Source organism: Biomphalaria glabrata, chromosome 11 (genome assembly GCF_947242115.1).
Source record: "Biomphalaria glabrata chromosome 11, xgBioGlab47.1, whole genome shotgun sequence".
Taxonomy (NCBI): Eukaryota; Metazoa; Mollusca; class Gastropoda; family Planorbidae; genus Biomphalaria; species Biomphalaria glabrata.
In genome coordinates this window covers 1182827-1327005 of record NC_074721.1, presented here as the reverse complement: position 1 = coordinate 1327005, position 144179 = coordinate 1182827, and the positions used below count along the sequence as shown (strand labels likewise).

The 144179-nt window shown below is 37.6% G+C and overlaps 1 protein-coding gene across 1 annotated transcript; it reads left to right on the top strand.

The window, feature by feature from the left end:
* Positions 1–70164: 70164 nt before the first annotated feature.
* On the top strand, positions 70165–134260 carry LOC106079843 (homeobox protein LOX2-like). Its single transcript, XM_056045698.1, has 2 exons — positions 70165–71456; positions 126875–134260. Exons 1-2 carry the CDS (start codon positions 70325–70327, stop codon positions 127153–127155), a joined length of 1413 nt encoding a protein of 470 aa, XP_055901673.1. The 5' UTR covers positions 70165–70324; the 3' UTR covers positions 127156–134260.
* Positions 134261–144179: the final 9919 nt, after the last annotated feature.

Below are 144179 nucleotides of genomic sequence, written 5' to 3'. Positions count from 1 at the left end.
TATTTTTTTAAACTAAAATCTAACTCACTACAATAACAACTTTTCAGTTTCCTGTCTGGAGTCCGTCTGTCCTAAATAAGACCAAATAACACAATGCCAGCTATGTTGTATCATTCACAACAAATCGATAACATCATCCCAGGGTGACCACAGAAACACACATACACACACACACAACACACACACACACAAGACACACACACACACACACACACATACCATAACAAAGATAGAGACTTAGATGTAAACATGACTTTGTTCAGTGACTTAAAACATGACTTTGTTCAGTTACTTAAAACAAGACTTTGTTCAGTTACCTAAAACATGACTTTATTCAGTTACTTAAGACATGACTTTGTTCAGTCACTTAAAACATAACTTGGTTCAGTCACTTAAAACATGACTTTGTTCAGTCAATTAAAGCATGACTTTGTTCAGTCACTTAAAACATGACTTTGTTTAGTTAACTAAAACATGACTTTGTTCAGTCACTTAAAACATGACTATGTTTAGTGACTTAAAACATGACTTTGTTCAGTCACTTTAAACATGACTTTGTTCAGTGACTTAAAACATGACTTTGTTCAGTGACTTAAAACATGACTTTGTTTAGCGACTTAAAACATGACTTTGTTCACCGACTTAAAACATGACTTTGTTCACCGACTTAAAACATGACTTTATTCAGTTACTTAAAACTTGACTTTGTTCAGCGACTTAAAACATGACTTTGTTCACCGACTTAAAACATGACTTTATTCAGTTACTTAAAACATGATTTTGTTCAGCAACTTAAAACATGACTTTGTTCAGCGACATAAAACATGATTTTGTTCAGCGACTTAAAACATGACTTTATTCAGTCACTTAAAACATGACTTTGTTCAGTTACCTAAATCATGACTTTATTCTGTTACTTAAAACATGACTTTGTTCAGCGACATAAAACATGATTTTGTTTAGTGACTTAAAACATGACTTTGTTCAGTTACGTAAAACAAGACTGTGTTTAGCGACATAAAACATGACTTTGTTTAGCGACTTAAAACATGACTTTATTCAGTTACTTAAAACTTGACTTTGTTCAGCGACTTAAAACATGACTTTGTTCAGTTACTTAAAACATGACTTTGTTCAGTCACTTAAAACTTGACTTAGTTCAGTCACTTAAAACATGACTTAGTTAGTCACTTAAAGCATGACTTAGTTCAGTCACTTAAAACATGACTTTGTTCAGTGACTTAAAACATGACTTTGTTCAGTTACTTAAAACATGACTTTGTTCAGTTACTTAAAACATGACTTTGTTTAGTCACTTAAAACATGACTATGTTCAGTCACTTAAAACATGACTTTGTTCAGTCACTTTAAATTAAAACATGACTTTGCTCAGTTACTTAAAACATGACTTTGCTCAGTTACTTAAAACATGACTTTGTTCAGCGACATAAAACATGACTTTGAGACATCCTAAGGGACTTAAGTCTCGTGAACCTACACATAATTATATCATTCTGAAACTTCTTCCATTAAGGCTCTCCACTGTGCTCATCGAGTATGTCAAACTAGAATCCTTCTGTTGTGTCAAGTGTCACAAGTAACAACGTTGGTTACACAATGTTTAAACATTCGATTCCCCTTCACCACCCCTCTCCACATTTCAAAACACATTGCCGCTTTATAGAATTGTCTATAGCACACAGGTCCATACATTGCCATCTCTGACTACAGGTCAAAGGACAATAGAGACAGAGTTCATAAGCCTTTGACCTTTAGCTCTTGACCTCATTAAATGTTTGTAAAATGTTTGTAAAATGTTTTACATGTTTCGGATGTTCCTTCAGATTTGAAGATAGTTTACTTCCTAGTCCAAACCTCCCGCAGGACGACGGAGGATGGGATTGGGCAGGGTTTGAACCCTAAACCATCAATAAATCCATACGACAGTCTATCACGAAAACCGCAAGAACAGACAACCATCCAATAGACTGATCAACCAAAGCTAAATGTTACAGTGTCGTGATAACCACAAGTCCGATTCTGTTATAAAATTGGTTAATAGTGAAGGCACTTGTATTTCATTAGAAGAAAGCTGGTCACTGAGCCATGCTACAGGGAAAAGGATGTGCAGTATTAGCAAATTGTCCGCCTGACTCTCAAGTAGACATGCGGACATATCATACTATAATTTTGCCTCTACGCGGACAGATCATACTATGTTTTCTGCCTCTACGCGGGCATGAGGTAATGTAACAGCTGCTATACTTTCTGCCACCAAGCGGACATGCGGACAAGAATCAGCAAATGTTGCAGTTATCTTATAAGATTTAATTCATTTAAAGACAAGAGAAATCTAACCAATACACAATGCCGAAATTTATCACGTGATAGCCCATCTCTCATCAAGCTTTAAAATAAATGCACTTCAATTATAAATAAATGTTAACACAAGTATATGAAGAACGAAATGAAGTCATTGTAATTTTAATTTCACGTATTTTCTTGTATAAAATTTTGTATATTTTGTTAACTCTTTCTCTCCGTAATTTTTTGTCCGCGTTTCTGCGGAATTCTTCATCTGCTAATTACTGTTTCACTCCCCTATTATGATTAAGCTTCAATAGCTTTGTCGTTTGTTATCAGTAAATGTTTTATTTGGGTACAGATTTAAAGGAGAATGCAAAGCTCTTTTAATATAACACAAAATAAACGTTTATAAAATTAAACATTAATTTAATTTAACAAAATGGTCAAATCAACGATGGTATCGTCACTTCGGAGTGAAAGAGTTAAAAAGTAAATATTTTGTAAATCTGGAAACCTCCTTTACTTTTGACGCCACGAGGGGGTTCACAATCGTGCTCTATCGTTGATCTGGTTATGCCAGTACAAATTAACCCAATGCAATCTTAACCAGTATAATAAGGCTTGTCTTTGAGTCCGGAGATTGATGAGGAATGCAGTATAATGTAGCCCTAATAGACCTACAACTTTATCAGAAAACCGAGACCCTAATATAATTTAACCCATAACAATTTTGCGCCACACACTATTGACCAATGTCTTTGGTAAATGTTTTCCAATTATTATCTTTACTTTTCTTGAGCTGTATCTAATCCGAAGGCTGGTTTTTAAAACTCCTACAATTGTTTGCTAAGAGGGGACTGCCTCACCCTTCCTACTCTGCTATATCTGTAGTGTTCGAAAAAGCTGTAAATCCTATGGGCGGGGTACTAGTGGGTCATAAATGTCTGGTTACTACGGGCCCTAAATCAGCCCCCCCCCCTACACTTTCACTCATGAGGCCCTCTTATATTCAATCATAAAAGGCAGTAATGCTATTTTCAATCGCCATGGGCGTAAATGTTATTTTCAATCGTCATAGAACTACTTTGGTATTAAAAAAACGTAAGTTTCAAATATATAAGTAATGTTGGTAGTTGTTTTAAAATAGGTTTTTATATGTCAGAATATCCCAAGCATATGTAATTTCTTTTATTACTGGATTGAACTGTACACACAAATAATGTTTCATGCTGAACTCAGACCTTGGACCTGAACTAAACAAACTAACTTTAAGTATAAGTGTGGGGTCTAATAATCGATCCTTTATATCAGTAAATCAGCTTTTGTTTCTTTTACTAATGGTAAGCTACTACGAATAACGCTTTGTTCTCCTGTATATTACCCCCATAGGAATTTGTTTTATTGTATGCGTTTACAATATTCCGCATTCGGTGATCCGAACAGACCCCGTCTTCTATTGGTTAATCGACATTCTTTATTGCTAAATCCGACAATTTTTATTATATTTTGTTTATTTGTTGTTGATTTTTTTTTAAATCCTTTCATCAAGAAATCTAAAATATCAACTTTAAGCTAACGAACACATTTTAAGAATTAAAACCCTATCAAGTATCCGCCTCTGAGCTAACACCATATGCTTTTTTTTTTCCTCTCTGGTATTTTTTTTTTTTTAATTTCGAAGGAAAGATAGTGAGCTAAGTATATAACTATTCTACTCTGTGTGTGTGTGTGTGTGTGTGTAAATATGTGTGTGTGTGTGTTGGTGCAGTAAAACTTTTCGTTTCGGGTCGGTAACAAGGTTATAGTTTTGAAAGTTGAGTTTAACAAATCCAGTGTATATCTAGGTACTGACTAAGGATTTGTTTAGCACATGTCTAGAGTATGACTAGTCTAGATGGGATGACTAGAACACATCCATTAAAAGTCTGATTTTTTATAGGATATAAATGAAATATGTTTAGCATGTATCTGATAATTGTTCTCCAGATTATGTCTAGGACAAGTTTACGGAGTATATCTCTGGTTAGGAGAGAATAGGACTGAGGCCTGGTCTAGGAGTTGGTATCTGGTCTAGGAGTTGGTATCTGGTCTAGGAGTTGGTATCTGGTCTAGGAGTTGGTATCTGGTCTAGGAGTTGGTTAAATCTAGGATATGTGTAGGAACAGGAAATAGTACAATAAGTCTAGAATGGTAAAAGTGTTTTTATTTTAAACTGAAATTGACTGTGTGACGATGCAAGACAATGCAGTGCTAAGATAATTTTTGATATATGGAAAACTAACTCAATGAAAAGGTGGAGACAATGTGATAGAAGGAACTTAAGGACAAGAGATAGTGTTTCCAGATCCGTGGATGTGTTAACATTTGATTTTGTTGAGCAAACAGATCTTCGGTGACTATGGCGGTACGTTGTATTAAAGTGTCTCTGTCTTGTTGTAGTTGTATTGAGAGTGTCTCTCTCTTGGTGAAGTTGTATTGAGAGTGTCTCTGTCTTGTTGAAGTTGTATTGAGAGTGTCTCTCTCTTGGTGAAGTTGTATTGAGTGTGTCTCTGTCTTGGTGAAGTTCTATTGAGAGTGTCTCTCTCTTGGTGAAGTTGTATTGAGAGTGTCTCTCTCTTGGTAAAGTTGTATTGAGTGTGTCTCTGTCTTGTTGTAGTTGTATTGAGTGTGTCTCTGTCTTGGTGAGGTTGTATTGAGAGTGTCTCTGTCTTGGTAAAGTTGTATTGAGAGTGTCTCTCTCTTGGTGAAGTTGTATTGAGTGTGTCTCTGTCTTGTTGTAGTTGTATTGAGAGTGTCTCTCTCTTGGTGAAGTTGTATTGAGAGTGTCTCTGTCTTGGTGAAGTTGTATTGAGAGTGTCTCTGTCTTGGTGAAGTTGTACTGAGTGTGTCTCTGTCTTGGTGAAGTTGTATTGAGAGTGTCTCTGTCTTGGTGTAGTTGTATTGAGTGTGTCTCTGTCTTGGTGAAGTTGTATTGAGAGTGTCTCTGTCTTGGTGAAGTTGTATTGAGTGTGTCTCTGTCTTGTTGTAGTTGTATTGAGAGTGTCTCTCTCTTGGTGAAGTTGTATTGAGAGTGTCTCTGTCTTGGTGAAGTTGTATTGAGTGTGTCTCTATCTCGGTGACGTTGTATTGAGTGTGTCTCTCTCTTGGTGAAGTTGTATTGAGTGTGTCACTGTCTTTGTGAAGTTGTATTGAGTGTGTCTCTCTCTTGGTGAAGTTGTACTGAGTGTGTCTATCTCTTTGTGAAGTTGTATTGAGTGTGTCTCTCTCTTGGTGAAGTTGTATTGAGTGTGTCTCTGTCTTTGTGAAGTTGTATTGAGTGTGTCTCTCTCTTGGTGAAGTTGTACTGAGTGTGTCTCTCTCTTGGTGAAGTTGTATTGAGTGTGTCTCTCTCTTGGTGAAGTTGTATTGAGAGTGTCTCTGTCTTGGTGAAGTTGTATTGAGTGTGTCTCTCTCTTGGTGAAGTTGTATTGAGAGTGTCTCTGTCTTGGTGAAGTTGTATTGAGTGTGTCTCTCTCTTGGTGAATTTGTATTGAGAGTGTCTCTGTCTTGGTGAAGTTGTATTGAGTGTGTCTCTGTCTTGGTGTAGTTGTATTGAGAGTGTCTCTGTCTTGGTGTAGTTGTATTGAGTGTGTCTCTGTCTTGGTGTAGTTGTATTGAGTGTGTCTCTGTCTTGGTGTAGTTGTATTGAGTGTGTCTCTGTCTTGGTGTAGTTGTATTGAGTGTGTCTCTGTCTTGGTGTAGTTGTATTGAGTGTGTCCCTGTCTTGGTGTAGTTGTATTGAGTGTGTCTCTGTCTTGGTGAAGTTGAAAGAAACGAAGAAAAATGTATGTGGACAAAAACATTGTCACGTGGTATTTGATAACAAGCCAGAGTATCAAGGGAACTGTTTGAACTTATGTCACTCCAGAGGTGAGTAGAGATTAAATACTATATTCTTAGAGCGCTCTCTGTCTGTCTGTTTGTCTGTCTGTCTGTCTCTCTCTCTCTCTCTGTTACACACTAATTCGTCCATTCTGTCTTTATGTGTTATAAAAATCGATTGGAGAAAAGTTCTTATTTTTAATTTAAAATTAGTGTAAACCTTACTTTGTAATTAGTTTCTCTCTCTCTCTTTCTCTCTCTCTCTCTCTCTCTCTCTCTTTCTTTATGTTTCTTCCTAAGTATCCGTCTGTCTGTCCTTCTGCCTGTCTCTCTATCTCATATTCAACATTTAAACCAAGAATATAATTTCAAAGTTGTTGTTTTTTTAAACACAATTATTCCTTTAAGATTACGTCCAACAGCCCTGCTCTTAATAAATAGTGAACGATACCCCCTCCCCCAGGAAAAATCCTGGTCAAACGTATGTATAAATCTACATACAGTATATGTAGGGAAGAAGAGGAAACCGTGCCCCATATTCTGTTCGACTGCCCTAGACTTGCTGATCTCTGTCTCGACAGGTCTGGGAAACCCAAAATTCTCGACCTGTATGGCGACATTTATGCACTACGCAAGACAGCAGGGTTTCTGTCCAGGGTTTTTGCAAGAGAGGATTTGAGCGGATTTGGAGTTTGATGATGATGATGATGCTGATATACAGTATAAAAATATTGTACTTTGCTGATACAGAACCAGACATTGAAACATTAAAAGACATTAGTCTAGACTAGAATTAGGGATCTAGATATATGGTATAGATTCATAAAAGTCTGGGGATAGGCTTATAGTCCAGGCTTTGAAGACAGTGCGCAAAATGTTCCTGGACATTTTGTATTGAGCACCTTAATAAAGTAAAATCTTCCCCTTTCAGACCTTGCAATCTATAGGCCAGGTCAACTAAATGAAGGTCATCTGTTCCTGTGGCCCACGGTTAACGAGGGTGTCATTTAGCCAGCACAATAACCAACCGCCTTTACTTTCCCCCCCTGGGTGGAATCAGAGGCGCTCTAAAGATCCGAGTTTTCATCAGGATTTGAACATTACCCTGGCGTACGAGTGTTGAAGATAAAGATAGTCTATACCTCGAGGCCAAATTAAATTTCAAAGATAATTATATTTTGAAAATTCGTAACTGTCAAACCAGAGTTTCCCCTTGTGACCAATTTGCTAATATTTTCTTCCAAAGATATACATAAACTGCCACTTTCTAGAAATTTTTTTTTAATCGATTTCGAGATCCGTGTCTGCCCAAATTTTAGCTCATTTTATTTTTTTTTTTTTTTTGTCTCCTGATGAATTTCAATAACTAATTGGAGGAATAGTAAAAGAAATAGTGTGGAGTAATTAAATTTGTAATTTTTGCAAAGGTATATGATTCAGTAATTAAAACACGAATAACTGTTTATACAAGATTATTTCCCCTTTCACATACCCAGGAAAAAAAAGCAACCTATAGATTTAAATAATTGATATAGACACAAATTTTTCCTTTAAAAACAGATCAAGTAAAAAGTTCTTCATTTGTCTTACTTATTGGAACTTTTATGTTCTCATATTAATTTTTCTTTAATGACTTTGTATAGCGCACTTTTGATCTAATAGCTCATTGCTATCAGGCCCAAACATTTTGGTGGACCTATTGGGGGGGGGGGGGGAAAGGTTTGCATGCTACCTTAAGGCGTTCAGGAAACACAGCTTCAATCAGTAGGGTGTCCGGACTTGAATGTGTTGTCTGTTTGATACTATTGACTTGACTTGATCTCACAAGATTACTGACTTAATATACTAACTACGAGTTTGACATATTCTAGTGACACACACATAAGTTAACAACTATACACTTAATGAGACTTGTAAAGACTTCAACTTTGCTTATTTACATTATGGAATGGTCGTTCTATGTTTCTTAATCAGTCGATATTTCCTAGCAGTCTATTTACCTTGCTTCTTGCCTCAAACTTCAAGCCAGGGTCGGACTGGGTGTCAAAATCGGCCCGGGCCTCTCTATTTCGTCCGGCCCATAAATTGTATATTATATGATGGAAATCCAAAAAAAATCACATTCCTCGTCCCATATGCTAGGACAAATTTGTACAAATGCTCCTTCTTCCCTAGTGCTATTAGAGCATGGAATGGGTTGCCTGAGCTAGCCAGGAAAACCAGTGACTTGGCAGAATTTAAGTCATTGGTTAATATGCATGACTAAATGCATGACGCGTAGGACGTAATCATCTTCTTTTTTGAAGTAACGTCTGTATTATATAAGATAAGATAATTCTAGGTCGAAATGTCCTCAAAATCATTCTGTCGAGTTTGATAATGTATCGATAGCTGTACACTTCACCCAGAGGGCCTCTTTTGTAAGCGAATACTAGAAAATCTTCCACAATTTAATACGTGCCGAAGTGACATCCATGCGGCCCTTATCTTATAAAACATACGTGATTTTTTTTTTAAAAAGATGATTACTGTGGTTCTACTGGCCCATTTAGGTGCCGGCCCACCGAGCATTTGACCGAATGCCAATATAGCCAGTCCGCCCCTGCTTCAAGCTCAAACCTATTCCCTTCTTGTGTACTCCTATTCTGCAACGTCATTACTCTGTGTGTCTACGTCACTACATTTTAGCGTCACTAAACACAATGCACACTATTTATATATAAAAACGAATATACTCTGCAAGCTAAACTAGACCACCATTGTGAATTTGCTTTTTTTCTCACTCCGCTCAACTTAATACAGTATCTTGCATTTCATGAAAACGGTCTAAAACTATGACAATAAAATGTGAACAATTCCCATGAGCATTCTTTATTTTGATGACTGTTTTCCTAATAGATCTCTAGCCAGGGCCGGTCTTGGGCCACTGAAAAACCTATGCCGCCGCAGTGGGCCCCGCAACCTGTAGGACCGGCCCTGTCTATAGCAGTTTCTTCAGGCCGCGGGATGCTTCTTGGGAACTAACAGGAAAGCTACTGCCGGAGAGTGGTGTAAAGGGCGAGAAAAGAGAACCTAGGTAAACTACAGGCAGACAACGGATTTGTCTGCGTTGAAAGAGGCAAATTAAGTAGATCACGGCTAGATAAGCGTAGCCCTGTAAACTACTGCGCTTCTCGTTAAATGTGGACCTGATGAGAAGTCTTTACCTTTACCTTTACCTATCCCTTAGTCTGTTGGACCGTTGGGGCACCAGGCAAGATTTGTCGACCGTCTTTCTCCATTCCTCCCCCTTTTTTTTTTTTGCCTTGTTTAGAACCTCTCTCAATGGCAGGCCCGTCCTTTCTTTAATGTTGTCCTCCCATCGCTTTTTCTGTCTGCCTCTTCTTCTTTTAACCTGGCACTGTTCCCTGAAGGAAGGTCTTTGCGAGCCCCGTAGATCTTGTAATGTGGCCATAGGTTTTAAGCTTTCGTCTTTTCACAATAGTTAGCAGGTCGTCATGGGCTCCGATCGCTACAGTAACCCTGTCTCTGATTTCTTGGTTTGTGATGCGGACTTTGAATGTGATGAGAAGTCTAATTATATTAAAACTGTCTAGAGTCTAGACAATCAAAATACCATAATTTCTGATACGGTTGAGCTCTAAGGAGTACAGGAAGTATCTTTATAAACATCCCAGACATAGAAACTTGCCACTGATCTACAAAAATAAAAAGATTTTATGGCCATTTGCTGAAGATGTCAGCCTCTCTTTGAGTTTGGAAAGGTCAATGTGAAGGTCAGTTGATAATGTCTAAAAAAAAAGTGTTATTGAGATGTAATACGCGTCAAAAAATAATGTCATTTGAATGTCCCTTGAAGAGTGACCTTCGTCTAAATAGACACCATTTATTTTGATATCTTGATTAGCTATGTCCTTCAAATGACTTTCAATTTTTCTTTTTAAAAAAGATTACTAAATCCTAAGCATCTCCGATTCCCTAGTTTGTAAAATGGTAATCTAAGATTTAAATTCAGTGTTCCACATCTTTTCATTTCATTGGTTGGATATTTGTAAGTTGAACTAACTAAACAATGGCAAGGTCACTATTGGCAACTAAATCAAAAAGAATTGAGTTGCACTTATAAGACTATCTCAACGCCTGGCAGTTCATCTTGGACCTCATTCACCAATCGTAAACAAACCACATTGAGTCACGTGCTTCTCTATCTCTTCTATACAAATTACGATCTAAATTTAATCAACAAAGGTTATCACGTGACAGGTTTTTTTCCCCGTTATTTTATCGATATTATCACTTAACCGTTCGTTATTCTACATTATGTCTTGTTAGGGGTCTTTTGTGTTTAACTAAGTTGAAAGTCATCGAGTGAAAGTCTAAGGCTTCCTCTTTGAACTATTTTCTGTTATAAACTGCAGCACTTGAATTTGAACTTTGACTCAGTAAACTTGAACTTGAACTTTGACTCAATTTGAGCTTTGACTCAATTTGAGCTTTGACTCAATTTGAGCTTTGACTCAATTTGAACTTTGACTCAATTTGAACTTTGACTCAATTTGAACTTTGACTCAATTTGAACTTTGACTCAATTTGAACTTTGACTCAATTTGAGCTTTGACTCAATTTGAACTTTGACTCAATTTGAACTTTGACGACTCAATTTGAACTTTGACTCAAGTTGAACTTTGACTCAATTTGAGCTTTGACTCAATTTGAACTTTGACTCAATTTGAACTTTGACGACTCAATTTGAACTTTGACTCAAGTTGAACTTTGACTCAATTTGAACTTTGACTCAATTTGAACTTTGACTCAATTTGAACTTTGACTCAAGTTGAACTTTGACTCAATTTGAACTTTGGCTCAATTTGAACTTTGACTCAATTTGAACTTTGACTCAATTTGGACTTTGACTCAAGTTGAACTTTGACTCAGCAGTGTGAAAAATTGCAAACAAAATATCACGTACATTAAAAGTAAAACAGAGATCTAGCCTGTCAACAGTTCCTGAATTTGCACCCCGGACATACCAAAAAGTTAGCTATTTATAGTTTGTCCGCCATTTGTGAAAATACCCAGCATTCTCGTAGTTTTCTACATTGGCATGGAATATTGTGTTTATATCTGTTGGATAAAGACAAGTTTCTTATCATTTATCTAGGACGTGAACGGGATTTATTCCAGACGACTGCTGGTCGTTTGGTATAAGCACTGGCAGCAATGGTCCCGCTAACCACTGAAGTCCTGCGGGAGGTATTGGGCAAGAATTTAATAATCACCAATTCTAAAGAAACATCCAGATGGGGTAGTCAGGGCCGGCCTAAAAAATTGCGAGGCCCTTAAGTTCTAATTTCTATTATATATTTTTTTACAATAGCAACTATTACCATTAAGTAGATCGTTATATCGACATTTATAATACAACATACATAAAAGCAACTCAAGCGCAATAGGTGCCAGTGGGTTAATTAAAGTTACGTCAGTCGTACGATACACTGAATATGTTAACCCTTTTAGTCCTGCATTATTGAAAGTCTGTGACAACAGCCATGACTGATAGTGCTATGCTTAAATGTAAATTGCGGGCCCTTTGCCAGGCGAGGGACCCTAAAGCCGGCCCTGCAGATTCAATCCCAGGCACCACTCTATCAAAGCCCCTCCTGATCCACTGCTACTTAGAACGAAAGAGTTCTTACATGGCTTTGTCCTAGCTTTGAGAACAAGTTCCTAGAAATCTACTTTTTAGTATTAATTCTATTAGGACAATATCACAATAAAAACAGTTTATGGTAATCTGTACCCTCAACGCATTCTAAATTTAAAACTACGAAGCCAAAAGTATAGCCAAAAGCTCCTAGTCTGTAAAGGTAACACTAAATCACACACTAAAGCTGACACTCCCAAGTGCCGATTGTAAATCATAGTCTAATGGCGTCTGTCACACAGGAAGTAACAACACCGCACAAGTTGCCTGACCTAGTTGCTGATGTGTGCCCGCCATTTTGACTAAATCGTAACCAGGACAACGAGCTATGAATGTAAAATAGCGATCAATTTATGTAGGTAAGTGTTAGCAAAGTCCTATCCAGTTTTCACCTGAAATATTGTGTGCTAAATTTGTTTCATACAGTTAATACAGATGACCCACTTTTCTTGCATTCAAATACTAGAGGGATTTCTAGCTATACAAAAGTCAAAGAACAATGCTTAGTATGTTAAAAATGCTTTTTTTAGGGAAAATCTCTGATTAGATCTCTAATAAATTGGCCTTAATGATATTTACCTTCCTCTTGCGAAAGATAAAGTTAATAGGTTTATTCACATCAGTGTTTTTTTCTTCTGTCTGCAAATTATGGGATAGGGAAGAAACATGAACTAGTTTTAAAATATCACTTCAATGTTATGACTGTGTTTCGGGGTGTTCAAAGGGAGATAACAAGGAGAATAAAATAAAAATTAAGACTTGTGATCCGCCTAGGATTAAGTCCCTTCAACTTTTTTTTACTTTAAGATTAAAAGGGCATTTCAACTTCCTTACTGTGTTTATTTGTTTATTTTTCAATATTTTTTTTTTTTGCTTTAATCTTTTGATTATTAATTAAGTAAATATGCTAATGTATCGTAACTAAGTAGAAAGCGGCTTTTTAGTTACAACTCTCTGGCCTCAAACAAAACGCGTTGCAAATAATCGATATGGTAAAACATAGTTAGGTATGTATATCTCAGCTAGAAATAAGAAACCATCTGAAATTCTGCACTCCTCCTTTATCCTCGGAAATGAACAAAATGTCATACAGATATATATTTATAGTATTGCCTTTTTTTTACAATTTAGTTCTGTTTAAGCTACTAAACCACTAAACTTTTGTACATTGTTAATTTTCTTTCAATTTTTTTTTTTTAATTCTGCTTCTTACATAATACACGATAGCCAATGACAATGAGATATTTTTTATGCCAACAATTTACTACAAGTCCTACAGGTCTTTCACTTTGTTTGTGTTAAAGTCCTACACATCACTTACTTGTGTTAAAGTCCTACACATCACTTACTTGTGTTAAAGTCCTACACATCACTTACATGTGTTAAAGTCCTACACATCACTTACATGTGTTAAAGTCCTACACATCACTTACTTGTGTTAAAGTAAAGTCCTAAACATCACTTACATGTTTGTACATTACTTACTTGTTTGTGTTTGTCCTGTTTCGGATGTTCGAAACTCCCGCAGGACTTTCTTTTAAACTAAAAAAAAAAAAAAAAAAGATCAAACAACGATATTTTGTCTGGTCGTGTCGTCACGAATATCCCGAGTATGAACTCTGCCCCTGCCATGCCTATAGTACTGCAGGGAGGTTGAGCTAGTGTCATTAGAGAATGGAATAGGTTGCCTTAATCAGCCAAGATAACCAACGGCTTAGCAGACTTTAAGTCACTGATTAATATGCCTGACCAGATTGACACATGAAATGCTTAGGACGGAATTAGATTCACTTCTGAAGAAACCTCTGTAATCTATAAGCTTACTGGTTAAGGCGCCAGTTACTCGCCTTTGCCCCTTCTCCTGTTAGTGAGAACAGTTCCGCCGGACTCAATATCTGAGCCACACGTGAAGGCCAGGAGTTGGACTGGTTGTCAGAGGCTATTTAGTAGTTGTTATTCTAAACTTACGTAATTTAAACTTAATTATGATAAAATCTCTTAAAGTACTGAATGAGATTACAGTTATTTTAGTTACCAACACTTAATTGTGACAAATGTATTTTAAAGGAATGGGTTGTGTAGAACTTAATAGAACCTAAGTCTTCAACTAATCATAGAGTGTGCCCCAAGTACACACAGAGATCTTAACATTATCTGTACATAAACGTCAATAACCCAATTAAAATTAATTTTCACATAAACAAATATATCAATGACCCAATTAAGAAATTTTCCATGATGGAGATCTAGTCATTTCCCAGTTTCTTCTCTCATACAATTGTCATTATTCTATATCTCCTTATTTATATTCTAATGTACCATAAAAACTTATTACATTTTATTTTCTTGGTTATTTCCCTTAGAATAGTCTTGCGTGGCGGTGCAAAATAAATTATACCATCAAATAATTCCCCCTGAACTGAACTTAATTAAACGTTTATTACAAATTGTTTTTGTTTTGTTTTTGTTTTGTTTTTCACGTGTGTAATGTGAAAAAAATGATTGTTTTCAATTAAAACATATTTTAAATTTTAGAAAAATTATCTTTAGGTAGGACTAGTAGAAGTCAATGCCACATTTCATTACTTAGTGATGACCAACCTATTTCAACTTGCGGGCCATTTCTATTCCCGACACTTTTGTCACGGGCCACATGACCATAATACTTTTCAAAAAAAGCGACTTGAAATGGGCCTGAAAATATTTTTTTAGAAACCCGTAGATTTAGTACTGCATGCACTACGATGATAAATTGGGATATTTGAAGTTTACTGTAGGCGAAGTTTAACAATCTTCTATTAGCGGTTCAAACCAAGAATGAGTTCATATTTGTTGGCTTACAGAAACTGCAACACTTTCTCTATAAAACAAAAGTGTTGGCTTACAGAAACTGCAACACTTTCTCTATAAAACAAATGTGTTGGCTTACTGAGACTGCAACATTTTCTCTATAAAACAAATGTGTTGACTCACTGAGACTGCAACACTTTCTCTATAAAACAAATGTGTTGGCTTTTTATCATGCTCCACTTAAAAGATCTGTTCAATGGCTCTGGTAGGTTCTTCATTCCCTTTACCAAAAAACTTTAGATAAAAAGTGAGGGCCCTAACGTAGATAAAGATACACTTTTCCAACTTTTATTTTTTTAAAGGGGGTGTGGAGACTTCATACACTTTGTACCGACGTTTTGGCGGGCCGGATGGTAGCGCGTTACGGGTCAGATCTGGCCCGCGGGCCGTAATTTGGGCATCACTGACTTAGAACATTCTGTTAGCAAAGTCTTCGTCTGCTCACTGTGTAATCTGTTAATCATTTGTTAAGCGTCTAGTTTTTTTTTTAGTCCAGTGACTTGACTTACTAGAGGTGGAGAAGCTTTTAAGATAATTTATAAACTTTTCTGTTGATTTTTAAAGAGCTGTTAAATGTTACTGAGTTTTGAATCTCACGATTGTCGTTAAAGATTTTATTATCAGTTACATTATTTTTACATTGTATTAAGAAGTTGCTAGCAGACGAAACATCCTTGTGAAGTATATATACAAATGTATTATTATACACATCATACAAAAAAGATCCTACACATCATTAGACATGTCATCCAACAAAACATCCAACAAATCATCAAACAAAATATCCAACACATCGTTCATCAAAGCATCCAACACATCATTCATCAAAACATCCAACACATCATTCATCAAAACATCCAATACATCATTCAACAATCAACAAAAACATCCAACACATCATTCATCAAAACATCCAACACATCATTCATCAAAACATCCAACACATCATTCATCAAAACATCCAACACATCATTCATCAAAACATCCAACACATCATTCATCAAAACATCCAACACATCATTCATCAAAACATCCAACACATCATTCAACAATCAACAAAAACATCGAACACAACATCAAACAGAGCATCCATCACGTGATCCAACATATCATTCAATAAAACATTCGACACATCGTCAAACAAATCATTCAACAAAACATCCAACACATCATTCAACTAAACATCCAACATATCATCAAACAAAACATCAAAAAATTATCAAACAAAATACATCATCCAGCTCAATATACTACACATCAACAACGATACAACCAAATATATCAAACCAATCATCCAATACATAGACATAGTCAAAAACATTATACAATTCATCATTAAACGATACAATCAAATATATCAAACCAATCATCCAATACATAGACATAGTCAAAGACATTATACAATTCATCATTAAACACAAAATCAAACATATTACCCAGCACATCTATAAACACATAATCAAAGACACAATCTATTACAAATTAATTGCATGATTCAAAATAGTTGATTTTGATTTTATTTCTAATAATAAAAGGCTTGAATATTGTGAAAGTATTTTTTAAATATTTTACTTAATTAGCAATCAGCTGACACTTTATTGTGTCTTAAATTCATCAACAATCACTGACAATTGGACGACACGTCCGGAGATATGGTCAAGAATGACGACTGCTGAAAGTAACTCATAACTCTCACCTTGAAAAATAACACTACAATTATTAGTGAGTTAAACAGACAAATAACATAATGGAAAGTAATTCCCATTCGCAAAGCAATAGTAGTAATGATATATTATGCAGAAGAACATTACCACATTTTACATGAATAAAACTAGTTCATAAAACGTTTAAAATTATTTTTGTTATTCCTTCGACGTCTCTTGATTAATTAACTCACACTATATTCCAATATTAAAATGGATGTCGTTGGATATGTCATTGATAGCGATTTAAATGATATACATGAGCCAAATATGACATGTGGCATTCAAACAAGTGTATTAGATGGATCTTTCATCAAATTGGAAGAACAAGAAGAGTTAATATTCCCTGTTTCTATTGTGGTTTCTAAAACCTATTATTTGTTATCAGAAAAAAGTTATATGTAATGACACCAGGGGAAGAATAGTAATCAATAGAGTAGAACCAGGAAATCAGGGATCTGACATTAATTCTGTATAGCTAAAAAAAATTCTTCTGCATTGTATTTCCCGGGATTTCTTTGGCTTGCATGAAACATGGAGACGACTGCCTTCGGAGGAATCCCTGGTTAATCGTTTGTCATGTGAAAACATGTATCCACAACAGCCGTGCAGAGCAAGATATTGAGAATATACTAAAGAAATTTACACTTTTCGGAGAAGCTAGTGGTTCAAAAATAAATAGAAATAAATCCTCTGTAATGGGACTAGGGAAATGGAAATTCAAAGAGAATTGCGCTTTCAGAATTGTTGATAAAATCAAGATTTGTGGTATTGTCTATACCTGTAATCCTTTGTTCTATTGTAAAGACCTGTGGGAGAATATTTTTGTCAAAGCCTCAAACTTCATTAAACTTTATCAGCACACAGGTTCTACAATATTTGTTAGAGCTGTATTGATAAATAGTTTGGTCATTCCAAAGATTGTCTATTTAGCTAACATTACAGAGCCACCTCCTAAATTCATAAACAAGCTGAACAAGTTAATTAGAAGCTTTATATTTAAAAACACTATTAGGAGCATTAAGCACACTACACTCATTCAAAACAAAGAGGATGGGGGGATAAACTTGCAAGATGTTAAAACAAAAATACATTCGCTAAGGCTAAAATGTGTAGGTCAAGTAGTTAGGAATCCAACAAACTTTCCCTTGACAATTTACTATTATGGTTTAAGATTAAGTAGTCTTCTTCCAATACACAATGATACTCCTCACTATTTTGGTACAGTCACTCATCCATTTTACAGATCTATTTCAAGAATTTTACCTGGGAATGAACATTTAATACACAACAAAACCAAAGAATCATACACAACACTTAAAAAGCTGTTACATGAAAGCCTAGTGAATATGATTAAGTGGGGGAGAGTTCTTGGGGTGACAGAATTCAAGGACATCTTCATAAACCTACACAGCAAACATATCCCACCAAAAGCTAGAGAGATTAGTTATAGACTTATCTTTGGTTTGACCCCTATGGTTAGAAGACGGGCAAATGACCGTGAATGTATATTATGCCATCTTGAAAATGCTGATAATGAGATACATTTGTATTTGGAATGTCCATTATTCCTTCAAGTTAGAAGTACTGTAAGGGACTTATTGGAAGCAAACTGTGGCAATTATGTAAATTTTAACTTGTCTATTGTTTTAAACAAGCTGCCAAAACTAAAAAATAAAATGATACATAACTTTAACTTGATTATTGTTTCCGAATACAGGAATCTTGTTTGGGCTAGCTGGCTCAAATGTCTACATAATAATAAGGTGTTTGATCCTAATCACTTAGAATCGACATTTAGAAAAATAATGGACTTTAGGGTAGAGAATTATCTAGTTTGATTTTCATATACCTGTACAATGCTCAGGTAGTTTTCCAGGGTGTTGGGGGTCAGGGATATCTGATATTGTGTTGATTGTTCTGTCTTTAGGGGGTTCATTGGTTAGGTAGATATGTCTTTGCTATTAAATAATATTTCTATTACTATTATTATATTTTTAGGTTAATCACTTTTCAGTTGTTTGTGATTTAATACTTGTGAATTATGAGAACTTACAAATAAAAAAAAAAAAATAAAAAAAAAAAAAGCCCACAAAAGAGGCTAGATGGCCCATAAAAGAGGCACATAAAGCCCAAAAAAAAAGAAGCCTAAGGCCCAAGGATTCCTAGGATGATAAAGCTAAAACTGAATAGCGCAAATTCTGAGGTTTTCTTAAAAATAAAAAAAAAAAAAAAATTCTTACATTTGTTGTTGTGATACCACAAAATTAGTTGGTTTTTTTTTATGCAATGTATCTTTTGGGAAGTGAATATAAAAAAGTTGCATAATTAGTCTTAGATTATACCTAGTCCACCAAACTCCTCATGAACTCACTGCAATGCTGTTTGGCCTCAATCTTGGGTTGACGAAACGTTAACATCTGGAAAGCAGTAAGGCTCTGTCAACTTGTGGAGGCTTCCCTGCTAGTGATTTTGGGAGAAGCGGTCATAGCAGTAAAGTTGCCTTGGACCTTTCAGCCTGCATACAATGGCGTGGGACTTAACGGCAGTGTTTGTTTCTTTTACATGTTTCGGATGTTCCTTCAGAGTTGAAGATAATTACTTCCTAGTCCAAACCTCCCGCAGGACGACGGGGGATGGGAGCGGGCAGGGTTTGAACCCGGGACCATCGATAAATCTGAACGACAGTCCAGCGCGCAAACCGCACGACCAGGCAGCCATCCAGTGTGAGGTATAGTGGCATTTTTTGCGTTGATCAGCCCACTTTGAGGTACATTATAACAGTTAAAATAGGAATTCAAGCTTGTAGGTAAACGCACCAACAAAATCATTTATATTTCTTGGAACCTTTGGGCTTCTATAGGAAATAAGGACAGGTCCTTCCGAAAGAATCCCAATAGCAACGACTTCGTTCGTCTACAACAGAAGACAATGGACAACCTAGTGACAGTGAAGTTTGGACAGTTTCTGAACAAGGTTAACCTTATTTCTATGGAATAAAAAAAAAATTGCCGTCTTCTAAATAAACATTGTGAAAAAAAAGATATTCGAATAAAACTTAAAACACCTTTTAGAAATACTGTGTTAAAGTTATGATTCCTTCTGTCACGGGACAACGGATGCGCCCATGTAAATCACTTGTTTTTGGTTCGCCTTCAAACGGGACAGAATCCTGAGTGACCTATTCTCGAGCGGACACAGTTCGTGCATGTATCTTGTTATAAACCTGGTGGGGGCACAGATGGGGGTAGTGGTGTGAGTGTAGTCAGCATCTGTTTTAGGGCTAGCTTTCTCTTTTTTTCTCTTGACCAGGGCAGCTTTATTTCTTTTGCTCTAGGCGAGGTTCCTACCAGCACGCAAAGTCTGAATGAATAAAAACGAAATGGGGTCATGACTTTGTTTCATCAGCGCTCTTTAGTCAGATGACTTCGATTAAGGGCAACTTCTGATTCGTGTGCCATTCTCTGTAAGTGTCTGCAACTGGAACTTAGACAATCTAATAATTATTATATTATTATTATAGCTTTTATATAGCGCTACTTTCATGCTTAAAGCATGCTCAGAGCGCTTTTGGTCCAATCTCATTTGTGGACCAGTGGGGGAAGGGGGTATCTAGGAGTTGGTTTTCCGTGCTGCCTTTAGGCGCTCAGTAAACACAACTCTGCCCGAGTCGGGTGTCGAACCTCGAGCCCCCTTCCAGGTAGCCAAGCCAAGCCAAGTTCAAGCGCATTTGGCCTCTCGACCACGCTTCCCACTAAACACTAATTAACCAGTAATACTGAAAATTTTTAATAAATAACACTCTCTGAGAACCAAAACATTTTTAGTGTTTGTCTTGTGTGTTATTGACGTTGTAATACTTTGTTATCTTATATAATACAGACGTTACTTCTTATCTTATCTTATATAATACAGACGTTACTTTAAAAAAGAAGATGTTTACGTCCTAAGCGTCATGCATTTAGTCATGCATATTAACCAATGACTTAAATTCTTCCAAGTCACTGGTTTTCCTGGCTAGCTCAGGCAACCCATTCCATGCTCTAATAGCACTAGGGAAGAAGGAGCATTAGTACAAATTTGTCCTAGCATATGGAACGAGGAATGTGCCTTTATCTTTGTGTCTTTCTGAGTATTTTATTAGATTTTGTTTTTGTATTTGAAGATTATGGTTCAGGATGGCTGCTTGGTCGTGCGGTTTGTGCTCTGGACTGTCGTTCGGATTTATCGAATGTCGAGGGTTCAAACCCTGCCCGCTCCCATCCCCCGTCGTCCTGCGGGAGGTTTGGACTAGGAAGTAAACTATCTTCAACTCTGAAGGAACATCCGAAACATGTAAAACATTTTACAAAACAAACATTTTTTAACTGCTACTTTACTCATGAGTCTTCTATCCTGAAGGCTTTCTAAATTTAAGGATTTTACGAAAACGCAAATAAAACGTATGATTGTGATTTTTTTCTGTTTCTGTTTGTCTTGATATCATTTCACTAGTAGCGTAGAACTGAAGCATTAAACAGAAAGTGAAAGAAAAGAACGGGTATCAGACTCATATTATGAAAGCAATAAGGAAAACACGCGCCTAATCCCAACCACCCTTAAAGCGTCCTTTTGATTTGTCATGAATAGATTTAGGCTTCTAAGTAATTAGCATACCGCCACGTGCTGCGAAAGATACAAAGCGTTTTTTAAACATATTTATAAAGATCTAATCAGACCTCCGCCATAAAACAACAGATCTACCTCGCCTGGAGCTGTTTGGGCTGTCTTCGCTTGTCTTCTAGTCAAGGCGTCTCACACTGGTGTCTTAGACACTGTTTGTTTGTTTTTCATATTATACAGTGAACGTGTAAGAATATTGTCCACTTAATATGCTGTGTAGAATAGTGTATTGGGTTAGGGTTAGTGTTACTAATCTTTATCTACTGTGGATGTTTAATGCTAAAAGTCACTCTACCCTCCATTTTAGACTGCATAATATGTTTCCAGGTGCTAGTATTAAATACTTTAAAAAAAAAAAGCTTCTATTAAGTGTAATTGTATCAATTTTTTGGTATCAGTCATGTGAATAAATTAATAGATCTAGACCAGGGGTTCTCAACCTCTGGGTCGCGACCCCTTTGGGGGTCGATTGACGATTTGCCAGGGGTCGCCTAAGACCATCGAAAATATGGATTGCTTTGTCTATTCTTCTTTTGCTGTGTGTGGGAGGAGGTGTTGGGGGGGGGGTCGCGGCCGAGTGGGGGATTTTAAAAAGGGGTCGCCGATCTTAAAAGGTTGAGAACCGCTGATCTAGACTAACGATACATATGTGCCATTACATTTCCAATTGTGCTTTGTTTTTTAGCTATTCGTGTTTTTGTGTGGTGCGGAAGATTGGGAATTTTCGGAATCTTTTGTTGTCCACCCAGTTCTTATGGGTTCCGACCCTTGTTGGGGAAAAGTGACGGCGGTAGGTCGTTGTGCTGGTCACATGACACCCTCGTTAAAGTGGGCCACAGAAACAGATGGCCTTTAACAAACAATAAAGGGAATAGTATATCTGTGTAAATGTTGCCGTGGTCGCTTCTTGAATGCATAAAAAGACAACGTGTTCACCAAGGGCTCAAACCATCTTGAGAGGACTGTATAGTTCTACCATCGTGGTTCGATGATGACCACTTTGTCATCCAGGGGGCTGAGGGCTTTGCACTGGGGTTTTATGCCTCCTTATCAGGCTGGTGAGACCTATGTGAGCCCGGAATGTTCGGCTGCACACTGAGAGGACTAATTAGACTTATACCACCACGCCTGTCAAGTACGATTTATTTCACTTGTTCGATATCAAGCAAAATTGATAATATCCAATATTTAATTAATTTTTGTTGTTTATATATATATATGTTGATACTATTTTTTGTCATGCACAGGTTGTGGGAGAAATAACGTGTACAAACATTTTACCAGACTGACAGACTGACAGACTGACAGAGTGAGTTGGTATAAACTGGGACAAACACAAAATAAAGCAATAAGATTCATAACAAACGAATATTAACAATTGACTTAAGTAACGTCTTTAGTAAAATCACTAAATTTAGAAAGCCTTCAGGAACTATAACCTTCAAATACAAAGACAGAGTCTAATAAAATACTCAGAAAGACACGAACATAAAGGCACATTCCTCGTTCCATATGCTAGGACAAATTTGTACAAATGCTCCTTCTTCCTCAGTGCTACTAGTGCATGGAATGGGTTGCCTGAGCCAGCCAGGAAAACTAATGCCTTGGCATCATTAAAGTCGTTGGATACAATGCATGACTAGATTGGCCTAGAAACATGCGTAGGACGTTATCATCTTCTTTTGTGAATTAACGTCTGTATTTTATAAGATCAGATAAGATAAGCTTTGTAAAACTTATAAATATTGATCTAGTTCGTATTAAAAGTACGGAAAGAGAACTCTTCACTTACTCAGACTTAAGTGTGTACCACAATTTCTGAAACACGGTACTGAAATACTAAAACTACCAATGTTAATACAATGTTGCGTTTTTTTTTTCAAGCTTTATTTAATCTGAGTAGAGTTGCCAAGGTACAGAGAAGAAGCTAATACCACCCCCTTATCTTAAAAAAGGAGAAAAATCAGCATCACATGTAAATTTACTAATACGCATATCTGTATCATTTCACACTTAGATAAGGGTAATGTCATTACTCCATACTACTAACGTACCTGTGCTTAACATTATATATATGGTTCGTCCATCGTGGTTCGATGATGACCACTTTGTCATCCAGGGAGCTGAAGGCTTTGCACTGGGGTTTTATGCCTCCTCATGTGGCTGGTGAGACCTATGTGAGCCCGGAATGTTCGGCCGCACACTGGGCAGGTTATTCCAGCTGGAGCTAGTGTCGTGGGCCTTGCTTTTCTTCTCTGGCGTTTTTCTTCTGCCAGCATTGTTCTTTTTTCCTCAGCAACCTGTGCGCCAGTTTTCACAGCGCGACGCCATGATGCTCTGTCATGTGCCTCTGTCTCCCAGGTGCGTGGGTCTATGCTGAACACCTTCAGAGAAGCTTTGAGGGTGTCCCTGAAGCGCTTTCTTTGACCACCTTGCGAGCGCTTTCCTTCGCTTAGTTGGCCATGTGCTTAACATAGATCTTGTGAAACTCAACTAACAGGTCTAAGTGATGACATATCCAAGGGAATACATAACAGTGAGCCAACAGCTGCCATGTTATTAGACGCCACTAAAGCATTTAAAAATGTTTAACAACATAACTTGTTAAAAAATATATTTTGGCGTAACTGGTTCATTACACCAATGGATTCGGGAATTCCTTTGATAGCTAGAAAAAAAACACAACAACTGTAATAATAAATTGCTCCAAATCAACACCAATAACAGTACTACTCAGGAACAGTCTCCTAGGCCCATTACATTATTTTATTTTCTATGAGTAACTTACCTAATCACATTAGTTCAGGAACATAATTTAGACAATTGGCAGATAATAATTTCTGTAGCCGGAACTTGGAACTGTCTTTGACGATAAATTAAATTTCACAGCAAAAGTGATTACAATGTTTTCAAGATTACTTATGAATGCAGTTTTGTTTGTAAAATGTTTTACATGTTTGGGATACTTTACATGTTTGCGATACTTTACATGTTTGGGATACTTTACATGTTTCGGATGTTTTACATGTTTCGGATGTTTTACATGTTCCGGATGTTTTACATGCTCCTGATTTTTCTTCATCATGAAGATAACTTACTTCCTAATCCAAACCTCCCTTAAGACGACGGGTGATGGCAGCGTGCAGGGTATGAACCCTTGACCATCGCACGTCCATTACGTATACTTCACAACCAGGCAGCAGTGTTTCACGTGACCACGCAGACTCAGTTGCGACCTGTATATTATTTGGACAACAAAGCTTAAGACTATTATAAAAAATCTTCACCTTAACAAAAAGCCCTGACAATGTTTGACCATGCTCACATCTGCAGTATTTAAGTGTCAACACCTCTCGGCCTGATTTAGCAATCTGATGTGATATATAATTCAAAGACCAGAAGTGACTGAGTAGAGTGTCTTAAAGCGGGCTGTTCCAATTTAAACATTACATACATTAGAATACAAGGGACGAAACATGTAGATTATTGAAATGCGAGCAGTTTTATTACAGGTACAAAACTAAAATGGGGAGGGGGGGGGGGAAGGGAGTTACAGCGAAAAAAAATATCATAGAGTTTATCAACTATTTAATAATAGTCTTTATTATCCATAAGGAAATTTGTCTTACAATGTGTGCATTACACCAAACAAAACATTGTAACTATGGAAAACCAAAATATACATTCACAGAAGAATCACTCATAATTTACTTGTGAAGAGTATACATATGATTGTTTAATTATAATTTAATGATGTGATTACTAGGGGAATATTACAGAGTTTTTGAGTCTGTTTGTCTTTGCTATCGGTGTCTTGGAAAGCGACTGAAAAAACATAAGAGGCAAAGAAAAGAGGCCCAAGGATTCCTAAAAAAAAAATGGACTATTTGTTAAGGCGGAGAGTTGCGCTCGGGTGGCGGGAGAGAAAAGTGATAATCGAATGTAAGGCGCGGGTCCCACTCAACGTATTGGATACTAGAGTCTCCTGGCCATTCCTCGTCCCATAAGCTAGGACAAATTTGTACAAATGCTCCTTCTTCCCTAGTGCTATTAGAGCATGGAATGGGTTGCCTGAGCTAGCCAGGAAAAACCAGTGACTTGGCAGAGTTTAAGTCATTGGTTAATATGCATGACTAAATGCATGACGCGTAGGACGTTATCATCTTCTTTTTTGAAGTAACGTCTGTATTATATAAGATAAGAAGGTGGGTTGTATTATGGAACATTTACTTGTTGACATGTGTATTATTATTGTTTGAAGTAAGTAAACAACAAAGGAGGGGTTAATAACAAAATAAACAATATGTAGCCTTGAAATCAATCAGTGGGCGTATCCGGTGGGCAATGCGAGTAAAATCATAAAATTAAGGAGTGAGGAGGCCGAGTGATAAAACATTTAGATTCCGAACCAGTGGACTTGAGTTTGAATCCTAGAAATAAAAATTGACCCTTTAGATTTGAAATTGATAGGACATCGCCGATCATATTGGTCCATGACGTTAGTAAAGAAGGAACGGCGGTTCTTTCATTGTGTTGGCCACGTGAAACCCTCGTTGACCGATGGTCAGGGAAACAGATTAGCTTTTCGTCGTCTGCCACGACGATCACAAAGTCTGAAAGGAAAACATTTGTTTCCTGAAATGCGAAGTTTTCTACTATTAGTTTTGATTAATAAGTATTGACTCTGTTTACCTTAACCAGTGTTTCTCAAACTGTGTTCCGCGGAACACTAGTGTTCCTCAAGGCCTAAATAGTAATCCCACGAAGTACTGGAATAATTAACTAGTAGGCTACCACTTGAATTAACCTCTCTTACAAAATAACAAGGAGGCGCGGTGGCTGAGCGGTAAGGCGCTTGGCTTCAAAACCGGGAGTCCCGGGTTCGAAACCTGGTGAAGACTGGGATTTTTAATTTCGGGATCTTTGGGCGCCTCTAATGGGTACCTGACATTAGTTGGGTAAAAGTAAAGGCGGCTGGTCGTTGTGCTGGCCACATAACACCCTCGTAAACCGTAGGCCACAGAAACAGAAGATCTTTACATCGTCTGCCCTATACACCACAAGGTCTGAAAAAGGAACTTTTACAAAATAACAAAGTGTTCCGCTTAATACTCAGAATGAGCGAAGTGTTCATTTAAGAAAAAAGTTTGGGAACCACTGACCTAAATAATGAATCTTACTCTAAACTAGCCATCAACATAGAGATCATTAAACATTGAAATAAATCTCTACCTTTGATCTCAACATAGAAACAAAGAGGGCGCGTGGTGATTTAAATAATGCACCACACCAATATCTAGGATGAGATCAATATCTAGAAGGTTCAAATCCCGTAGTTAGTTTATTAGCCTGCCTATTTACCTGAATTATTCATATTTAAATCTCATTGACTTTGATTAGAATATTTGCATATTAACAGGGCCAGAGTGAGATATATAGAGGCCTGGAGTCTGTACACCCAACACATTCAGCTGATGACCATCAGTAGAAGTAATGAGAACGTGGACACTTAGAGCTTTGAAAGTAAGTCTTCCATAGTTCTTTGTTCTAATAGAAGATGTAGCTTTATTTCATAAGTAAAAAAAATGTTTACTTTAGTTTTACTATTCACCGCATTGAAGGGAAACTGTCGTTTTATTTGAGAAGCGATTCTTGCAACAAAATGTTTGTTTTCAGACTGTCAGATAGCGTGTTTTTAAATTGTTAGTGTGCTGAAGTTGGTGATACTTGGTTATTTATGTGTATTGTCGTGAGAATGTGTTCACGACACGGGTGTAGTGTGTTACTGTCTGAGTAGGCTTGTCCTGCGATACCTCATTAAAGCCTTACATTTTAAGTTTCGCTGACTTTTTAATTGCAATTCTTATGTTACATCTAACCAAAAAGATTCCATCTTAACCAATACATTAACAGCAGAAAGAAAAAAATTAAATGATGAAACAAGCTTCTTCTTCTTCTTCATCGTTCTCATTGTTATGTTGGAGTGTTCATATGACTAGACCAATACATGAGATGAACTGGGCAATGGTTTCCAAATCAGGGAGCTCTCCATATAGTTTTCTTTCTATTGGGGTGATTTGGGGCCAATGTCTTATACGGGCCACTTGGTAGAGAGAGCAGTTTTGGAGGACGTGGTCGGCATTTTCTGGTGATACTCCACATGGGCAGATTTCACTGGTTCCAATTTTGAGCTTCCGGAACATGTGTTGTCGCATTCTTAAACTTATTTTTTTTTATGTCAGTTAGTAATCTCTATGACGTTTCTATATGGCATTTCTCTTTCACGTTCTTTTAATCTAATCCTACGATGTATACTAACAGTGCTATACACATTTATTCTATATGTACACTTTTAGATACTTTCAATTTATGTATTAATCTTTTAGCCTAGCCCTAGACTATGAAATAGTTTCACTTACAAGTTCTTCGTCTATGTTAAGACTGAAAAACTTTATTAGTGGTAATTTTCTGACCATATTGAGACAATTGTCTCATATATGTATATATATATATATATATATATATATATAAATATATATATATATATATATAATATTTTTTATGCATAAATGTAATGAAACTTTTAAATACTTTTAAAGAAAAATTTCTATGTACATCATCTTTCTTGTAGCCATACATATTTGTCTGCCCTTTGATGTGCGAAATCTGTTCCTATTAACTGTCTGCCCGTTCATATTTCTTGTTTAAATTGAATACTGCTTAATACGAAATCTAGCTCCGACATACACATTTATCCAGGCCGTGTCAGAATACAATTAAGTTATAATATTATCTTATTATCCTTGAGGAAATCAGACATACGATTCAAGTAACGCATTATGGGATACATAACTGAAGTATGATTCTCAGTACGTCTCTTTTTTTTTTTCAGACTTTTCTGTTTGTATTTTTTGAATGTATCTTTAGTTTTGACTTTTGCAAAGATAGTAAAAAAAATGTACATTCATACCAAAGCTTAAATCAGAATAGTAAAAGACATTTGATAAGAATTTCAAAGAACTGGTTCTACAAATAGCAAACAGTGGTTTAAATTCTGTAGGTTTTGATTATTAATTATAAAAAGACTCTTGAGTGACCAAATTTCACAACGCCATTCGTAGCCCAGGGACATGTTTTAGCGTTACAGTGATATAAAAATAATGGATCCGTCGAATTTTGGCTACCGTCGATAATGTTCACGTCTGCTGGCACGGAAGTGCGAAGCTTTTTAATGTGTGACTTGGTCGTCTGCTCCTTGCAGCCTCGTGGGATGCTGGGATTCTTGTCTCCGACTTTGATTTAATGAAGACACTAATGAACGCTGCCGCCTCTTGGAAAAATTCTCGGATCTGTTTGAGTGGGGGAGAGAATGGGGTGTAAGAGAAGCTGCCAGGGCGCTACCTTTTTTTTTTCTCCCGATGCTGTTGCATCACACCTCGCGCAGATGTGACCCCCAGAATGTTCACGCATGCGTGGCGACGCCTATTCTATGCCCAGAAGGGGTATCCATGACAACTTCGAGAAACTATCTTCAGAGAGGCAGGAAGTCATAAACCAGTGTGTCCTGTCAAGGGAAACTTGTTGGCCAGTCACGCTCAGATGGTCTTAGATACACAACGGTCTTTTGATTTGACCCCCTGGTCAGATGGACTAAAGGACAAAGACATTACTTTAAAGAGCTGACCACTTGAAGTTTTGTATGGTCACTATTTGGCTGTATGCCAACAAATATGTCAACCACGGGTTGGATATCTTCCTCACAGCCAACCACCCACTGACCGGTTATGAGTAGCCTTGCTAAATGCTCCACATGCGTTTTTTTTTTTAAATACTTGCCTTTTGACATGTTCACTGATCATTCAATTCTTCTACTAAACTTTTGATACTGAAAATAATTTTACTCATGGAATGGGTTGCCTGAATCAGCCAGAGCTTACGTCTCTGGTGAACAAGTACGATGGGACTGACATTTGGATACTCGAAGGACATACTTATCATCTGATAAGTAACGTTTGTAATTAAGATAACTTTTCCAACGTATACTAGAATGAAGAGAGTAAGCAGTAAAGCGCTTGGCTTCCACACCGGGGGATCCCGGGTTCGAATCCTGGTGAAGACGACTGAAAAATTTCGGGATTTTTAGGGCGCCCCTGAACCCATACAACTCTAGTGGGTGACTTACATTAGGAAAAAGTAAGGCGGTTGGTCGTTGTGCTGGCCACATGACTCCCTCGTTAAGCGTGGGCCACAAAAAAACAGATGACCTTTACATCATCTGCCCTATAGACCACAAGGTCTGAAAGGGGAACTTTACTTTATACTAAAATGACATGTTCAATATGCCAGATACAAAGTTTTCCACGTCTAATATCAAGCTGTCCATGGGTCATTTTGTATGTAAGGTCATCTCGTTCAGTGTTTAACAGTTAACAAGCGTATCGTGTGGTCAGCACAAGGACCTGTCACATCTATCGTTGCTGGGTTGACTCAACGAAGTCCTTAAACCGCAGCTTTTAATGAGATACAAACTCCGGGAGACGTCTCGGTATTCGACAATTTTAAAAGTATTTACTTCAAATGTTTATGGGACACAGAACTCTAGTATGATTTTCAATAGTATCTTCAGTATATATCTTTTGTTTGTATTTATAGTGTGTATCTTTTCTATGTCTCTTTAGTTTTAAATTTCTTTTATTTAGCGTATCCATCCATCCATCCATCCATCTTAGTGACGCTACAGCCCATGGAAGGCTCTGGCCTGCTTCATCACACCCCTCCATTCAGATCTCTCCTGGGCCTTTCGTCTCCACGCCTTAACCCCAAGCTGTTGTAGATCTGCCTCCACATCATCAATCCATCGCATTCGGGGTCTGCCGTTGGGTCGCCTGCTTTTTGGTTTTTGCTTGTATACAATTTTCGCTCCTCTATCTGACATTCTTTCAAGGTGACCTGCCCAACGTAGTCTGTTCTTTTTTATTTCTGTCACTATCGGTGGGTCTTCATACAATTGATATATCTCATGGTTAGTGCGTGTTCTCCATAATGTTTCATCTTGTATAGCACCATAGATTTTCCTAACAATTTTTCCTATTTAGCGTATCTTTCAAGCTTTATCATGCTCAGCGCTAGTATCTTCAGTCTGTCTCTTCGTTCACTTTTGTGTGTATCTTTAGTGAGTATCTTCAGTACATTTCCTAAGTCTGTAGGCGTGTATTTGAGTTACGTTTAGGTTTTCTTGAAATGTAATATTAAATACATGTAATTCAAACTTCTAATTTGATCGAACACGAATCAGATCTGAACCCCTGCCCCTCCATTTCTAGCCCGTTTTCATTCACCTCTCTCCAAAATAAGACTATGTTTGAGGTTATTGCTTAATTGACCACAGGTCAGACAAGCTTTTTTTTTTTCACATTACTAGCAGGCATGTATTTTAGGTCAACCAAGCGGAGATAATACACCATGAACAGAAGACATTTAGTTGTACAATGATCAGCAGACTTCACCACCGGTCAGTGTCATGAAGGTCATCGTCAGATGTTTATGGCCCCTTTAGCCCAGATCATTTCATCGTTTCCCTCCCCTTTTATTATAGAGCTTTAATGAAGAAAAAGACTATGTTTGTAATAGCGCAAATTCTGAGGTTTCCTTTAAAAAAAAAAAAGTAGCATAGTAATATTAAAAATTGAAAGTTTGAAGATTAATGAGGAATGCAGTATTTCCCGTGGCCACTTAGTCCCAGCTGCGACCTACAAAATTTGCCACGTCCATTCTCCGCCTGTGGTTGATTTAGATTTTCTTTTCGCTGTCTACGTCTGTCCTCGGCATAGTATTTAGAGTAATCTAGAAATATATGATGTGACATGCTTAATATGCGATGTCTCCCTTTCTCTTCCTCTGTTTCCTCTTCCCGCTCTAATGCTCTCTCATTCTCTAGTTTCCTTTTTCTGTCCTCTCTATATCTGTACTCTCTCTCACTCTCCTTTCCTTTCATCTATTTTATTTTTACATCTTCCTCTCTCTCTCTCTCTCTTTCTCTCTCTCTCTCTTTTCTCTCTCGCACATCTCTATCTCTCCATCCCACTCAGTTTTCCCACTCTCTCACTTCCTCTCTCTTTTTCTTCTCCTCTTCCTCTCTCTCTCATTCCCTCTTCATTTATCCATCCGTTTCTCTCTCTTTCTCTCCCTCCCTCTCTCATTCCCTCTTCATTTATCCATCCCTCTCTCTCTCTCTCTCTCTCTCTCTTACCTTGCCCACTAAATCAATAAGCGCTCGATCCTATTGACTTTCACTCACAAGTCTAGGCGCTATCTCTAGATGAAAGAACCCTTCCCCTGTTTGTTCGCCCATGCCACTGAAAAGGCTGAACTGTTTACGACTAACAATGTAACGATAACACTTGTGTATCATGATAAGCTCGCATGATAATCTAGAAATTGTTTTCGTGTCAACACGACAAATCACCAGGCTATCTTTAAGTGTCTCATTGCCAACTTCAAAAGTAAGAGGAACCAAAAAAAAAATAAGTCAATCAATTCTTTAGCTATGGACCTTTTGTTAAGTGGTTTAAAATAGAACTGATCCAAGCTACGGCCCCTGATTTTAGACCCAACAATCTATAACGGTCATGACTCACGGGAAGCAGGTTAGTCTCTTTTAGTCTATGCTGGTGCTTATATCAAAATCATGGTCGTATTAGATAATTAAATTCGTATTCATTTTGAAATAACCATATCTCTAACAGAAAAGATTGTTACATAAACATGAATTAAGCCAAACTTATTGTACGGAGATCAAAAAAAAAAAAAATTAAGACTTTGGGCGGCCGAAAGTGTGGTATACGCTTTAGTCTGTCGTTCTGGTGGTCCCGGGTTCAAACCTATCAATCGCCATCCCCCCGCCGTCCCGTGGGAGGTTTAGGTTAGAATGTAAGCCTAATTATCTTCAATTCTGAAAGAACATCCCGAAACATGAAAAACAAACTTTGAATTCGACGCTAAAAGCTATGACACAGCAGGAGTCGGTTGTTGATTCTTTTATTATAGACACCAGCATCTCAGCTGTAGTCACGTGGATGAACCAGGGGTTCTCAGCCTGTGGGTCGCGACCCCTTTGGGGGTCGATGGAATATTTTCCAAGGGTCGCCTAGGACCATCGAAAATATGGATTGTATTGTCTACCCTACAATTATGTATTTGTGTATGGGGGGGGGGGGGATTTACGGCAAAGTGGGGGATTGTAAAAAGGGGTCGCCGAGCTTAAAAGGTTGAGAACCGCTGTCCTAGACAGCCTCTGTTGCTGAGCTGTACGCTCTAAAGTCGTGCCAAGTTTTAAAAAAAAAAACAGCGTGCTGTTCTTCACCGCTGTTCCACACTGTCAGAGTGTTGGCAATGCTGGATTATTGTGGTAATAGGATCTGTCTATTTATCCGTCGATTTAATTAGCAGTATACATCTTTCTACAAGCCCTAGCCATATTCTTCTATCATGTAAGCCTACCCGTATTCTGCAAACTGGCTCTTTAGAAGGGGAGATAACTGTTTACCATATTTACATTTGTGTTGCTACGTTATGTAAGTTCTGTCCTACAAACTACTACACTTACCAAAGATAATGTTTACTTTTTTTTTTTTTAAGAGAAAAAAAAAATCTATTAAGTATGCATATAAGTTGGACATAATTTAAAGCAACAATTAATACGTAGGTTTTCATATTATCGTGTAAAATGCAATGCCCACAGATACACATAAAGCACATAACTAAAGGAATTTTTTTTTTTTTAAGGAAATGATTTCTATATCTATTTTAGAGGATTTGAATAAGAGATTGACTTTTACAAAACAATTAGATCAATTAGATTCATTATAAGATATCAGTTAGGCCAGGTTCGCATTAAACTAACATTCACTTTCACCTATCCTTTTGGTCTGCTGGACCTCCGGGGCACCACACAAGATCTGTCAACCTTCTTTCTCCACTCTTCTCTGTCATTTGTCTTTGATAGAATTTAATTCTGATGTTCTTTCTAAAAATATTGAAACCTGCCTTTTTACCTGCCTGGATAACCAACTTCGGGGGCTGATTTTGAGCTTGTGTTTCCACATAAATTGTCTTAGTAACCTTGTTTTTTTTTTGTTTTTTTTTTTGTAATAACTTTTTTTTTTTGTAGCGCAACTTTCTTGTTTATAGCATGTTCAGAGCGCTATGGTCCATTCTCGTTTCTGGACCATTTGGGAGAGGGGGGGGGGATATCTGGTTTTCCGTGCTGCTATTAGGCGCTCAGTTAACACAGCTCTGCCCCAATCGGGCGTCGTGCCTCGAGCCCCTTGATAGGTAGCGAAGCCAAGCCCAAGCGTTTACAGGAAGCCAATGAGGGTACGCTGAAAAGCAGTAGAAAGTTGCGTCTTCTTTTGCATAGAATTATCCTAGCGACATTTTTTTCTGATTCGCTGCAGCTTAGCGATTTTGTCGTCACGTTAAACCGGCAGAATTGCAGTAGTCAAGGCTTCGAGAGTATGAATGCCACAGCTAGCCTTTTTGTTGTCTCTGTTGTCAATATTGTCGGATTGGGGGCTAATCTGATCCAATGTAGCTAGAGCTTCTTGCAGAGCTATGTGGTTTAAAAGACTGACTTGAGTAAAAAAAAATACTCCAAGATTACAAACTGTATGGACAATAGGAAACCGGGCAGTTGGTGATTAACTCTTTCTCTCCTAACTGACGCTGCCAGCGTTGATTCCAGCAAAATGTGGTAAATAATTACGGAGAGAAAGAGTTAATAGTGAACCGCTCTGAGTCTTTTGTTTAACATGAGTCCAATATTCCCTGGCATATGTAAGAATACTTATCATCATCAATTTTGTACGGTACATATTCTACATATAGGTACATAACATTGGAATTACTAAGTTATGTGTGTATATTCGTGTATATTCGTGTTAATTTACTAGTGCTAAGTTCGTGACTATGTTTTCATTCGCCTTCGCTCGTAAGTGTACACACTGTGTTCCCTTGTCTAAGTGTGTATATATGACTGTTCCCCAAATCTTCCTCTACCGTGTTTTAAAATGTCATCTTAATTCATGAATCGACCATGTCACGTGTCCGTTGCTTACGTCTCACGCGAGAAGGGGTGGTGGCTAACCCCTTTTGGCCTCTGGTTCGCGTTGACATCTTTATTGACACCCTGCTACGAGCAGACCCTCCAGCGGTGAACAGTTCACTTCTCCTTAGGATACACGGCTAGATGATGGCACAGCTTGTCACACGGCCATGTCATTTTGACATGTCACTAGTCAGTATGCGCGGCGGTGTCGTTCCGGGCGAGATGTCAAAAGATGGCGTCGCTGGGTCTGATGGGGGGGTGGGGGGTGGTCGGTGTTAGGAAGGCGTTGGTCAGAGGAGCCTACTGCTGTGTCGCATGCCACTAATCCCGACCGCGCACCAGTGTGTGTAACTTGAACCTGCTAGATAGATCTTACGTGTCCCGTATGTGTCACCGCCCCCTGAATAAATAGTGGGCGTGGTCACATAAGACAATCCAAACAAATTTACTGGAAGACAAAATTTGAACCAAATTTAATAACAGAAAGGTCTTAACTCTTTCTCTCCTAACTGACGATACCATCGTTGATTCCACCAGAATGTGGTAAATAATTACGGAGAGAAAGAGTTAAACGTTGGAGCTGTCTTTCCCTTACATCACGAAGTGGTGAGATGTAAGTCTATTGCCACTTTGATATTCTAACACCAATTGTAAAGAAATAATTTACTTCCAATTTACTATTCAGGAGCAAATTCAGAATGAAAGCCTTTGCGGCTATACCCGGTCATTGGAAAAGTTTATGGAGTCAAGAGTAAGAGAAAAAAAAAAGGGCGCCGGTGACATTAAGGCAGCTTACACAGCATACAGTGCTGCGTCCTGGCAGAGCCTGCCACGCCCGTTTATTGCGATGCCAATTGTTGTGGCAGGCCTGAACACTGACCTGCGACGTCACAACCTGTGAGCAGTATAGACCTGTGACGTGGCAACGAGCTACTAATTTATTGATCTCGGTTATTGCCGCTCGGTTGAGCAAGTCCTCTCTGTCCTTTCCTAAGTGTTGTCATTCCATTGCTTCTGCTTCTCTTTCTTTTCACTGGTACTGTTCCCTGAAGATCTGGTCAAACAGTCTTGCATTTTTTGACAGTGGTCAGAAGGTAAACATTGGGGTCAAATTGACATTGTGATCATGTTTGGATTTCCATATTTGTTATGATGCCTTTGTATGCCTATATTCCTTGTTTAACATCTCAGTTCCATGGCTAGAATCCTTGTTTAACATCTCAGCTCCAAGGCTAGAATCCTTGTTTAACATCTCAGCTCCATGGCTAGAATCCTTGTTTAACATCTCAGTTCCATGGCTAGAATCCTTGTTTAACATCTCAGATCCATGGCTAGAATCCTTGTTTAACATCTCAGCTCCATGGCTAGAATCCTTGTTTAACATCTCAGCGCCATGGCTAGAATCCTTGTTTAACATCTCAGTTCCATGGCTAGAATCCTTGTTTAACATCTCAGTTCCATGGCTAGAATCCTTGTTTAACATCTCAGCTCCATGGCTAGAATCCTTGTTTAACATCTCAGCGCCATGGCTAGAATCCTTGTTTAACATCTCAGTTCCATGGCTAGAATCCTTGTTTAACATCTCAGCTCCATGGCTAGAATCCTTGTTTAACATCTCAGTTCCATGGCTAGAATCCTTGTTTAACATTTCAGTTCCATGGCTAGAATTCTTGTTTAACATCTCAGCTCCATGGCTAGAATCCTTGTTTAACATCTCAGTTCCATGGCTAGAATCCTTGTTTAACATCTCAGTTCCATGGCTAGAATCCTTGTTTAACATCTCAGTTCCATGGCTAGAATCCTTGTTTAACATCTCAGTTCCATGGCTAGAATCCTTGTTTAACATCTCAGCTCCATGGCTAGAATCCTTGTTTAACATCTCAGCTCCATGGCTAGAATCCTTGTTTAACATCTCAGCTGCATGGCTAGAATCCTTGTTTAACATCTCAGTTCCATGGCTAGAATCCTTGTTTAACATCTCAGCTCCATGGCTAGAATCTCCCTTTCTATTTCTACAGTTACAGTCCAAGATTCTCAAACCTATAGGAATGTCCCACGAGCAAGGCACGCACCAATTCGATTTTTATTCTGGAGCACGCACCAATTCGATTTTTATTCTGGAGCTTGGCCTTGTCTTTCCAATTTTTTCAGAACCTCGCAAGTGCTGTTGTAGACAGCGCAATTCAGACCAGTAATTCTAAGACAAACCTATATTGACATAAATAGATCTTTCATAGGTTTAGATTATGACTATAGAACACTATTAACATAACTCCTGCTGCTGTCCAGATCTCAGTCAGTATCCTGGTCATTATCGGATTCACTTGCCATTATCGTATACCCTATAAAATAGCTTGAATTATGAGTCACAGAACTACATCAAAGATGTCAAACATGTCCAGACCGATTTCAATCTCAGATTATATCCAAATGATATAAATGCAGCTGTTTTCGTATTCTGTGTCACGATCTACGGAGGTCTGAAAATCTTCAATATAAATCTAGATTTAACTCTATAATTCTTTTTAAAATAACAAACAATGATATATATATATATATATATATATATATATATATATATATATATATATATATATATATATATATAGATAGATAGATAGATAGATAGATCTAGATAGATAGATAGATAGATAGATCTAGATAAATATAGATATAGATAATAAAGTAAAAAAAAATCTTTAGATGAATGCTGGTATTTATAGTTGTATGTATTTGGAATTGATAATTACACGACCGACCTTAGGCAGTAGCAAATTAGGCAGCCGCCTAGGCCTAGGCCTGAAATTGGGTGGGAGTCTCGCACAGGACTAAAACATAACGAAACTTGTATCAAAACTCAAAACAGAGCACTAGGTCTCTACGTCAGCTAGACTAACTCTGAGTCTCTACTGTGAATCACGGTTTATTGAACAATTTTAAATCTATTTGTTAAACTACTTATATTGAACACAAGACATTTGAGAAGACCATAACTAATGAATAAATTGTGATAATATATTTTTTCGATGTTTATTTTTATTTTACTAATTCATTTGGGGCCACCAAATTGACTTGACCTAGGGCCTCCAATAACCTAAGTCCGGCCGGGATAAGTAGACCTACTAAATATCAATGAATTGAAAAGTATGTGTACAGGAAGTTAGATTAATTTAGGTGAATTGTCATTTTAGCTGTTATGTTTGTGTTTATGTTATCACAGCGCCTTGAGCCTACATTTTGTTTGTTAACAGCGTTTTATAAATAAAATTATTATTATTATTATTGACCTAGGGCCTCAAATTACCTAAGGCCGGCTCTTCTTATCTTATCTTATATAATACAGACGTTACTTCAAAAAAGAAGATGATTACGTCCTACGCGTCATGCATTTAGTCATGCATATTAACCAATGACTTAAATTCTGCCAAGTCACTGGTTTTCCTGGCTAGCTCAGGCAACCCATTCCATGCTCTAATAGCACTAGGGAAGCAGGAGCGTTTGTACAAATTTGTCCTAGCATATGGGACGAGGAATGTGCCTTTATCTTTGTGTCTTTCAGAGTACTCTGATAAGTAGACCTACTAAATGTCAATGAATTGAAAATTATGTGTACGGGAAGTTATTGAAATCTATATTATAAAGTAGAATGTGAGGGGTATGTATGTATGTATGTATGTTACTTATAGACATCAAAACCGCTTGACCAATCTTGATAAAACTAGGCAGGAATGTTCCTTGGGTACCAACTTAGACCGTAGTGTATGTATTGTAGCCCTAAAACAAACTTAAGACCCTCAAAAAAAATAAAGTTGTCCGACTCTATTACAGCTATAGTATTTTATGGATCTAGGCCATGTCTACAATGTTGACATGAGAAAAGATAGAAAGGATTTAGACCTAGATCTAATTTTAAGAAATACACTTTGCGCAGATAGTTTTTTACTTTGACACATGAAAAGACAAAAGAAGATCCATTGATTTCATTATATAATAAAATTAACCTTCAATTTTGTGTTTCAAAAGCATTTTTTACATTAATTAGTTCCTTATATCTGTGATTACAGATTTCCTGACGAACATTCTTTCATTAGACAATTCCGTAATGAATCGCGTACTAAATATTAATTCGTTTAATTGTTTACTTTATAATCCCATCCCTAGATCTAAAACTCTAATTCAACTCTAAGATGATAAAACTTCTCTTCGCACAGATAGTTTTATACTTTAACACATAAACATATTAATTAAAGTCCATTCATTTCATATTTTGATCAAATAAACATTCAAATTTGGTTTTCTAAAGCTACATTCGTTTACGAAAGCTGCGAAGCCGAGTTAAAGGCCTAGATCTATATTCATTCATGAATCGCGTACTAAAAATTATTTCGTTTTATTGTTACTTTATAATCCCATCCCTAGATCTAAAACTCTAATTCAACACTAAGATGATAAAACTTCTCTTCGCACAGATAGTCTTATACTTTAACACATAAACATATTAATTAAAGTCCATGTAACAAAGCTATCGCTCTTTTCGTTTTTAATAGATAAGAATGTATCGACTTCGGGTAAACCATTTTCGCAAAACTAATTTTATTTTCGTAGCGAAAGAGAAATAACGTGAAAGGATCATTAGCTACGTTTAACATACATCTAAATCCAATCCACTAGATTATTCAAAAGCAAATGTTTTAATTTAAAAAAAAAATGGATTTAAGCCTATTAGCTATTTTTACATTGACACATTCGCTTTACTTATTACATTATTATTTCGTTTAATTGTTTACAAAACACTCTCAGTGACTATATCGACAGTAATGCGCAAATAAAGACCCGCGGGTCGCGGGTAACATATGTCTAGTAAGTTAATAAAGGAAGAACTGATTTGGGACACAATAATAAGTAGATTTTGTTCAAGTTTTTATCTTGTTCACCTCACTTCAATCTTCGCCTTAATTTCTTCTTTAAGTGGTGAAATAAGTCTACTATTTTGTATGGTGTCTTTCAGTTTCTTTTATTTGTCATAAACACTGTCATGTTATGTAGACTGTTGCCGAGGTAGCTACTTTTTTCAAGCGGGAAGGCATAGTTATACAAGTTTTAGAATCTCTAATTTTATATCGCGTTTTTAGTTTTAGCTGAACAAACAATGTCGTCAAACGGAATTTTTTTGCATCTTTAATGAGCTGTTTTTTAATTGTTTGGTAACATAGGTAAAGAATTTCATTTTAAGTGAGATGTGAAATGGATTTGGTCAATACAGTTTTCTTGTACAATCTGTTTAAGTGTGTTAGATTCTGTCACGATCCGTGCGCCGTTCCTCAAGGGACCGTTACACTAATGGCGAGTCCTGCACGGTTAGTTTGGTAAAGCAGGAAGATGGAGGCGTTCCCGGTGTGCTCGGCCTTCGGCCATGTGTTCTAGTCCATACGCCCGGAGTGTCAGACACAATGGAAATAGCAATGTTTTATATAGATATTGACTTGGACTTCTTCAAGACAGAGCGGTTTGTTCAAGCAGGCTTGCAAGTCTAGAGTTCGAACAGCCTTTGGATCAACTCTTTTGACAATCTTATCACAAGCATTATCTGGCTCATTATGTTTGGCGCTGTTACAAGCGTTACTTAGCTTCTGTCTCAAGCCGTTTCTAAGTTTTGTTAAGCACTCATAGAAGTGCTTATTTTTCAATTTCTGTTTTCAGGACAGTGGTGTTAGTTTTATTACTTCTGCTTAGGTTTTGTTTCAACTACCAAGTTCTGACACATGTGGTAGTCACTGTCACAAGTACTGTCACTGTTATCAGCTACTGACACAAATATCAGGTACTGACACATGTATCAGGTGCTTACACAAGTGTCAGGTACTGACACAAGTATCAGGTTTTGTTACACTGATTTTAATGCGACCAGTATCATGGTCGGGCTTAGGAAAAAGCAGACTCGGAAGCCGCGTAGGACCTCCGATAAGTGGGGGCCTCGCAAAGGTCTCAAAAACAAGTTTTTTAGAGATATAATTGCGAAACATGGATCAAATCTCAAACAGAGCAGAATTCTATGTCTACTGTCCTAGCTTTAAGTCTTTATCTTATCTTATCTTATATAATACAGACGTTACTTCAAAAAAGATGATTACGTCCTACGCGTCATGCATTTAGTCATGCATATTAACCAATGACTTAAATTCTGCCAAGTCACTGGTTTTCCTGGCTAGCTCAGGCAACCCATTCCATGCTCTAATAGCACTAGGGTAGAAGGAGCATTTGTACAAATTTGTCCTAGCATATGGGACGAGGAGTGTGCCTTTACTATTATTGAAGGTGTGTTCTCGAATTCTTTTCGAAGTTTAGATCTACCTGTTAGGCTACACAATTATTGTTTTCTTCTTTTGTTGAAATGACAATAAAAACGTTAGTTCTAGTCTGGTGATCATTAATCGCCCGTGAAGCACATTCCTGCTATAGGCGCTATATGAATTTAACTTATATTTCTGATTTAGATATAGATACAGGACGGTTTATAATTCTCTGCGACTTTTTTCGGTCTCAATTTTTTATTTTTCTATTTCATTCGGGGCCACCGTATTCACTTTGCCTAGGGCCTTCCTTATTCACTTAGGGCCTCAATTACCTAAGGCCGGCCCTGCCAGTATATTGAGTTTCGTCTCGTATTCTGAGTTTTTTATTTTTTATTTTAGGTTTTGTCAAAGTTTTGGTCCTGTCACAAATGCTAGTTTCTATCACAAGTAATTGGTTCTGTCTGGTACTGCCATAAATAAAGGAAACAGAACTAACATCGTTGTGCTAGACAAGATAAGCAATACCCTCCTCTTTCCTTTTTTTTCTTTTCCTCCCCCCCTCCTCCCTCCGTTTTAAACCTAATTGGCGAGATGAGGAACAAAAAAAATTCAACTAAATGAAAATATAAGCAGACATTTAAGAGTCCCAGGCTTCATTCTCCGTTCAGCAGACGACGGATGTAACAATTATACGTAAGGAAAATGTCACGTGTCATTCATGGTGGTCATAACTTTGGACTCATCAGCCTCAGGAAAAAGAGTGGGCAGTGGGAGGGGAAAGGCGGTGTTCAACATCTTGGCCCATCGGTGGCAATTTATAATGTAAGCAAGGGTAGATAATTTATAAGGGGGAGACAAATGGCAGAAGACAATGACATGGGACATGAAGCCAAACTTCTGCGTGGTCCGACTGTAGGGAAATGATGAAATGTAAGAGAGGACTGTAATTCAAGAAAACACACAGACATAGAAATAGCGCTTAGAAGGGATCGTACACAAAGATCTTGTCAGAGCAAATCTTCCTATTGCATGATCAATGTCGTTTTAAATTATTAAATAACACTCTAAAACAAAAAAAAATTATGGACTTGGAAGCTTCCAATGACAAATTTTCGAGCCTTTATTCTACCAAACATTAAGAAACAGCAATTTGGGCTGAGCCCGAGTAGCAGTAAGGCTAGTGTTTCAATTATTAGCAATGTTTTAGGTACGTTCAATGTCTCCTTACAGTGGGTCTAAAATTATGTTCAGGCTACGATTAATGTCTCCTTACAGTGGGTCTAAAGTTATGTTCACGCTACGATTAATATCTACCCACAGTGAGTCTAAAGTTATGTTCCCGCTACGTTTAATATCTACCCACAGTGAGTCTAAAGTTATGATCACGCTACGTTTAATGTCTCCTTACAGTGGGTCTAAAGTTATGTTCACGCTACGTTTAATGTCTACCCACAGTGAGTCTAAAGCTATGTTCACGCTACGGTTAATGTCTCCTTACAGTGGGTCTAAAGTTATGTCCACGCTAGTGACGCTACGACCAACGTCTCCTTCTAATCTAAGTCTAGATCTAAATTTGTTTTTCACGTTTATAAGAACGCCAAATGATTCTTTGCAATAGCTCTTCTGGCTTATATTTTACATTTAGTGTTCTTGCCAAAAGGTCTTAAAGTTTCATTATCGATAAAAGGTTGTCCATTTTTTTTATTTTGAAGTTAAACTCAATGCCAATTGATTCTATGAAACGTAATTAGTGTAGACCAAACAATGTGGCCTCCTTCGGCCGCGAAGCGACTATGGATCATCTCAAGAAATGGGATTAATGCCTGGGAATTATCAATAGTCGGAAAGATGTCGCCCCATCTCCATGCAGCTGGTGTATCCAAGGTGCCGATACAGTTTGGGATCAGCGACGTCGCAGGGGGTGTAGCGCTGTGTGGAGAGCTCATATCCAAACTACTTAAGGGTCGCCAGCTGCTTTTTTTTCCCCCTGAGTTGACGCCCAAAGCCCTTCCCATGTTTACAAGGCAAAAAAGATTTGAATTCAGAGTTTTCCCTTCTCCTAGGTGGGTAATCAGCCAAGGCTTAGGAGGGGGGCTTCCTCCGAGTTTGTATGATAACACAAAATCTCTTTGTACTCTTGTGTATTATTGCATCGTTCCATCTTTATGTTTGTATCATAATATCTTTGTATCATTGTTTCATTGTATCACTGCATCATAGTATCATTGTATCTCTGTATCAAGTTCTGAGATACAGTTGTTGACTTCATGGCGTGGAAAGCGTGGTCAAGAGGTTACGTTCGCATGAACTTGCTTGACTACCCAAGAAGGGAGCTCGAGGTTCGACACCCAACTCGAGCAGAGTTGTGTTTACCGAGCCCCTACAGGCAGCACGGAAAACCTTCTCTCAGATACCCCCTCCCCCACTGGTCCACAAATGAAATTAGACCATAGCGCTCTGAGCATGCTATAAGCATGAAAGTAGCGCTATATAAAAGCTATTATTATTATTATTATTATTATTAATATCATCATAATATCTTTGTATCATTGTATTTGTATCATAAAACTCAAGATTCCTTATAAGAAACCACAATCGCTTTGCTTTCCCACGTCACATATATTAGGTATACAATTTAACTCACACACCCGCACACACACACACTTACACACACACCCATACACACACACACACACATTTGGCTTGAAGTGAGACGAAGACTATAATACACCGCGAACGTAGATAAAAAAAAAAGTATCTAAAATATTCCCTCCCTATCTCCCTTACACACACACACACACACACACATTTCCAGCTCCTTCTAGTGCCTCCTCCAGAAACCTAATGGGGAGTATTGTCAAAAACTATCCCCCACCCCCTCCCTCCCACCTCCTCCATATCTCACAGTGACTCCTGGTACTGTCTGGTTCCTCTCCGTGTCTGACAGTTACGGCCGTTTTACGACCCTCCAACGTCCGAGCGATTCTACACCCTCGCCGCAGCCTTGGCTTGAACCACGGGGCACAGAAAACATGTAGGGGCCTAGTCGCGAACTCCTTCTTAAGACTCTCGTGTTGGCTGGCCTGGCGAATTCACTGGCAGATTCAACGGCGTAGTCGCTGGCAGATGTAACGGTATAGTTATATGTGAATACATTGGCGTAGTCACTGGTAGATACATTTGGCGTTTTCGGACCCTTTAAAAAAACAATGACATAATAATCATCTATAAGACTATTATTTAGCAGGGATGGCTGCCTGGTCGTGCGGTTTGTGCGCTGGACTGTCGTTAGGATTTATCGACGGTCGAGGGTTCAAACCCTGCCCGCTCCCATCCCCCGTCGTCCTGCGGGAGGTTTGGACTAGGAAGTAAACTATCTTCAACCCTGAAGGAACATCCGAAACATGTAAAACATTTTACAACATTTTATCAGTTATAATACACCAGCGTAGCTCATTTCTTTTCTGCCTCTATAGAGAACAACATCGGACAGATAAGTTAACTTAAGACTATTTTGTGTTAATTGTTTTTGTTATTTTTTGTTTTGTTTTGTAGCTGATGAAGGCCTCGTGGCCCAAACGTCCTTTGTTTTACTTTGTCCGACATGTTTTTCGTATTTTCTATAATAAATGATACATACAATGAAGCAAAACGTGAAATACATCTATATATATTGTTTATGTATATTGTGTATAAAGTGGAATATACTATTACTAGAATGTGCTATTTTAACAATCACTGAGATTGTAGCGGTTGTAAATGTTGTATAATCAGTTTATGCTGAACTCAACTGTTTCGATAAATATCGACCATCAAATCTAAGAAGGACCACTCCGTTATACTGCAGATCGGTTTACATTTTATCCGATTATCGCCCTTGTATCGCAGCCGTACAAATTAGAAGGAAGGACAGGTTCTGAGTTACAGTTCTTGACTTTCATGGCGTGGGGTTTGTCTAAGGTAGGCAATAACTCCTTATCTATGGGCGCAGCTTTATGCTGAGAGCGGGGGGGGGGGGGGGGGGGGCGGGAAATGGAGCAGGCTCTTCACGGACACTGGTGTATCTTATAAAACAAAATGCTCTAATGATTTTAATGCAAGCGATAGCAGGTTCGTGATGTGTCGAATGGACAGCGGGGGGGAGGACCGGCGCCGTTAATGTCGACGGGCCTTCACCTTGACGATCTAATTATTGGGAGACCATTTACTGGATTTCAACTGAAACTACATTGATCTGCACATCTCTTTAGAGTGAATCTACACATTTTGTTTTAAGTGAAACTCTACTTTTCTTCTATCTAAAACTACACATTTCTTGTACCTGGACATACACTTTTTCACTTGACTGGAAATACACATTTACATTTCTTGTCAAAGGAAATACACATTTTTAAAAAGTGAAACTACACATTTCTTGTACATGGAAATGCACATTTCATTTAAGTAAAACTACACATTTCTTGTAACTGCAAATACACATTTCACTTGACTGGAATTAAACTTTTCTTTTAAGCGAAATTACACATTTCTTGTAACTAGACATACACATTTCACTTGACTGGAAATACACATTTCCTTTAAGTGAAACTACACATTTCTTTTTAAATGGAGCTACACATCTCTTGTAACTGGAAAACGGGCACCTTATTTTTCTGTACAATAAAACTTTTCATTTTTTTTTTTAAAGCAGACATTGTGACTTGTATTTATGTAAATGACACTCTATTCCTTAAATGACAAATTGACATCGCTGACTTTAAATGACATGAAATGTCGTCAAGTGACATCTTATTTATTATAGAACTTGTGGAGCATGCGTTGTCTGAACGTATTCATTCGTCACTATTCCGCAGCGTAAGATCGCTGGAATTTCATTATAAACTAAACCACAGGCCTTAATACATGGCAGATGTAACAGTTGGTCTAAACAAGAGAATGAGGCAGACATAAGAGAAGGAAACAGACTTAAGAGAGGCAGACACAAGAGTGGGAGGGTAAACATGAGAGTTTGGTAGGATTCAAAGCCGAGCTAGATGTGCATTTTTTTATTTTTTTTATTTTAAAATTTATCTCGTGCAGTAAGTTTAAGTCGTGACACATCTAGGCACGGCGCTTCTCCCACCGAGCACCAGGGGCTGGGGTTCAAGTCGACAGGAATCTGTCACCTGGCATTTAATGTTCATACACATCATAAGGTGTCAGACGATACACAACGCCGTTGTATACAGTTGTCTAGGCAAGTTAGGCGAAACTGTAAAGAATAGAAGTACCAGGGCTCTTGGTGTCTCGTAGCTTTGCGTAGACCTGGTTCTGTTATTTCACTAGTATTTGTAATGTTTGATTTTTTTAAAGCAAGAAACGTCAAACTCCAAGGATCGATGTTAGGGCATGAACCCAAACTGCCTGGTCGTGCGGTTTGCACGCTGGACTGTCGTTCAGATTTATCGATGGTCCCGGGTTCAAACCCTGCCCGCTCCCATCCCCCGTCGTCCTGCGAGAGGTTTGGACTAGGAAGTAATTATCTTCAACTCTGAAGGAACATCCGAAACATGTAAAACATTTTACTTAGAGCTTCATTTCTTGCATGTTTGTGTTTGTACACTATTGTTTGTGTTTGTATATGTTTTATACGTTGTTTTAGCTGAAGCGTGAAACTCCAAGTGTCATTCTTAGATGGCTATTTCGTTGAACATTACACATGAATTTGGAGTTTACGGATGGCTGCCTGGTGGTGCGGTTTGCGCGCTGGACTGTCGTTCGGATTTATCGACGGTCGAGGGTTCAAACCCTGCCCGCTCCCATCCCCCCGTCGTTCTGTGGGAGGTTTGGACTAGGAAGTAATTATCTTCAACTCTGAAGGAACATCCGAAGCATGTCAAACAAACACACAAAAAAAACTTAGCTTATGACCAACTACTTTATAGCAAAGTTCTAATTACATGGTAAAATGACAATCTCCAGTAGGCTTCCTTATTAGCGAGTATATTGCATGTCTTGAGGACAAAAGGAGGGCTCGCTCACCATTTCTATCCACCACACCGTTCCTCACAGAGGCAGGGTGGAGGGTCACGCTCTGCTGTGGCGGCCCACATACGGTTAGTGATGGTACATTGTAGGAATAAGAAGAAAATCTTCGCGAAGGATAAGGCGAACTGTTGTGTTAACAAGTATTCAGTTTACTAATTTGTTTATAGTGAGACAGAGAAATCATTTGTATAGTCAATTGATATCTCAAAGCTTTTAAGGAGGGAGATGTGATAGTAGGTGTATGTGTTTTGCGTGGCTGGTTGTGCAGTGTGTGTGTCTGTGTATGAAATGACCAGTGGATCTTGAGTGTACATGGTTGAGTGAACAGCAGTGTGTCAGGACTGTGTGTAAAAGTCAGTTTTAGAGAACAAGTGGCTGGAGTAAAGAACATAAATAGAGACGAATAAAATCATTGTGTTTATTGAAGCTCGTGTTGGTTTAGTCTGTTACAACCTTTTAACAAAGGATGATCCTTTAGGTGGTGGAGACCTCCGGAAAGACAGGTCGTTGAAGAGATATTTTTTCATTCCTGGCCTCTGGTTCAAATCCTTTCCTTTAATCTAGACTTGAGTTACAATAGACTTTGGCTGAACTCTTAATGGAGCTCCAATAAATGTTATTCAAAAAAGGTTTTCATGTGTTTTTTTTTAATTAATATTTGTGGACAAACTTTTTAACATAGTGATGAACCTGTTACGTTCGATTAAACATCTTTAATAAATAATAAAATCGATATAACTAATGCTTCATTGCAGACAAATATTAAACAGATGCTATCCATCTGTTCGTTTTCTATCATGGTCTTTTTTTTTTTATTTAAACGATATGTCTTGAAGATATCTCGCCATTAGTTCGACCGTGAGGTTTGATCTGGAGGGTCCTTTAAACAATACATTCTAGCTTTCTTCCTAGTGTAGCCTCCCTTCTCAACCTCAGTATTTTTTGATCATTTCTGCAAGGCTCATTTCCGGTCTGATAATTTCAAACTTATGGCGGGTCTCCGTGAAGCTGTGAACATGGACATCTTTAGATCTGCTCAGATCTATCGCCTGCTTCCACGCCCTACGCTGCTCACTGTTCGGCTCTTGCAGGCGTACGACACTAAATCATTTGCCCAGACCATCAACTATCAACTTCAACTATCAACTTCAACTATCAACTTCAACTGTATCGCAGCCAAACACTACAACCACCTACACACACACACACACAAATATCATTTTAAAAAAAATACCAACAGAAGTGGAAAATATTTAGTTCACTTTCTTAACTGAATTATTTCTCCCTGGACCTCCCTCTCTCCCTCTTTCAGCGCCCACATCTCCCCCCCCCCTTTCCCAGGACGTTTTTGTTCCAACTGCTTGCTTCTGCTGAGTGACATCCTTTCATCTATTTCAGCTTCAGTTTTATGACCTCATGTAGATGTCTCTAAGAGGAACCGCATCAGCTGGGTGATGGGGGAGAGTAAAGGTGGGGGTGGGGGGGCTAGAAGGGTGGAGAAAAAAAAAGGGAGGGGGGAGGCGTGAATGTGATGCTAGACTTTTTTTGTGTGTACTTTTCTTTTTAAGCAGAGCTGAAAGATTAAGTTAGTCGGTTTGTGTGTTTGTGTGTGTGTGACTGTGTGTACAAATACAAGAGGTGAGGTGATATTGTTTTTAGTTTCCCTGTCTGCACAGCTTTTTACAAACCTTGTATCAACTCACTCAGTCAGTCTGTCTGTCTGTCTGTCTGTCTGTGTGGTAAAAAGTTTAAACGTGTTTTTCCTCCCGTTTCCCATTTTTTGGATCAAGTTAAAACTTTGCAAAATTATTCATTGTACCCCCTTGACAAGAAATGAATCAATCAAAAATAATAATACCAATTAGTTAATTAATTATTGGTGAGTAATTATTTTTGTTTAGTATTGAAATAAGGGGAAAAAATGCTACTTAATAAGAGATTAGGATGTATTTATGGATTAAATCCCCTTATTACTGTTTGTCTCTGAATTTTTTTCTCTTTTTTCCTGTATTTCTCTCTCTCTCTCTCTCTCTCTCTCTCTCTTTTTTTTTCTCCCTCTCTCTCTCTCCAACTATCATTCTCTGTCTTTCTATTATCTTTCCCCACTTTCTCCCCATCTCTCTTGACTCTCTTTCTCTCCCTCTCTTTTTCTCCTGTTCTCTCTGTCTTTCTCTCTCTCTTTCTCTATCACACACACACACATTCCTGTCGTCCTGCCTAGTTACATTTCCCACTAACTAGGACCCTCTTCACCTCTATCAGTGACCTTTAAGACAGAGATCACAGTGGGCACAGCACAATGTCAGTCTAGAATGGTGCGCACCCATCCCCCAACCTCACCCTCCATTTCAAAGATACAACTTTTCTGGAACCAGTGTCAAGGCTGTCTGATAGGAAACTAAGAACGAAAAAAACAACAACTTGGGTTTTAAACAGGAAGCATTTCTGTGTTTTTATTCTGACTAGGATTCAGCAGAATTCATTGAGATAGCTCTCAGACTGCGAACTCATTGAGCGGCGACTGTTCAAAGCTCACCATCTCATTAAGTTTAATTATCCAGCCGTAAAGTACTCACTCCTAAATGCTTAATTTTATTTTATAGCCTCATTATGCACTCACTCCTCCACCACATTTAGTTGTTTATTTTTACGACGGTAGAAGCTCGAAAAGATTTAAAATGCCATGTCCGGTACAGACCAAGAATTAAGCTTTAGAGAATACAAAAAATTAAGTCTACCGAAAAATGTAAGAGTGGTCATGTATTTCAAATGTTTGTCTATTTATATTTTCAAAGCTATTTCCACAACTATTTTTTTTAATTCGCTTAAAAAACACATTTCCGTTTAACAGTACAACGGAGGAACAGGCAGATAGTTAGACATAGTATTATCATATACATTTACGCATGGTCTAAAAAGGTAATACAATTATAATGCTAGAGATTTTCAACTATGGCGGAAAAAAATATTAATTAATTATATATTTTGGCGTATCCGGTGTAGAGATTAACCCTTAAAGTGCTGAGCTGTTTGGCAATGAAGACATACAAAATGAAATTTACAATGTTCATGTTTAGAGGCTAAACTACCACACGCATCTTAAGGGTTAAAGAAAGTGCTGATGATTTATTTATTTATTTTTTTTTGTAAAAATTTATATGATAAATTTTTAGCACCACACGATCCAATGTTCTAAGCTCTCCCGTTTGTAGCACAATTTATTTTTATTTAGTATGTTAATCTTTAAGTTCAATTCTGGTGTCCTTGACATTTGCATAGTTTATCGTGACAATGCCCGATAAGAGTAGCACCATGATAAGCATGCCTAAGGCTTGTCCATGAAAGATCATGCAACGATACCGGGCCCGGCTTTAGGCCACTGCAACCTATGCGGCCGCAGTGGGCCTCGCACTTTCATAGGCACCGCGCTAATTCTAAGTGTAAATTATTAAATTAAAGCATTATAACTTATTATATAATAACTAGGCCTCCTGATTTTCCAGGACCTCCTGGAAATCTCCTGAAAATGCAGAATATAAGAAAAAAATCCTGAAAATATCCTGAAATTATTAAAATCTCCTAAAAAGCCATAAAAATCTCCTGAAAAATGGACAAAATTGTCATTAGAGTGCCAATGCTACATACAAAACAAACAAACGGCATTGTCAGCTTTTATTTAATAAAATATTATTGTAAAGACGAATGTATTTTCTGCTACCAAATCTTAATTTTGACATTATGCTTATCCCTGCGGTCTGAGGGCTTTTTCAGTGCACGTACCAAAGGTTTGGAACTCACGTCCCATTGATTTACTAAGGTATATAGATTCCTCTTGGATAACATTTTTAAACGAGAGTAGGCTCCGCGCAATCCACTTCGCATAAGGCCCTGCAATAGTTAGGGCCGGCCCTGCAACGAAAATACAACTACAAAATACAACAAAACACATTGCTAATACGTCAAATGCATTACGATAACATTGAATAACAAAGTCTCCTCGAACAGCAAACTAACGCCAAGTACACCCACTTCTGACTCCGTTTGAAATCTATATATAGATCTCTATAATTTTTTTTTCCCCACTTCTTCTCTCGGAGCGTCTTGGTTGCTTCACGACTCTGTGTGTGTGTCTCTATGTGTGAGAGTGTATGTTTTGATGTGTGTGCGTGTGTGTGTGTGTGTGTAGTCACGGAGACTGGCCATAAAACATGGCCACATGGTCCCGATGTAGTCTAATCACTGGCCTGTCATTTCTTCCTCAATTTTACGATCGTGCTCTCGTCCCGGCCTCGGGGGTTTGAGGTTACCGCGCTACGCCATAACGAGCTTTAATTACGCTTGTTTATGTCTCCTTAAAGCCGGCTAATTAAAGATTACATTTTTTTTCCCTCCCTTGAAACGAAGTTTCTAGACTTTTGAAAAAAAAAGCAAAACAAACAAACAACTTTTTGTTTAGTTTAATTAAAGTAAGTTTGTTTTTACTTAATTCGATTCTTTCTTGAATTTTTGTTTTATGTTGTTTTTGCCATCAGCGTGGCGGAGTACGGGCGAGAGGTGCGCTACGCCTTGGGCAGCGGCCATTGTAAAGTGCACCCTTTCTTCTATTTATTTTTTCTATCTTTTTTTTTTATTATTATTTTCTTTAATTGCAGTATTAAATTTAATACTGGCGTTTAAAATGACCATACAGTTTCTAGAGGCAGAGAAGAAATATGCTTTAGAAAAATTTTATTAAATATTTATGCTAAAGGGTACACACCAAGACTGGTTCTAAATCTTTACAAATGAATACGAACCAAAGTAAAATATAGAATGGCATGCGCAGAATACACACTTTAATGTATTTTTTTCAACTTTAATTTTAAAACTTGTTCTTGCATACCGAAGGAATCGGACCCAATGGACCCCTGACTAACCAACAGCGATGTCCACAGTGTGACTTCGGGACTACTGACTCTCATGAAAGCTTGAGTGAGGCAACAGCACAAGATAGGACATCATGAAAACAGACTGTGCGTGCTGATACGAAACTGACCGAGAGTAAAAGACTGACGGGGCTTTAGGTAAGAGGGAGAGAGAGAGAGGGAGAGAGAGAGAGGAAGAGAGAGTGAGAGAGAGAGAGAGAGAGAGAGATGAAGAAAGTTGCTTATTAGGTAGCCCTAAAAGTAGCCATCAAGAATTAACTTTGGCAAACTTTGGCAGTTGACTTGACTTTTTTCGTCACAGAAAATCCTGCCCTGATTTAAGAAGACATCTAAACCAGCAGTTGCTCTAGGCGCATACATTATCTATCGAGACAGTCTGAGCTGTATATTCTTACATTGTTAGTGATGTACAAAAGGAAAATCTTTTCATTTATTTTTTCCTACGGTTATTGTGAATATGTGGTGGAATGACCATATAGAGGGGAAGGGATTTTGAGCAAGAAATGGGCTATTGCTGTAGCTCTCTCTCTCTCTCTCTCTCTCTCTCTCTCTCTCGACGTTTTTCACCATTCCACACTTACATCAGATTCTGTTGTTGTCGCTGTTGCTGCTGTTTACAATGTGTAAAACCACTTCCTCTCTCTTTCAGTTACCTCAGGGGTTCTCAACCTGAGGGTCGCGACCCCCCTTGGGGGGGCGATTGACGATTTGCCAGGGGTCGCCAAAGACCATCGAAAAAGTTTATTGTTTTTGTCTATTCCTCTATTGCTGTGTGTGTGTGCTGGGGGGGGGGTCGCGGCAGAGTGGGGGATTGTAAAAAGGGGTCGCCGAGCTTAATAGGTTGAGAACCGCTGAGTTAGCTGTTAGGTTTTGTAGACACTGATAGATCTCAAGTCTTATGGGAACTATAGTTTTAGACAACACAAATATTTTTTTTTTTTAAATGGTTACGTCACGTGACATAAACCAAGTCGACTATAGAGATTTACTAAGGTATATAGATAACTCTTGGATAACATTTTTAAACGAGAGTTGTCTGAGCTTGGCGAGCTCTCCTCAAGACTATCCATTTCAAACGTTGTAAGTGTGCGTGGCTTATGAGTGTGTGTTTGTGTGTGTATATGCTTGTGTGCTGGCATGGCTTATGACCGTGTGTGTGGGGGGGGGGGGGAGTCAGAGTTGAAATAGTTGTAACGAAGTTTTTTTTGTTTTTTTATTTTTGTTTGTTTCTGGAATCTCTGTTTTTCTCATTCGTACAAACTCTGCGTGTGTGTGTGTGTGTGTGCGTGACTGTGCGAGTGTGTGTGCGTGACTGTGTGTGTGTGTTAAACTGTTACTCTACTCACTGTTATAATACTGCCTTACTAACATGGCAGAGACTCTCCCCTGTTACGCTATTTCAAAGTAAATGTCTTTTGTCTGAATGTTGTTGGAATATAGTCTAATCAACGGCATATAGTCCTTCTACTAAAAGGACTACTACCAATCAGAAACCAATTAGAAACATTTCAAATAGCCTTTTCCTTCAGGCTGATAAATTCGATCTATATGGCAGAAGATGTTTAGGTCATCTGGCTCTTTTCCAATGGTTAACAATCAGGGTGTCATGTGGCCAGCACAACGACCAAGTAAAGTCAGGTACCTATGTAGAGTTAGGTGGACTCAGGGGCGCCCTAAAAATCCCGAAATTCAAAATCCCAGTCTTTACCGAGATATGAACCCAGGACTCCAGCTTCGGAAGCCACGCGCATAACCACTCAAGCATAACCAAGCAGTAATGTGGTAAGGTATCTAGGGTATTGGATTTAAGAATATGATGGTAGAATAACAAAAACCAAATCAAGTATCTGTTCTTGTACAAGAAAGGATTGCCAAGTTTTGGTGTCAGACGTGTGACAACTACAACAAGATAACCCTTAATGAGCCAAAGAAAAGAACCTGACAGTTTGAAATATTGAAATTTCAAGTCAATTTTTTTTTCATTCAAGAGCCCCCAAACGCAAGAGACACTACAGCTGCTACGCCACTGTATCCAGGGTCGTTTCTGCCAAGCAGCTAAATTTGATGGCGGTTAAAGAGAGAAAAAAAAATATACAGAAAAATAAAAATTTAATCCGATAAGGGAAAAGGAAATAATTGCGACCTATAGATAAGATGATACGTCATCTGTTTCTATGTTTGAAAACGGCTCTAACAATTTACGAAGAAATTTGACAGTTTATGTATATCTTTATTTAAAAAAAAAACAACAACATAATTGTGTATAGCCACACAGCGAAAACTCAAGGTTTGACCATTATAAGAGGGTTTACATATAATATAAAATATTAAACGACTTGTCGCGTGGTATGCGCTCTGAACTGTTGTCTCGACGGCCCCAGGTTCGAACCATGCCAGCCGCCATTCTACGGGAAGTTTGTACTGCGGTTACGGGTGGGAAATTGAAGAAACATCAGAAGCATAAAAATCAATGGACCTAATTCACCAATCGTAAACAAACAACATTTAGCCACGTGATTCTATATATATCTTCTATAGAAATTATGTAATCCATAAAGGCTATCACGTGATACGTATTTTTCATTGTTTTCTCAATATTATGACGTGGCTAATTGTGTTTATTTACAATTTGGTGAATGAGGTCCATTAAGATTTGGGCAATGAGCAAAGTATTTGGAACACAAACGAACTATTTTTTTCCTACCATTAAATAAAAAAAGATTTATTAGTACATATACGAAAAAGTCACAAGAGATAGAAAGGAGGGACGCACACACACAAAACTGTAGTACTATTATTGTAGCCTACATTTGGAAGCTTTGAAATATATAATAGACAAAAAAAATTCTTTTTTCAAAAAACTTTCCAAGTAGTATCTTTTTTTTGTGTTTTGTTTCATTACTTTGTGAAAAGTGTTACTTGTGGCGGATGGATTTCTCACCACGCGCTTCTCTGTCACTCAATGGCGTAGTGATTCCTTTTGAAGTCGGGCAGACGTAGAAAGACGAATGCCGCGAGTAAATAGTTTCTATTATTGCATCAAAGGGAGAGCAGCCCGTTGTTTTTTGTTTGTGTTTCTGCGTCCCCCCGTGTGACAAATTGCGTTGGTAAACTATTCCCCAGATTTTGGCGTAACGTCGGGAATTTGTTGCTCTTCCCTCCCCCCCCCTGTTTTTTTTTTCTTTATCCTTTTTTTTTTCTTTCTTTTTAGCCTCGTTTTGAGTTGCTACTCTGTCAAGTAGAACGCATGAAGTAAGGAAATATCTGGGAAAGAAAAAAAATGTATTTTAAACAATAGTAACACACAGTACTATAGTTACTATACTTTTTACTACTTTTTACTACACATCTCAAATGTTGGGGGAAATAAAAGTAATACATACAATAGTACTAGAAAGTCCTACATTGATTATCTTTTAATTGTGAAATATAAATATTTGAGAATGAAAAGACAATGAAGACCATGAAAAGAGAAAGTGTTTTTTTTTCTTTTATATAAGACCACATCCCTCCCACAATTTCCCTTCCTGTATGTACTTGTCTCTCTCTCTCTCTCTCTCTCTCTCTATCTATCTTTCTCTCTCTCTTTCTCTCTCTCTCTCTTTTCTCTCTCTCTCTCTCCTTTCTCTCTCTTTCTCCTTTCTCTCTCTTTCTCTCTCTCTTTCTTTCTTTATCTTTCTCTAACTTTCTCTCTCTCTCTCTCTCTCTCTCTCTCTCCTTCTCTCTCTCTCTCTTTTTCTCTCTCTGTGTTTGACCATCTCTCTCTTTCACGCCCTTTCTCTAATCCTTTCAATCCTTCTCTGTTTTTAACTTCCTACACCTCAGAATACACGTGAGCATTTAAATCTCAACATTTACATTAGCTTGTGCAGTAACAGACCAGTAGGAGGCGCGGTGGTTGAGCGGTAAAGCGCTTGGCTTCCGAACCGGGGGTCCCTGGTGAAGACTAAGATTTTTCGTATCAGGATCCTTGGGCTCCACCTAGCTCTAATGGGTACCTGACATTAGTTGATGAAAAGTAAAGCCGGTTGGTCGTTGCGCTGGCAACATTACACCTTTGTTAACCGTAGGTCACAGAAACAGATGACCACAAAGTCTGAAAGGGAAACTTTACTTTTTTTTTTTTATAACAGACAAGAACCAAAACTTTTTGGGCACTGACGTTTCTTGTTCGTTTACGCTGGTATCTCCTGTTCTTAAGAGTTGCGACTCGCTCCCTTAAATAGTGCTGTCAACGTGTTGAGTCAAAGCAACATGCGCCCAACTCTTCAATGCTCTGGCCTGAATACATAGCACCGTCTCTTTAAAACACGCTCCTCCTTGGCGTTGTCTATCCTTATCAAGACTATCGGTTGACGTATTGGTTATAGCTTCATAGAGCTAGAAATGCATAAATGTGTAGACCCCGGGAGTCTTGTGTCCAAAGCGAACGAGCGGAATGTGGAGGCTGTATCTCTCCTCCTTTTGGCTCGATTGTCATGTCTCGCCTAAGACATACACGGCGATGACAAGCTTCAGGAGAATGCCTTTGAAGAGTGTCAGCCAGAAACACAGTTTGGTCTGAGACTGCAAGGGAAAACGCGACTGGCATGGCACGCATGCGCAGTCGGGGCGGCTAGTCAGTGTCGCACGAGGCAGACAAAGCGAAAGACTTGAAGCGTGTCTGTTCTCGCGAGTCTGTTTTATTTATACATCGCAATATGACAAACTAGATCTTAGCTAAAATAAACTGATTATCTTATAGTCTGACCAGGGCTCGGTGTACCAAAAAAAGCGGCCTATATATCTATGAACCCTTGTTAGTGCAACAATACTTTGGATACTATAAGATACTTTTTAAGGTCAAATGTCAACCTCAATCTGGTTCCCTCTATATCTCACTTGTTCTTCCAATTTCTTACCTTGTTCCTTATACTTCATGTTTTGTTCCCTCTGCTTCCATCTTATTATATATACGTCCCTCTTATTATATATACGTCCCTCTTATTATCTATACGTCCGTCTTATTATATATACGTCCGTCTTTTTTATCTATACGTCCCTCTTATTATCTATACGCCCCTCTTATTATATATACGTCCCTCTTATTATCTATACGTCCGTCTTATTATCTATAATCCCCTCTTATTATCTATAAGCCCCTCTTATTATATATACGTTCCTCTTGTTATCTATAAGTCCCTCTTATTATATATACGTTCCTCTTATTACATATACGTCCCTCTTATTATCTATACGTCCCTCTTATAATATATACGCTCCTCTTATTTTCTATACGTCTCTTATTTTCTATACGTCCCTCTTATTATCTATACGCCCCTCTTATTATATATACGTCCCTCTTATTATCTATACGTCCGTCTTATTATCTATAATCCCCTCTTATTATCTATAAGCCCCTCTTATTATATATACGTTCCTCTTGTTATCTATAAGTCCCTCTTATTATATATACGTTCCTCTTATTACATATACGTCCCTCTTATTATCTATACGTCCCTCTTATAATATATACGCTCCTCTTATTTTCTATACGTCTCTTATTTTCTATACGACCCTCTTATTATATATTCGTCCCTCTTATTATCTATACGTCCCTCTTATTATCTATACGTCCCTCTTATTATCTATACATCCCTCTTATAATCTATACGTCCCTCTTATTATATATACGTCCCTCTTATTATCTACACATCCCTCTTATTATTTATACGTCCCTCTTAATGAAAATGAAATAGATTTGAATTAGGCTTAGTCAGCAGTGTGGTACCGATAACTGAGTTGTTTATTAAGTTTAAAAGTTGCTTAAATTGATAGATTATCTAGCTTTGCTTAAAATTTTACGTAAATCTAATATAAGTACGTATAGATTCTTAGTCTAGAAGTACATCTAGATTAGATCTTAAGAGTTCTAAATCAGGTACATGTAATGAAGGTACCAATAATAACTTATACAATGCCCGATGCCTGCCCGCCGGCCTAATGGACCTCATTCACCAATCGTAAACGAACATCAACAAGCCACGTGATTCTCTATATCTTCTATACAAGTTACGATCTAATTTTTAATACACAATGGCTATCACGTGACAGTTTTTTTTTTTCGTTATTTTATAAATATTATCACGAGTTCAATACCCGGTATGAGTTTTTTTTTTTTTTTTTTTTTTTTTTTAAATTATTTTTTAGAAAATATTTAATTATATTTTTAGTTACATAATGGAGGTCTTGACCATCTTTGTTTTCTTTCTTTCCATTTTGTTCCATGTAGTTTCCTATTTTCCTCTTGTGCCTTCCTGTATTATCTTAGTCCCTCTAGTTTCTCTTGTTCTTTCTACCTTTTTCTTTTCTCTTCTTCACTCTACTTACCTCTTCATCCCTTTTTTCTCCTCTCTTCTTCCTCTGTATTGTTCCCGCTATCTCTCTCTTGTTTCCTCTAGTTCCCCGAAGGGCTCTTGAAAAATTTCCTGTTTTTTTTTTTGGGGGGGGGGGTTCGACTAGAAAATAAAAAGCCATATTTTGTCAATATTGTTTTGTATTGATAACCAAGTGTATTTGCTGCTTTCCTAACGCACGGAGACATTTAATATTTTTTAGAGGTAGGCTTCAAGCGGTTTTCAGAGAATCAGGACAGGTAAATGGAAACCAGCAAAAAGGTCAAATTCCATCATTAAAACTGATGAGTCCAACACACCCCTGAGTTCACATGTGTGTCACCCATTTACCCTGGAGAACCGAGCGTGTGTAGTGCGTTGTAATCCACAACTCGATTCTTGGGGTCAGTTAGTGACGTCACAATTCTCTTCAAAGGGGGATAATTGGAAAAAAAGGCAGACCTGTTTGAGAGACCTTATATGTCTTTACCAAAAAGCAGGTATGTGAATGATACTCAGTTATGTCTAGAATAATTACATTGTAATAGTTAATATATTTTAAAAAAATAATTAAAAATACAGTTTTAAAATATATAAAATTATGTAAAGTTATCATATTACCATACACAACCTAACCACTCAATGTAGTCCAATTGTATTAAAAAAATTAAAATATGTCTTAACATGTGTAGCATAATAAATGCAATGTACTCAGCGCCTAAAGGCAGCACGGAAAACCAACTCCCAGATACCCCTCTCTCCCCCCCCCCCACTGGTCCACAAATGAGATTGGACCAAAAGCGCTCTGAGCATGCTATATGCATGAAAGTAGCGCTATATAAAAGCTATAATAATAATGTTTACTTTAAAATGAAACTATCTCACTACCATAATTAAAACCACAAATCTTAGACGACCATATGAAGTGAGGGGGTGGTGACCTCCCTTGATACCTACAAGCCCACCTACCAAGTTAGTTGACGGCAGGGAAATGAATGTTGCGTCATACGTAATGCTTTTTGTTTTAGCTGGTCATGAACCAATCACTCTGTTTTGTTTGTAAAATGTTTTAACATAATTGGGATGTTCCTTCAGAGTTGAAGATAGTTTACTTCCTAGTCCAAACCTCCCGCAGGACGACGGGGGATGGGAGCGGGCAGGGTTTGAACTCTCAACCGTCGATAAATCCGAACGACAGTCCAGCGCGCAAACCGCACGACCAGGCATAATTGTACCCAATCTTTTCTTTGGGACAACCTTCACATCGTTAAAGAGAAACTCCGATGGTTTGTCAAATTTGAGTTATTGACATATTTGAATTCTGCTTCAAAAGTTGTAATAGTAAACATTTTACCATTTTTTATTTAAATCCCTAAAAAAATTATATTTAATAAATTAGACAGTAAATTCTTGGCATCTCAAAAAAAAAAAAAAAACGGGGTTCTATGATATTTTGATATTTTTGATTTTAGGTTAGGCATACGTCACTTCCATCAACAATACTGAAAAGGAAACTAGATTTAACCAATCGTATCGCTTCATTCTTACAGGCTCTTGGGCTTAGTGACGGCCTATTCCAGAGCTATGGTACAATTATATATACATGTATATGTGGATCTAAAAGCATTAGGATAACCAACTCGAGAAAAAAAGAAACATTTTCATCTAAGCCTCTCCCTGTCCCAAGAAGTATATAGATCGTGTGTCTGACTGATTCGAACAAACTGGTCAGTGTAAGGCTAGTCGAGACTACGTGTAGTTGGTCATGACAAGACAACCAATCGATAATGTTTGTTGTGTGTTGAGTGGTCAGGCGAGAAGATACACACTGCCGTGGTTAGTCAAGCATGTACATCTACTTTTAATACGCATTTTTTTCTTTGCTTACAAGATCCTAGATCTAACTGCATAGACGAAGATTTATTTCTTTTACGAGAATGTAAACTTTGCTGTATGGTCTCCCGTTATACAATAAGTCAATTGATTAAATTATTAGGCTAGTGTGACGTCACACAGAAACCCGGTGAATGTCTGACTGTTTTGGATGCGCATGAAAATTAGGTCAGAAAAACATCAATTACTAAGTTATTATTGCAAATTAAAAAAAAAAAAATAATAATATATTCATTATCTGTAAATCAAAACACATATTATATCAAAAATTGTCAAAACCATCGGAGTTTCCCTTTAATAGACCAAAATAACTAGCACATCTCATTGCTAAAGAGGTACAGTGATGACTCTATCCTCCCTCAAAATCTGGAACAGTTGGAATACCACACATGATATGTCGACTGTCTTTCTCCATTCTTCTCTGTCGTTTGCCTTGGATAGAATCTCGAAGCGTGGTCGAGAGGCTAAGTACGCTTGAACTTGGGTGGTCTTGGCTACCTACGAAGGGGGCTCAAGGTTCGAAACCCGACTCGAGCAAGGTTGTGTTTACTGAGCGCCTAAAGGCAACACGGAAAAAACCTTCTCCCAGATACCCCCTCCCCCCACAGTTCCACAAATGAGATTGGACCAAAGCGCTTGAGCATGAAAGTAGCGCTTTAAAAAACGCAATAAATAATAATGAATTAATCTCTTTGAATGAAGGCCCGTCCATTCCTATACGTTGTCTTCCCATCTTATCTTATCTTATATAATACAGACGTTACTTCAAAAAAGAAGACGATTACGTCCCATTGCTTTCTCTGTTTGCCTCTTCTTCTTTTTCCTGGAACTGAAGGAAAGTAGTTCAAACCCACGAGGACCTTGTGATACGGCCATGGTTAGCAGATCATTGCGGGGCCCAAGAGCCTTTATGATCCTGTTTCTTATGTCTTCGCTTGTATATGTATGTGATACCTAGGGTCCTCCTCTCTAGTTGTTTAGTTAGCGTCCAAGACTAGCAAACCTTCATAAATATAACCATGAAAAACGAGCACATCAGTCTGATTTTAGTGTCCAGGGCTATGCCTTTGTCTTTCCAGATTGTTTCGAGTTTCGAGCTGAGGTCTGTGCTAGTCTAGCCAGAAGTTCAGGTTTCGTTCCTTCATAATTTCTTTTTTCTTTTCGACTCTGATTTGCATACCATTTAAGTTGTTAGCTAGCCACCCTTCCAGACCTTGCGATCTATAGGGCAGATGATGTAAAGGTCATCTGCTTCTGTGGCCGACGGTTAACGAGGGTGTCATGTGGCCAGCGCAACGACCAAGCTTCATACTTCATGACTGCTCCCCCCCCCTCCCCCCCGTTTCGTCTTCACTTGTATATATATTCTCTCTGAAATAAGTCCGTCAAATAGACAACATAGAACGAGAATCGGTAAGATACCTGCTTAATTTTAGCTCAGTTTTAGCTTACTTTTAAATTACTTTTAGCTTACTTTTAGCTTGCTTTTAGCTTACTTTTAGCTTACTTTTAGCTTACTTTTAGCTTGCTTTTAGCTTACTTTTAGCTTACTTTTAGCTTGCTTTTAGCTTACTTTTAGCTTACTTTTAGCTTGCTTTTAGATTACTTTTAGCTTACTTTTAGATTACTTTTGGCTTACTTTTAGATTACTTTTAGCTTACTTTTAGCTCCCTTTACTATTTTTTTTTCCTAAATTTCTATCGGAACATTACTGTCGTTTTCAGATATGTAAAAATGGTCTTTATTGTTGACACAATTGAAACAGCCTTGACCTTGACACATATTATTAAGTGTCAGATCTTTGAAATCAAACCCATAAAATATTTGTCATGAACGACAAGACCAGCACGTGGGCTAACTTAAGTCGTAATGCCCCTTATTTTTTTTTAAGACACACCTGTACATTATTCAAGTCTACAGGAGTAAATGTGCGAGATGTACACACTTTCGCTACCGTGTTGTTTTTTTTTAACTCACTCTGTCTGTCTGTCTGTCTGTCTGGTAACAAGTTTGTACACGTTATTTCTCCCACACCCCATTCTCCGATCAAGTATAACTTTGCACAATGGATCTCATTCACCAATTGTAAACAAACAACATTTAGCCACGTGATTCTACATATCTTCTATACAAATTATGTAATGCTTAGTGGTTGTCACGTGATACGTATTTTTCATTGTTTTATCAATATTATGACGTGGCTAAACGTGTTTATTTACGATTGGTGAATGAGGTGTATTATTGATTTGCGAAGACAATGCATGAATCAACTAAAATAAATAACCAATTAGTCAAATTATTACTGGTTATTAATTATTTTGTTTGATACCTACAAATATGTCGGGTTTGTTCCCTTGAATGATTTTACACGTTATGTATCCTACACCCATTCTCGGATCAAGTTGATACTTTAAACAATTATTTATTGTACCTAACAAAGCATGAATCAGTTAAAAAATTAACGAATTTGTCAATTAATTATAAGTACTTACTTCTCAATTCTTTTGTTTGATATTAAAAAGGGAAATAACTTCTTCATTATTGAGAGATATAGCTGTTAGTTCTTCCCCTTAAATAACTTTTTATACTTTGCTTGTTTGGTACGCCTATGTAAGCTATTCAGACATGATCAACAATCTTATCTTTCGCCTCAGAACAGGACACAACAGAATGAGACTTCCTATATTCCGGAAGCTGAAAATTGGAGCTAGTAAAATCTGCCCATTCGGAGTGTCACCAGAGAATGCTGACCATGTCTTTCAAAACTGCATTCTTTATCAAAAAGGCTCGAACAAGACGCTCCCCAAAACAACCTAATAGAAAAAAAAAAAAAACATATGGAGAGCTGCCTTCATTTGGAAACCACTGCATCTCATAAAGGTCTAGCCATATGAACGCTTCAACACTAAAATAAAAAAAACTTGTATGGGCTAGCTGAATCAAATGTCTACATAATAATAAGGTGTTTGATCCTAATCTCTTGGAATTAACGCTTCAACACAATAATGAGAACGAGGAAGCAAAAATACTATTGTAATAATAAAAATATGCGTGAACCTAAGCACAAAGTATAGGAATGATTCATCTTGTAACGAGTATGCATATTTATTGCCTTTGTGTAGCCTATATATTGTATCACATGTTCTTTATATAGCCTATATATCATATCACATGCACTTTGTATATTATGTATATAGCACCAAGCTCTTTGAATATACATCTTCTTTAAACATGTGTTGCTCAGACTGGTAGTAAATTAAAGCCTCCCCCCGGCGCAAACCTGTCGCTTGAAATTTACGTTAGTTTAGCTACAAGGGGGGGGGGGGGAAGCTTTTCCTGTGACGCGCTGAAAAAGATATCCCCCATTTACGTCCGGTATTAGCAACAATCAAGTCGGACTAAGACTTCTCTGTGTCTTAAAGACAAGACAGGAGCGTAACTCACCACAACAGCTTAGTGAGCGTTGAAATGTAGATATATGAGTGAGCTCCCTCGATTCGCCATGTCGTGGCTCTAGAAAGGAGTGTCGACACGCTGTAGCGTACACCTCATTACCCGGTCTAAGCACGAGCCAGAGGACCCCCCTCCTACGGACAAGTTGGAAGCTCTCCGCAGGTCGCCAAAAAACAGCGACCAGTCACTACGGCAATGCTTTACGTGGCCTTGTCACAGCTGTTTAACTGTAGCCCTTCCGCGCGTTATTTTGTTAGTTTCGTATTTTTTCCCCCACTCTAAGTCTTTGTTTTCGTATTTTCACTAAGTATTTCTCTCCTCTAGATTTTCCCTGGGGAAGACTACGGGTTCTCTTTAAATAGTTCAGTAGTTCTCAAACGATTATCATAAGCTGCTTTGAATCTTCTTATCTTATATAATAGACATTACTTTAAAAAAAAGATGATTACGTCCTACGTGTCATGCATCTAGTCATGTATGTTAACCAATGACCTAAGTTCTGTCAAGTCACTGGCTTTCTTGGCTAGCTCAGGCAACCCATTCCATGCTTTAAAGGCACTAGGGAAGAAGGAGCATTTTTACAAATTTATCCTAGCATATAAAATGAGAACTGTATCTTTATCTTTGTGTCTTTCTGAGTATTTTATTAAATTTTGTTTTTGTATTTGAAGATTATGGTTCAGTGTTTTATGTATAATTGCTACTTTACTTTTGAGTCTTCTCTCCTGAAGGCTTTCTAAATTTAGTGATTTTACTAAAGGTGTTACTCTAAGTCAAATGTGAATAATCGTTTGTTAGGAAAGATCTCACAGCTCTATTTTTGTGTCTGTTCCAGTTTCTTTATGTTTTCTTGAGTTGGATAACAACCAATGTTATCACAGTACAACTGACTTAAGATATCCTCAGATATAATCTGAAATGAAGCCAGTGGCTGCGTTTTGATAACACATGTTAGGAGAGAAATGACATATTTTTAATTAGAGCGTGAGCGATTTTATAGGCCAAGAGCTTAGTTTGCCAAGTGAATGGGTGAATGGTTCGGATCCATCGTCTCACTTACCGCGTTAAGGTCAGACAAACAAAAGTCTTATAAAAACGTATAATATAGTGTAGAAAAAAACAAACAATAATATACTGATAATGAAGTTCTTTGGCAAGAGCTTAACACAAAACACAAGTTATTATAATATTTAAAAAATGTAAAAAGCATAAAAGCACTACGATATTTTCTAGAATTCCAAATTCTGTGGTCGATAAAAACAATTATAACTAATGTATAACAAAAATTTGAGACTCCCCGAAAGACTATTTATAGACTAGAACTAAAGCGTTGAGCTTCACTGTGTAATTTCTCTGAATAATTTCCCTCCCAAAAGTAAAAAAAAAAGTTTGGGTGGAGTGGGTCCACTAAGCGATTCTTAAGAGCTACAGTGAAAGTCTCTTATAAAAGGCACGACTTGATCAAACTTTCCCTGACTAGAATGTACGCTTTGAGAACGGGTCCGCTGTCTATTACTACCTGAAAAACTTTCACTGACCAGAATGCACGCTTTGTAAACGGGTCCGCTGTCTGATGCTCATTAAAATTTTTTCCCTGACTAGAGTGTACGCTTTGAGAACGGGTCCGCTGTCTGAGACTCCCTGATAAACTTTCCCCTGTCCAAAATGCACGCTTTGAGAACGGGTCTGCTGTCTGATACTCCCTGAAAAACTTTCCCTGACCAGAATGCACGCTTTGAGAACGGGTCCGCTGTCTGATACTCCCTGAAAAACTTTCCCTGACCAGAATGCACGCTTTGTAAAAGGGTCCGCTGTCTGAGACTCCCTGAAAAACTTTCCCCTGTCCAAAATGCACGCTTTGAGAACGGGTCTGCTGTCTGAGACTCCCTGAAAAACTTTCCCCTGTCCAAAATGCACGCTTTGAGAACGGGTCTGCTGTCTGAGACTCCTGAAAAACTTTCCCTGTCCAAAATGCACGCTTTGAAAACGGGTCCGCTGTCTGAGACTCCCTGAAAACCTTTCCACGAGTAAAACAAACGCAGTGAAGATGAAATGATATCCACTGTCTGAGACTATTTAAGGACTTTCACTGATAAGAATGAACGCAGTGATCTGGGGGGGAATGGGCCCCACTGTCTGAGACTCCCTGATTTTTTTTTGTGTTTCCTTATTAGGGTGAGTTGGCGTCTAGCCTGCAAATATTAATGACATGGCATGTGCTCGTGCTACACCATTGTCTAATTAACGTGGCTTGTTTCTCCGCGATATAACGACACGAATATATATATGGTGACATGCACAATAGGGAAGTGTAGCATGTTTATAAAAACATAGAAAGAGCGGTCGGGATGATCTTTGTATAGATCCATACAGCACCATGTACACACACGTGTACACACATGTACTTACGAAAAGCCATAGAGTTATTGTGTGCGTTATGCATAAACATATCGCCAAAGCAGTGAAGACTTCAAACAGCTAGCGATCACGGGGAGGAGCATAGGTGTATGTATTTGGGGGAACCGAAGATTGACGCACATTGTCTTGCGTACTTGTGATCTTTTTTCTTATTCCATATGCTAAGACAAATTCATATAAGTTCTCTTTCTTTCCTGTTGCTGTTAGAGCAACGTAGGGGCTTCCTTAATCGGCCACCTAAACCAATGGCTAAGTAGAGTCAGAGTCTCTAAGTATGTATTATTAAAAAGTAGAATACCGGGTTACGCGAAAGGTTTAATAATCTTCTTTATTGAAAAACGTCTTTAACTTATAAGATAATACAATAAACATGGCAACAATGACGTGGCACTGCGGGTGTCTTGTTCCCGAGTTCGCAGTGTAAAGCTCGATGTCAGGAACCGGCTGAATGTTTCGTAGTCAATGGTCTGTTCCTGTACAGCTTCAAGATGAAGGACCTGGTACAGTTATAATTGTGTTGACTCTAACGCGAGAGTTCTTGTCATGAGTTCTTCTGTTAAATAGTCTTATATGTTCTTACTACAAAGCTTATGTCAACCCAATCTGTCTGTCTGGTACTCATTTTGAACACGTTAGTTCTCCCACTCCCCATTCTCGGATTAAGTTGAAGCTTTGTACAATTATTCATTGTTTTGAATCAGTTTTTTTTTGTTTAAATGTAACAAATTAGTTAATGAAATAGCCGTATTTAATTAAACTTGATATCGAAAAGGGAAATATATATTGCAGTATTTTAAATTGGGAGTTCTCCTTAGATATCCTTTTTAAATTTAATTTTTTTAAAAATAGTTTCACTTGCTCGTATAAAAAATACAACATGCAATCGTCATATTGAGAATAGACATACACATGCGCTAATCTAGTCGAAGTCAACTGTACCAACTAATTGGTTTTCCCGTCTGATTCAGGCAATTCGTTTCATGTTAAACTCTTTTGAGATCTTCTCTTCTTCTTGTTCCTGCCACTAACCTGTATCCAGCGTGCGGAGAAAGCGAGAAAAAAAAATCGGGGCGCCGAATGGGGGGGGGGGGAGGGGGCTGCATAAACGGTTCTCAGTAACTCTCCACGCAGAGAATAATCAAGTGGACATATGGAAATATATGGACTTCAGGGGCAGACAACTTGTTCAAGACAGACATCATAACATTTCTCACCCAATTATCTCGATTACCGACCTTTATTGCCCCTTGATTCTACCTTTTGATAGCTACCAGAAGCCGAACAAAAAAAACAACTTAAAAGTCCATTTGGAATGTAGGCATTTTATGTTTATCTTGGGTGAATATTGTATATATTCTATTTTTCTTTACATGTCAATTAACGAATGGTAAAATGTGTAGTACTAATAAGGCTTATCTTATTTCACATGGCAGCACAGTCCTATCTTTGACCTACACATTTAGCCACATTGAACGTAGACAAAGCCATAGTTTCTAGATGTAGAAAGTATCGACTCTTGTGGCCAGTACAGATTGCATGGAATAAATGGTATCTATGCTTTTATTTTGATATATAAATATGGTTTATACCAGTGAGCATACAATATTTACCCCCCCCCCTTCCCCGCTTCATACACAATGCTACTCGGGTATACTAATGGGACATCCATATGAAGTACATTTTGCTCTGCTTAAGTTTTAAGCTCAAACAATAGTTTATATGTATGTTTATATGTATGCTTATTTGTAAATGTATGTTTATATGTATGTTTATTTGTAAATGTATGTTTATACGTATGTTTATTTGTAAATGTATGTTTATATGTATGTTTATTTGTAAATGTATGTTTATATATATGTTTATTTGTAAATGTATGTTTATATGTATGTTTATTTGTAAATGTATGTTTATACGTATGTTTATTTGTAAATATATGTTTATATGTATGTTTATTTGTAAATGTATGTTTATATGTATGTTTATTTGTAAATGTATGTTTATATGTATGTTTATTTGTAAATTATGTTTATATGTATGTTTCAGTAGTTTCAGACCATGAATTCTATAAGGCAGATGATGTTAAGGTCATTTGTTTTTTTTATTGCCGACGTTTAACGAGGGTGTTAAGTGGCCAGCACAATGACCAACCGCCTTTATTAATGTCAGGTACCGAAAATCAGAATCATAATCAACACCGAGATTCGAACCCTAGACCCCTCAGCTCATATGCCAACAAGCCACGTTTATTTATTTTTCTTTAAATCACGATATACGATAATGACGATTAATTTGAATTCTTTGGTTCTATTGGTGCCTACTTTTCGAGGAGAGATCGTTCGAAACCAACTTACTAATAGTGTTTTAAAAATGGTTTACTTGTTATGCATAAGTAATAATATTAATTTATAAAAAAGAAACAAAGGGACCTCTTTGAAATGGCCAGATACAGGCGATGGTAAAATCGGGTTTATAATAGTTTTTGTTTTAGTTTTTAAACATGTAAACAACAGAAGAAACCATGATCAACAAGACAGACAGAAAGACAGCTCAATAACAAAAACAACTTCCCCTTACGAGTTCTGTTAAAAACAGTATTTTTAGTGTACACATTTGTTTTAATTCAAGATGCATATTTGTTGTGAGTATCATTATTTAGTAAATTCCCGCAAGTTTTGTGAAATTACGCTAAGACTAGATCTCGACTTAACTCATTCTCTCCTAACAGACGATACCAACGTTGATTCCATCTGAATGTGGTAAATAATTACGGAGAGAAAGAGCTAAAACAATAAATAGGAAGAACAGCCGAGACAGTGCTTCAAATTGTTATTGATGCATTGTCGAAAATTTGAATTTGTTATTAAGATTGTTGTGTGGACTTCAGTTTCAGTGTAAACATTCAACTATTTCAACTTTAAAGATTGCTGCTTAGCACAAGAATTCCAGGGGAGTCTCTGACACTGGGTCCGTTTCCACCCCTCCCCTCTTTTTTCCGTGTTTCTTCTGGTCAGGGAAACGGTTTTTTTTTTTTGCCATCCCAGGCAGTGGACCTTACTCCCTGTTAACTTTTCAGCGGGGAAAAATCATACGAAGAAAGAGCGGAAAAAGGAGAGAGAGAGAGAGAGAGAGAGAGAGAGAGAGAGAGAGAGAGAGAGAGAGAGAGAAAGAGAGTGGATGGAAAAGAGAGGGAGAAAGAACACAGAAGAGAAAGAAAGAGGGAGAACGAAAGAGAGAAAGAGAGAGAGAAAGAGAGAGAGAACGAGAAAGAGAGAGAAAGATAGAGAAAGAGAGAGAGAGAGAGAACAAGAAAGAGAGAGAAAGATAGAGAAAGAGAGAGAGAGAGAAAGAGAGAGAAAGATAGAGAAAGAGAGAGAGAAAGAGAGAGAGAGAGAAAGAGAGAGAAAGAGAGAGAAAGAGAGAGAAAGAGAGAAAGAGAAAAAAAGATGGAGAAGGGGAATATTGAGAGAAGGAGAGAGAGTAAAGCAGTGTAAGAATCTGCGGAAAAAAGAGAAATATATATATATATACAGAGAGAGAGAGAGAGAGAGAGACATCTTACTATTGACCAGTGCTATAGGCTTACACTCGCAATTTGTCTAAAAAAGGCCGACTCATTTCATGGCACATATTTCATCAACTTACAAAATCACGATCTGGCCTTCTCGGGCAGTGACTACTTCAATTAAAAAGAATTAGTTCGTGATAGTAAAACCTACAGAGACAAAATTGAGAACTTTGAAAGCGACACCATAAAACAATGTCCAGATAGATTTCTTTTTAATTAATAAGAAATAAATCACCTCTATTGCCCCTTGTAACTCAAGTTCTGGTCAAAAGAGTGTATTGCCTTTTCTTAAAGAGTTCTAAATATTTCTTCGAGTTTAATTGAAATAAAACCTTCACAAATAATACTTTTTACGAGCTCGTGTAAAAATATTTTCAAATCATTCTCTGCAAAAACTTAAATATAAAAACAAACAAAAAAAAAATTATAATTAAAAAAAAAAGATGTTATTTCTAGCGTTGTGTTTCTGGCAATATTTAATACATTTCATTATTGAATTTCAAAAAATGAAAAAATCTGACTTAAATTACCTTGACCTAATAAAAATTTATGTTTTAAAACAAGAATACACTTTTCTGCATAAGAAAATTAAAGATAGCCAATAATGCCTATATAATTGTGTCTGGGTGTGCAATGTTTTCACAGATTAAACACTTCGGATTACGTGTAGCCGTTTAGCCTTTCTATAAATAGAACTTTTTAAGAGCTCCTTCGTTGAAACGCAAATGGAATTTTTATTTCGCCTCTCCGCATAAAATTGTTATCAAATCTGTAAGCGAGGACCCACGTATGGTAGTAAAATCTCACCGCTGACCGTTCAATGTTGAAAGGGGAGGAAAAAAAATAATCTTAAAACGGAACGGTAGGGACCAGGACAAGGCCAGCCTGTGTGGGACTGAGTCGATACTAGAGCTTGCGACGGGCGAGACATTAAAAGTGGGCCGTGCCAAAACCTAGCCGCGTGCAAGAAGTGAACTAAGCAACGAGCGCTTGGATTGGTCGCCAGGCGACGTCTCGTCATCAAGGTTTTCTTTTTTTTCCCCTCTCGTATTTTCTCCCTGCTTAGTCTCTCTCTAGGTGATTTATTCTGGCCTGGCTGTGAGTTAGGACCCTCACAAATCAAACATCTTAGGGCCTTGGGTCATGAAGTTAGGATAGTGCTTCGATCATATATCCGTACGGCAATGAATTCTTACTTTGCGGCCCCCTTTTTGCCGCAATATTCGGCCGAAAGTCATTATATGGCTAATGGTTATGGGCCTTCTACGACCACTAACTATGGACATTATTCTTCGCGCTTCTCTGACCATGTTAGAGGATACCAACCAACGTCCAACGGTGCTTACGGAGGTGTATGTGCAGCTGGGGCTACCGGTCATCACGCAGGAGTATCCAGTTTATCTGAATCTTGCGCATCGCCGTACAGTTCTTACCACGTTCAGAAGTCGTCTGGTATCCTGCATACTTCGCCCTACTCTGGAGTTAGCCCGGTGAGTGGACACCATGGAAACTTAGGGTCACCAAACGACCTGACGGGGTCGTCTGGCTACCCTATCACACCGGCCCACTCGCACAACTCTTCAATACACCATACGCCGCTGTTGCACGAGAAGTACAATAATAACAACATCAACAGCAACAAACATGGTTCCACTTCGGCTACGTCGGCTACGTCTTACTCTCATCACCATGGCTTGCACCATCACGGGGAGCCTGGCAACAGCAACGGGCTTGTCACTGGCCACAGCAGCGGCAACACTGGACTTACAGGAGCGGAGACGCCGCCGCTGGTCAACTCACATCATCATCACATTACACCCACCACCAACCATCACAGTCAACACCATCGTCCAAACCACCACACACCGCAACAGCAGCAGCAGCAACAACACCACACGCAACAGCAGACACCACATACCAACAGCAATCACCACGCAACAACAAATACCAACAACGCTGGACCACCCAGCGGCGGCACCACTCAACATGCCGCCCTATCAAGCTCAAACAACAGTGCCACCACTGGCGCCAATATCACCTCAACCACCCAGCGGCCACAACAAAACGGCTATCTCGGAGGATACAGTTCAAACCTAGAGTGGCCCTCTCATGGCCACAGTCATATATCAACACCGTCTCCAACACGGAGCCAGCATAGCCCGTTCGGGAGCCCCGGGGAGCCAAATGCGCTCAGCTCATGTTCTCTGAGCCCTAAAGCAGGAAGTGACGATCTTAACAATCATCAACAACCACCTGGCTCCGCGAATTCTTCTCCAGAACAACCTGCACCCTTTTATCCTTGGATGGGAATAGTCGGTAAGCTTATATCTCTTCTTTTTTTTTTTAATATCAATTCTTGATTCGATCTAACACCTTAGCAATTCATAATATTAATTGTAGATCTAAAGTCTAGATCTACCCAATATTTGAAACATTTATCTAGACTCTAAAGCTAAATGAGTCTCTTTACAAACGTTATCTAGACTAGATCTATATATTTAGATTTAGAGTCTAGATCTAGAATCTAGATCTAAATCTATTTAATCAAAGTTATTCAAGTTTAGTTTAATAAAAAAAAATTGTTCCGATCTGGCTCAACATAAAGTTTTCTTAATTTAAATTTAATAATAGATATGGCTTACTATCTAGATCTAGATCTAGTCTAAAAGTTGTCCAAAATCTAGAATCTAGATCTAGAATTTACTGTATGGTAGGTTAGATTAGATCTAAATCTCCATCTATTTTACAGAGGAGTCTAATGTACTGCTTTCATTCATATTGCTCAATCATTAAATAGATCTCAGATTCTGAATCTAGATTCTAGAATTTTTATAAATCTAGATCTCATAAGATATAGATCTATGTCTAATATGCTGATTAGATCTAGATTAGTATACAATACACATTAATACTTCAAACCCAAACTATCCACTCTTACCAAACCTACTCTACATCTAGATCTACAATCAAAACATATTTTACTTAGGAAGAATTTGTGTTATGAGAGGCTCAATATAAATATACATATTCAAATACATGTAGATCTAGAAAGCTAGATTCTAGGTAATATGAACATTACAATGTCTACACCCAGACATAGATCTACATCTAGATTATTCTTGATCTATAAATATAGATATATAGATAGTTGGAAAATATTTTGATATATTGACCAGAAAACATTGTAGATCTAGATCTAATTATTATGACGATTTAGTTGCGTTGCTAAAGTTTTAGATCTAATTCTTGTAGAATAGAGCTTGATTCTAAAAATCTTGGATAACAAGGACACATCTAATCTAGATCTAGATCTATACCCAGCTGGGTCGGTTAACATATATAAAATCTAGGCAAAAACTAATCTTTAGCTTAATGCACCCTAAGAAATATGTAACGCTGACACAAATCTATTCTATAATATCTTTAATTATTTGGTCTTTTTAAATACAAATACGAAAGTGATACCAGATTCAATTAAACACATTGTGTTTGATGTGTCTTTTCAATTCAGAAGCTACTTAAACAAAAGATCTTGTAGCTCTATTTCGTGTTACTATTACTAACATAGATCTAGTTTAGATGTAGTAAATTGTAGTAGCCTATTGATCTATATAGATCTAGATCTATAGATCTCTCTCTATATATTTGTAAAAAACTAAGTGCTGCACCGACTTCACGATATTTTAGCGAATATCATAGATCTATATAACAGCGTATAAAAATAAACAAGAATTGTGTCTGCTCGTGACCGGTGTGTAGAAGCCCCCGTGTAGTGTGTGCTACTTGTAGACCAGCGTACCGTAAAGCCGTATCGAGATTCCAGTCTGTCTGTAGGCCTACAAGAAATAGACTGGGCAGTAGATCTAGACCCACATTAAATGAATATCAGGGATACCTTGAGATAGATGGTGATTTGTATCCAGAAACTGAAGTCAGAATCTGAGATTGATATGTTACTTTCTCTGGATGTAGACCTAATCACAAAGCAAGAATACATGGCAGCAGGTATAGACCTATAATCATGTATGTCAGTAGCATCTCTAATCATATATCTAAGAATTGGGTTCTGGTGTATGCATAACAGCTTCATATTCTTTGTTATTCGGCTATTTTGAAAATTTTAAGTACAAAAAATATTAAATGTTGTATGTATTTACTTAATTTTAAAGCCTTGTGAATGACCACTTACACAGCGAGAGACAAATGTAAACATGTAAACGCATTTTTTTTTCTCTTGTCTTATTTTTTTTTACCTCTACATCTTATCTTATAAAATACAGACGTTAATTACAAAAAAAAAAAAAAAAAATGATTACGTCCGTACATACCTAGATGTAGAGCACATAGACTTAGATCTAGAGGCAAGTAGATTCTAATAATCTAATGCAATTTCTGATACATATGCTGTAAGACCAATATTAAACATAAAAATAGTAACTATTAAAAAAAACAAAATATAACATTTAATTATGCAATATAATACAATTGTTTGTATATCCCCCCCCCCAAAACAGTAAAAATTATAATAAGCCGCATATAATATTTTCAGTAGGCATGCTGTTCAAGACTTACCAGGGCACGACATTGCCTAAATTGTGCCAATGTGCCAAAAAAAACAAAATATCAAAATCAAAATATATCAAGACCTACCAGAAGGTTAAAACATTCCCATAAAGACATACTTATAATAATACAAAATAAAAATGTTAGTTATACACAATCATTTACTCAATTATTTGTTGTATGAATTAAAGAGATATTTCCAAAAAACCAGCTTTAAATAATTCAGTTTGATATAACGCAAAACAAAATGCAAGGATCCAATTATTAATCATATCTCAAGAAAGATTGTCTTTTACAAACAATTATTCTAATTAACAAAATGGTATAAATAGATCTAGATCTAGTCATTTTTAATATAAAATGCTTGTTATTTTTCCGTTTAAGTTCTATTGTCAAAAAATTAAATAAATTTTATTTCTTTGTTTCTCATATAATGTGATGTAAATATTTGTAATTATGTGATGATGTTTATAATGTAAAATAAAAAACCACTAGATAAGACATAATTTCTCTTACAAAATATAAACAAAAATTGTGATGTGATATATATAATGTAAAATAGAAAACACTAAATAAGACATAATTTCTCTTACAAAATATAAAACAAAAATTGTTGAACAATGATATTGATATGTTCCATGTGTATAGGCCTACTAAATTTATTTTTTAAAAAATCATGTTTGCGTTAAAAATGTCATTGTTCTTGTAAAAACTATGGCCTCTCCATCCGTAAACATTAAAGTTACATTTCTTAATACTTGTCTGTAGTATATTGTGCACAGGGTACTTAGTGAGTAATGGTGTTAATAATATTGTGAATAACAGTATCAATTGAATTGAATGGACTCTAATTTTTTTCCCTTTAAGTTATATATATATATATTATAAGTTGATATTAATGCTGATTTAAGTATAAAAAAAGCACTACAACTATGTAGCGGCTCATATTCTCAAGCACAAAGAATTGTAGAAAGATTTAGAGGCTAATTTCTCCGACATGAAATGCCTAAACAGTAATTAGAGGGAAGAAATAATTTATCTATATTGTTGTAAAGTAAATCGTCACAATAATAAAAATAAAAGTCGTTACTTATTGTACGCCTGTAACTATGATTATGATGGAGCTGATAATAATAATAATAATAATAATAATAATCTTTATTATCCGTAAGGAAATTTGTCTTACAATTTGTGCATTACACCAAACAAAAAACATTATAACTATAAGAAACCAAAGTGTACATTCACACCAGACTCAACTCATAATTTACATGTGACAAAGTTTATACCAGATTGTTCTTATTTAATGATTTGATTGCCAGGGGAACAAAAGAGCGTTTGTGTCTGTTTGTCTTTGCTATCGGTGTCTTGTATCTCTTTTGTGATAGGATATATACATTCAATATAAAACCAGTATTTCGTCTTGAAAAAAAAAATGAAGGGCTTTCCTCGTTCTTATCTTTGTGTTCAATATAGACTTTGTTTTATGATTATATAGATTCTAGATTCAAAATGCACAATTGGTTGACTAAATCGGCACGTGAGTTCAATTAAACCGCCGTAGAAGTTTCTATTTTTTTTTTTGAGCGGCTTGTAACACAAGAACAATAATCTCATCAATCAAATTAAATTTTAGTGAGTAATTTGTCTTAAAATCAATATCAAGTCTGTTCGTTTTCCTTTGTTTTTTAAACTGTAACAGTCGGAGATCTGTACAGCTCTGCTGGTGATTGTTTTTTAACGAAATTATGGTCACTATTGGTTTTAAATTGTTGGACAAATTGCATACAGTTATTGTCTTTAACCAGTTTGTTGATTACAGTTTGAACATTTGATAGTATAGCACTCCTCTTGCATACCACATCGCACACACATACATACAATACCACACATTCAATATCATGATACAATTTCTTGTGTCCCATTTGCCTACTGCCTTTAGTCTGCATTAAATGCGGATGGAGCCGATGGTGTAAATTGATCAAATAAAACCGCAAAATCTAAAAGCCGCCTGACAACATTGAGCTGTGTCAGCTGCTGTCTTGTCTATGTGTACACACCGACACACACTTTGAGTCTGCTTCAGACAAAAGAAAGAACACACCTAGAGTGGTTAGCTATGGGAGCTAAGTCAAACCAATATTTCAAGAACAATTACCTCATAAATCAAATTAAATTTTAGTAATTTATTTTGAATACATAACAATAATGTTTATTAGTTTATTTGATGTAGGCAGTGTACAATCCTGTACAGTCACTTTTAAAAGTTACATATATTTAAAAAAAAATATATGGTTACAATTTAAAAAAAAACAGTATTTAAACTAAAACAACCATATTAACTTCACAAATATTAAAATGATAAATCCACAAGACTTCAATTATTGTATTGCTTGGCTTCAATTAATAAGTTTCTATTACATTTCAGAGCCTGTATACACTAACCTCCCCCCACAGTTTCAGAATGACTGGGGGACACTGACTACACACCATCCATTAAAACTTCTGTGTGTTTATGTCCCATAACTGTTGGACTTTACTAGTAAATAAAGACATTGACCTTCAAAACTTCGGATATGTTGTATATTCTACACATTATCTTTATTATCTTGAAATTCTTCATCTCCGACTGACGAAGCTATGAAACCGGTAAAAAAAATGATCAACTCTCCACACAAAAGTCGCCATCATAATAACATGGGGGTCAATTATGCAGTCTATTCCCTCAACTGTAACTCTGGTCCCAAAAAAATATGGGTACCATCAGAGATGTGCAAAAATATAAATATATTCCATATCAGAGCTCATATAGACACTTAATACTGGCCACCATGTTCCATTCGACACAGGAGTTAATCACCGTAGAATTTTTCTGGTTTCTCGAGCGTCTTGTAACACTAGTTAGAAAGGCCCCCATATTGATCTCTCCTTCCTAGGCAACGCTCATTGCACAGTTTTCAGTGCCTAATTTTTTGAGGACAGGTGCAGAAAAAAAAGCCAAACCTAAATAGACCCCCCAACGGACAACAGCTTTGTCAACATAAAATGGGGGAAAATATGCAGGTCGCAATAAGGTTTGCATAGCCATGTGAAACACTGCACTCATCCTTATTCTTCGGAATCGAGGACACATTGCCATTAAAAATTATGTTAGTGTAATAATCCTTTTTGCTCGTATGCGAAATATACTATCGTAAACTTTTTTTTTTTAATTCTGTAAAACAAAAATTGTTACAAAAATATAAACAACAGCTATGTCTGGCTGCCTAAGTGTCGTCTGAACGCCTAGATGTGTCAGCCACAAGAAGGCATATATATTATTCAATATTGGAATTTCTAGATTGTCTAAATTTGTGCTGGTATCGGAGCTTTATTATTAGATCTATATATTAACCAATGACCTAAACTTCGCCAAGTCACTGGTTTGAAAACTTAATCTTATCTTATCTTATATAATACAGACGTTACTTCAAAAAAGAAGATGATTACGTCCTACGCGTCATGCATTTAGTCATGCATATTAACCAATGACTTAAATTCTGCCAAGTCACTGGTTTTCCTGGCTAGCTCAGGCAACCCATTCCATGCTCTAATAGCACTAGGGAAGAAGGAGTATTTGTACAAATGTGTCCTAGCATATGGGACGAGGAATGTGCCTTTATCTTTGTGTCTTTCAGAGTATTTTATTAAATTTTGTTTTTGTATTTGAAGATTATGGTTCAGTGTTTTATGTATTATTGCTACTTTACTTTTGAGCCTTCTGTCCTGAAGACTTTCTAAATTTAGTGATTTTACTAAAGGTGTTACTCTAGTCAAATGTGAATATTCGTTTGTTATGAATCGCACTGCTCTATTTTGTGTCTGTTCTAGTTTCTTAATGTTTTCTTGAGTTGAGGGGTCCCAAACAGAGGATGCATATTCTATTATTGGCCTAACCAAGGTTAAATAACATTTTAGTTTTATGTTCTTATTTGATTTATAGAAATTTCTAATATGATAGCCCACATATTCAAAATTTCATTTGTTGTTTTCATGTTTGTAAAACGAATCATATTTTTTTCAACTTAACCTTTTTTTCCTTTTGCAAATTAATTTTTAGTTTTAAACTCTATTTCTTCTATAGTCGATATAAAAAGCATTATTAAATGACATCGCATCCTAAAAATAAACACAATAAATTTATATGGATTAATAATTTTTATTATTCATCACATTTCACTTGACATTTAACATTTCTGTATAACACAATTATAGAATTAATTATCTTGACCTAGCTAAAATTTATTAGTTTTGTTATTTCATAACATTATCTATAGCGAGCATATTACCCTTAAAAAATAACAACTGGTCTAAGTTTTTAAAATCGTAATATTCATAATTAAGAATAAAACAAATACATTTTTTAAAAATAAAACCAAGGTTAATGTTTATCTTAGCTCGAAAAAAAAAAAAAAAAAAAAAAACTCATTTAATGTATACATGAAACATTTTGTTAGACCAAATATTCTGATACCTAGTTCTCACTAGTAAGTTGTTTTCCTTTCAGCAATAAGATTTCGCGCAACTAGTAATCATCAAAATCCCATTCTGCTATTATCTTACTTTAACGAGACTGTAAAAAGTTGTTTGTTTTTTTAATACTAATTTTAGCATAGCACCAGTGGCGCACTAAGGGGAAGGCCGAATGGAGTAGCCGCTTCGGGCGCCGAAGTATTGTAGGCGCCAAAATGGATATCAAATCTATCTCTCTGTCGCTACGTTCGTATACATTTAACATTATATGTAGGTCTTCTGTTGTTTAGCAGCGTTCATTATATGCAGGTCTTCTGTTGTTCAGCAGCGTTCATTATATGTAGGTCTTCTGTTGTTTAGCAGCGTTCATTATATGTAGGTCTTCTGTTGTTTAGCAGCGTTCATTATAGTTAGATCTTCTGTTGTTTAGCAGCGTTCATTATATGTAGGTCTTCTGTTGTTTAGCAGCGTTCATTATAGTTAGATCTTCTGTTGTTTAGCAGCGTTCATTATATGTAGGTCTTCTGTTGTTTAGCAGCGTTCTTTATATGTAGGTCTTCTGTTGTTTAGCAGCGTTCATTATATGTAGGTCTTCTGTCGTTTAGCAACGTTCATTATATATAGGTCTTCTGTTGTTTAGCTGCGTTCATTATATATAGGTCTTCTGTTGTTTAGCAGCCTTCATTATATTCCAATATGAGAACCCCTTTCACTATTGTAAAATGGGAGGGGGGGGGAGGGGCGCTGACAGACATTGTTGCACTGGGCGCCTGGCACCCACGGAACGCTTCTGCATAGCAGTATGCTCTTCCCCCAACTTTAATACAACAAAATGAACACGTTAACACATAAACACCTGTGTGTTTAAATAGGTGTACCCGCATGGGGGTTCAAAAGTAGGGATACAAAAATATTAGCTGCGTTTATTTATACTGAAAAAATAAAAATACAAAGAAGTGATTAAAAGTATACACTTGCTCAATCAGTCATAATTAATGCTTTCATTGAAAGGAAATATTTATGCAACATTAGTTTGTATGATAAATGCAGTAAATATATGTGTTTTTTTCCATTTTTTAATCACTGTATACCTACTTGATATATATATATATATATATATTCATTATCAAATTCATCATATATATATATATATATATATGATGAATTTGATAATGAATTCTATTGTTAAAGAAATATATATGTATAAGGAAAGGATTTTTGATTACGTTGCAATGACGCTAATTGCCTCTAAATTTACTTGTAAAAACGTTTGAGGAATTCCAAAAGAAACATAATTATGTTCATGGGTTCATTAGCAGATCGCTAAAGCCGGTCATTCAATCCTGGCGACCGCCATGTGTTTAGTGTTGCTGAATATCTAATATTTTCGAAACGATTGTACAAGTAATTTAGATTCATGGTTCCTAGTAATGCGTTAATGTACAGTTATACAGTCATAAATTAAAGTGTTGGAAATGTTTTTAGGTTAAATTTGAGAGATTGATCTTTTTTCCCATGTAAATTTTCAACGATGTTGATGTCAAAACAGAGCTAAGTGTCAAAAAAGCTATTATTTCTTTTCTTTGTTTTAAATTGGTTAATTACCTTGTGAATAAAATTGTATATAATTAACACATTTTACAAACAAGAAGCGATTTTTATGATTGGTTTCAAAGTTTTATGGTTAGAAAAGATGACATTTAGGACTATCTTCAGATTTTCAGTCACTAATTAGGTGACACCCTTAGGGAGTTTGATATCACCGGTCAATACAAACAAGATTGACAATTATCTCGCTTTGCAACAAGATTGACAATTATCTCGCTTTGCGATTATTAACACATCTCTTTCAACCTTTACAAATCTAGTGCAGTGGAGTCCCGATAATCCGAACTTCGTTTATCTTAAAATCCGCTTAATCCGAAACAGAAATTAAGATATTTTTAGGGGAAAAAAACAAACAAACAACTGCATCAAAGTTTATGTAATAACAAGTATTTCAGAATTATGCTTATTTTAGAAATAGTTTCGCTTAACCAGAAACATTCTATAATCCGAAACATTCTATAATCCGAAACATTCTATAATCCAAAACATTCTATACACATTAACATCATTAATATATTAAAACCTTTCTACTCGAATAATCTGTGTTAAATATTTATAATGATTAATCGTTTTTGTGTTGTATATTTGATACTTCCAAGTATAAAAAAATCAATGTTCCTAGTGATGCGGTTGATGCACAATTATTCAGGCTTTCAGTAAAACTGAAATATGATCTTTCCAACTTTGAAACGCCGTATATTTGTTTTGGAAAATGTTTCATGTTAATTGTCGCGGATATATAATTCTAAACAATTTTGTTTGACTAGTCTCTTGATTTAATGTTTTAATCTACATTATACTCGCATTGCCCACCCGGCTTCGCCCGTTGCTTTGTGCCCAGGCTCTATATTGTTTACTTATACCATGGACCCCTCCCCTTTTTTCATACATATAACAATATAATGGACCCCCCCCCCCTTTCTCTTTTTTTTTTCTTACTTATACGAATATAAATATATAAAACTTAAACGCTCCTCAATTGGTTCCATTCGCCAGCTTTATTCCAGCATCTATTATTTTGAATTAGACCAGTCCGTGACCTTAAAAACACTATTCGACAATGTCGACCCTGGGAAGGTACTGGGCTTTGTCCGGGAGGTGGGGTTGTCTACGAAGATCTGATTTTTTGAACTGTGAACATATAATATTTACATAAGATTTTTACCAAATTATTAAATTTTTACTACCTTTACTATTTTAACTGTGAATAGACCTTGTTTTTAATTATTTAACTGTATAGAATTTAGCCCTTGTTATGTAAAGGAAGAGTGATCCTTAAAGGGTTACGGGCACGACATGGCCTAAATTGTGCCGATGTGCCTAAACTCAAAACTCAAACTCACCCAGTCCGTGAAGTTGAGTATCACTCCCCCCCCCTCACACCCCTCTCCTCCTTAACAAATGGGGCTTAGTCTTATTTACACTATATTGTGACTGTAGGATTGTTCTTCATCTTCCTTTTATTTCAGTTCTTTTTCGAAATAGTATTATTTTTTTTAGCAAATCTCAACGCGAAGCCGCGAATCATAGTGTTTGTATACGCTAATTTTGTCTATGTCAACTTTTAAAAAATTTCGAATCCAGTTATCTATGCTGCTGAATATACACATGTGTTTTCATAACTTTTCTCAGTAATTCTTAGGCTATAAATATTTATCTAAATATAAATAATAATATAAATGTATCCGTTTCTTTCAGTTCTTACCACGCACTCTCGCTTGCCTCGTGGTCAGTAGTGACCCATTTTTGCGTCATTTTATTTCGACAACTCTCAGTATCCCATCGTGCTGCGTGACATTTTGTTCAAATTTCAGAAAGGTCACTTCATTAATAATTGAATTATTATTGAATTAATTATTATTTGTTTTACATTATATAAAAAGAAGTGCTGTTAATGTTCTTAACGGCCAATATTGGTTTTCTAATTATTTCTTCCTAAATCTAGATGTATGGCCGGTTATTTCCGTTGGTTGGGCTAATAACGCGAATTTCGTTGATTCGGTCCTATGATAGCCTTTTTAAAATTTTTTTTCAAAATTATGAAAAATAAATAAATATGTTTTAGTTTACCATATTATTTGAACATAAAGTAGAATTTGAAATTTTCAATAAAATTTAATTACTTCCATATTGCTCTGTTTATCAGAACAGACCAGCAACATAGATCTGTATCTAGATTTTCTAGGAGATGATTTCGTGAAATGTGATAAATTGGGCTTCAGCTATTTATAACATGTTATGACATGATTAGGAATTAGTTATTTGTTTCGGGAATAGGGTAAAGTTTTACTTAGCGACGATGACGTAATGTGGTTTAAAAAACAAGAACGCTCTAAGTGACGCTAAAAAGAAGACGCATCTTGTAGAGTAGTAGACTTGAGTACAATAGATATACGGATTTACGGACATAGCTGACATCGGACGATTCCCTTCTTGAGTATTAAATATCTTTATAGAACAACATATCAGCGTCGACTACATATTTGATTGTTTCGGCCTTTCGCCGGTGTTACTGAAGTAGTTGAGTTCAGCGTTACTTCCAGTCAGATCTACACTAGACATATTGTCAAGAATCAACACCGCGCGGAGGCCTTAACAAACACCATTATTATGGACATCGAGATAGTATGGACTCTTTATTAGAGTGGACATTACCCATTGGTGAACCACTGTTCTGTTAGCTCGATAAAGTCTGGACAGATCAACACAGCAATCCAACTGTTCGTATACCACTTTAGCGCGTATTAATCTCTCTGTCATGTTATCAATAAATGTAGTAATACATTAATATAAATACATCTAGGCTTCACATCTGCCCTACACAGAGTATTGTTCCGCTACACACTAGACAGCGCAAGACATTCATTTTTAATGATCTAGACTCTGAATCTTAATTACAGCATAGCATTTATCATGGTCTTTTATTGGAGGTCTATGAAACAGATTCAATGGAGGTGAAAGAATGATTAACTAACCTTTTTTATTTTGTGGCTCTGAATTTTGTGATGATAATACATTGCACTCAATGTTGTTTTTTTCGGAGATTGATATGCAATGCACGAAATTCTGGAGTTATGATACACTTACACTTTTAAAGACATGTAATAATTTTGTAGTACATTTTTAGCGCTGTAGAATCTATTGTTTTTGCATGAGTAGATTCGTGTAAATAACCTTTAGTAGGATTTTGACATTTTAGAAATAAAACAAGTGCATATATATATGAATAAAATCAGATAAGAAAGAACAATATTTTGTATTTTTTTTTTTACAACACATTACTTAGACATAATTCCTCTCGCGCCGTTCCTCGCATTGGGCGGCAAGCTCTCTCTATAGAGAGCTGTCACTTGCAACGTCTAAAGTCTCTTCCCAGCCGGTGTCCACTACTCTGAGGTCCCCCATGAAAGTGTGGCGCCCAGTTATACGAGCACGTCCCTGCTAGCGCTTACCTCGTATCGTCCTCCACGCCATCGCAACTCTTGGTATGCGTGATTCATTCTGTCGGAGGACATGTCCCGCAAACCTCTTGCGACTTTCGATCGAAACCTCATTAAGTGGTCGAGTTCCAGTACGGCACATGATTACCTTTATTGTGACCCGATCTACGTAACTGACGCCCAAAACCCACCTTAGCCATTTTTTGCTGACCCATTTAGCCTTTTCTCTATTTTGGCACATAGAAGAATAGAACAAGGTATCAGGTCTAGAAATTCTTAGGTTCAAGTTTTCTTGTAACACAAAATATATATATATATATATATATATATAGGATGGTTACTATGGTTACTACATTTGAATGAAATAGTACTGGTATCCACTATCCAATCACAGTCTTCATATACTTATCATGATACTAACAAAAGTATGAGAAGTCGAACAAAACTACAACACGATATAAGATAAGATAAGATAAGATAATTGTAAAGTAAAGTGTTTTACATGTTTCGGATGTTCCTTCAGAGTTGAAGATAATTACTTCCTAGTCCAAACCTCCCGCAGGACGGCGGGGGATGGGAGCGGGCGGGGTTTGAACCCCTGGACCGTCGATAAATCTGAACGACAGTCCAGCGCGCAAACCGCACGGCCAGGCAGCCATCCTGGTCCAAACAATTGGAAATTCAGTTTGACTGCAATTATCCAATATGGAGATTATAATGATAACAATGCGATTATTAAAATAACAAAATTTTTAAGGAAATAACTCTTTCTAATCTGGTCAAGGATAAGACAGAATCACTGTGTATGAATCTTTCAAATAAGATTATACGATCACTATGTATGAATGTTTCAAATAAGATTAAATGATTCTAAAACAGACTTTAACTAATGTCATCACGCTAGACCTTTATCAATGTACTAAGCTTCGTTTGTAAATCGTGGTTCTGGGTTCATGGGATACAAAAAAATAGCTAAATGTCAGTAGCTGGAGTCTGCTCGATACGTTAAATGCCAGATAAATATAACGGACGCGGATCGATAAAAGAAAATTGCGTTTTATATTTTGTGTGTTTGACCTGTTTTGTGTTTACTTTAATCGGTCAATTGTTAATTCATCGCTGTTCAATAGACTGGACATATGTAAGCATGTGACCAGTGGATCTAATACATTAAACTGCTTCCGTATAATTTACACAATAATTATGAAAGTATGGTAGGCCGAAAGTGTCATTTACTATGTAAACCGAAAAGTTTGTATGTGATGAGATCTTATGCTTTCGGTCTGTCTTGTTGTTATTTTCAAGCAAGTTAATATTGTTATTTGACCTGCCTTGTGTTTACTTTAATCGGTCAATTGTTAATTCAGTGCTGTTCAATAGACTGGGCATATGTAATCATGTGACTAGTAGATCTAATACATTAAACTGCTTCCGTATAATTTACACAATAATTATGAAAGTATGGTAGGCCAAAAGTGTCATATACTATGTGAACGGAAAAGTTTGTATGTGATACGATCTTATGCTTTCGGTCTGTCTTCTTGTTATTATCAATCAAGTTGGTATTATTATTTGACCTGAAAAGCGTGTCTTCTTTGTCACAATTTCTCGCTATAGTCATATCCTTTTAAGTCGAATGCAGTCTGATTAAAGTTTGGTTACTGTATTATGAATATCGCATTAAAGAGATGCAAAGTTACTAATGCTACACCTAAATTTACTTTCCACTAACATCTTACTGACATTAGCACACGCATATAACTCTTAACAAAGTCAACATTTGAACAATATTTATAGTTATATGAACTACATAACAATGTAACAACCTTAACATATTATAATACTAATAGACTGTGATCGATTTTTATCTCTCCAGTAGTTTTCGTGGTAGTCTAGAGTGTTAGTGATGAATCTCTCCCAAGCAGTGACAGGTCCCATCCCGTGACTCTCTACTCCGCCTTCAGCTGTCCTCTCCAAGTCTTCTCAAAGCCCCTTTACCGTCGACTCCTTCATTCTTGTCATCTCTTCGTTTCTTGCACCCTCTCTACGCCACGCCTTAAAACATACTTGGCACCCCCCCTCCCTCCCCTCCCCCATCGTTGGGTTGTCTACCTTTAAAGTTGGCGACAACAAAAGGGAGGTAAGAAATGTGTTACTTTTATTGTCCTTTTATTTTATGAAGAGGAAAACAGGGAAGGGGCAGCAACTGTGTTTTGATCTAGATCTAGATGATGTTGGGTGAAGAGCGATCTGGCGAGAACGAGGGGGAAAAAACTGAAACGGGGGAGGGGGGGGATACTTAGGTAATTAAAACAAACCTTACAATAAAAGTAATTTACAAGTTTTAACACAAAAAAAAAAAAGTCAGAAAATTTAAACTCCTTCTGTTGTATATCTCTCCCACCAAAGCGCCGACACTGGGTCAATACTGAATCGTTAGCGAGAATTGAGGTGGGGCGGGGGCAGACTGGGGGAGGAAAAAGTGAGCTGTTTAGCATTACGACCTAAACCGGATGTGTAAGCACCCGTTCGTGTGTTTATGTCTTGGTTGCCTAGCGACTCATTAGATGTTAAAACTCAGCCGGCCAGAAAGAAATCTAAGCAGCTTTAAGACGGATAGAAAACATTTGGAACCTTTTCGCTTTTTTATTTGTTTATTTTTATTAAGATTGAATTTTATTATTATTATTTTTATTTTTTTGATTTTTTTTACTTATGAATGTTGGAACACCCAAGAACACCCATGCATTTCACTCTGACACACACACACACACACACACACACTAGTCCTATTCATTTCTTTTTTTAGTGAAGTTTCCATCTCGTGTTTATTATACATGCCCGAAATGAATGTCAGAGCATACCGGCCCCGTAACATGGATAATTCTGCAGTAATGAGAGACCAGAAAAGCAGCGTAGTGTGGCCTGTTCAAAATGCTTCATTTGTTGGACGCATAGTTGAATATTTCAGATAATAGAAGATAATTATGGCTTCAAAGGCTTTCGGGGCGCTCAACCGAGAGATAATATACTCTAGAATTAGTTATTTTTTAAAATTTTACATGCTTAAAATCTTTGAACCATTGCAAAGTATATATTTCATTTTTAGATGAATATCTAGATTTAAATAGTATTTGATTCTCATATCAAAGTAACCCCATAAATGAATTAGGTATTTTCTTTAAAAAAAAAAATTTAAAAAAATAAAATTCTTTATTTCTTCATTTCAGTATCTAACAAAGTCCAATATCCATTTTTATTTAAATGCCAGCTTCAACATGAATTCATTTTTATTAGAAATGTGTTACCACCTTATTTTGGATAGCGTAGTGACAAAATGTTACTTTTGGTACCTAATCTCTAAAATCTGCATATAAAGTGTTGCATCTTGGGTTGTGACGAAACATTTGTAAAATATTGATCTTAAAGGAAAATAATTTGTTCAACGCTAAGACTTCTTTTATCCTACGTAGCCAAAAATAAATTTGTACCCCTTTTTTTTAAATATATTTTTAAAAAATCATTTCTAAAATTGAAGTGTAGTTGATGCTTATGATGTTAAATTTAATAGCTAAAAAATGATTACATGGCAAACTATAATTTAATTGAATTGATGCCATCATTATCATCCTCTGTATAAACTATAAAAAGCCATAGCATTGAATATTTTAGCTATTCATTACATAAGTTATCCAGTCATTTTATTGATCACAATATTTTAGATAATGTTAGATGCCATCTAAAACGAGCCAAAGCTGAAAAACAAACCCTGATAATGTGTAATATTGCTTGATATATATAGTGTGTGCTAGATCTTTTTACGATGTCTACTTATGGGTTAAAATATTTATTTCGTAAAGAGGAATCTGTTAGTTCTTCCCCTGCACAGAAATTCACTGCACACATTGGGTCATCAGATTCAATTTCTGAAAACACAAGCGCTATTAGTGTCAAACCCAAAACCATTGTAACAAGTAAAATGTATTATCTTATTATCGCATCAATTTTATTAAAACAAATCTTCTCTACTTTAAAAAATAAACATGGTTTGAAAGCCATTTTTTTTTTCTATCATCAAACGCTTGAACTATGCGAAACGTATTTCCCGTAATAGACAACTCAGGTTGAATATAGCCATGCTCTTCGGGCCAAGAAAAAAATCAATGAATAAACAATAATAAAATCCTAAAAAATAATTTCCAAGATGTGACAAATCGCTGGTCCACACCTTTTCCTAAGACATTAAAAAAAAAAGAGGAGTTCATATTATTCATTATTTACATATATGACTCTATAAGAAAAAATTATTCACATTTTGACCACTTTGTCATCCTGGGGGCTGAGGGCTTTGCACTGGGGTTTTATGCCTCCTCATGTGGCTGGTGAGACCTATGTGAGCCCGGAATGTTCGGCCGCACACTGGGCAGGTTATTCCAGCTGGAGCTAGTGTCGTTTGCCTTGCTTTTCTTCTCTGGCGTTTTTCTTCTACCAGCGTTGTTCTTTTTTTTTCCTCAGCTACCTGTGCGCCAGTTTTCACAGCGCGACGCCATGATGCTCTGTCATGTGCCTCTGTCTCCCAGGTGCCTGGGTCTATGCTGAACGCCTTCAGAGAAGCTTTGAGGGTGTCTCTGAAGCGCTTTCTTTAAACCACCTTGCGAGCGCTTTCCTTCGCTTAGTTGACCATTGTAACAATCAATGAGGTCGAAGTAGTAATGCTCTTTACTCTCACACAACGGTACGTGGTACCAACTGGCGTTGGGTGTCTCAACATAAGCTATGTGTACCCAAGGACGGGATTTGATTAGGGACCCTCTGTTCGGTAGCGCAGCGTTTTTACATCCAACCACATTCTCGTTTGACCATTAACAAAAAATTATTTTTTTTTATCTTCGAGTTCGGAGTCAAGTCACAGTCCGTCGCCTGCAACCCATTTTCTACAAACATAAGCTGCCGCTCTCGAAGTGTACACAAAGGGTCATAGGTCACAATGTTGCTAGTCGGTGTGTCATCGCATGACCTACTCGCCAGCTGACAGCGGCAAGGTGTCAGACCCTACCTTCACCCACCCTCTCTCTTCTGTTCAACACCAGCATCTAAATTCTAAACCACCGTCAAGTTGTGAAATCAGTTTGAAAAAAAAAGAAGGGGGGGGGGGAGGGGAGAAGTAAATTATGCTAATTGAAATCTCAACCAGACTAAATAATCTTTATTACAATGAAGTACATGTAAATAAATATAGAATCAGGGTGGTCTACTTGTAGTGTCTGAAAACTAGAGCCAGTACTCGTGGGTTTAAATTCTCTGCTGTCGTGTCCTCAAAAGTTAAGTACGCGAGAAACATGCAATTAGTTCCATAAGTGGGCTGTCATCCACTTTCTCTTGAGTTTAATAGCAAAACACAGTCTCCTCCTTTCTCTGTTATATTTTTATTTGGATAAAACAAAGAATTGTACAGCACCTTATCTTATCTTAATAAAATACAGACTTTACTTCAAAACAGAAGACGATACGCGTATCCCTGGGTCAATCTAGTCATGTTTGTTAACCAATAACTTGAATTCTGCCACGTCGTTGGTTTTCCTGGCTGACTCGGGCAACCCAGTCCGTGCTCTAATAACACTAGGAAAGAAGGAGCATTTGTAGTATTTATCCTAGCCATGGAACAATGAATGTGCCTTTATCTTTGTGTCTTTCTGAGTATTTTATTGGGTTTTATTATTGAAGATTTGGGTTCAGTGTTTTAATGTGTCTTTGCTACTTAATTTTTAAGTGTGCTAACTTGGAGACTTTTCTAAATTTAATGATTTTACTAATTTTTACTCTAGTCGAATGTGAATCTTCGTGTGTTACCACTGTTACATCAGATCTGGACGAAGTGGTCGTCTCCTTTCCTTTAGGACTAAAACAGAAAGATTTTTAAAACTCCTTCATCCCACTTTCGGTCAGAGTGTTACAAGATCAGCTGTTGTCTTCGAGAAGTTCATAGAAGTCTAATTCATAAAGCGCTGGTTGTGAGTGTGTATGTGTTTCGTGTGTGAATGTTGTTCGTATTTGCATCTATACTGTTATTGTTACAGTAGTTACGCTGAGGTTGTCAATTGTAGTCAAACTGAATTTCAGTTTGATTGGATCAATAAAACTTATCTTATCTTATCTCACTGCTCTATTTTGTGTCTGTTTTCTTGAGCTGAGGATGCATGGTCTATTATTGGCCTAACCAAGGTTAAATAAGATTTTAGATTTATGTTCCTATTTGATTTGTAAAAAAAATTCTTTAAATAAACCTTATTTTTAAAAATAGTTTCATCAATATGGGGATTCCATGATATTTTAGGTGTTTTGAGTTTTGTTCTGTGTTAATGGTTTACCTTGAAAATAGTGGTATTTATTTATTTATTTTACTCTTAATACATGACATTATTATTGGTGAAAAGACAATCTCCAATTTGATTCCCATTTCTGTAATTCATCCAGTTCTCTTTATAAAAGACATTCTTGACCGAGTACATTGTTGTTGAGAAAACTATTACTAAACAGCTCAATAATTAATTTTCGGACAATGGCGTATCAAAAACAAAGATAGTGCTGAAGTTTCCAATGTCGGTACTGGTCATCTTAACAGTGCAAACACAATTCTCGCCTGCGTAATTCGAATTACGCACAATCGTATCTAAAAAAAAAACAGGATTCGTTTTTTTTTTAAGTATCTTCAAAAATTATTATATCGGCTGCCTAATGCTCTTTTAAAATTGAAGTATATTGTAAGCCTAGAGGTGTAAACCAATTTCAGAACATAAATTCATTATCCTAACTAAGCCTAAACCTTACGACTTTGTTTTCATAAAATCTGCAATGGTTTGAACATTTAAATTTATCACATAGTGTACTTTAAACTTATTTGTGCGATATATGAAATGCCTTAAAAAAATTACCAATAATGTGAATTTGAGTGATTGTGACCTAAATTGTATATAGTAGAAGATTGTCATGAAAATCTATTACAAAGCCAATACATATATTTAGACAAACAAAGAAATACATTTACTGAAAAAAATATAACGCCATAACCCCACTACCGTTCTGTTGTTCGTGTAATGGAATGACCTAGTAGATACAAATCCTTAATGCCTGTTCCCATTGATCGCCATCCATCCCACCTATCCAACTGAGAAGCTAAGATTGAAACAATGACATAGACTTGGTTCTTTAAGTCTGCATAAAACCGTATTATATACTACAACCTACTGGACTTCATTTATTCAACGTTCAAAACAAATGGCTATAAATTCATTCAACCTGTACTTCCATAATAATTCTGACATAATAGATAAATCATGTTAAAAGCGCAGGTTGCCAGGTATTAATCCTCCTCCCCCCCCCCCCAGTTACCCCCTCTCTCAACTCATACTCTTGCCATGCTAAAAAAATTAAAATAATGTATATAAACAAAAAAAAAAAAAAGAGAGAATTTCGCTTTTGTGTGTGTGTGTGTGTGTGTGAGGTCGTTGTGTGGAGCAGCCATTTTTTTTTGTGCGCTATGTGTGTCATTGTCTTTGACACGCTTGGCTGGGCATGTTGTGTAATTAGTGCAGTCATGCACACTTGCAATGACTGATGTCCACCTGGCCTTGGAAGAACACTGAAACACGCTGTTTTGGTCCGCAGATGTCATAGCGTCACAGCGACACACTCCTGACGGCACAGCAAACAGTTTTAGATGTCAAGGTTATATAATAAGTTGTATCTAAAGAAGTTTTCATTAAAGGACAATGGGACAGCGCCAAGCGTCTCGATTTTGTATCTCGTTGAATTTCGGTATTATGTTGTTGTTGTTTTTTTTAGGGATGGTCGTTGTGCTGGACATATACCATCCTCGTTAACCGTCGTTGCAAAGCTTGAAAAGGGTCAGTCTTACACTGAACTGTATCAGTCTTGTAGGATGAGACGTCCTTGAGGGACATGAATATCAAACTTGAAGGGGTCGGGTCAGGTCGGGTCAGATCAAATCATGTTCTTTAAAATGGCCATAGAATGGACATCTAACAAATCGATGATCCATTTTCAAAGTCTACTTTATTTAGATAACTCCTCCATTATGATATGTCTCTCACACAATGTCTTATAATTAATACTTTACATCAAGAGATGCACACGGTGGTCAGAGTGCGGTCTCTGGGTCAAATGTAGCATTGTATGAGATTTAAATGGTGGCCAGAGTGCGGTCTCTGGGTGAAATGTAGCATTGTATGAGATTTAAATGGTGGCCAGAGTGCGGTCTCTGGGTCAAATGTAGCATTGTATGAGATTTAAATGGTAGCCAGAGTGCGGTCTCTGGGTCAAATGTAGCATTGTATGAGATTTAAATGGTAGCCAGAGTGCGGTCTCTGGTATGAAACTTTAACGGTAGGCCAAAAGTGTGCACGCCTATGTTTTTTCTTGGCTCAATTGAAGACGTTTGCATGAAAGTGTTTCATCATCAGGGCCGGGTTTAGACTTGATATGGCCCTATGCTATAAGAGATATGGGGCGCCCCCGCAAATTTTTCCTTTTGCTCTTTCTTACCTATTTTTTGTGGGCCACCCAGACGGTGGGCGGGGGGGGGGGGGGAAGGGGTAAGCAATAGCTTGTGTTGCCTATTGGTAAATCCAGAGCTGTCTTATCATATACATTAGCCTTGCCTTCGAGCTCGAACATTAAGGGGTGGGGTGGGTGCAGCATTTCACGTTGCTAAATAATGCATTTACTCAAAAGCTATCTTGTGACACCAGCTGTACATTTATAGTCATATATATATATATATATATATCATTGTATTTCAAATGCAACAGAAGTAAATTTCCATATATTATTTAATTTTATTTCGCGTTCTCTCAAGGACACTGAATAATTTTCCAAAGTTTCAACTTGATCAGAGAAGGAGAAATCACGTCTATAAATTTTTTTACCAGACAAAGATTGTTAATATAAGCTATGTAAAAAAAAATAATCTTTGAATCACTCGTGAGATAATATCTCTTACAATCTGTTCAATCACTTTTTGTGTGTGTGTCATCTTTTCTTGCATAAATTATGTTAACTGATAACGCCATCACTCCACGTGCTCTCATTATCTATACTATATGTTACCCGCATCGCTCAGCCAATGGAAATATCCATTTCGGACCAGACTATCATGATAGGTTTATTTGTTCTCTGGTTGTCGACACAATTTAACATGCACAAAATTAGATTGAAGGAGGCAACTCCTGTCTGCGTGCCCGTAGTCAGACTTTCAGGCCTGGTCCTTGAGCCAAATTTAAATATATTGATGAATTAGGGAGAAAATTATTTTTTTAAAATTTAGTCTGTAAACTAGCTTATAAACAAGTCCGTGGCACGCTTGTTTTTTTTTTAATTTTTATTTATTTATTGAAATCTGTAATTTATAAGAAGACCGGAGGATTTCCAGCTACCCGTCGCCTCAGCGTGGCCCTCCGGTGGAAACATCCAGAGGTGGATCTGAACAGGCTAAGAACGAGTAGCGAACCAGGCCTTCTAGCAGGTCTCCCTGGGTGAGCTTTTTTTTTTTTTTATCTCACTCGGGGTGGGGATGGAACAAGTAACCTGCAACCCAGTCCAAAAAGTCCGCCACGCCGTTCCACAAAGGGGGTCGTCATCAGTTCCGGATTGCTGGATTGGCGGCCCTTGCACGGAACAGTGGCGGTTACAGTATAGGAATATGAGACAAGCTCCCCGCAGTTAGCGCTGTCCCTGACACTTATAGCGGGTGACTTAAGACTCGGGGACGGTGCGCTGTGTACACGGCACGGCCCGGTTTTACCAGTCAGTCAACCAATATGGCCGCCTACCGTTGGGTGCCCTCAGACAGGACAGGGGTGAAGAGCCCCATGTCCAGGCCTGGTGGTTGGATAAAAGCCTTTCTAACCATCAACGGGATAATGGCGCCTCCGGCGCCGATTCCCTACTGGACTTCATCGAAGGTAATTTATAAGAAAAGTCTTTAGATTAGTATTGAGTTTAATTAAAACTATTACGTAGGTCATAGACTACTGATATTTGTAGTCTGGTATTATTTTTGTTACCCCCCTTCATCCCCCCCCCAACTCAAAAAAAAAAAATAAATGAAGAAATCTCAACAATTTTCTCCCCAATGTGCATCAGTGCTCATTAAACATGCAAAAAAAAAAAATACGTGTGTTTTCAACCCTCCATCCTTTCTTCATCTCTCTTTACTTCCTCCCCCCCCCCCAAAATCACTTCTCCTTCTCTCCCCCTCTCCCCATGTAATTCGCTGCAATAAATGAGCCTCAACTCATGCCCTGTTATCCTCAGAGTCTCCTATCCATACTTACTTGTGACACCCAGAACTTGCACTAGCTTTGTCCCGGAGTCAGTGCTGCAAGATGGAGAGAAGAAGGGATTATTAAGATGGGGAAATTCTTTCTCTCCCTCTCCCGTCACTAAATAGCAGGGCCGGACTTAACCATTGTGGAGCCCTATGCGAAACGGTTTTTCGCGGGGCCAAGTTTGGGTAAGGAAGCGGATAATAAGTAAAATTTAAGAGTTTGTATTAGATAATAAATTCGTCTATGCATTTTATTCATTCTTTACTACGTACAGAATTACTTTGCGAGCCTTGCGTGTAGCAAAGTCATACAGTATATCATAATAATTCTGTTTCCTATATAGATCACGCTCAACAGCAAGAATTACCAAATGTTTCAATCTATCTTTGAGAATTGTTGACCTCAAGTAATTCTTCATTAGTTTGAGGCACGAGAAGCTTCTTTCATCAGATTACATAATTACAGCTAATGCATAATTCCGTTTATATTTATCGAGCGTTTGCGTTTTCCATATTGAATGACACCCCAAAATGACAATTTTTGTATATATATTTCCGTATATTTTAAAGACTTTTTCATATATTTTGCAATTTAGGGAGATTTCCAGGAGGGCGCGGGATATCTGTTTTAAGTTATAAAATGGTTTAATTTAATAATTTATACCCCTTGAATTAGCGCGGGTCCTATGAAAGTGCAGGTCCCATGAAAGTGTGGAGCCCAACGCGGTCGCATGGGTTGCAGTGGCCTAAGGCCGGCCCTGCAAAATAGCGTCGTATACTACGCCGCCGGTCGACTAGTTGGATATAATTTGAGTGAGATTATGTCCAAAAAAATAAGTAAAATAAAGTTCCCCTCCCTTTCAGACCTTGTGATCTATAGAGCAGATGATGTAAAGGTCATCTGTTTTTGTGGCTTATGGTTGACGAGGTTGTCATGTGGACAGCACAACAACCAAACACCTTTACTTTTCCCCAACTAATGTCAGGTACCCATTAAAGCTGGGTGGACTCAAGAGTCGCCTAAAGATCCCGAAATTAAAAAGTCCCAAGTCTTCACCAGGATTCGAACCAAGTACCCCGGTTCAGAAGCCAATCGCTTTACCGCTCAACCGCCGCACCTCCGAGATTCTGTCCAAGGAAAAAAAAAGACAGAATGGAATGGAGAACGACTGTCAACTAATCTTATGTGGTGCCCCAACGGTATAACAGACTTATGGGATAATTGAAACTGTATATTGGACGGAATCAAGCCTTAAGGCTCAACCCAATCGCAGCGTGCTCACTTAAAACTAAATTTCTAGACCCGCGGGTATCGTTGTAAGCGATGATTCCTAGAAGTAATTCTGTGTGGGGTCGGCTGGAAGAAACAAAACATTTCTACGTCTGCTGACGGACAGCCTCCGGTCTTTCACCAGCTTCAGTCTCGCGCTACCTCCCTCACGTGATACACATCGGCCAGTAGCGTCATCAACCTGGCCAGTGTTTATAGCGAGCACCTCTGACATCATGGCCGCGACGACACACTGGACGGCAGATAAAAGATCACTTGTCAAAATGTTTACCGACATTAAAGTGGAGACTGAGACAATAAAGGGGAGATAACCGATAGGGAACATTGGAAGTGTAAACTTTAGTGGGAGGTTCAGAGGCCAGTAAAATTTGCATTAAGATAATGCCGCTAGATAATAGGCTATGTTATATATTCCTAAGTCTTTAAAATTTATTCTCTTATAGTTAAAGTATTTTTTTTTTGGCATATTTGAAATTGTGCTAAATGTGAGAAGTTTTTAAATATTTAGATCTTGCTTGTGTTAGAGAGTTATCTTACCTTTTTGTACTTTTTATTTATGATGTTTACAGTTTTAAAAAAATATATGTTAATTTATATAAAGAGTATATCAATTCTGTCTGTCGGGTACAATTTTATCAATTCTGTCTGTCTGTCTGGTACAATTTTTGTACACATTATCTTTCCCACACCCATTCTCGGATCAAGTCGACACTTTACACATTTTAGGAATTCTAACAAAACATAAATCAATAACAAAAAAATAATTAACCAATTAGTTATGATATTGAAAAAAGCTAAGTAGATCCTACGTGTTGAAATAAATGCCTGTAAATGTGAAGCTTTTACACTTCTATTAGCTTTTTTTTTTTTGTTTTTTAATATTTTTTTTATTTTGCTTGATTATTGTTTGGAAGACTAAATAGAAATTAGATTTTAAATTTAATTTTTGTTATTCAATTATGAAGAGATGTATTGCACTTTTAAAACAGTTTTGCTCTCGTGCTATGGGACCTTTGTATATGAAGTATATAAATTCATATTAATCATCTTAGATTAACTTTCATAGTTTTAAATATTTCAGCTTTTACTTTGAGACTTTAGGTGAATATAGAAACAAAAGGCTAGTACATGCAGAAGAAAGATTTTACTGAATAACCGTGTTACGGAAAATGTTTTCCTAGTCATTTTATTTCATACTTTGTGTCTCATTTATACTGTCAACTAACTCTTACACAATAATTTATGACACACACACTTGATCAGAAGTTCACCCATTTTAAGTATCGTAACAAAAGCCACCCAATGTTTCATGCTAGGTACGGAAGTCACGTGGTCAACACATACACAATACCGATACGGGCACACTGACTAGCACACATATCACTGGATCTCTAGGCAGGACATGGACCAAAGGCAATAAATTAAAGCTGTTTTCAATATGAATTGTTTTTTATTTCATAACTTAAAGCTTTATAGAACAATACAAAAGATTAACAATACAATGACATTGTTACAGTGCCGTACTATAGAGAACAATACAATACACAAATATTCATTATGTAGATTAGCTTTCTTCATATTACTGGAATCTTTCAAAGAAAATATTTTCAATAAAAACGAAAGTAATGAATTAATGTTAACAAAAAGAAAGTGGCTTTAATACAGCATCTTATTGGCACATTAGTTGTTGGAATAGACAGGAGTCTGAACTTATTTTGTGTAGTGTAATTTTTAGTCTTTTTCTCGTTCCAAACTGTGTAAGGACTCGTTCGTTGATGTCGAATAAATGTTAATTATATACTTTTTAAAAAAAAAGTATAAAGCTCTAATTTTTTTTTTTTAAAAGTACCTTTTACATTTTCTATTGATTCGCGATGCTATAAATATATTTATTTTATATGCTGACATGTTAGTGAGTTTGTTGTGTTTTTTTTGTTTTTTTTTCTACTGAAACTATTGACATCATTTGCTATTTTCTTCATTGATATATATATAAAATATATATATATATATATTTTTTTTTTGGTTTGGAGTATTTCCGTGGACCTGAAATGCTCTGTTTCCATGGTAACTACAAACAGAACCGAACGTCAAAGGGTAGATTACCCCAGCCATTATTACCCCAGCCATTATTACCCCAGCCGCGCGTTGATTATAGGCCGTTCATTATCTGCTGGTAGTAGGTAGGGGCGGAGGTGCCTGATAGCCTTTAACTGGGAAACATAACACACAACAGGCGTGCGAAAGGCGGTTTGGGAGGGGGGTGAAGGGGCGGTTAACGGGAACGGCATGTTCCAGTTCAGAAAGCTGGAGAAGATAAGACTGACCTCGCTTCATATTTCATGGGGCTATTGTTTTGTTTTGTTTTGTGTTTTTATTGTCGCTTGTTTTTTAAAACACTATCGCACACTGAAATGTTAGATTCAGTTTTTCAAGAAAGATGCCTTTCCAAAACACACACGATTCTCAAAGACAACCTGCACCCATTAAACCACTGTTTACATCAGATCTGAACGAAGTGGTCGTCTCCTTTCCATTAGGACTAAAACAGAAAGATTTTAAAACTCCTTCATCCCACTTTCGGAGTGTTACAAGGTCATCTGTCGTCATTGAGAATTTCATAGAAGTCAAATTTATAAAGCGCTGGTTGTGAGTGTGTATGTGTTTCGTGTGTGAATGTTGCGCTTGCATCTATATTGTTTTTGTCACAGTAGTTACGCTGAGGTGGTCAATTGTAGTCAAACTGAATTATCTTATTACTTTATTTCCAGTCGTTAGCTCTTTCAAACTCAAATGGAGATTAAAGTTTGAGTGCTGAAACCAATGATAAATATACAATACATGCTACATTCAGAGGTTCTCAACCTTTTAAGCTCGGCGACCTCTTTTTACAATCCCCCACACTGTTGCGACCCCCACCCACCCACACACACACAGCAATAGAAGAATAGACAAAAACAATTCATTTTTTTTCGATGGTCTTTGGCGGCGACCCCCGGCAAATCGTCAATCGACCACCAAGGGGGTCGCGACCCACAGGTTGAGAACCCCTGTGCTACATGGTTATAGCAGCACTAGGGTACACATCAAACAACTGTATATAAGAGAGGAGAAAGTATGGTTAAAAACTTCAACAAGGATTCGAACCGCGGAACTCCGATCCGGCCACAAACTTGTCGTGCTATAAGAAACATCAACGAAAAGCGAATGTTTAACAATCTTCAAAAGAGGACACGTATAGGGGGCCCAGGGGTTTAGACATTCCACATCATGACATGAGATAATGGCGTAATGATTATATTGAAAACTAATTAAATTTCGGACACTCATTTGGCCTCCCCCCTCCCTCAAGTGGGGACCCGGGGTGGATTTTTTTTAAATATTTGGACCCCCTCCCTCCCCCTAGCTTCGCTACTGACGTATGTACATTAAGACACAACACTAGACCTAGAATTCCAATGTTTTGGCCTCAGCTCTTTAATTCACTAGCTTCACTTAACGTTTCGTAATTTATTAATATTGTTACGATCTCTCCTAATCAGGCCTTCTGTAAACACTGCTAAACACAACACAGCACATCTAACACACCAAGGATGGCTGCCTGGTCGTGCGGTTTGCGCGCTGGACTGTCGTTCAGATTTACCGATGGTCCCGGGTTCAAACCCTGCCCGCTCCCATCCCCCGTCGTCCTGCGGGAGGTTTGGACTAGGAAGTAATTATCTTCGACTCTGAAGGAACATCCGAAACATATAAAACATTTTACAAACAACAAACAGAACCTGACAACAAGGCTCCAAATAATCTGGTGCTTTAATAATGGTCAAATATAACAGCCAATATGACACAATTGGCAATACATCAACACTAAAAATGCTACACTGTACATCACCGTACTAAACTAGTAAACTCTATCTCTTCCTGGACTCGTACATTCACTTCAGGACTCCACCAGGACCGACTTCATGGCAGACTAACAGTCCCGGTCTACTCGCTGTCCTGTCTTGAACTGCACGGCCTTACACACACTGTTTGTCTAGTCCACGCAGGCTTATGATCAGATGACCATAACATATTTGTGTGTAATAGCAGTACTAGCCCTTGTCCATCGACAGCCGTTGATCTGTGTGATTTGCCTGAGTTCACGTGTGTCAACTGAATCTACAGTTAACTCTATCGCGCCGCCAATAGGGTTATAACAATATTTAAAAAAAATTGTCAAAACCATCGGATTTTCCATTTAAACTTAAATCTGAATGGAGCCTAATTTGGATGAGACAGACAACTACCTTTTTTTTTTCTTTTTTTTGTTTTTTAGGAATGTTTGTTTGCTTCCCTTGATTCGGATGTTCTTTCAGATTTATAGATTTTCAGATCCTCATCCAAACTTTTCCGCAGGACGGCCGGGGAGGGGGGGATGGCGACGAAGAGGATTTGAACCCGGGACCACGCGACCAGGCAGCCAGGCCAATGGTTGTTTCAGCATCTAAGCAAATGACACACAAATGGAGTTTGAAGGTTCATTGCTGTCCAATATTGATGTTATCTATTTTATTCATATCACTCTTGACCTATTGTGTGTTGAATGGATCGTTGTGGCTGTTACAGCGTGTGTGTGCAAGTTTTATAAAGTGTCTGTATGTGTTTTAACATGCTGACCAGATAAATTTTATGTCAGATAAAAAAAAATAAGCTGTGTTAAGTCTGATGTCATGTAGGTCTTGGTCACTTTAAATTTATTACCATAATGTACAATTTAGTTTTTTTTTTTTTTTAAATTGTATTTTGAACTTTAATTTAAAAAAAAAATCTGGATACTTTAAAGTACGTTGACTTCGCAGTGGCAGGTGCACAGTTCGCGCATGCGTAAAACTGGGCAAGACGAGAACCTGAGAAATTTGAGACTAGAGCCTCTTCTATTAATGTGTTATCATGGATGTACCTGACATTGCATTGGAATGAAACTCGTCTATCTCTCCACGTCCTCTCTCCATACTCACGCGCATGACAGGAGGAGTTCTTTAAAAGAGCAATTCTAATTTGGTTACTTTCGGGGCACTCATTGTGATCGTTTTTTGTTTTGTTTACCGTTGATTTAGAGGTCAGACAGGTCACATGCCTTCATCGTCTGCTTACATGTCACATGACCGCAACTGCTTGCACCTTCAATTCCCGTCCCCCAGTACTTTGTATGTTCTAGCAAGAAAAAATAAATGGCTGGGTGTATCTTATCTTATCTTATCTTCTTATCTTATATAATACAGACGTTACTTCCAAAAAAGAAGATGATTACGTCCTACGCGTCATGCATTCAGTCATGCATATTAACCAATGACTTAAATTCTGCCAAGTCACTGGTTTTTCCTGGCTAGCTCAGGCAACCCATTCCATGCTCTAATAGCGCTAGGGAAGTGTATGTTTAGAGTTGTGTAGCTAGAGGTACACTAAATCTATGATGTCCAACATTTTTCGTTGTGCAGAGGTGGGGGGGGGTATAATGTTCCATACTACACGTATCATGAGTTACACGACTGCAGTAAAATAGTCCTGTCGTAATGATTCTCATGGGCCTTACTGGTCATTGTCATTGACCTTACTGTTCATTGTCATTGGCCTCTTACAGGTCATTGTCATGGGCCTTACTGGGCATTGTCATGGGCCTCTGATAGGGCATTGTCATGGGCCTTACTGGTCATTGCCATGAGCTATTACAGATCAATTTCTGTGCCTTACTGGTCATTGTCATGGGCCTCTTACAGGTCATTGTCATGGGCCTCTTACAGGTCATTGCCATGAGTTATTACAGATCAATTTCTGGGCCTTACTGGTCATTGTCATGGGCCTTACTGGTCATTGCCATGAGTTATTACAGATCAATTTCATGGGCCTTACTGGTCATTGTCATGGGCCTTACTGGTCATTGTCATGGGCCTTACTGGTCATTGCCATGAGTTATTACAGATCAATTTCATGGGCCTTACTGGTCATTGTCATGGGCCTTACTGGTCATTGTCATGGGCCTCTTACAGGTCATTGCCATGAGTTATTACAGATCAATTTCATGGGCCTTACTGGTCATTGTCATGGGCCTTACTGGTCATTGCCATGAGTTATTACAGATCAATTTCATGGGCCTTACTGGTCATTGTCATGGGCCTTACGGATGTATTGGTTCAATGCATTAGCTACAAAATCTTTTCAATTGAACTGTAAGTGGAGACACTATTGTTATGATTTTGTACAACAGATAGGTGTACATACGGAATATAGTTTCAGTAGAGCAAGTTTACTTTAGCATAATTAACATAACCATTGAGAAACAAAATGAAAGTTAAATGTAGCATTAAAAGAATCAAAGTGTGTTTTTTTAAATTTATGTGGAATCCCGGAGAAGACTGGGAGTTTGTATCTCCGCCCAACTCTAACGGGTTCCTGACTATACTGCGTTGGAGAAGTAAAGGCGGTTGGTCATCGTGCTGGCCACATGACACCCTAGTTAACCGTCGACCATAGAAACAGATGAGCTTTGCTTTTACACCATCTGACCCACCCACCCCTAAATCTCAAGATCTGAAAAGAACGTTACAAAAATTGTTAACAAGATGTGATCTTAATTACAGATAATGACAGATAGTCTTATCTAGTTATCTGTTCTATACAAAAGTGATGTCCCGGATGAGGGAAGGTACTTATGTACCTGTCTATGATAGAGGATCCGTGTATTGTTAAATGATACTGTAGAAAACATATTGAACTAATTTTATTTACAAATATTTTTGAATTAGCTAGAAAGGAAACAAGCTCTGTAACTCTGTATCTCAAGGGCAGAGAACTGCATTAACTCCTCTGAGAACTCTAGGCATGCACCGTAACTCAATCGTTCCTGACCTTGGGGACACAACAAAGGGTGCATCACCCAGGCCACAACGCCTACTTTAATCAATATGTAGATTAAATTACCTCCCCATGAATTAATGCCGACGATGTCTCCCTAATTCCATTAATTCCTGCCTGCATGGGCCCGTGTCTCCCGCGCACACCAATATCATTAGCTGCATACTGCCAGAGTCTGTATTTATGCCCTGCCGGAGCATCCCTAAGTTTATCTTCAAACAAATTGTAAGTCTCTGGGTGTGCCCCAAACCATCACCTCTACCCTTTGTTCTTTGGCGACGTGCTCACTTGGCCTCCAGACACTGAATACAAAGAAGACATCTATAAATAAACAGTAATTGCATAGATAAAAATATTAGAAATGCCACTTTGTGATCTAGTAAGTTACCACTTAAGGATGAAGAGAATTATTACTTAGGGATGTTGTAAGTTACCATTTAAGGATGAAGAAACATTACCTCTCAGGGATCTAGTAAGTTACCATTTAAGGATGAAGAAACATTACCTCTCAGGGATCTAGTAAGTTACCATTTAAGGATGAAGAAACATTACTACTCAGGGATCTAGTAAGTTACCATTTAAGGATGAAGAAACATTACCACTCAGGGATCTAGAAAGTTACCATTTAGAAATGAAGAAAAATTACCACTTATGGGTTATACTAAGTTACAACTTAGTAATTTAGTGAGTTACCACTTAGAAATTAAAAAAAAATATCACTTAGGGATTTAGTTAGTTACCACTTAGAAATGATAAAAAATTATCTCTTAGGAATTTAGTAAGTTACCATTTAGGGATGAAGAAACAATGCCACTTAGAAATGTAGCAAATTACCACTTAGAAATGAAGAAAAATACTCTAGAAGATACAAATACAAAGGCACATTCCTCGCTCCATATGCTAGATTATGTTTTTGGAGATTGTGGTCTAGTGTATTTTGTATAGTTGTCTATTACCACGGATGTTGTAGCATTCAGGTGATCCCAGTAAAATCGGTACGGTCTCGTAACAATAGTCAGTACAAACAATACCCGAAGAAATTGTTATCTAATTTGTATGTGTTCCTATCCTAGTTCGACTAGACCGTTGAAATCTCAGACTCTGAATTAATTAGATTCACATTCTGGTACCTGCCATCTCCTTCGCCTCCTGGCAGGTGCAGGGCTCACACACACACACACAATCACACACCACCGCATACACACGGACTGCCCCACAACACACACATTCAAAAACTTGAGTCGTCCTTGCGTTACCCCCAGCACGACGCGAGACGTACTTTCTAATTAAAGGTCCACGGATCCAATAGCGCAATGTGGTTGGGAGCCTGGTGTTAACCTTTTTCTCTCCCCACCTCCTATTTTCAGAAATGTTTCTAAGCACTTAGGGCCTATGTTTTATAAATGAGACCATATTATTAATACAATCTAAACACAGACTAAAAACGCAAAATACCTAGGTGTTATAATAAATGAAAAACTGTCATGGAATCCACATATTGATGAAACTGTCAAAAAAATCAAACAAAGCATTAGGGTTTATTAAAAGAAATTTCTATAAATCAAATAAGAATATAAAACTAAAATGTTCTTTAACCTTGGTTAGGCCAATAATAGAATATGCATCCTCTGTTTGGGACCCCTCAACTCAAGAAAACATTAAGAAACTGGAACAGACACAAAATAGAGCAGTGAGGTTCATAACAAACGAATATTCACATTTAACTAGAGTAACTCCTTTAGTAAAATCATTAAACTTAGAAAGCCTTCAGGATAGAAGACTTAAAATTAAAGTAGCAATTATACATAAAACACTGAACCATAATCTTCAAATACAAAAACAAAATTTAATAAAATACTCAGAAAGACACAAAGATAAAGGCACATTTCTCGTTCCATATGCTAGGACAAATTTGTAGAAATGCTCCTTCTTCCCTAGTGCTATTAGAGCATGGAATGGGTTGCCTGAGCTAGCCAAGAAAAACCAGTGACTTAGCAGAATTTAAGTCATTGGTTAATATGCATGACTAAATGCATGACGCGTAGAACGCAATCATCTTTTTTGAAGTAACGTCTGTATTATATAAGATAAGATAAGAATCTTCACGGCTTCCAAATATTTAAGCACTTTTTTTCTTCGCGCAAAAGCACTTGTATTAGTCCATGTTTAGAAGAAGTGTTAGCTCTAGTTGACATACGTAGTGGTGTATAGATACAATTATACTTTAAAAAAAAAAAACGAACTTATCAAGAGCTTTTCCCTAGCAGTACGGAATGTTAACCTAAAGGACCGCTAGAGAGTTAGATCTACGCGGTACTATTCTTTAATTGACTGTCGTTCGTGTGACTTTGCGGGGTGCCCGTTGTTTAGTTTGACTTTTATGATTAGGGGAAAAAAAATGTTCGCGATGAAAAGTTTTAGCTGACCGTCGTCCAGCGCTTGACCGGCAGTGGTCTGTGATAAAGAAGACAGCGCGACAATAAAGCTGGATTAAAGTACCTGAGTTTTTTTTCTTTTTCTCGGCCAGAGCTTGGATTCCAAGCTAATCCTTTAGTTCCCAGTGGTCAGTCATCGGTCGATGTTTTTACTGTTATTTTGCTGATGTCACCTGTGTATGGTGATCGGTGGGGGGGGGGGGATATTGGTGACCACTGTCCAGCAATAAAATGCCTGAAACATCCAGAGTAAGTGCAGCCATCAATTATCCCCGGTTGGTGTAACCAAACCTGGCCTTTAGTTTTATGACTGGTCATTGGAGGGGGGAAGAGCGATTGTTTGGCAATAAAACTCGGACACGATGACCAGCGGAAGCCGCGGACAATGAAGAAATAAAGCCAGAGATTTTCGAACGTAGCTTACTGTTTCCAGTGGACTAGTCTCTGTGTGGTGATGTGTGTTATGTATGTATGTTTGTGTGTGTGTGTGTGAACGTGCTTGCGTTCTCCTGTGTCATTGTTGCCATGTGATGTGTGTAGTTGTATTGGTGTCTATGTGTGACGCTGTGTGTTTGTTGATATGTTTGGATGGTTGGCCTGGTCGTGCGGTTTGCGCGCTGGACTGCCGGGTTCAAGCCCTGCCCGCTCCCATCCCCCGTCGTCCTGCAGTTTTAAGTTCTGTTTTGATGCAAATCGATTGGACAGTCCGAGTCATGATAGAGATAACAAAAATAGGGAGGTTATTGGACGTGTGTCATCAAAGATAGTTTCATTGTCTAATAACCACAAATAAACTGTAAAAGTAACATTGTTCATGTGTGACATATTGTACACTATTATGATAATTTACATAAGAGTATGAATGAGAATGACGTACTTCAATGAGGAGGCTCACCTTAATTTGCATTTTTTTATTCTATTGTCTAACATATATAGTCTAACATATTTAGTGACCTATTTTTTTTTAAAAACTTGTCAATTAATTAATTATTTAATTAATTAATTAAAGTAATTCGGCAAACAAAGTTACACAATGAAATTAAGTTTGTAATGGTATTAATTATAAATTCAACAATTTCAGGTTTTACACAAAAATAAACTATACAAAATTAAGTTTATGTTATCAAGTTTTAAGCTAATTGTCGTTCGTTGTTCTTTTAATACAAAATCTGTTTGACTTTGTGGAATGAGGTCTGGCTCTTCAGAGTTTTTTTTTCTTACATTTATTCATGTGTTTTTTTTCTCCCCTTTCTCTATCTTTCTGCCTCTTTCTCTCTCTCTCTCTTTCTCTCTCTCTCTATCTCTCCCTCCCTCTCTTTATCTCTCTATATTTGTCTCTTTCTTTCTCTCTTTTTTTATCTTTCTCGCTCTCTCTCTCTCTCTTTCTCTCTCCCTCTCTTTATCTCTCTATATTTATCTCTTTATCTCTCTCTCTTTCTCTCTCTTTGTATCTTTCCCCGTCTCTCTCTCTTTATCTCTCCCTCTCTTTATCTCTCTACATTTATCTCTGTCTCTTTCTCTCTCTTTCTTTCTCTCTCTCTTTTTATCTTTCTCGCTCTCTTTATTTCATTCTCTCTTTTTCTCTCTCTCTCTTTCTCTCTCTCTCTCTCCCTGTCGTGTCTTCTCCCCCGCCTCGCCACGCTGTATACAAACCATTTAGTAGAAGATAGTCATCCCAGAGACCTCCGTGTCTTCCATCAGTAAGACCAAACGACGCACGAGATAGTGGGGGGTGGGGCAGAAAGGCTTGGGTACAATAAGTAACGGGCGGGGGGGGGGAGGATGGGGCGCTGGGTAACTTTCATTCCATACACCCCCCCCCAGTGTATTTTTCTCCTAGTGGTTGCTAGGCCACCAGCCATAAAAAAATAGGTCGTAACGTCTTCTCCAGACCAGACTTCTCCGTTGTCCACTAATGACTTCGGCCACTCATGACTTTTTTATGACCTTCGGGCAGGCGCAGTGAGCCAAAGGCTGAGCCCCGTCACAGATCAGACCTTGTCTGGCACTCTTGGTAAATACCATATGTTTTCTTTGACCATTTTATCTATTAAACTCACTCAGTGTTTGAATGGTATATTGCGTTGATATTGACATTGCTTTGAAGAACCGAGAACGCTGATTCTTATCTTATCTTATATAATACAGACGTTACTTCAAAAAAGAAGATGATTACGTCCTACGCGTCATGCATTTAGTCATGCATATTAACCAATGACTTAAATTCTGCCAAGTCACTGGTTTTCCTGGCTAGCTCAGGCAACCCATTCCCATGCTCTAATTCAAAGTATTTATATGTACACATTGGTGTTTATCCTTGCGTTACATTGATTTCTCTACGTCTTTGTGGTATAAAATCTTTGCAAGTCCATAGTTTCATTACCTGATCAAATTATTCAAATTATTTTGAAAATTTAATAGATTATTTTGTACCACCGATGTTCACTCGTGATGGAAAAAAATATAAATAGCTAGCTTTTTTTTTCTTGGTGTATCCGGCGTACAGAACATAGAAAGTGCAGCTATGTTGTTGTTTTGGATGGCTACCTGGTCGTGTGGTATGCGCACTGGACCGTGACCTATATCGAAGTTGTCGACTGGACTGTCTTACGTATGGTCTCGATGGTCCCAGATTCATACCCTGCCCGCCTGCCATCCCCAGTCGTCCTGCGGGACATTTGGACTAGGATGAAATTATCTTCAAATGTGTGAAGGAACATCCGAAACATGTCAAACATTTTACAAACTTTTTATAAAAGTTAAATATTTTTTTTCGTATTCAACTTTAGGCACTGCAGAAATCTTATCTTATATGATACAGACGTTACTTCTTATCTTATCTTATATAATACAGACGTTACTTCAAAAAGAACATGATTACGTCCTACGCGTCATGCATTCAGTCATGCATATTAACCAATGACTTAAATTCTGCCAAGTCACTGGTTTTCCTGTCTAGCTCAGGCAACCCATTCCATGCTCTAATAGCGCTAGGGATGAAGGAGTATTTGTACAAATTTGTCCTAGCATTTGGGACGAGGAATGTGACTTTATCTTTGTGTCTTTCAGAGTATTTTATTAAATTTTGTTTTTGTATTTGAAGATTATGGTTCAGTGTTTTATGTATAATTGCTACTTTACTTTTGAGTCTTCTGTCCTGAAGGCTTTCTAAATTTAGTGATTTTACTAAAGGTGTTACTCTAGTCAAATGTGAATATTCGTTTGCTATGAATCTCACTGCTCTATTTTGTGTCTGTTCTAGTTTCTTAATGTTTTCTTGAGTTGAGGGGCAGAAATAAATGTTACTATGCTCTTTATTTTGCGCGCAATGGTTACACTGTGAAGGAAATGTTACAGACTTTCTTCTAAGATCTAAAACTCATTCTGCTTCATTTCATTTCGTGTTTAAAACAAACTAAAATAAATACAGAAGAAAATAGAATCCACAAATTATTACATAGCATAAAACCAATTAAAATATCTGTTATTATTATTATTTTTATTATGTCAGAAATGAACGAGTATTCATTCTCTGGCGCTGCCAGGGTCGAGTTTCTTTAAAGAGAAACAAAATTCATCGAAGTCCCTTTATCAGTTTCCACTGAAGAATTTTCTGGTTATTATTATTATTACTATGTAAATGAACTAATGTTTATTCTCTGGCACTGCCAGGGTCGAAATTCATTAGGAGGAAAAAAAATTCATTGTAGTTCCTTTAACAGTGTCCACTGAGAAATATTTTGGGGATGTAGCAGGTCTGCAATAGACGAGAATTTTCTAGGGCAGCGTCTATGACCCCTCTCGGTTGATATGACAACAGGGTATCTGACTCCCAGAAAGTTTCCATAATTATGAACTATTTGAAACAACCAAACCAGTACTGTTCAGTACTATTAAGTACCATTCTTCATGTTTCTATAGCACTCATAAAACGTCAAACACGAGAGCACATAAAAAAGAAATGGATGCAGTCAGTCGCTAGTAAGTTAAAGGTGTCTTGCTTGTCTGGGTCTTGCTTAAAGCCAATTCATAATTTTTCTCCTCACTTTATCTTCCCCCCCCCCCACACACACACGAACATACACACACACACACTCAGGCAGCATTCTCCATATGATGATAACTAGACAGTAGGGCTATCACACTGACACTCCAGGTAAACGGAGCAGTTCACACCTTTTTTAAAACCAGAAAAAAAAGTTTTTTATTTTAAGACAGTTTCTTGTGTACCAGTAACCAACAATACGTATACAGCAGCCACGAATGATCAAGGAGGCATTTTGATAATTTAACCCTAATCAGTGGTCCCTCCCGCCCCTTTCTTAACCTCCATTTTTTTTATTTATTAAGTAAATATCCTGTTTTGAAAGAAAACAAACGAATCACGTGATTCAAGAAAGCGATATATTTATACGTCCAAAGACTTCGTGTACAGAATAAGGAACGTAGGCCACTGGTTCATCCAGAAAGGGGAGCGAACCTTTAAAATATACAAAGTTATCACACCTTTGCTGATGGGATACTAACAGAGCAAAGAGAAAAATTTATACACATTATAAGTTTAAAAACCTAGCTATATGTAGCCTGCTGCAGCTTCATACGATCCATCTAATCCTAAAGTTGGGGATGGGCGTGATTTACAGAGTTTGGTTTATCCCTTAACTTTGTTGTTATTTAATATATTATGAAAGCTAGTGTCAGATCCTTAAATATAGTTTAACCCAATTCAACTTCTCATTCAACAGAATGATTTGAAGTTGAGTACGGGAATTCCCGCTGAAGCGTGTTCAAAATACAATGACACATTTGAGTAGTGCGGGAAAACCCGATGGAATCGCTTTCATTTTAGCCGAATTGGAGTAGAGACTGTTGTTATAGACCCAAATCTTGAAATGGAATAATTAAAATGAAGGATGTTTAAACTAACAATGGTTTGTAATGTATACATTTTAAATAATGCAAAAGATGTACCCCGTCTATTATAGATTTTGGAGGTCTGAATGTTTTCCGGTCTATATAGTTGTTTGTTTTTTCTTTAAATAATTTATGTGGTATGAATTGTGAGATGTTAAATCATCTTCCGAACAATTTACAACACACGGCTACCATAAGATATTTATTTTCACGAATCAGATGTTCGTGTTCTATTTATCAACCCTGTATTCTATGTTCTATTTATCAACACTGTATGCTATTTATCAACTCAACTTCTGCTAGAAACTATCGTTAAACGTAAAATATAAATGCAATGAAATAAATGTTTTAATTCTCGACAGGGGGCATAATTCATCACTGTAGTATATTAGGGTTACGGAAATGATAGGTAGGTTTGTTTATTATCTGTGAAAAGGGAAGCAGGTCAGCGACATATCTCTACCTCTGGGATCTCCACGCTCTCCATGGTCTATCATCCCACAACACACTGGTCGTTGACATTCCTGAAATAAATGGATAATTTCACACAAATTAACTTGTTTTATTCATTCCCCAGACACACACGTTACGTCCTCGGGATATTTTGACACCTCTTCCGCGGCTGGCTTTACATAAACTTCAAGAAATACGTGTCATTTTGGATAAAGTGTCATTTTAAATAAGTGTCCCTGCAGATAAAGAAGCAAACACAAGAACGAAATATACTTAAGATGCTGAGTGTTTTTTCTTTCAGTTCTGGGTTTTACTGGGTATTAAATGGCCGTATATTTCCCAGGTGATATGGTGATCTCCGATTACTGATGTCACTTCTGGTGAGAAGTCGTTCAATTATCAGGTTGTTTATTTGGGGCGAAGGTGTGCCTAATATATTTCATGATAATTGTACTCACTTTAATTAAGAGTAAATGCGATAGGGAATTGTGGGAAATCTTGGACAGTTTATTTTCAAATTGCCGGTAAAATGGGCGCCAATTCGATTGGACGGGAGGAGAGCATTAGTCACAGGCGTAGTCCTAATGAAGGGCGCTGGTCTTGATAAGTGATGATAATGTCGTAAAGGACCCGCATCGTGTGTGTGTGTGTGTGTGTTAAAGTCTTTGTACATTAAGTAAACTATGGGAAAATGTCGAGGTAACGGGGGCAACCGAGTGAAGCCGAAGTACACGAAGTGCTCATTTACTTGACTTAAATCTAAATACGTGGCTGCTTGGTCGTGTGGTATGCGCTCTGGACTGTCGGTGGCCTCGGAAGTTACCGGGTTGGTAGTATGACTTTATAGCACTTCGTACCCTGTTTTTTTACTGCCTTTATAGCACTTCACAGGCACGACATGGCCTAAATTGTGCCGATGTGCCAAAAACTCAAAACTCTTATAGCACTTCGTACCCTGTTTTAGACTGCCTTGATAGCACTTGTGTTTATTGGAAAACAAATAAAATTGTTAACCTGTTCGCTGCCGTGCCCGTCGTCCTGCGGGAGGTTCGGGCTAGGATGTAATTATTTTTAGAATCTAAAGGAACATCCAAAATGTACAAACTATTTTCAATTCAATATATAATAATAATAATAATAATAATTTTATTTATAAAGCTCTGTTAACAAACAAAATGTAGGCTCAAGGCGCTGTACTAACATTACAAACAGAAACACGAGAGCAACGATGACAGTTAATCTAAAAAAGTTTTAAACAGATAGTCTTAATGTTCTTCTTAAAAGTGGTGTAGCATGTTGTCTGTCTGAGATCAATGGGGAGTGAGTTCCAAACCTTTGGTCCGTGGACTGAATTTAATTTAATTAAAAATGAACGCATATGACCAATATCAAACACATGACTTATACCCATGACGTCTAAAAACTATGCAAAATATCAATGAATTAAACATATGACCTGTGTCAAATATAATTACACTAGTCGATCGGCGGCGTAGCATACGCCGCTATTTTGCATAGCCGGTCTTAGGCCACTGCAACCTATGCGACCGCAGTGGGCCCCCACTTTCAAAGGATCCGCACTTTCATAGGACCTGCGCTAATTCAAGGTGTATAAATTATTAAATTAAACAATTTTTTAACAGATTTCCAGCCCTCATGTCGATTTACCAGGAGGTCAACAATTCTCGAAGATAGATTGAAACATTTGGTAATTCTTGTTATTGAGCGGGATCTATGTAGGAAACAGAATTATTATGATATACTGTATGACTTTGCTACACACAAGGCTCGTAAAGTAATTCTGTACATAGTAAAGAATGAATAAAATGCCAAGACGAATTTATTTTCTAATACAAACTCATAAATTTCACTTATTGTCCGCGTCCCTACCCAAACTTGCCCCCGCGAAATCCGTTTCAAATAGGGCCTCACAATGCCTTGCTATTTAGTGTTTGTAAAATGTTTGCTTGTAAAATGTTTTACATGTTTTGGGATGTTCCTTCAGTACTTATTAGTCCTAACCTCCCGCAAGACGACAGGGGATGGGAGCGGGCAGGATTTGACAGTCCATCGCGCAGCCATCCGTAGCGACGCGTGAATGTTCTCCCCCTCTCCCACTCTTGTTATTTCGTGGGGTGACTATCCGCAGAAATAAGAGAGTGATCTTTCCTTTACTTCTCGTTTGACCTGTTTAGGGAAGAAGAGAATTATATATATAGATGACTTAAATGACACTGGCGGTTATTATATTGTCATATTTCAATTCTACAAACTGCTGAAACGCATGCTAGACAAAAGTAGAACTTCATGTTGATACAGGGCCGGATTTAAGGTGGGGCTACAGCCTCTGGGCCTCTACAAATAGGGGCCTCCACACAAGAGATTTTAAGGGTCATCCACTGTTCCACTGTACTTTTCACAAACCTAAAAATATACAAAATATACTCCATTTTTTTATTACCAAAATTGCATATTAATTAATTGTAACTTTTTTTACAGTAATAAAATTACATAAAATTTACAAGTACTCTATTTCTTTCTTATCTTATCTTATACAATAAAGACGTTACTTCAAAAAATAATATAATTACGTCCTATCGTCTTCTAAGATATTGCTTGCGGCTAGATATCAGTATGTTTATTGATGTGTTAAAAATGGATTTAAAAAAAATAAATTTTTAAAAAGTGTAGGGGGCCTGCACAAAATTTCTACCCCTAGGGCCTCCACATTTTTTAAATCCAGCCTGTGTTGTTATCATTGAAGGGTTAGTCTGTAAATGTTTGTTTTAATGGGGTATCCGTGTGTTTAACTGGGTATTATGTAACTATCCAAGGGGAGGTAACAAGAAATTATTTAGACAACAACGTTCGTAAATTATGCTTTTTTTAGAGTTTGGTTGAAATTTTAAAACAATCTTTTTATCCTGCCAATCTACGCCTCTGAAATTGGACAGGCTCAACAAACGCTGTCTTTTCTGCTTACCTGTACAAATATAAAATCGGTAAATTCTAACCTAATCAGTGCCCACCTATCTGAAACCTTGCTTTTTCCTCTCTCGCGTGTTATGCTTGGGTATCAATCATATCGCGATAACATGCAGGTACATGTCAGCAGTGATGTAAATGATATTTTAAATTATGCCATGTCATAAGATCCTGCGCCATATGTGCGTCACCTCGCGTTGGAGCTGTGTATAGAACACATCTTGGAATCAATATTTGATTACGATAGGCTATCTCTATCTCTCTCTTTCTTTCTTTCTCTCTCTCTCTCTCTTATTCATTTATTTTATTCTCTTTTTTTTCTTAACATCTATTTTCATCCGTCATTCTTAACATTTTCGAACAGTTCTCTTATTCTTCATCTCAACCGCTATATCTCTTCTACCGGTAAGGGATATGTGGCCGAGCTGGCATAAACCGTTTGGCAACCTATCAAAGAGTCACTTTTTAAAAATCGAAGCTGAGTTGTGTTTGCTGAGCGCCTAAAGGCAGTCCAGAATTCTTCTCCCCCCCCCCCTTTTTTTTTTCTCACAAATTTCCAATTAAGACCAATAAAGTAGTCATAGTATTTTTTTTTTCCATTTTTATGTACTACCAGTAAAACCAATATTTATACACACATACATACATATATATATATATATATATATATATATATATATATATATTTATATATTTATATAAATATATGTATATGTTTGGGGGGTGGTGCGAGCTTGTTTACCAATTAGTGACCTCTGACCTAAGCACCATATCCAGATAAGGCCTAACTTTCTGTCGCCTTCAGCCCTGGTGACTCTACTTCATGCAAATCACCTCCCACGTGATGTTGGAGCCTGGTTCTGGCTCGCTTCAATTACTCTACTCCTGGTCCGTACTATTAGGACGCTCTCTGTATTGCACGCACACATATATATTTTTTTATCACCCACACACACACAGCCACTGCGACGCACAACAGCACAGGAGGTGAAATCAATGGAAGAGTATTGTTCTAGTTCCGCTTTTCTTCCGCCAGGGTCAAATATGGCGCTCGCGTCTCTCTTTGATGTCGCGTAATTTAGGGGGAAAGTATTCAACGATTTCCGGACCACACAGTCTCCTGGGCTGGTTTGTCTGATGGTGCTTGTGCTGTGTGTGTTTCCTGGGTGTGTGTGTCCGAGTGTGTCCTGGGGTTGTTAATGGTGTGTCGTGTATGTCCAAGGGTATTAATGGTGTGCTGTGTGTGTGCTTACGTGTGTGTCGTGGGTTTTATATATGTTTGTTTATCACAAGAAGAGCTTTCAATATCAATAGATTGCTTCTTGACACAGTTTGCGTGTTTTGGCATCTGTCTGCTGTGTGTGTTGTCTGTCCGTTTATGATCTTTTGATGTGTTATTTTTATTGTTTTGTATATTATGCAATCGTCAATATGCCTCATCTCTTACACCACAAACATAACAAACAAATATTCACATTTGACTAGAGTAACACCTTTAGTAAAATTTATACATATATGTTACCTACAGGAGAGAAGACTCAAAAGTAAAGTAGCAATTATACATAAAACACTGAACCATAATCTTCAAATACAGAAACAAAATCTAATAAAATACTCATAAAGACACAAAGATAAAGGCGCATTCCTCGTCCCATATGCTAGGACAAATTTGTACAAATGCTCCTTCTTCCCTATTGCTATTGGAGCATGGAATGGGTTGCCTGAGCTAGCCAGGAAAACCAGAGAATTTAGGTCTTCGGTTAATATGCATGACTAAATGCATGACGCGTAGGACGTAATCATCTTTTTTTTTTTTTGAGGTATAGTCTGTATTATATAAGATAAGATAACCCAAGAAGTTTTTTTGGGGGGAAGCGCTTTTCCTGTCTACAAATGGCCTGATCTGTACTCGCTGCCGGGCTATGTCACTTGGTCATAGGGATAAAACTGACCTTCAGTATCCCCAAACTATTTTATTTTGTTGTTGCTTCACGGTCTTTAAAAGCCACTCCCGTGTGACATTCATAGCATTTAATTAGCAGCACAATCTATTTGTCATGTGGCCAGCACAACGACCAACCGCCTTTACTTTTCCACATTGTCAGGTAACCATTGTATTGGGTTGCACTCAGAGCGCCCTAAACAACCCGACATTTTTTTAAAAAATTCCAACTTTCGAACTATGGACCCCTCGGTTTGGACGCCAAGCGCTTTACCACTCAGCCTCTGCGCCTCCATTTAGTTAGACGCCTATGCAAACGCTGCCACCATTTTGTTTAAAGAAAGTCTCCTTACTTCCAGCTAGCAACTCCGCCATATCATTCACGAGATCAAAGTAGGTCGCGGAGTCTGTTTTTCCTGTGAACCGTGGGCTAATGGCACATCCACCGAAGACTTTTTTCTGGCACGAAGCCGACCGGAAGTTACCCGCCGAAAGGAGAGAAGTGTGAGATGGTGGTAGATGGATCGATGTCCACTTCTGGTCCACTCGCTTTTTTTTTTTTTAAAGAGATTGCTGAACGTTATGCGCGCATTAGCTGTGGGTAGCCCAATGGCTGTTGGTAGCCTAATGGCTGTGGGTAGCCCAATGGCTGTGGGTAGCCCAAATTCAGTATTAAAAATAAAAATACAAATGTGTTAACCTAACTCTTTCTCTCCGAACTGACGATACCAGCGTTGATTCCACCAGAATGTGGTAAATAATTACGGAGAGTTAAGAGATGTGTGTTTTCATAGTAGAGACTGAGGAGGGGAATGTCAGGGGCGCAACTCAATCTGTGACACTGAACATAACTCTTGGTTGTCATCAACCGGTGTTAGGAAAATCTTTCTGATAACAAGCTTATAAACCGCACCAAAATGCACCGTGCGAAATAAAACCTTGCCAAATGCTGCGTATTAAACTAAGCCAAACATCTCGTACGTCGGATTACCAGAGTAACATTTAACTAGTCTATAAGCCACCCTTAATGTATCCTATGTAATGAAACCTGGCCAAATCCTACGTAATGAAACTAAACCAAATAATTCGGACCTCATATTACCAAATTAACATCTGCGACTATGGTATTTCGTATTTCTGGTTGAGTTAGTGTGACTACAGCGCGCGCGTTTTACGCTCCAGTGAGCCCGTAGTGCTTGTCTGCCTTTCATTGAGTCGATTGAACTAATTACTAAAACATGAAACCCAGAGAGATCGATCAATTTTTAGCGTGTTGTTTTTACTTATATCGGCTGTATTTGATATCAATATGGGGGGATTAAAAAAAAAAAAAGTACATTTTGCATTGTATTCTTTTAGCACAGTTGTAGTCTCCCTTTGTTTTAATCACGCTTCTCTTTCTGTGACCAATAATGGACCTCATTCACCAATCGTAAATAAACAACATTTAGCCACGTGATACTATTGATAAAACAACGAAAAAAAAAACTTGTCATGTGATAGCCTGTGTGTATTACGTAATTTGTATAGAAGAGATAGAGAATCACGTGGCTAAATGTTGTTTGTTTACGATTGGTCAATGAGGTCCATTAAACATTGTAATTGAGTCCGAAGATTTAGAAAAAGTTCAGAATTTCACGCAGCTACGCTGACCCACATATTTTGTCCCCACTGCGCAGACGAAGCGCTTGTCTGCCGGATGTTGATTTAAGTTCTCCTTTCGTCGTCAGCGCCTTACGTCAGCGGTACTTTTTAAGGTTTTCAAATTACGTAGCGTTGTATTATTACGAGTTTTTTAGCTGCCTATCTGTGAAGTTATTGTTATGCTATCAGTATAGTCAAACTGATGCCGCCTTAACTGGTCTTTAGGGGGGGGGGACGCAGTTGAGGTGTCATAGACATAGATAGTGATGAATGTTTCACAATTTGATAGTGTGACTTCCCCCTCAGTGCATCTGACGAGCAATAAGAATGGCCTTTTAGATTCTCCGTATTTGAATTCACTTGCACACTTGTATTTGGGGGGGGGGGGGGGTATCAATGTCTTAAACTAATGCGCTGGCTATTATCCCATTAATCGCTATACAAGAGGAACCATCGTCATGGTCATGCTACGACTGAAAGAGGTCAACTATGTCTCTATAAATTATATAAGTATATCTTAACTGCTTTTTTTGTGTGTTAAAAAACTTTTAAGGTAAGAAGTAAAGGTACCCTTATAGAAGCTTGCAACCTATGGGGGAGGGGCAGATGTGATGTAAAGTTCATCTTATTTCTATGGCCAACGGTCAACGAGGGTGTCAGCACAACGACACCGCGTCCCCTACGTACGTTTGGTACCAATTAGAGTTGGCTGGACTCATGGGCATCCTGAAAATCCCCAATTTCAAAGTCAGACTTCATCGGGATTCGAACTCGTGACCCATCGTTTACCTCGCATCCACCACGTTACCACTCAAAATAACACAGTTCACAATTTAACCTTTGACCTATCTAGAGATTATAAAATGATGATTACGTTTATAAGATTATTTTCAAGTGTTTCGTTGCAAGTCTATAAATATTTGCCTAGACAAAATTAACGTCAAAACCCACAACATTCTCAAATCCCCACTGCAAAAAAAGAAATCCATTTAAATAACGCCCCGTTCCAATCATCAATTGCATTATGTCCCTGTTCAATGGGAAACAACTGGCCTGGCGATTTTCGAGTCAGTTAACTCCTCTTTACAGTCCAACGCCTTCAGCTCTCATGACATAATTAGCTGCACAATTATCTCCCTTCCCCATCCCCCCCCCCCCCCAAAGCCGTTTGCATTATTCACGCAACTTTAAACAGTTCGGGTTTTTTTTTGTTGTTGTTGTTGTTTTTTACAGAATTTTACACACGAAATGCAAAGGGGAATAAATATTTATTTCCCGACTAAAAAAAAAATAAACTACTGAAGAATAAAGGATTGACCATTCTATAAACCAAACAATACTGGCAAGATAAACACAGGACAGGCTCTTATTTAGTTATTAAAAGAATAATTACAAAGCGTATATCAACTCACACTGTTTGGTAAAAAGCTTGTGTATGTTATTTCTAGGAATTAGAACGTGACTATAGAAACAATAGATAGATATATAATCTTCCATTCTCATAAGCTCTTCCCTAGCAGAGTGGTTTCCGTGTTGGTTTTTAAAAGAATAATTACAAAGCTTATATCAACTCACACTGTCTGGTAAAAAAGCTTGTGCATGTTATTTCTCTCTAGCCCCTTTATAGGTCATCGTCTGAGTCTAAGTAAACACTAACCTAGGAAATAGAACGTGACTATAGAAACAATAGATAAATATACAATCTTCCATTCTCATAAGCTCTCCACTAGCAGAGTGGTTACCGTGTTGGCTTGAGAAGCCTGAAAAGGCTTGAGCCATCAGTACGAATTCAGGTCTTTCCACCTTCTTTTTTAATGAATGTTTTTTATTGTTAGTCTATATCTTTTACGCATTTAGTAGAATGGCTGGTTAGCTAAGTTGTGACAGCGTCGCGCTAGAAACGCGCATGTCGTGGGTTCGATCTCATACTGGTGTACTGAGCATTCTTTAATTAGCTTGGAGACCAAATAAACTAAGAATTATATTTGAAAAATACTAATTGTTTGTTTTTCATAAATTTAGATGACATGTGACTTTGTGTACAAATTTAGTATCACTTTGCCTTGATGGCTATAAAATTATAATTTCAGTGCCATTGAAATCTATCTACTCCTTGCCTTGACTTACTTGACTTAATCCCGTGCACTCCCAGGGGAGCATAGCGCGCAACCACACCCCTCCACTGAACTCGGTTCTGAGCAGCTTTCTTCATCTACTCTCATGTCATTCCAGTATCCTCAGCTTCACTGATGACTTCTTCCAGTTTTGCTTGGACCACTTTCCTTTTTCTTTGTGGACTCCAATGAAGCACCTGAAATGCAACAGTGGTAGCTGGTTTTCGCAGGGTGTGTCCTATCCAGCTCCTTTTTTGTTTTGTGATGTCTTTGTCTATGGGCTTTTGCCTAGCTCTCTCCCACACATTGACAATAGTTATCTTTTCTGGACATCTAATTCCTATTATCCGGCGTAGGCATCTGTTAACAAAGGTGTGGAGCTTTTCCATATTTGTTTTAGTGACTCTTCATGTTTCTTGTCATACTGTTCACATTTTTTTGTTGAAATGCGTTATCTTCTATTTTCTTATCTCATGATGGTCAGATGACGTCATTTTATTATCATTTGTCTCATGGTGTCAGAAGTGACTAATAGCTTCACTGAACTCAGTGATAGCGTAGAAAAAAAGTATTTTAAAGGTCAAGATAATTTTTTTTCATCGACTAAACTAGCGCGTGCCTACGGAACAATTTCATTTCATAATTTTCGTTTTATGGCCTCCAAATCGATTACCCAACCTAACTGAGCATTGCTTCTGTCAAAGCAACTCGTTCGTTGGAGTTTCACAAACAAATTTGAAATTTAGCATTGCCTGAAAATATTCTCGGGCAAATTGTTTTCTTGATATAATCTAAAATTTGCCACGGTTATTTCTCCCTTTCTGCACAGGGAAGAACAGAATGTCATGTCCAAATGTCATGTCAAAATGTCATGCCATGCGCGTGTGACAAATAGATTATGTCTCAGATGCATTTGCCTGTGTTCTCATTGGCTCTATCGACCTTGCCACGCTGTTCACTTTTTTTTTTTCAAAATGCGTTATAAAAAAAAATAAATCAGAAAGCGAATGAGTAAAAAATCTGGCCAACTCATTTCCAGATTGTCTGAAATATGCCGCCATGATTCCAAATTTTATGAGCCCTTGGCTTGTTCTTGCCGAGTTGTACATTAATAGAACTGAAATTGAACTTGCTGTCTCACAGCCGGCCGCCCATTTCATTTGCATTTTTGAATCTCACGTTTGGAAATTGGCAACAGAGTTTTCGAATAGAAGGAGTGGAAAATGTCAATTGGGAGGGAGGGGGAGGACGTTTGTGCAATCTCTCCCTTTTTTTTTTAAGTCTCTTATCTTTAAAGAAAAGGGGGGACCAGCGTTAATAAAAACATGGAGGCTTAAAGGAGGATGAGGCGGGAGGCTGTGGGAAGAAATCCTTTTCGCTGTTGGCTGAAACTTTGAGCCAACGATTTAGGAAGATGGAAAGAGAAAGGATCTGATTGGATGAAATGGTTGGGCAGACGTCACGTGACGTATGAGTGACCTTCACTATTTCTATAAGCAAAGATAATACAATAAAACTGTTTTTAAAAAAAAATAAAATACAGTTATTTTTTTGTGGCTTCGATGTTATGATCTTTGAAAGTTTATTTTTTTAATGTTTTTTTATTTTTTTTATTCGGTGACTTGCACAATACTATATCAGCTTCAAAATTTGGTTTAAGGGATTTTCTGAAACAAACATATCTACAAATATCATTTTATTTAAAAAAAATATATTGTTACGTTCTTCTCTATCAGGCCTTCTGCAAAACACTGCTAAACACAACACAGCACACCTAATACAAGAACTGGACAACAAGAGCTTCAATAAACAAAGTGGCGATTTAATTACATATACATCAACAACAGCTAATAAACACAATTGGCTACACTAACTTCAAATGCTTTGCTACACAACAGAACTGCCTAACTCACTTTGTAGCACACAGTCCTTACTGCTTGCTGTCCTGGACTCTACTGTCCTTTCCAACATACTGTCTCTCGTCTGTAAAGGCTTTTTGGTCACATGACCATAACATTGGTCATATTGCGGGCATTAGCAGTAATGGCCCTTGTTCAACAGCCCTTGACCTGTGTGATTGGCCTGAATCATGTGTGTGAGTAGGCCGCACACACACTAACCCTTTCAGTCCGTCATTAGGGTTATAGCAGTATTGTATGAATAATTTTGGATCTTCGATCTTTGTAATGAACTTGAAAAACTGATTTTCTTTTGACCACTCGCTTATGCTCCTATATCTGTGACAATGACTTTGTAATTGATGAACTCCATCGGGTATATTACAATGAACAGTGTATTTTGATCATGAACTATATACAACTTCTTAATAACCTTGACTACTCAACAGTATTATATAGTCTGGACGTGGATGCGTTAACCTGTTTGTCTTGTGTGTTATTGTAAATGAAAGTATATTCTGAATAAACCATTTTAAAAATAAAAAAATAAAAAGTTTTTTTTCCCCAAACATTTAGGAGAATCTCACGATAAACTAACCTATGTCCAGACTCTAAATTGGACTTTAAATTTGCAAACTAAATTTTGTTTAAAAAATCAAATAGTGGAATCTTGTATAAAGGAAAATCGGGTAACTAATTGAATAAAACTGTAGAGAAATATAGTCGAATACGTAATGTCGACTATTGACAGTCAGAAGTATATGTCATTTGGGGATTTTTGGGATTTTAAAAACTCTACCATAAACATTCAAGGAACTAATTAATTATTATTAATATTAATAATTATAATAGGCTTGGTGGCGAGGGGGTATAGAGTTCGGTTAACATGCATGACTAAATGCATGACGCGTAGGACGTAATCATCTTCTTTTTTGAAGTAACGTCTGTATCATATAAGATAAGATAAACCTCGTGAGGGCTTTCAGTTATATTACAATAGCTATGAACTTTGCAATTTTTTTTTTAAAGTTTATTTGAGAAAGAATGGTTGAAATAGTAAAAGAAAGCTTTGACCACTGACTGATAGCAAAAACAAAGAGACAAAAAAAAAAAACTCTTTTGTCCCCCCTGGCATTGACTCGTTTCATAAAATTCAACTATCTGATATAAATTTTATTTCACATGTAAATTATGAATGAGTCTAGTGTAAATGTATATTTTAGTTTTCTATAGTCATAATGTTTTCTTTGGTGTAATGCACACATTGTAAGACAAATTTCCTTATGGAAAATGGGTTATTATTATTAAGTACGCTTGAACTTGGCTTGGCTTGGCTACCTAGAAGGGGGCTCGAGGTTCGACACCCGACTCGGGCAGAGTTGTGTTTACTGAGCGCCCCAACTCCTAGATACCCTCTTCCCCCCACTTGTCCACAAATGAGATTGGACTTGGACCAAAAGCGCTCTGAGCATGCTGTAAGCATGAAAGTAGCGCCATATAAAAGCTATAATAATAATTATATAATTTCATCATTCATTCTAATGAAAATCTATCGGTATCTCCTGTTCTGTGTAAATAAGTCTCTTTCTGACCCCCGTGTAAATCGAAATTTTCAGTCCAGTTAAGACTAATGAGTACCAGGCATAGTTTGGGAAGTTAAGAATCGTTTTGTCGTTAAGCGTCGCTCATAGCAACAGATACGCTTTACATCATCTGCCCCCATAGATAAGTCTGAACAAGGGGAGGCAACTTTTGTTTACGTTATTCCAAAACAGCTCGGCATCAGTTAGTAAAAAAAAAATGTTTTGTTCACACACACACACACACACACACACGTAAACACCTATTCACAACACATTCAAAGCTTCTGAAATGATAAAGTTCCTGACATGTTTCTAGTTTTTTTAAAAGATGACACCCCAGTGAACAGCATATTCGGAAGGGGGCGCTTTCAACCACCGCCCACCCCCATCCCTGCGATGATGCACCATGTAGGGTGGATGACCCTCCAGCCCGAATTACCCCCCCCTCCCCCCCTCTCCCCACTTCGTCATGATGATCCCTGATAGGTACGCCACTGTTCCCCACGATATGAAATCAGCTACATATGCAGCCCACATTTTTAAAATTTGTAGTGTGTTGGCTGCCCCTCTCTACGCCCCCCCCCCCAGCAGCCCCCCCCCCTCCTTCACCTTTCAATACATCCACCTACCAAAAGCGTCGAAGATCCATTATCGCAACTCAAGGCGCTTGCTACTCTGGAGATCGTTTAACGATAGAACGGCCTTATAGCAGTTTGCACTCAAGCAGAAGACACAAGCAGTTTGGGATTCTCTCTTTTTTTATATAAGAGGGTGGAATGGAAGAGAAAAAAAAATCCATTTTTAAACTCTACGGGATCTCCTGATCTTTCTCGGGGGCTATGGCTCCCTCCCAGAGAGTTTATGGCTGTAGGTCGCGGGGGCTATGGCTCTCTCCCAGAGATTTTATGGCTGTAGGTCGCGGGGGCTATGGCTCTCTCCCAGAGATTTTGTGGCTGTGGGTCTCGAGTTGAAGCAGATTGGAGTAAAGAAAATAGATGACGAACCCGGTTGTTTTTTGTGTTATTTTTCGTTAGCAACGAACAGAACAGCTTTAGGATGCATCATCATAATTTAAAGGACACTTAAAAATGAATGGTTTACTGTAGTCGCATTCTTGTTCGATACATTGTTTACATTTTTTTCTAAACTTTTGTGACCCATTTTTTGGATCCATGAATACTGTAGTTGTCCTTTTTTTTTTTAAGCTATAATTATTTTTAAAAGAAATACAACTAACTTTAAAGAAAGTCGCTCTTCTTCTAGACAACTTTCTTATTGTAAGATTTTCATCTATAACGGAAAATCCATTGGCGTAGCTATGGGGAGGGGAGGGGGGGGGAGAATTTCAAAAATCCTACCGGGCCCCGACTTAGGGGGTGCCCCATATGATTGCTCGAAATCGTTTTTTTTTATATTAAATATTACGCAAAATGAAGGGGCCCCCAAATGATGAAAAATTCCTAGCTACACCACTGGTAAAAACTATTAATAGCTCATTTCTTTTTGGCGTATACAGTGTTCAGAAGGAAAGAGACTTGTCTTAATATCGCGATCACGTTATTTTGTTGATGGTACTGAAGTAAAGGACAAAATTAACAATAATTTAAAAACTCCATTTTTTTTCCCACTTCACCACCTATTGTCGTTACAGCATGGAACGGATTGCCTGAATCAGACAAGAGGGCATATGGCTTGATAGAGTTTAACATTATTGCGTGTGGGACGTAATTATCTTCATTATCTTCTTCATTGAATGAACGTCTGTGATTTATAAGATAAGATCAGGAGTTGAGATTATTACTACGATACTCTTCCCAGAATGAACCATATCTTATGACTCTTTGCTCTTGGAAATTTATAGTTTCTATAGTAACGGTGTTTACTTATCGCGGCCTCGTTACAACTTCCTGGCAATTCTGAAAATATTTACTTTTTAGAAATCACGTCAGCCATAGGTTTTAGCAAAGACATGAATTTACATTGCGCGATCTGATTCTACAGAAGGTCTCTATTATATTGAATATTTTGTGTTTTGAAACTCGTGTACATAAAATCTTTGTTCTTCATTGACTTCTTCTGTACACTAGTCGCTGTATTTTGATCCATTTAGTCTAATGTATTCATTGATAACTTCCCTTGACAAATTATACATTGTCACAAGTGCTCTCCCTTTGTTTATTCGTCTCTCCCGAAGTCGAATATTCTCTATGATTTAAGCGCATAGAGCCGCATAGAGTTGTATAATTATATGCTGATGGTCGGCCTGCGGACCAGCTCTGGACAGTAATTCCCAGCGTCCACTAGCTCTGCAGACATTTTAGTAGTCTGGAGATCAGCGACGAACATTAGTAACTTAATTACATGGACTCCTGTCTGTCTGAAGGCCTGGGAACTTTAAAAAAAAAAAGGGGGGGGGGGCTATTAGAGGTTATCAGACATGTTGAGAGCACTACATAGTTATATTACAATCGCTTTGACCTTTGAAACGATTTTTTTTAAATAGTTTATTCGAGAAAGATTTTTTGAATACTAAAACAAAGCAGTGACGAGTCTGCGTGAGATAATTAATAATATAATTTCATTATTCGTTCAGGTGAAAATCTAGCGGGATCTCCTGCCCGTGTAAATGTGTATCACCTGTCCTGTGTAAATGTGTATCTTATGACCCCGTGTAAATGTGTATTACATGTCCTGTGTAAATGTGTATCTTCTGACCCAGTGTAAATGTGTATCTTCTGACCGCGTGTAAATGTGTATTACCTGTCCTGTGTAGATGCGTATATGTTGAAATGTTTAGCTCCTCACCCAGTGTCAATGTGTATCTCCTGGAATTTCCTGTGCCATAGTCAGTGGCGTAGCTAGGGTGGGGGAGGAGGGGGAGAGAATTTGAAAATCCCCCCGGGCCTCCAAGTGAGTTTTTTTTTTTTTACATTAAAAATTAAATATTACGCAAAAAATGCAGGGGCCCCCAAAGAGGTCAAGCCCCCCGGGCCCCAAACGATGGAAAATCCCTAACTACGCCCCTGGCCATAGTATAACACTCCAAATATATATGTTCTAGCTTTGTCATTAAAACATCAGCGAATATTACGTTTTTCTCTCTGTATAGAGGTAGCACCGGATGTAATATGAATGTCAAGGACACGGTGAACTGTGAAGGCCAATGTATCATGAAAATAGTTTTTTCCCCTTTCTACATTTTAAAATGTGTAGTTTTTACTTTGCAATTCTGACGAATTAAAAAAAAAAGTGTTTTTTTAGCTTTTAGCATTAATGCTTTCGACAAAGAGAAGTGGCTTGGTAAGGACCAAAGGCTTCCACTGGCATGTGTTGTGTTTTAGCTGTTGGGTTGAAGCGATGGGCTTAAAAGATGGAGAGAAAATGAATGTTTTGTTCATCGTGTTTCGACTGAGTGACTTATCCTCGGGTTGATCAAGTGCGGGTCTCCTGTGTTCACTTTAGCGACTCGGTGTAACGGGGAGGATCCGATGAAGCCCTTTTAACTTTTGAGTCAAGGACCCGGTGTCGCATTGTCTCCCTGTGCGTGGCCCCCGTGCGTGCACGCTCTCTGTTTTAATGTGCGAAAATAAGTGTTACTTTGGGGTCACGTGGTACACCTAAATTCATTTCAGTCAAATGTCTTTTAGAGATTCGCGTGCTCTTAATGTTTCAATGAGCTTCACACCAGGATGTTAAAGTCTTTCTGATAGAGTACCGTATGGAATGCTCTTCGGATGGTCTCCGAGAGTCCCGAGTCTGAGAATTTTACGCCATGATTATGTAAGAAAAAATTTTCGCTTGCACATTCTAATCTTCGTGTTCCGAATAACGTTTAAGATTTTTTAAAAATTGGTTAATTTTTTAAATGTATTCATGTAATGTCATTGGGGGATGCGGTGGCCGAGTGGTTAAAAGCGCTTTGCTTCCGAATTTGGTATCCTGGGCTCGCATCTCGGCGAAGACTGTGATTTTGAATTTCGAGATTCTTAGTGCCTCCCTGAGTTCACCCAACTCTAATGGGTGCCCGAATTTTAGTTGGGGAAAGTAAATGCGGTTGGTCATTGTGCTGGCCACATGACACCCTGCTCGTTAACCGTTTTCCAAAGAAACAGATGACCTTAAGATTAGATAAGATAATTTTATTGATCCAATCAAATGTAAATTCAGTTTGACTACAATTGACAACCTCAGCGTAACTACTTTACAAAAACAATATGGATGAAAAATTCGAACAACATTCATTCACGAAACACATACACACTCACAACCAGCGCTTTATGAATTAGACTTCTATGTACTTCTCGATGACGACAGCTGATCTTGTAACACTCTGACCGAAAGTGGGATAAAGGAGTTTTTAAATCTTTCATCTTCCTAGATCGCTAAGGTCTGAAAAGGGGAACTTTACCTTTTTCAAATGTGTTGTCATTGACAGTAAATAATTGTGCAAAATTTCAACTTGATCCGAGAATAGAAAGTGGTCAAAATAGGGTATAAAAGATTTTGAACAGTCAGACATACGACATAGTGAGTTGATAGAAGCCCGGTAATTAAAAATATTACATAAAAAACTAACCTGGGATACGCATATAGATAAGAAGTTTTTTTTTTTTTTTTTTTTATCGAAGCGAACAAGGGAGTTTATTAAAAGAAAGTTTTACAAATCTAAAATAAAAACCATAATGCTTAGACCAATACTGGAATATTTATCATTGAAATTAGACCGAACTCTACAGAGAAGATGTTTTATCAGATATTCGCAGCAAAAATAAGAGTTATCTACAATTAGTAAAACTCTAGTTTGGAAAATAAAATAAAACACTAAACCATAAAAAAAAAAAACATCTCTCATACAAAGCAGAACATTAGGGCAACAAAAGTTTGCTCACTATGCAGAGATACAATTTTGCTTTCGAAATTGCTTTTGGGCATAAAACGAGTTTCCTGATTTAAATGAGAACAACTCAAGACTTGTAGAGTTTAAATCTGTAATTAACACGACCAAACTTAACACATGGATAGGCATGAGAAAAACCCTCTAATTATTCGTTTTTGATAAATATTTATACCTTACATTATTCAACAACCTTTTTTTTTTTTTTGTTCTCTTTTCCAGGCCCGAACTCTGCCCAGAGACGTCGTGGGCGACAGACCTACAGCCGCTACCAGACCCTAGAGCTGGAGAAAGAGTTTCAGTTCAATCACTACCTGACCCGCAAGCGTCGCATAGAAATAGCGCACTCGCTGTGTCTGACGGAGCGGCAGATCAAGATCTGGTTCCAGAACCGTCGGATGAAGCTGAAGAAAGAGAAGCTGGCCATCCAGGAGCTCAACAGTAATTGCAAAACTGAGTTCAAGGACGAGGATGACCTCAGCGATGATGGCGATTGCAGGTGAAAGATCACTTGCTCCGATCAAGGTTAATCGATCCCAGAGATCGGCTTTACTGTAATAGTGTATGTAGCGACGTCATTCGGTCGGTTGTGCTCTGTGCGGATCGATGAAACGACTTTGCAAAGATGACCACACTTGCTTGTTGTGGTCGGTACGGGTCGATGAAACGACTTTGAAAAGATGACCACACTAGCATGTTTTGGTCCATACAGATTGGTAAAAGGACAGCACAGACGGCCACACGTGTACTGTATGGAGCATCTCACATTTTAAGTAACTGACCACACAAGTGACCACACACGTGACCAACCTTAAAGCGTCAGCTAAAAAAAAAAGTATACCATCGACAAATACTATGTCATTGGCAAAGTCAAACAATGAGACTTCGACATGAAGGAAATGAACGCTTTAATCCCTCGCGTAAGTGTGTAGTAATAAAGGCTTCGATATACAGTATAGACATTCAGTCTCAAGATTTACAGAAATGTATTATCAAATTAGTTACAGTAACCGCTTGGTGATTGTTTCCACCAACGTAGTCAACGAGAAAACGGCCCAAGTTAAAGGACGTAACATTCTAGCTTTAACGCTGGCTTTTGTTTACCTAGCGCTTTTGTTTTCATTACAATCAGAAACGTAATTGATTGTGTGGGTAGTCACTTCTCTTCAAGAAGTTAGTCACTTCTTCCGCAAAGAATTGTCTCGCTGTTGTATCACTATGGAAACGGAGTCATTTAATCTATGAATATAAATATCAACTTTTGCTGTGACCTGGATGTAGCTGTATCTTGTGTGTGTTACGTAATGAGTGCCAGGTATCCACCAACTGCCAGTTGATCTACATTTCAATGTCATGCTTAGGACAACTCAGTGTGTGTTTTTGTTCCTTCTCATCCACTTGTCGTGTCAATGCAAATGGACCGCCACCAAGTCTGAAACTGTAAATAGACACCATTTCGACAAATGCTTTTCTTGGCTTCTACTGGAACCATGGATATGTATACGTGCGTGTTTACGTTCCGAGAATTCACTGCACTTATTCATAATCTTATCACCTGGCATTTGTTGAACAATTGCAGCCACACCTTCTATCTGCATTCAACAAACCACAACTTACAAAAGAACGACGTACCTTTAAATGTTTTACATGTTTCAAATGTTCCTTCCGATTTGAAAAAAAATTAGGATACATTGTGGCAACGATAAACATTCTCAAATAAAACTATCTTCGTTGTCCTTGTATCTGAGCTGACATGATAAGGATGTAATTGTGTAATTAAAATATTACACAAACTGTACAATGTAATCATATTCAATAGATCATGAAGATATTGATTGTATAGCATTTGCCCGATGACAAGATGAAATATTTATAGAAATCTTTTTCAATCATTCTTTAACCCAAACATTTGATTTGTTGACTAGTATTTAGAATATCCTTAGAGAAAGAAATAAAGGATAATTAACTTCACTCAACATTAAAATAGCTTAAGCCTAATTTAGCAGTCAAATGACTTAACTTTATTTAACCGTCAAATTTAACTTTATTTAACAGTCAAATGACTTAGCTTTACTTAGCAGTCAAATGACTTAACTATATTTAGCTGTCAAATGTTTAATCTTTATTTTGCAGTCAAATGACTTAACTTTACTTAGCAGTCAAATTACTTAACTTTGCTTAGCAGTCAAATGACTTAGCTTTACTTAGCAGTCAAATGACTTAACTTTATTAGGCAGTATAATGGCTTAACTACTTTTAGCGGTCCAACTAGCCGTATAATATTTCATGATTCAAATTCAAGGAGAATAAATGTAACAATTTTGGAGAGTGTCCTCAATGTCCCAGTGATAAATAGATGATTGTATTGTTTGATTAATGTATATTTGTGAGCCAATAGTATTTCTGTTCATATCAAATCTAGATATAACAATTACTTATCCTGATCAATTATTATTGATCTACTCTACCTCCCATAGTTGATTGCTCGCTTTAAACTATTTTAGATATTTTTTAAAGCCATTTTAGACAATTTTAAAACTATATTCAGTCATTGTTTTAATTAAAACAAAAGTAACAAATCAAATATTTTGATAACAGAGTAAAATATTTGTCAACTTTTTTTCCTGAATGTGTGACTATTGAAGAAGCAAAAAATGTGTTCATATTTGATAGAAATTGAACTTTCCAGAAACGTCTGATTCTTCGATTCTGCCCTAAAATATGTAAAATTGATTACATTCTAGTTTCTTAAAGTTTGTTTTTCATCTTGAACATCCAAATAAGTTAAACTCTGGACTAAAATGAACATCCAAATAAGTTAAACTCTGGACTAAAATGAACATCCAAATAAGTTAAACTCTGGACTAAAATAATAATTTTTTAATCAAATACATTAAAGTCAAGTTCCCCATCAGACCGTACGATCTATAGGGCAAATGATGTCAAGTTCCCCATTCAGACCGTACGATCTATAGGGCTAATGATGTCAAGTTCCCCATTCAGACCGTACGATCTATAGGGCAAATGATGTCAAGTTCCCCATTCAGACCGTACGATCTATAGGGCAAATGATGTCAAGTTCCCCATCAGACCGTACGATTTATAGGGCAAATGATGTCAAGTTCCCCATCAGACCGTACGATCTATAGGGCAGATGATGTCAAGTTCCCCATCAGACCGTACGATCTATAGGGCAAATGATGTCAAGTTCCCCATCAGACCGTACGATCTATAGGGCAGATGATGTCAAGTTCCCCATCAGACCGTACGATCTATAGGGCAGATGATGTAAAGGTCATTTGTTTTGTGGCCCACGGTGACGATGGTGTCATGTGGCCAACACAACGACCAACCGCCTTTTCTTTTCCCCAACTAAATACATTAGAGGACTCAGAGGCGCCCTGAAGACCCCGAATTTAAAAAAAATTAAAAAACGAGGATTCGAACTCGGGACCCGTCGGTTCGGAATCATTAACCACCTTATATCAGTCTTCACATTTCAATTTGAGGCATTTTTTTTGTGCTTTTCCTGATAAAGACTAAATGTAACTAGAGAACGTGAGTTTTGTTCAGAATGTATTTAGTTATTTACAACTTTAACTATTATATATACATAACTGTAACGGAAGTATTTTTATTGACAAGTCTCTTGGAGATAACTCTGTTTAAGTGTATGGTATGTACCAAAATATAAATTTTATGATATATTTATATATATATATATAAGAATATTTGTATTATGTAAATGTATGTTAATTTATATATAAGTTTTAACCTATCGTGAACCTTTATTTGCCAAAATTAAAATGTGTATTAAACATGCGAGAATATTTTGTTTGTATATGTATATTATTTATGCCAACTCTAAATATACTTTTTTTTTTTTTACAAATATTATTTACTGTTCGATAATTAGGTTCTTATCTTATAAATGTTAGTAGACATTTTTTGTTACGTCGTTTTGTTTCACTTTGATGTCATGTAATATTTGACCACCACCTGACCATGCCCACTTGACCATCACCTTGCTGCTGTATGAGTGATGCTGTAATCATCTTTTTTTTTTTTTGAAGTAACGTCTGTATTATATAAGATAAGATAAGAAGTAACGTCTGCATTATATAAGATAAGAGTGACCACTGAATAGATTTGCTGTGATGTGGTATACATTTAGTGTATGGTTACCCATGCTTCTGTCTTTGATATCGATACTACACAATACCACAGCCTAGCACATATCCACTCCCAGGAGGCATGTTACGTGAATTGTACTCGTAAATCTTAATCTAAATTTGTAAAGCCATTTTAAAACAAAAATATTTCTGTTTTATACCTTTGTAGACTGCATCGATTTATTGCAAGAGGATATCTGCAGCGTCTATAAAGATCTAATCTGGTTTCCGTAACAATTTTCGCTGAATATGTACAGAGCAGCTTGCCAGACAGGACAGTACCACCTTAATATTAATATAGGAGGAATGAGAGAGCCCCGTATATATGAACACACATGACTGTACAATGTACATAGGAACAGGAAGTTACGTGTGTATAAGATAAAAATAGACATACACACTGATCCAATCAGCTATAAATTTGACAGTGCAATGTTGTTTTCTTGTTTGTATAGTCATTGACACCCCGCCCCCCCCCCCCCCACTACTCACAAACTTACATTTTATTGACATAAAACTTACATTTTTTGTGAAGGCTGTATACTTCTAAATATAACGCCAGTACATTTCTGATATGCAGAATTGTAAGATAGTTTTTAAAGGTCCTTATTTGCCAATCTTGGGGGGGAAAAAAAGTATTTTCCATATAGATCGAGTGAAAGGGATGGACCAATGCACAAATAATCCAACTATACTATGTATATTTCGATGTATTAGCTCAATTGTACTAATTTTTTTCCATGCTATCTTTTTATTTCCCTTGAGCTGACAATATTTTCTTTTTCAATGCTAAAACAAACGAATTTTCATTAGGACTTAGAGTAAACTATTCTCTGCCATGTCTGTAGTGACCACTACATTAAAAGATCCAACTTAAATGTACATTTATTCAAAAATGTAAAACAAAGTAGGTCAACGAGTGGTCTCTCTCTAGTTGGAGTACGTGTCATGTCTTGATACTTGCTTACTAGTGAGCTAGTGATTTCTTTCAGATTTTCAAAGTATTGAATTCAGAGTTAATATTCTAAGACTTTGTCCGCATTCGGAACTTTGTTGTCCTTACATGGACTAATATTTTGTCCATATTGTTGTAACTCTTGGGTAGGCACTCAACGTAACAGCAGGCAACACAACACAGTGTAACAGGAAATAAAGACAGGTGTTTATTCACTAGGACAAACACATAGCATCCTTCAGCTTCCTCAGAGTCTTTCTACTAATTTACCAGTCCTTTAGACAGCAACCCGAATGTGGACCAACGACAGCCTTCCCCGCTTCGCTCCTTCAGGCAGCACCAAAAGCTGGCTTCTTAGTTTCCAAACATTCAGACTCTTCGCAATCCCTGATGCACTGTTCTTCTCTCCATTCTAGTCTCTTCCTGTTTACGTTCACTAGTGCGCTCGTGCGCACCTCAAGCACTGGTGCAAGGCAGGGTTACAACAATATTTAAAAACAAATAATTTAAGCAGTTCTCTACCAGTACAATAGTTCTAGAGTTATTGAGTTTCCAATTTTTTGTTAGAGGCTGGCAGGTTTTTATCGTAAGCTTCTTACAGCTCAATCTGCGATCTTTACAATCTGATTACGTCATATCGGTGGGTTGCGATAGAAACCTAGAAGCGGACAGGAGTTGATAGCAAAAAATGTCTCAAATATTATTTCAGGGCAAGTTTCTATAGGAGTTGATAGCAAAAAATGTCTCAAATATTATTTCAGGGCAAATTTCTATAGGAGTTGATAGCAAAAAATGTCTCAAATATTATTTCAGGGCAAGTTTCTATAGGAGTTGATAGCAAAAAATGTCTCAAATATTATTTCAGGGCAAGTTTCTATAGGAGTTCATAGTGGAAAATGTCTCATATTATTTCAGGCGAGTCTCTATTGTTTCTCCTCGATAAAATGAGATTTTCGTAATTTGTATACAACTCTAGTAGCAGTTCTTTTCTTCTTGGCTTCATGTGTAGACTTTTAAAATCGCAGAAGTCAGGTTTGACCTGATTTGACATCTTTATGTTAACATCCTACTGTGTAGTCTTGGCTTCGTCACAGCTTGTTCTATACACATTACTTTGCCCTGCTTATCCACCCTTGAGTCGACCTTTTCGGTACGCCTACAATCAAAGTATCATTAGTAACTAAACACATTTCACCCACACCACTACAATCTACTATTTCGCTTCAATCATTGTGTAATTCATTCAGAATCTCGACGTGTGGGTGGGGACTGGTTCGGTCTTTCACTTCTGTGCCGACCTTCTTGCCCAATCAGTTTCCGCTTTGTAGTTCTTGTGTTATCTCGCCCTAGAGTTGGGTTGGTGGCTTAATCCCTTTAGCCGCTTGGCAACAGATGTCCACCGCTTTGCGTCAAAGCCTCGTTCCAGGTGTTGATCGAGTTTAAGTAGAAAAAGTCAGTTAGCTTGGAGTGGGCGCTCTTCAGAAATGTAGTTGGTCTAATATATATTTTTTTTAAAATAATAGTAGGCCTAAGTCTGATATATATATATATATATATATATATATATATATATATATATATATATATATATATATATATATATATATATATATATAGCTTAAGTCATGGGTTAATTGTATGGATTAATTTTTCGATAAAGTTCCTTAACTTTGTTTGAATCTTTTTGTGTTATAATGTCTTAATAGTAAAAGTTTTGTTTTGCTTGCATCTAAAATGATTACCGTTAAATACATAAGCCATTTATACAATTTACCAAATTTGTATTTTATAATAGAGAAATTGTGCACTTAACCAGTCTTCGCAGTAGAAAAAAAAATCTGAATTCATACAATCGTATTCTTGACAGAAAATGTATGTTCTTATTATGTGTGTAATCCATAGACATAAATAAATATAGACTGGCCGAAGGAAGTAACGTCATGTAACTTGAAAACATGTATATCTATTGTATTCGGATTTCCGAATTATGAAAAAATTGCATGATCTTCATTTTTAGAGATTAAACAAAACTACACTGCCTCCTTATTTACAATATATATATAGACTCTAGGTGTGTGGCTGAAATAGATATGAATACTTAACTTGTATACTGCTCATAAATGCTGTATAATAAAGTACAAAAAAATGGAGAGTCACACATTTTTGTTTCATAAAACTCTTTAATCGGCCAGTCTCTATTTATTTATGTCTATGGTGTAATCCTTATGTCCAGTGTTTCCCATTATGAATATAAAAGTACACATGATGTGTGTGTGTGCGTAAGTGTGCGTGTCTTTGTCGAGGCGTGTGTGATAGATCTGACATTGAAGAATTACGTATCTGTGCGTGTGTGCGTATGAGCTAATGTGACATCTGTCTGTGTGGTCCAGTCCAGACAGACAGCAGACGAGAACGATAAACCTTATGAAACGAGAATAGAGCCCAAATTTGTCCCACATGTAACCCCCCCCCCCCCCAAAACTTGCAACTTTTTTTTTTTTTGATGTACATGTACAGAGATATTTGATGTACACTTGAAAGCTGGATTGATGCTTCTAAGTTATTATTCGAAGGCCGCGCTCTAGGCCTGGCAAGTTCAGTTGTTATTTCTTTGTTTATTAATCATTATGTTGGTATCAGCGTATGAGTGATCTTTTATTTCAGAAAATTGTCGATGTTGATATTTAAAAAAACAAAAAAAAGAACATTCATTTGAAAAGTGCCAAAATCTTGAGTTATTTTTTTTATTTAAATTTATTTTTCGTTGTCTTGTTCATCAAAAATATTGAGTGGCTGTTAAGCCGATGTGCCGAAAGTCCAAAAATATATCCACCCATCCCAGTTTCGCGACAGCCCATGGAGGACTCTGGCCTGCTTCAACACATAACTTCTTTTCAGATCTCTCTTGGGCCTTTCGTCTCCACGCCCGAACCACAAGCTGTTTTACATCTGGAAAATCCATAAGTAACTTTTCATTAGATGCTTATCTAGACTTGTAATAGGGTGTGGTGGTTGAGGGTTAAATCGCTTGGCTTCCGAACCGAAGGGTCTCGGGTTCAAATCCAGTTGAAGACGGGGATTTTTTTTTTTTTTATCAATTTCGTGATTTTTTGGGCACCGGAAATTGAAGGCGGTTGGTCACATGACACCTAACAGTGGACAAAGAAGCAGACGGCCTTCACATCAACTGCCACATAGATCGCAAGGACGGAAAAAGTGTGTGTTGGGGGGGGGGGATTAATTGATAAGGCAAATTTCTGAGACTAAACCTATTGCTTCAGTGATTCTTAAACTTTTACTTTTTACGCACCCCCTAACACTCGTCATCCCCAATCCCCTATGCGAAGTCGATCTGATTGAGCGATGCAAGTTTCCCCCAAAAGGAGTCCGCTTTCTCCCATTCTTTCTTAGATGCTGAAATGCATTCTCCTGGCGTCAATTTAAAAAAGAAAGAAAGCGTAAGTCGATGTAAGGGGACGTCACTTGCCAATTGTGAAAAACAATCAAAGCCACATGTTTTGTGAGTGCATTGCTGTTTGGTTTTATTAGCATAAATTTATCTTGGTCTTAAGCAGCAAGTCTCTTTCGATCGAGCAGGAGAACAGACACAAACTAGAGCAGTGAGATTTATAACAAACGAATGTTCACATTTGACTAGAGTAACACCTTTAGTAAAATCACTAAATTTAGAAAGCCTTCAGGACAGAAGACTAACAGTAAAGTAGCAATTATACTTACAACATAAAACCATAATCTTCAAATACAAAAACAAAATCTAATAAAATACTTAGAAAGATACAAAGATAAAGGGCGCGTCGGCTGAGCGGTAAAGCGCTTGGCTTCCGTACTGAAGGTCCCGGGTTCGAATCCTAGTGAAGACTGGGATTTTTATTTCGGGATTTTAGGGCGCCCTTGAGTCCACCCAGCTCTAATGGGTACCTGACATTAGTTGGGGAAAAGTAAAGGTGGTTGTTCGTTGTGCTGGCCACATGACACCCACGTTAACCGTAGGCCACAGAATCAGATGACCTTTACATCATCTGCCCTATGGACCACAAGGTCTGAAAGGGGAACTTTACTTTAAAGGCACATTCCTCGTCCCAAATGCTAGGATAAATTTGTACAAATACTCCTTCTTCCCTAGTGCTATTAGAGCATGGAATGCGTTCCTGAGCTAGCCAGGAAAACCAGTGACTTGGAAGAATTTAGGTCATTAGTTAATATGCATGACTAAATGCATGACGCGTAGGACGTAATCATCTTCTTTTTTGAAGTTGAGTCTGTATGATATAAGATAAGATAAGATAAGATAAGATAAGACGTTCTCAGAACGGCGGTACCCACTTAAGAAAAATGTCAATATGAAAAAAAAACACTAAAAATAGGGAACAACATCGGACAGATAAATTATTTTCAACCTATTTTGTGTTGATTGTTTGTCTTTCTCTGTTTTGTAGCTGATGAAGGCCTCGTGGCCCAAACGTCCTTTGTTTTACTTGGTCCGGCAGCGTCACTTACATGCATGTTTATTGTATTTTCTATACAGTCGTACAGCCAGGGGAAATGCTGCATTCCTCATCAGTGGCGTCACTAGGGTGGGTGTCACCCAGTGCGGACCGCACCCCCCCCCTAGTGACGCCACTGCTCCTCATTAGTCTTTGGACTCGCAGACGAACATCATATACTGTCGTTCACCTCTGCAGCAGTGAATCTTGGTTTTTGAGACTTTGTACAATGCAATTACAACAAAGTGTTATTTCCGAGAGGAAAAAAAAAAATTTTCGTCCCCCCTCTCGTCGGTACGTAGCTCCGTCAGGGGACGAGGAATCCCATAGATTGAGAAACGCTGTATCGTCTAGAGAATTTGTTTTTCTAGACAAACTATTTGTTTGTTATTAGACCTAATATAAAAAAAAAACTGAACGTGGCTGTGGAGAGAGCTACGACGCCATGTAATGTCTGACATCTTTAGGTAATGCACTTATTTGAGTACCGACAGCAATTACGCGCCTGCCGTCTGCCAGCTTGACCTTAACGCTTATCCTCAAAGCTAACGACTTCCCTGACGTGTCACATGTTGATATCCCATGATCCCTCACCTCTCTGGGTATTGTGATACCTTCATCTAGCCCCCCCCCACACCTACGTCTCACCCATCTTTCCATCTCTCTCTCTCTCTCTCTATCTCTCTCTCTCTCTCTTTTACACACATACACATACTAATTAAACAATGACACAGATTATCAATATAACTTTTTTTAAACACGAATTTCAAACCTCAATGTGATACGCCCCTCACCCCCAACTTAACGGCGCCCTTCGCCACCTTCTGATATCCCAGCACGTGTACCTTTCCCTAAACACCCCAGTGTGACACCCTGTGTCTAGGTAGCATATGGCCCTCTTCCACTTGCCGGAAGCAGAATGGCTCAATAAAAAAAAAGGGGGGGGGTGGGAGGGGGGTGATTGTCACAAAGAAACGCAGTCACTACAAAACTGTAAAAGAAGAAACATTAAGCCTAAATGCACCCGCTCTCGTCTTAATGTAGACAGAAACTAGGAGCCTATTAGTGGATTGATTTGAAACGTCCCTTCCCTCTCACCCCGCCCCAACCATCACTCCAGTTATACCCCTCTTCCCCCCCCCCATCATTAAATATAGTGACACCAACGTAAAAGTGTCGCCTACTAAAAGTCCACAAGAAAACAAAATACCCCCTCCAGCGGGGGATAGCTCTGACTGGTGTCCCGGAATCGTTGTCACCGACGTCCCGGAATCGCTCTGACAAGTGTAGGGATTCAGTGTCACCGAGACACACACCTAGACCTTAGTCGCGCGACTAGAATGTCAGATGTCACCGACATTTAAGAAACCATTAATCGCTATTACTTGCGTGCATTAGTCGTTAGAAATGTATCTTGAAGTTTGAAACCTGTAGTGGTGTCCAGAGTATAATTGACTTAATTAACTAATTAAGCTGCTAATAAAGTAGTGTAAAGTTCCTCTTTTAGACCTTGCGATCTATAAGGCAGATGATGTTAAGGTCATCTGCTTCTTTGGCCAACGGTTAACGAGCAAGGTGTTATGTGGCCATCACAACGACCAACCGCCTTTACTTTCCCCAACTAAAGTGAGTGGACTTAGGGGCGCCCTAAAAATCCCGGAATTCAAAATCACAGTCTTCATCCTGATTCGAACCTAGGACCAACCGCCTTTACTTTTCCCAACTAAAGTGAGTGGACTTAAGGGCGCCCTAAAAATCCCGGAATTCAAAATCACAGTCTTCACCCTGATTCGAACCTAGGACCCCAGGTTCGGAAGCCAAGCGCTTAACCACTCAGCCACCTAGCCCCTCTAATTAAGCTGCTTATAAATATAATGATATATTGGAGTATGTTCCTCTTCAACTGCATCATCCATGACAGTGTAGGCCTAACTCACTACGGCCTTTCAGTTAGTCTCTTGATTTCTACCGTATAACTTAGTCTCATGATCACACACACACAAACAATCCACTTTAGAAGCAAATCTTTTATTTATACATGAACATTCCGGGCTCACATAGGTCTCACCAGCCACACGAGGAGGCATAAAACCCCAGTGCAAAGCCCTCAGCCCCCTGGATGGCAAAGTGGTCATCATCGAACCACAATGTACGAACTAGATATATATATATATATATATATATTATTTCCTATTTTCATATTTGATATGATGGCTGCCTGGGCCGTGTGGTTTGCACTCCGTACTGTGTCAAGATGGTCCAGGATTCGAACTTTTACCAGCCGACATTGTCTGATAACAGAGATTAGGGCGAGGACGTATAATCTTCATTTAATCAGGAACTAATTAATCATCAGATACAAAACAAAACAAAAAAAAAGAAAAACATTGCGTTTGTTAAGTTTTTTTTCGGTGTTAAAAAAACATTTTAGAAAACATGTTCTCTTTGCCACAGCTGTGTCTGCTACAGTTCACAGCCACATTACACACACACACATATACACACACATATATACACACGCATACACAAACACACACTCACACACACACACACAGACATTATACACCAAAGCATTACACACAATTAACAGTCAATAAATTATATCTTATTGTAATAAATTGAAATACTGAGCTCATTAATCTTCGGATTCGAAAAAAAAAAAAGCCTTATTATTATTATTGTTGTTGTTAAAATGTTCATTATAAACTTGTTGGGTCTAAAGCAGCGGTTCTCAATTTTTTAAGCTCGGCGACTCCTTTCTAAAATCCCCCACTCTGCCGCGACCCCCACCCGCCCTCACACACACAGCAATAGAAGACTAGACAATAACTTTCCACCATTTTGATGGTCTTAGGCGACCCCTGGTAAATCGTCCATCGACCCCCAAAGGGGTCGCGACCCGCAGGCTGAGAACCCCTGGTCTAAAGCATTGGAATGGCGCGTGCAAGGAAACATTTAAAAAAAAAGAAAAAGAAAACAGGCAGTACAGGCATGAAGAGGCCTCACAAGAAAAGGAGTCGGGTGTTTGCAATTGACTTTATTTATTTCTCATGTCACATTGTGACACAGTGACATGGTCTCGTGTTACCAACTGGGAATGTGTCATGGAGAGCTCTTCGGTTTGGGGGGGGGGGGGGGGGAAACTGGTTGAAAGTTTTCGGAAATGTGAAGTAACCATTTGCCACCCCACCTCCCTTTCTCTCTCTCTCTCTCTCTCTCCCTCTCTTTCTCTATCCCTCCCTCTCTCTCTCTCCCTCTCTTTCTCTATCCCTCCCTCTCTCTCTCCCCCCTCTCTCTCTCCTTCCCCTCAATCCCTCTCTCTCTCCCTCCGTCTCTCTCTCTCTCCCTCTCTCTTTCTCTCTCTTTCCCTCCCTCCCTACCTCTCTCTCTCTTCTTCCCTCCTCTCTCTGTCCCTCTCTCCCTCTCTCTGTCCCTCTGTCTCTCCCTCTCTCCCTCCCTCTCTCTCCCTCCCTCTCGCTCTCTCCCTCCCTCTCTCTCTTCCCCTCTCTCTCTCTCTCCCTCTCTCTCCTGGGTCTTGTTAACTGTCACATGCTATCCATATGTCTGTTATGGTCTTCGTTCCCTGCATGCAGTACGATGGTCTGCTCCAGAGGCGTTCTGGGTGCCAAATTCGGCCCTGGCATAATGTCGACTCAAATCTCGCGAGCCACAATATAGGTATCTAATAGTACCTGACACCATACTATGTAACTGTAAAGCATCGAAAACTGAACTCATTCATGTATTGGTTTAGGCCTACGTAACGTATTGTATGTCTTCATGTAGGTACTAGATGGCCTTAGAGGCCACATGAAATGTCACCCAGAAAAAAAAGTATATGAAACATTGGCCATCAATATTAAGAGAGAAAATGTCAAATCATTTACGGACTTACTGATTTCTAAACGGCTTATTCGAATGTGGCCCAACCGGCCCATCTTGTTCCGTCCCAACAGTGACTTTGCCAGATTGCCCATATACCCGGTACGCCTCTGGTTTTTTTTACTATTTGAATGGCGATTACAGATAATCGTGAACTTTTCTTTTTTGGGCATGCGCAGTTTGGATGTTTAAATTGCTTACATCGCGGTGGAAGATACACAATGATACTGAGGGCAAGACTCCAACTGAATCGCATCAAAATAAATCGTAACTACAAATCGTGATTTTCATTAGCAATGATTGAATATATAGTTTTAATAAACGATATTGGGTTAGAACAGCGGTTCTCAACCTTTTAAGCTCGGCGACACCTTCTTACAATCCCCCACTCTGCCGCGACCCTCCCCCCTCACACACACATACAGCAATAGAAGAGTAGACAAATACAATCCATATTTTCGATGGTCATAGGCGAGACCTGGCAAATCGTCAATTGACCCCCAAGGGGGTCGCGATCCACAGGTTGAGAACCCCTGGGTTAGAATATGTTTGATAGGCGACTCTACCCAATTGAAATTGCAATAAGGTCAACATCAGACATACATCAGTCATATTTTTTTTTCTGCATTTTCATCTCGTTTATCCCTAACGGCGGGAGGTTTTGTAGCTGATGTAATAATCTTCAAGTCAATCCGAAACTGTAAAACAAAACAAACGATTCTTCCAAGAGGACAATGTCATCATCATCATCATTCCTTTGCGTTCCACGTGAAACGTAGGGCCTCAGTAAAAACACTCCACTCTCCACGGTCTCTTTCTAGTTTTTTAAAGGCTTCCCAGCTCTTTCCTGCCCTCTCGGCTTCATCTAGTACACTGCGTCGCCATGTTCTTTGTGGTCTTCCTCTTCGTCTTGTTCCCTCGGGATTCCACTCTAAAGGCCTGTCTAGCTCTGTTGCTGGTATCTATTCTAAGGGTGTTTTCTATTTTGTTGCTCCAGTGTATTTTGAAGCCCTAACCTGGAACCCCCAAGGAAAGAGGAAGAGGGGACGGTCCAGGGATACATGGCGCCGCGATATGCAAGCAGGTGCCAAGCAGGTGGGCTAGACGTGGGGACAGTTGGAGAGACTCGCCCCAGAACCGAGATGCCCGGAGGAAGCTGGTTGGTGGCCTATGCCCTAGAATGGACCCCAGGCATAGATGAGGTGAGTGTATTGTTAAGGCACAATGTCAATGAACATTTATAGCACTTCCGAACCCCCTCCCCCCTTTTTTAAGAATCGATTCTTAACATTTTAAAGCAAGAAAACAAAGACGATTCCAAGTTTTATTTATTATGCTTGACCTTTCACTGAAGTTGATTAAGACAATTTTTCTGTGTAATCGAATATTATATTTGTGTAAAAAAGTAATCAAACTGTTCTCTCAGATTACCTGGGCGTGATCGTATGCTTATAAAAGAAGATAAAAAAAAGTTTTTTTGTTTTTTTTTTGGGCTGAAAATGTTCTTTATAATTTTGGAAACTTAATATTACGAGCGAAGCATCCTTATCGTGCGTTAACTTTGAGATGTGACGGAGAAAGAAGAAAAAAAAAACTTTAATCGGAAAAGAAATGACTCATCTAATTTGTTTAAAGGGTGAATCTATGTCACACACACACACACACTCACACACTCACTCACAGTATAAAAGAAGTCTATAATTTCTCTCGTGTTCCGTGGCGTCTCCGCTGTAGAATTCATGGGCGTTACGTCAGGGTCTCAAATTTCCGATTCGTCTGGTCTCTTAGAATTGATTCTAGGGATTCTCTTCGGGGGAAAAAAATAACAAAGGTGTGGACTGGGGGGGGGAGGTGTAAGGGGGGGATGGTCTGGAGAGTAAAGGGGGGGGGGGGCATTCAAATCCTGACACGTAAGACGAATGTTTCCCTGATTGGCACGTGCTCTGGAGAATAAATTTGAGTAAATTTGCCTAAGTAGGATAGATGTTAAATTTGTTATAAAATTATTTATATATACCTCTTCATAATATAAATAGTTAATCCTTTAGCCATTAAGATAAGATAAGATCATTTTTATTGGTCGAATGTAATGGAAATTCAGTTTGACTACCATTGACCACCTCAGCGTAACTACTGTAACAATGACCGTATAGATGCAAATACGAACAACATTAACACATGAAACTTACACACACTCACAACCAGCGCTTTATGAATTGGACTTCTATGCACTTCTCGATGACGACAGATGATTTTGTAACACTCTGACCGAAAGTGGGATAAAGGAGTTTTTAAATCTTTCAGTTTTAGTCCTAATGGAAAGGAGACGACACCACTTCGTTCAGATCTGATGTAGCAGTGGTTTAATGGGTGCAGGTTGTCTTTAGAATAGTGAGTGTTTTGGAAAGGCATCTTTCATGAAAAATTTCTTCTAGAGATGGTAGCTGTGTTTGAGTGATAAAGATGCTTTTTTAATTATTATTATTTCGTCTGTCTTTGTGACAGTGAAGTATTACCATACCGGCAGGTGATGGCAAAGTTAATTAGACTGCTGATGGTTTCTGTTTAGATAAGTTTAATTATTGTTTCGTCGATGTTAAATTTCCTTGCTTTCAAAGATAGAAGAGTCGTTGATGAATTTTTGGTGTAAAGGTTTTGACAGTATACACTCCGTTTCAGTTTTTTTTTTGTTGAAGGTTGTACCTAGGTATTTATATTCTTGCAATGGACCTCATTCACCAATCGTAAACAAACAACATTTAGCCACGTGATTCTCTATCTCTGCTATACAAATTATGATCTAATTTTTAATACACAATGGCTATTACGTGACTGTTTTTTTTTTCCCGTTGTTTTATCAATATTATCACGTCACTAAATGTTGTTTCTTTACGATTGGTGAATGAGGTCCATTGGTCTAAGGTTTAGTTGTTTATCAGAATTTCTGCAAGATGGCTTTTTTGTTGTTGTTTTTTAATCTGTTATGATTTCTTCAGTTTTCTATTTAAAATTAGAAAGTTATCTTTACACCATTAATAAAAAGTATAAAAAAAAATTACCGCCCCGAAGAGAACCGTTTAAATCGTATCACATGCTGCAGACGATCTAGTCATGCATGTTAATTAGACCCGACTTAAAGTCTGCTAAGACTTTGCTTTTCCGGGCTGACTAGGTAACGGCACCAGGGAAGAAGGAGCACTTGTAGGAATGTGTCCTAGCGTATGGAATAAGACATGTGCCTTTATCTATGTGTGAAACCAGTACTCTCCGGTCAGCCAGATCGAGAACAATGGGTATAGAATATAGAACCTGTGACGTGGCAACCTGTGGTCAGTGGAGACCAATAGCTCGTTGCCACGTCAACGGTCAGTGTTCAGGCCTTCTATTGCGTTTGGTTTCGGCCAGATTCAATTAATCTCGCACTAGCCAGTCCAGTTCTGTTGTACACTTTCTACTAACGCAGCTTTTTGTGAGAATAATTTCTTAGCGTACCCTCTAAGATACCTTTAACATTGGCCCAAGAAATTTTTTTTTCTGTTACAGTGCCCTTGAGATTTTCTTTTCTTTTTCTTAGCGGTTGTCTATGATGTCTGTCTTTTTAAAATTTATACTCGAAATGGTTGTTCTTGTTGTTTTGCAACCTACTTTTGGTTGGATTACTAAAGTGATTAAAGCGAGGCTTTTAAAAAATAAGCATGCTGTGTTGTATGCATACAAGTATAAACCACTTTTAAAACAACATTTTAAAAGACAAGAACCTCTCAAAACGCCTCTTATTTTATCGATAGATCGTATTGTTCGATATCCAGTTTACAGCTGAAAACAGCCGCCAGTCTGTTTACTTGTGAAAGTTTTAATAATAATAATTTGGTAAAAGCGGTCATGGTAATATTGTTCCTAAGGAAGTTTCATCCTGTATACAATGGTGCAGGACACACGATTTTATACTAAAACGTCATAATGACTGAGTGATGTACAAAAACATCTTTGTTTTGCGTTGATTAGCTTAGTTC

Bases quoted from the DNA above. Each gene is read 5' to 3' on its own strand.
- LOC106079843 (XM_056045698.1), top strand. From the start codon at position 70,325: ATGAATTCTTACTTTGCGGCCCCCTTTTTGCCGCAATATTCGGCCGAA. The intron at 71,457-126,874 runs GTAAGCTTATAT...TCTCTTTTCCAG, and splicing joins TCCTTGGATGGGAATAGTCG to GCCCGAACTCTGCCCAGAGA.